This window comes from Falco biarmicus, chromosome 9 (genome assembly GCF_023638135.1).
Source record: "Falco biarmicus isolate bFalBia1 chromosome 9, bFalBia1.pri, whole genome shotgun sequence".
In the NCBI taxonomy this organism is placed as follows: domain Eukaryota; kingdom Metazoa; phylum Chordata; class Aves; order Falconiformes; family Falconidae; genus Falco; species Falco biarmicus.
In genome coordinates, this window is record NC_079296.1 from 12,898,649 (window position 1) to 13,020,544 (window position 121,896).

Below are 121,896 nucleotides of genomic sequence, written 5' to 3' on the forward strand. Positions count from 1 at the left end.
CTCTGATTCTGCTCCCAGCACCGCCAGTGCAACTCCCAGACTAGTGCGAGAGCCGCCACACCAGAGCCGAGCATCCTCCGGGTGCTCCCAGCAGCCCAGGAGCACCAGCGCTGCTCCCTGAGATGCAGGCGGGGGGGGGGGACGGATGGGTGCGGGGGAACGGATGGGTGCGGGGGAGGGATGGGTGCGGGGGGGGGATGGGTGCGGGGGGGACGGAGGGGTGCGGGGGGCTGGGGCTCAGTTCTCCCTCCCAGGGGTCCCTGCTGCGGTACTACACAGAGCCTGCTCCCTGCCCTGCTGGCAGCCCCCAGTCCTCCTGGGCTGGAGGTCGGCAGTCACCACCCAGAGTCCGCTTAATGTGTGAATGCTGAATTTATATGTGAGTCACAAATACATCTTTTTATGCACTCTTAAAAACCAGAAGCATAATTACTAAGGTCAATATATAATGTTTATTTCCTTTATAATAGACATTATAATTTCACTTTAGGGAAAAGAAACTGTATGCATAAAAATAATGACAAATATTAAAGTCACCAAAATAATGGAACCAGATCACTCTACTAATCCTAAATTTAAATGCATTAACGATCCCTGTAACATTAAAGGTCTGATAAGCCAAATTAGGTTTCTTGTAAGCATAATTAATCTTCTTTCTCAATGAAGATATTACAAGGGAGTTAATTTGAATCCCAAAGGCATTTCTAAAATTGAATTATATAGATAAGGCAAATATTTGACCTTTTACTGATAATTACTATAAAAAATCAACATGCAAATGAAGCTTATGAAAACCTCTCCTGAAAATGGTATTATTGGGGGAATATAAACAAAACTCGATAATTTAATGACACAAAAGACAGGTAGCCCCTACCTTCATCTATAATTTGGGAGTATTAAATTACAATAGTGGTGCCTGTGTTTATTAACAAATAATTGAATGGAATAAACCAGAGATGGTTACGTCAAAAGCACATATTATCTGGTTTCATCCGTAGGTCATTAAATTTAAAAGACTGCTAGTGTTGGTTCACCTCCTCTTCTGAAATTATTTTTTAGTGTCATTAAATGATGGTAATATTTATTGATTTAAATTGCTCTCTGATTGGAAGGTGCTGTTTCATGGCACTGAATCAGGATATTTTAAAAGAAATGTCCTGTTCAATTCAATGGGAACAGCATTCGCTCCTTTACCACAAACTGAAGCTGCTAAAAATCTCACACAGCTGGAGGCTCATTTCTGGACGACTTTAGGAAGGACTCAGGCTCTTTCAAGGTACCAAAGGGTCTCAGATGCTGAGCGTGGTACCCACAGGCCGGTGGGATTCGCAGACTGAGACAGGCTCGTGAGGGTCTGCAGGATTAAACTGTGGGTCATCGAACAAGGAACAAGGCCACCCAGGGACAGCCTTTTTTGCCAAGGTTTTGAGTTCAAATGGAGGTTGCTAATGACCAGGACAACACTTCTGTGTGCTTGCACAGCACCTTACGTGGGGGCTGCCTGGTGTTGGTCTATCGGTCATTGTCACTTATAATCACACATGCCTACATGGACTCTGTGGTGACATAGGATAAATCTGGGGCAGTTTCTCTGAAATGTCTGAATTCTTGGTTTTGTCCCCTTTTGGTCAGTTTTAGAGTCTAGCTGCTAATTGCCAAAAGGACATTTTTATGCAAGGACAAGGTTCTCATTGACTGAGTCACCTAAACACTTCAACCTGGCTATCATCACACAGGCACGATGGCTTCATCCCTTCATCCTTGCAACGGTCTGAGCAAAATGACCTTCCCTGTTGAGGCTCCCCAGCCTTCGTGCTTGTTGAGCATCTGCCGTGAGCAAAGCTAGAGTGAGAGAAGCAGGCAGCAGGCTTTGTTTTGTAGGAGCAGAGAAAAAGCACTGAACTGCTCACAGCTGGGTCACTATTGTTGGCCAGGGGTTTTTAACAGCTGGAAAAAGAAAGTACAAGAACAGATGCTTGTCACTAAAGCCTCAGCTGATATAACAACTAGATTGAAAACAAACCTCAGTGTCACCCATAGAAACAGAAAGCTCCCTATTAGCCACCCTTCTGGCAAGTGGAACAGTTAGGAATTAAAGGAAAACTTCTCTTATACTTAACATTGGTCCATTCAGCACAAATTTGAGGCCCAACAAACACTAGAACAGAACTAAAGCTCATATTGTAACCATTCTGCCCCTGTTTTCCTGCTAAATTAGGGATTTCAGTCTCCAGGCCTGTCAATCAAGAACCTCTCACAAGCTGAAAATTCTATTTAAAAATGTATAAAGAGAAAGAAATGCTCTGCTGACCGTGGCTGCACACCGGCGCAAGACAATGCATATCGTTATGAGCGTGGCAGCATTTCCAGCCGACGCCAAGGTGTGCGGTGATGAGACCGCTCTGAAGCGGTAGCAGCCCATTTGGGCTGAATGTGCCACGAGGAAATGAGCTGCTGTTTCTGATGCCAGCAAAAGGAACTTTACAGCTCTAACAGTAAGAGATGTCACATCAAAGAAGAAGCAGTGCTACAGCCATGGCTCCTGGAGCTTATTTCCAGCAGTGCCACTAATTCATCAGCCAATTTTGAGTCACTTAAGTCTTGAGTCCCTCAAACGTGATCTTCTAATCTGGCCCCTCCTTGATTTTTATTGTTGTTGAGTCAAGCACAAGTACCTGGTGAGACATTCCAACAGCTCTCAACATAGGTGCTGCCCTGCTGACATGGTGCTGGGTGGGAATTTCTTGCCTGGAGAACAGCTAGACCAAACAGGTTTCTTTTGTGAAATTTTACCTCCAGATAGATCCTCATGTTTGTGTGGCTCCAAGACCCCTGATCCCTGTGCAGAAGCTCCAGGCATTACTGTAATACCAGCAGTAACATTTCCAAAAAGTTCGGTATGCTTTGAATGCCCACCTTGGAACTTCTTGACCTGTTTGGTGTTAGGACTGAGTTATCAAGAAAGTCAAAGGAGCAAACAGAACTTATGTAGATAGACCTAAGCCCGTTTTAAACCAGCTGCTAGCTCAGATGTCTGCAGCAGTTTAGCAGCACAGCTCAGATCTCAGGTCAAGGTATAAAAGCCACCTCTGACACAGCCAGTGCCAAGCCAAGAGGTCAGGCAGCCACTCCGGGGTGGCTGGCCATCTGTCAGGCACTTCAGAGCCTGTGAGCCAACAGTGCTCCTCAGGCCTTTGGGTTCTTCTGAAATACCTACCCAGGAACACATAATAACCTGCTTTTGTTCAGATCTGGGTTTGACTTAAATAGTGCTGATGGAAGATGCTCTCCACTACCAATTTTACTCTGTTCAAGGTCATCAGAAGCCTGCAGAGAAGCATATCGAGAGACTTTCCTGAGACAACATTAGCCAGTCTATTCTATCTCAAGCCCCTAGCCTTTAGATATAATTGCCTTATTAGATGTCACAAATGCTCATTTGACTTAGATGGTTTCTCTCTCTCTCTCTCAAAGAGAATGTTAATTTAGACACAAAAAATGGCCCATTTGCTGTTGAATTCAGAGCAAATACCCTGCCTCTGACTCTAAACACAGCCTCTTCTGTTGGAGCGTTTGCAGTAAGGGACATTTAAACGGCCTGAAACAAAGTCATTTTCTTTGTCATTATTACACTGGAGTTTTCTATCTCTCTGATTAGATTAGAATTGAATCTGGTTGAAAGAAATTGAATTTGTACATTTCCCTAATCATACAATCTTCAAACACTGAACTTTCTAGTACCAATTAGTCTGTCCTGATCGGAACGAACCTTCAGAGATGTCCCTATTGATGGGAACAAGGAATGAAAAGCTGTTGATGAAAGCGATGATCGATTGATAAACTGCCACCTGCATAAATACTCTCATGCTTTTTCCAGGCGACTGCTTTCATGGTATCTTCAGAGCTTCTCTGAAGCTGGTGGCTACTGAAAAACATGCTGTTCTGCTCCATGTTTGTAGCAAATTCACATCCCTTGTTCTCATGGTCACGATCAGGGTGGGCTTGCGGTGTCGTGATATCCTTGACTTGCACTTGGCTGAATTCTGGCACTTTGGGCAGCAGGAAGCTGGGTTGGCACGCTGGGTCTCGTAAATCCCTTTTGCAAGCAGCTCCTGTCCTTGTGCCCTGCGTGCCTCTAGAAAATTCATCTGGGATTCTCTTGGACACTCATCCCTAAGCACTGCAAAACACACTTGTAATGCTTTATTTTCTGGAGGTAGAACTGTGTTTCCATCTGTCCTTGTCTCCAAACTGAAAAAAAAAAAAAACAACAGCATTTTGTACTGCCATGTATGCCAGCTGCCTGTCTTTTTGCAACAGGAACCATCTCTGACTTCAGACCTGACCCAGCTAAAGATGGCAAAGGGCAACTCAGTGACATATCGGCCAGCAAGAAGCTGTGTGTGCATGTGGGAGCATGTCAGCAGCACACCCGATAAAGAATTACCTTGCAGGATCAGTGGCGTTTCTCAGCTGTAAACTGTGACTCCGCCACGGTGGGCACCACCAAGAGCAGGAGAAGGGACCGGGGAGGGCTGGCAACAGGAGCAGGGAGAAAAAGCACAGGATTGCTACAGATTAGGGAGTTATCAATCGGAAGCTAATGGCAAGTATACAAGGCAAAGGAGATAGTTTCTGAGAGCCAACCCGAGTTAAATGATTGCTGAAGTGACATTAAATTAAGCTGGTTTTGATACAGATGTATTTACCTCTATGTAAGCAGAGAATCACCTCGCTGGGGCTGGGGTTTTTCTTCAAGTGAAGAGTGGAGATGTTAAGACAGTTTTAGTGACTGCTCAAATGGAATGTGTTGTTATATTGAGAAGGGTTGTTTCAAGGAAACATCTATCAAAAGGGAAAACAAGATTTCGGCAAGCAGAAGCACTGTTAGATCAGAACCAGAGAGATGAAGTGCAGGATCATTGTTAGTGGAAGAGTGAAAATAAAATGGAAGAACTCCAACTTTGAAACATTTGGCTTCATTACTCTTCATTTCTCAAACTATCCAGAAGTGCCTCAGGTCATCTTCACACAGGTTTTTTCCCCCAGTTTTGAGCATTATTCCGCAGGGCACTCTCTGTACAAGCTCATGCTTGTACTGCCTTGTAAACGGACGTGCCATGGGAAAGGTGCTCCACTCCTCAACTCCTCGGCAGTAAGGGCTAACCCTGCCTGGCCTGGCTCTTTGGCAGTATACAGTAGTATTTAAAAAAACCCAAAAAAACCAACAAAAAAAACCCCAACCCACAAATAACTCTTCCACAAAAAATGAGCAGCTAGACTCCATCTATAATCAACAGAGAAAGGGAAAGATACTTCAAGGGGGTGACTCACCATGAGATAGGTCTAAGATAAGTGTTCAATGGACTTGTTCTAATCTCCATGGATTATAGAGGAGCATAGATGAGTGGCATAGTGCTAGATGGCAATAATCAGATTAAATTAATCCATTCAAAGTGGCTAATCCTTTCCAGATTGCTTGGGGGATGAACAGAAGTGCACAAACCTCAAGTTTGAGCAAGAAATCAGTGAGACTGTTGAACACTCTTTAGCTTTAGCGAACATGTAGGAGCAGGGGCACTTCCAGGAAAGCAATGCCAGGGGGTCTTTACAGTGCCTCCGAGGGCAGGAACCATCTCTGACCCTCCACGAAGCCTGAGCACAGGCTGGGACAGCTCAGCTCTCACAGGAGACTGCTAGTGCACCAGCACCAAAACATCCAGCAGCAAAGCTCCTCGTTTCCTTTTGAATATCAAGGCTCACCACCACCCAAAGAGTTTGTCCATGGATTCTACACAGAGGATGGGAGTTTGCAGTGTATGCTCTGCCTGATGCAGCAACACAATTTTTTGCAGGCATCAAGAGGGCATTCTGCTCAGCCTTCTGTCTAGTGGCTTCTAGTGCTCCTTCTCCAGCAGGTCCCTCTTGGAGAGGCTGCCCCAGTGCCCTTCGGAGGGAAGGCAAGGATGGCTTGTCCCACATCGTACTGCAGTGACCTGTATAGAATGATCTCTACAAACACTGACCTCCCCTCATGAGACAATTACAGTGACACTGATTTTTAGCATCAAACAGTGGCTTTGCAGAGGCTTCAGCTCAGAAGCTAATGAATGGTTGCTCAAGGAAGTTATTTTTTTGCCAGCTGTTGGCAGTAGTTATTTTGCCTTAAATTGTGCATTCACGTGCCTGGGTCTGGTGGAAAAATGCAATTTCATGAAAAATAAATGGTCCCTTAAAAAAAAAACCCACTCTGTTTTAGATACCAGGAACCCCCTGATCCACTGTTGTCAGCTTTGCAAAGTCTGGTATTCACCAACACATTCAGCATCCTCCTGAATAATGATAATTCATCTGTGTTCACTCCACTAAACTATCATATTTTATGGAAGAAGTTAATTAAATGGTGATTTGCACTTCCGCTGAACATTAAACATTTAATGCAGATGCTCCAGTCATTGCCTGAGCTCTAAAGTGGGAAATGGCTTCAAAACTTCATATTTCCTTAAGAGGTTTAATGATGTTAGATCAGGCTATTTGCATACATACATATACAGGCATATTTTATTCCAGCATTTATTGCAAACAAAGCCAGCTTTCTTCCTACCATGTTCTCAAGAATCTGAGGCGGGACATACAGATTGCAACTGAAAGGTTCTCTCTGGATGATTTGCCCCTGCCACCATTAAATTAATGGGCTCATTAATGAGAGATTTTCTAGGAAGGCATTAGAAAGAAACAGTTATCTACAGCAGGTCGCCTCTCCTATAATTTAGAAGAAATTAATTGGTAATAAATTAAGAATGCTAAAAATTAATTCTTGTACAGCAGGAGTGGGGCTTATACACATTGCCTTCAGCTGAAGTGTCACAGTAAATACTTTGCAAAGTAAACAATTGTTGGGATGGGAGAGGAAGAAGAAATTAATATTAATGTGCACTGGAGGGGATGACACAGAGGTGAAATGTAAGGCAGCCTTTGGATGGTGTGCAGTGACTGCTCCTGCTTTCTGAAATATGAATCTTCGTAGGAGGTAGTAACATAAAACACAAGATATTGCTGAGTGTCTTCCATCCTTCATGCTCTAGGTGGCCCTGATAAATCACACTGCTCTTGTCCAAATGGTCCTGTCTGTGCAGCAGGTCACATTGAGGGTCACGCTTTTGCTTGCTAAGCAAATGGATGGCTGTCAAACCTTGTCTGGATTTGGGTTTGTAGGACTGCAATGATTATTTTTGTGCAGAGGTGGTGTAGAAGTGGGTCCTCACTTTTGCAGAACTTAGCACTTTTTTCCCTACTACCCCTCAAAAGAAGAAAAAAAAAAAATTGAATCCCTTCTGTTTTGGAATGCAATGTGTAGAAGTGGAATAATTTGGTTTGTTTTTTTTTTCCTTTCATAAGTCACATAATCATTTTCTTAAGTCACAGAATTGTTTAGGTCAGAAAAGACTTTTAAGATCATTGAGTCCAACTGCAAACCTAGTACTGCCAAGTCCACCACTAAACCATGTCCCTAAGTACCACATGCTTTCAAGCAAGGGAGATACGGGGAGGGAGTGGAGATGTTTCAGCACATCTTCAAAAGCAAAAGCAAGTTTCATTCCCTCCACCCCCAGAAACCATTTAAAAAAGCAGAAGGCAAACTTTTTCTTTAAGTTTTTCCATTAATAACACTGCATCTTCTAAGTGCTAAATTGCTTGGGTTTTTCCCTCCTCCCAAATTTACACAACCTCAGTTTGAAATAGAAGAAGCTCTGATTTGTCATTCTACCCCAGGATTTTCAGATCTAAACTTCTTTAGCTATTACACAATAATCTCTTTCTCAGAAAAAAAAAAAAAAGGCTTAAGGCAGTTATTGTTGCATATAACAAACGCACTTAGAGCACCAGTTATGCTTTAATGTACATTAATTTTAGATTTGCTGGCCCTTTTCCAGCTAAGCCTGTGCCTAGAATTTTTTTGGACTATGTAAAATTACTCACAGATATGCCATGCATTAAGTTAGTAAATGAATATAGGTTTGAATTCAATTTGTTTTAGCAAACTACTGTTATAAAGAGTCTAGTGTAGCGTGAATTATTATCCAGATTTATGCTTAGCATCTGACAAAATGTTAAGCTACTTTTTCAAGTATCCACTAATTCTAAATAAAGGCAGAACCTTGCCATTCCTCTATGGCAGTTCCCAACGCCAGCTTCACACTCCATCACATTTTTAACTTGATGCTGTTCCTGCCATTGATATCTTCCATTTCCAGGCGCTTCAGCAGAGGCAGGATTTATTCAGAGCCTGATCCATGCTGGCTCGCCTCTTTGGACAGAGGTATGTGATTCTGCAGCATCAAATCAACTGAAAAGTGTGTTGTCCTCCACACCTCCCACGTCCTGCAGGTTTCAGGGCAAAAGGCCCACCCCTGGGTGACTCTGGGCACACAAACACAGCTCGAAAGGCTCAATGCGGCTCAGCAGAAGGAGCTCTGCAGCCGTTTTGCCCGGGGGAGCAGAGCAGCTCCTGCCAGGTGATGGCCCAGGCTGGACCACTGGGAAGCAGAGGGAGAAGCAAAGGAACTGTTGGGTATTCCCAGGCATTTTGGGAAGGAAGAAGGGGGGTATACAACAGTTACCCCCCCTTCAGGGATGTTACTCAGTGTGAGAAGCATTGTGTCTTACCAGATCCATCCCCCTCGGTAGGCAATGACAGGAGAATGTGGGAGGACAGTCCCTTCGCAGCGAGGGGAGATGCTCTTGCCTCCTAGCCTTGGCCTGGTATCAGCCTAAATCCAGGCAGAGTTAGGTGAGCTTTGCTTTGAACGTCCATTCTTTACCCCACCACGTGGTACGTCTGCACTATTTACACATTGTCAGTGAGTGTGAGCTTTAAGCTCCCCAAAACTGAGCTGGGATGTGCCAGGTGCAGGGCTCAGGGATGGGAACACCGTTGCTGTTCCTCATAGGCTTTGGGAAGAGTGACGAGACCGTAACACTTCATCACCCCATGAAGAGCGAGCAGCTGACAGGAGGTGTCCAAAGGACTTCAGGTAACGATGGCTAAGGTCCGTATCCTCTTCCAGAGGTCTGCAGGAGCAAAGCTGGCTCACTCCTACTAGTCACGGCAGCTCAGGCAGCAGAAGACAGTCCTCGTGGTCAGCAGCCTCAGTCCCTGCTTGAGACCTATAAGGAGAAAAACGGTGGATTTACAACAGAGCCATACTCCAGCCCTACGCACAGGACTGTATCTTCAACTGCAAAAGGGAGCCAGGCAACAGCATCGCACAACCGCCCACACCATCACAGCGCTCTCACAGTGGGCCTGAACATCTGATTAAACATGCACCAGGCTGAGCTCCAGCCTCACCCTGGAAAGAAGCCACCAGCATATCACACCAGCATTGCAAGATTTACAAGGAGCAGATGAAGTCGAGTCCTACAATAGTTCATTATAATTAACAAAGCTGGAATTGCACTGGGCTTTGAGCTGTATATCAATGCTAAATATCTCATTACCAGCGTAAAATATTTATGTCTCGCAGTCTTTATCACAAATGCAGGCTCGTAGTTGGTGCGTCCTGGTCCAGAAGATGAATTCCAAGGAGAAAATGAACCGCTTGGATTAAAAGGCTGGCAGCCCTGCAGGGTGAAATTCCTTACTGCACACGATCCTGGCAATGGAAGGAGGAAAGACAGCAATGGATGCACAGCCTGGGGCTGCAGAGTTATAGTCTGTGTAGGCTAATGCTCTCCACTTCTCCCCCTTGCTGTCTCCTCAGGGCCAGATCAGTCCCTGGGCTGTCACAGCTGATGGCAGTTTGTGCTTTACTTCATCAGGGGCTGACAGACACTTCTGGGTCCAGCTTGAGCAGCGGTGACAATTGCTGGTGCAACCATGTCCATGAGTCTGAAGACTTTCTCTGCAGCACAGCCTGCTCTGCCTCCAGCCTGAGTGTCCTGGGGGATTTCCAGGTATTGGGAGTGGGAGATAGGACCGACGGACTTTTTCCCTGAGCAGACTGCTCCCTGGAGGGGTGGGAGCTGCATCGGCTGGGAGCTTTGGTGAGCTCTCCTAGGGTCTCCTCTCCTCTCCCCACTGGAGAGGAGGCACCTCTGCAAGCTCAGCCTTCCTCTGGCCACAGCAGCCCCCGCGTGCCCACCCCAGCTAGGGCAGGGCTCCAGAGCCACTGCAGCCATGTGCCAAGGGTAAGAAAAAGTTAAACTTTCATTACTCATTTTAATCTTTTCACTGGAGAACAAGGGTCAAGTCCTGGAGAAGGGTTGCAACTCGTTTTTGTTGGCTCAGCACTGCTTCACTGAGGACTTGAATAATTTGGAGGTGTGAATACTGTGCTGGGACTTGGAAGAGCTGCTTCCCTGCCTGCCACAGGCTATCTGTGTAGCTAGGCAAGTCTCCCAGGCTCAATTCCCTTCGCCTTCTGCAAGTGGAGGCAAGCGAACATCTGTTTCTTGCCTTTGCCCGGCCTGGGTGCAGGACAGAGCGGCGCTGCCCTGGGCTCTGCGTGTCTGCAGCGGTGGGAGCGGCGAGCCCTGAGCACTGCTGGGCATCTCTGGGCTCCACTCCAGTATGAACAAACAATTTACCCCTCTACTGCCTGTTCCTCCACATTTGTGAATAATTCTTAGATGCTCAACAAAGCTCCGGCATGAAGGTTGAGCCGCCCCAGAGCCGCAGCAGAAATGCAGCACGCTGGCAAGGGTCTCAGTGCAGGGAAGGAGCAGAGGAGCCCCTGTTCCCCCAGCTGCCCATCCACCCCGCAGGCAGGGATGTGCTGGCCTGGTGTCACCCTGGTCCCCTCCAGCCTGCAAGTCCCCCTGCACCTTCCCTGGTTCCCTGGCCTTGCAGGCAACTAATGTGCTGGCTGGGGGAGAGCACACGCTGGGAATCAGCCAGGGAGGGATGAAACAGGTTTGCCAGCATTTTTTAGCCATAGGGACTGCCATTAGTGGGAGTATTGGTGTGATGGATCCCCACCCGGCTGGAGCAGGGTGAGGGGGATGCGCTGCTTTGCTCACAACAGCTTTCACAAGTGAGGTGCTAAACTGTTCAACTCAGCAGCGTTTAGTTTCCAAAAGCTGGCATAGCTGCTGCCAACATACTCCAAAAAATGGGGCAATTTTTAAAATTCCAATTATCAGGTGAACATTTTTTGACAGAGGGAAATTGGGAGCATGGAAGTATGTTTTGTATACATAGGATATTTATTTGTGAGATTAGCACCTCCTAGTAAATAGGTATTAACTAAAACCTGTCTGAATTATGCTTCTAATTACTATTTCATTTGCAGTGGTGTTGTATTTATTACAATAAGCTTCTTGTGTATTTATTGTATTATGTATGGGAGTGAGACTCTGGATGCTGAATCGATGTGCTAAATGCAAGGGCTCATAAGCATTACAGTGAGTATAACTGCAAAACCCTCTATAGGAGTCAAGCCATTTTATTCAAACCTTGGAACCCTTTCCTTGATTAAATGCAAGAAATATTCCAGGTGCCCACCTTTATTCCCATCTTTGTATGTATTGCTCAGTCATCTTGGTTTCTTATTTCTCTCTCTCATTTTTTTAGTCTGTTGCCCAAAATGACAATCCTAACTCCCCCACCCCCCAGTAATCTCTCTCTCTGGGGGGTACATTTACCAGCGGGATCACTGCGTGGTTTTGCTGGCAGTCCTGGAGGTATCGCTTTGCTGAAGTTCTTTGAGGTGGACATTCCCCTCCGTTTGCAGCAGGCTCAGGTTTGCTTTATTAATCGACGTTTCTGGGCTCGGTTGCTGTTTTTTACAGTGATGGCAACCTCCAAAGTGACCTGAGAAACAGCTGTGGATGGAGCTGTAGCTCTAAGGAGCCCATTCCAGGATTCATACTATAATATACAGAGTCTTTATGCAAACTCCACAGAGCCAGGACGGCTATAAATCGTAGTTAGACGATTGTGCATTTAATGTTTCTCATAAATGTATAAAGTTTGTCTCCAGAAAGCTATAATGAAAGCAAGCAGATTGAAGCCAGGAAGTGTCTCGTTAGCATGTGATGGAAATGTTAATCAGGAGTCTTTAAGGAGGATGTAATTAATTCCCCACACACTGGGAGTGAGGTTCTTGGGGCTAATCAGGAAGCAAAGGGCAAATCAGCTGCGGGGGAAAGTGGGGAAAGTTGTTCTGCTGGGGGTGAGAGGCTGCCTGTGGCAAGTCTCCCCCCTGTCGTGGGTGTTGTGGGTGGCCTGGAGCAAGAACCTGCCCAAAACCTGCCCTGGGATCATGGAAACGGGTGAGTCACGTCATTGCTTTCTGCTTCCTCATCACCGGGTCGAAGGTATTCACGTGCTCCCAGTTAGCAATGCTGTGCGACAGACACTGATGAAGCAAGTAAATAATGTGAAAGCTTTTACTCAGTCGGGCTTGCTGAGTACCCAGTACTCCCTATTCTCTCTCCTCCCGAGTCCCTTTCCCTCCTGCTCTTGTGCCCGTACTTTGGTTTGCTTGTGTGCTCTGCCCGTGATTGACTAGAGCCTCTCTGGGTCAGACGAAGTCTCTGATCGTGCTTGCAAAACGCAGGCTAAACCCGTGGTGCTATGGAACTGTCTCAGGGCAGTAACGATGCCTGTGACATTGACTCCTGTTCTTACGGTGCCTTCCCCAAGCTTTGATGGCAGCGAATGCCAGCTTCCCTGTGCTGCAGGCGGCGGGGCGCCTCCCCTGTGTAGTGATGGCCAAGAGCTGTGCATGTGTGTGTGCCCCCACAGCGATACCGGGTCCTTCCCTGGAAAGCAGTTCTGCTGGGCGCACGGGGAGGGGAATGAGGATTTTGTTCCCCCTCGGGAGCGGGTAGAGCTGTGCTGGCTGATCTGGGTGTGATCCTGGAGGAAAGCTGCAAATACACACATGTGCTCTGGAGATCTCGGCTAGAGCTTGTCTTGGTCTGGGCAGCCTCTTCCAAAGTCTGAGCTAAAACCTTGCCGTGTTTTTCACCAGATGGGTTTCATTTGTTTCTATCTCTGCTTCATTCAAAGCAGAGCATCAACTTCTACACTGAGAATGCAGTTGCTGTGTTTTAAACATCCCTCTGTATGGAACCTCTTGCATTTTTCCAGTGCAAAGGGCTTGCTGTCTGAATGGAAATCAAAGTTTGAGCTTATTCCCTTGAACTTAAGGATGTCTGTTAGTTATCACTTCTGGTTTGGATCCAGATTTCACCCTTGATACTGCGCTCCTTGTGCTCTGCCCGAGGCCTCAGCATCCTAACAGAACAACAGTTCCCAGTCCCGGGGGATCTCTATTGACTGTGGCTCTTCCAACATCTGGGACTCTCCCACCCCAACAGGTTTGCAAGTACAGAAAGACTTTATTTTACTGGCTAATATTGCAGAAAAGAATAAAACATGCAAACCAGTGAGCCTGTAAACCAAACCCATTAAGCCTGATTATTGTCAATTTGTGCCTCATACCTGCGGCTTGTAGAAAGTTCTCGCCTGTGGTTAACTAGCAGTTGTTGTTGTTTATGTGTTTATTAGCTTGTACCCAACATATGCTTAATGGCTTTTCTACTCCATGTTTTAGCTGTGGTTTTAATCTCTGTTTTTGTAAAATGTTGTGGCCGCAGCAGTCACAAACTCTCTTCCCTGCAAGCTCTACTGACCTTTTTGTAAGAGGTCCCTTTTGCTACAGGCTCTGAACTCCTGCCCCCCCCCTGTAGCGCTACTTTTGGCTGATGAACTGCTCTAGCGAGGAAAATGGCTACAAGAAGTCCTGGCTCGGGTCTGGCCTTGATCCACCTTGACCAGCTCTATTAGAGGGGGCTGCTAGATCCAGACATGATCTAGGCAACAGGAGAAAATATTTCAGCTACTCCAGAGCCAGCTGAGGGGTTCCTGCTGTCCCCATGGGAGAAGGCAAATCTGGGTTTGTTTTAAACTGCATCTTCTAGCACCTGAAATGATTTGTGTGGTGCTGGTGGATGCAGGACATCCCGTGGGAAGCCGTGCCCTTCAGGGGTGACTGGGGGGGACCTCGGGCACCATTCTCTCAAGGCAGTTGCCCTGTTCAGCCTGTGCCTGGGGCTGCCTGAGCCCCTTGGCTTGGGGCCCAGGTGTTTCCAGAGATCTCTTTTGGAAGATAAATACTTCTGTGCTTATTCTATCTCTACACCCAATTGTATCCAGAAATGAAGCCTTCATTATTTAAGCCTATGAGGAGGCTGGCATTTTTATCACATGCATAACAAGACTGGGAAAAATTGGTATTCTCACACAATGCTGTCTCTGTGGTCAGAGGAGAAAGCTCACAGTGTGGCTTTCCTGGGAGTGTCCTGGTGCAAGGAAGAAGCCCAGGATTCCTTTTGCTAGGACAGAAAAGGACCTGGTGGCACACAAACCAGACCTGGGCGCTCAGCCCCAAGGTTTTGCCAGTAGCTGTCTGATTTCTGACAGCTCTGACGGTGGGAATACCCTCATTCCAGCACATGGGCTGTCTCCCCACTCTGCTCTGAAGTTAGGGATCGGTGGTGCTCCCCCCCCCGCCTGCCTAGCTGAACCTGGGAGGTCTCACGCCTCTCCTGGAGCAAGCCATCCACAGTAACGGCAATAGCTGCTCTCCTCTTAACTAGGAAGCCAGTGCTTCTGCTCCCGTTCCAAACTGAGTCAGTAAGAAATGCAAACTATTACTTCAGTGCCTGCCCTTCTCTTACGGGGCTAGAGGACCGTTACCTTTACTCTAGCTGGTAGAAGAGATGTATTCACTAACTCTTCAGGGAATTAATATTCATGTTATTAAGCTTAACATATTGCTCTCAGTTCCACATCTTTTGGTTTAACAAGCAATTGCAGACCCAAAATGATGAGCTTGGTTGAAAACACTGCACCTCTCTTTGGGGGTCTGGGGACTGAGTTTTACCAATTAAAGTGGAAATATGTTTGAACTGCACAGTGGAAAAATCAACATCCAAATTAGTAGCATGTAAGATTAAAAATACTACAGTAGGAGGGCCTCACTGGAGAGAGTGTACCTGCACCTCCACGGGACTGAGTGGGGGTCCCAGGTTTGTTTCATTTGCATAATGTTTGTCCTTGGGGAAGCTCATGGCTCTGCGGGGACGGAGCATCATTCCTGGGCAGGGCTGCAGCCAGTATAGCTCTGGAGGAGAAACTCTTCTATAGGGTCTGGGCACTGGGGCCGCAGTGGGTCTTGGCAGAGGGTCAGGTGCAGGTGGGCAGATGTAGCAAACCTCCAGCACCTCTTGCCGATATCTGTAGACAATCCTGGTTTTGCATGGTTGATATGCCTTTTCCAAGCAAGAATGTCTTGGGAGAGATGTCCCACAGCTCTGGAACATCCAAAGGTCCAGCTCCTGGCTTTGTTACGGAGTAGCTGAAGGTTCTGCCAGAAGCATTCCCAAAAAAATCCACTTCTGGGCTTTCTTTCCATCCTTCCAATTTAATAGGTACCTTCATGCCTCCTATCTGCTGCTGAAATGTGATGTATGACATGCTGGGAACATTCTTTAAACCAATGAAGTGGCGATTCAAAAAATCTCTCCCACACTTATGTTGGAAGATACCAGGGATCAGGTGCTCCTCTACTGCTGGCTCAGCTCCTCCTCCCTCCCCAGGGACGATGGCCTCTTTGGAAGGCTGTTCTACACAGCAGGACAGAAAAACAGGTCTCTATTGCCTTCCTTCTTTGAGGTTATTTTCTAACGTGTTTATGTATTTCAGCCCTCTGTCTCTGTATGGAGTTCTTTGCAAGAATGCAGTACAAAGTTAAGCTCATCAGGAAAAGCTGCAGCAACATCAGGTTATTTATTAGAGTGGACAGCAATAATCAATAATAGATGATTTGGAAGAAGTTTAAAGGGTTTTAATGAGCAACTTATCAAGAGCCTGTTTCTGTACATATTTGTCAGCATTCTCTACCTTAACCCCAAGCAGTGGCTGGTTTTGGGGTTCCCCTCCCCCCCCCCCCGCCCCCCCCCCCCCCCCATATCTCTGGAAAGTACTCACTGATTTGAATGTGAGATGAACACCTGAAAGACTACTTCTTATTTCAATTTAAAAAACCCAAACCATAAAATCAAACCTCTGAATGAAGCGCCCCGTAAGCCTTTGCAGGAAAGGTGGGTTTGCTTTGCCCCAGCCTATTGCACAGCACTGAATTTCACAGCTGAAGTCCACGTTGCATTTCTGAAATGTTTTCCAATCTGTGAGTAGAGTTGTTACTCTTTCAGTACCCGGTTATCAGTGCTGCTGTGAGCTCTTCTGTCCTGCTTCTTCTAACCTTGAACGACCTTCGCTTCTGAGGCTGAGATGCTCGGTCCCTTCCATCTCACCATCCATATGTATGCAATTGCATAAAGAAAGAAATAATAAGCCTCCACACCATTAAATTCAGGGAACTGATGCATTTCAAATGCAGAAAACAGAAGCAACTGAAAGTCTTGCTAATTTTTACACTAATTTACACCAGAGGGAATTAGAAGTCTCTTAAATCAGATGCTAATTTTGTTTACTTAACTTCCTAGTCAGCACAATGACCTTTCATCCACAAGTAGGAACAAATTAGTGCAGAAGTTCTTTGTGGGAGACAGGAGAACTTGCCTCAACCTGATACTGAATAATACCCAATTAAATGTACTTCTAAACAACTCTGCCTTCCCTCCTGGAAGGAAGTTTCAGATAAAAGAACAAAAATGATACATCTTCTATTTGCCACTTTACAAAATCTCTTCACGTAATGCAAACAACCCTAACCCTAGTGCGTGTGATACAGGATTTGCAATGCTCTCCGTTATTGGCAAGAGGATAAGAAGCTTATTACTATTTATCGGGCAAGGATAGAAGTTCCCCTGTCCCTCTTGTGAGAAGGGAATGGATTTCCATGTTTATTGTCAATCAGGGAAAGCTGGGTGGGAGGCAGATATTTGGGTAACAAAGCTGTAAGCAGATCCAAAAAATATTTTTCTGGTAGGTGGAAGAATGGGAATTCTTCGTATTCGGTAATGGGATAAGAGATGTTGAGTGCGCTCTTTGGTGAGATAAGGAGCTTATGCTGAAGTGGAAATGCTTTTTGGTATTGATTGGTGGTGATCCAGAGGCCACCTGCTGATTAGGAGGCAGCTGAGCAGCTACTTGGGGATTTGTGAAGGGAACAAGGTGGCTCGTGATGTGCAACAGCTCTGGAACGTATGTGGCCGCAGTGGGCAGTGACCTGCAGCTCGGGGCTGGGGCAGGTGTTTCCCCACGGGCTGTGGGTGGGGAACCAGCCAGTGGGTCACGGCTATAGGAAAGCAAACGTGGTGGCAGGTGCCAGCTGTGCCTTTGGTCACTGACACATGGCAGGGTGCTGGCCAGGGGACAGTGCCTTCGGCCTCAGGGCATGCAGGGCTTGAAAGATATTTGCAATGGAGGCATTTCCAGCAGCATCCCTTCTGCCACCTCCTGCTCCGGCCAGACCCCAGGGTCTTTTCTCCAGGGGGAATCGAGCTGTCGGTGCTCAGCCTGGACAACGGCTATGAGGCAGGAGGAAAAGCAGAAATCCAGACCCGTGCCATGCATGCAGAGGGATGTCTGTCCCTTCCTCACTCTGGAGGCAATGTTACGTTTCCTTAGCCATGCTCTCATCATTGGGTTGATGTAAATTTAATATCTTTGGGTTATGATGACAATTTCCAGGCATTTTTCACACAGTAAATGAAAGAGACAATGTGGCGGCAGGCAGAACATCTGATTCGCTGAGCTGTGAAGGCAGCTGCCCGCAACACCACGTTCAAGTGCTCCTTGGGAAGAAATGGAGGGAAGCAGCCGGAGGCAGGAGGAGGAGAGTGCCGTGGCAAACCCCGACATTGCTCAGTGCGTGAGGTGCCGCAGGGGCTGGGTGGGCACTGGAGGAGGTTAAAAGTCAAATGTATCTAAACATTAAATCTGTGGCACAAGTCAAGTCTAAAATAGGCTACTGCAGCTGGAGGCTGGCAGTGTGTGGTAGGTAAAACGGCTTTCTGCAGTCACTGGAGGGGTGACCTCTAAGGCAGCACCTGCGCCAGTGGCATGCGACATCTGGAACATCTGGCACTAGCCCTCCTGCTGCAGCCGCTGCTCCCTGCATCAGTCCTGGTGCTTGCCGGGTGCGGGAGCAGCCATGGGCCAGCAGCGGGCCCTGGGAGGTAGCCTGCCTGCCGTGCTGCCCTCACCGGGCGGCATCCCCAAATGCGGGCAAGGGCACCCTGTGCAGGCTGGGCGGGGTGCAGGGCTGGCAGGACCGCTTGGCTGTGGCTCCTGCTTCTGTGTCAAGGCACAGCTGGAGCAAAGCCCCATCAAAGCGCCTTCACAGGCTCAGAGCAGCAAACTGCTCTTCCCTCCTGTCTTGCACATAGCAGTGAAATAGGAACTGCTGGCAGTGGCTAAAAGCAGTAATTTGGATTAAATATTTATTGATTGATTTTTTTTTTTTTTTTTTTTTTTTCCCCTCCTCAAAGAAACTGAGGATATTGGCTATGCAGTCCCAGGGACACTTAACAAGAGCAGGTATCTAATTCCTCTCAGCTCTTCTATGACTCTCCACCAAGGAGTCGCACCGGCTGTTGCACCCACCTCTGCCAAACCCAGCACCTTCCATGGGTCTTCTCTCCTCCCAGGAGCTGTGAGAGGACCCTGGTCACAGCAGCAGCAGCCTGGGCTTGTGAGGATCCCAGCAGAGACCTTCGGGCCAGGCCAACTCCCCTCTGCTCGGAGTGACCTCACCCAGAAGCATGTCTAGGGTTAAAGCAGCCCAATTCCTGTAGCTGTGGCTCTCGAAAGGCAGGAATGAGAGAAGGCTTGTGAGGAAGCTCATACTGCTTTTTTAACTTGCTAACACTACTGAGGGAAAGGAAAAAAAGCTATCCAGCAGGTGAACCTTCTTTAAACATGTATGCAATGCAGATGAGGCTGTGCCACCTATGCCCAAAACTTCTTTTTAGTGCTTTGTGTCAATCTTCCCCCCTGTCGGTCTGTGCCAATGTGACTGCCCCAGCTAAAGCATCCCAGAGAACTTCAGAGAAAAACCATGAGAGAAGAGAGAGCCTTACTTTACCTTCCTTTTTAATCAGCTGTTTAACCTAGTAACTCTAGTATTCCTCTCTTTCTTTTTTTTTTTTTTTTTTTTTTTTTCAGTTTGAGCAAGGACTGTTAAGGGAGCAATGGCTCTCTGAAAGGAAAAAAAGAAAAATAGACTGCTACCACTATAATCTTTTTTTTTTTAAAGTCAGTTTTCATATGCTTGTTAGCTCTTGGCAGCTTCACAGTCTGTCACTTAAATTAATTTTTTCAGAGGTAACCACTAATTGTGTTTATTTTCTAGACTCTGGGGCACAGTGCTGAGCTGAGTGCTCTGCAGCTGGAAGCAGCTGTATTGTCCACCGAAGTCGGTTTAGGCCGACTGGTGACGTGGGGAAAGGAAACTACAGGCACGAGTGCAGCAGGGAAGCTGGGTTCAGCCCCCCCTGCCCCCAGCTCCTGCAAAAACAAACCTGGGGTTAAACGAACCGTGGCCAGGGGGAGCAAACTGCCCCTTAGGCACAAGCAAAACACAGGGTCTTGTACCAAAAGCATGCTTTGCTGCACATGTCGTGCGGTGGGGCTCCTTGGTGCCGGGTGGTGAAGTCCAGCTGCAGGCGACCTGTCCCGCTCCCTCGGGAAGCATTTCTCCCATTAGGGCCTGAGGCCCATGGTACAGAGGGAGGTTATTTTGCAGCTGGTGCTGGCTAATCCTGTTGATTTCTATCTCCTTTCTCGGGTGCCTGGATGAGAGCGTGACAGCTGCCCATCCACTCACCGCACAGGCCATGGGGATGCTGCCCTGCACCAAGGTCCGCCGCATCCCTCTGCGGGTGGGCCAAGCAGCCGGGGCCGCAGCCGCTGCGTGGCACCCGGGGGGTTCGGGCTGGAGGGTTAAATTCATATTCCTGGATCTGCCTCCCACCACGCTGCAGAGCCAGGGCTTGGGCTGCAGCTGGGAAGGTCAGCAGGATGCTCCTCAGATCCAGAGCTCAGGTTTTTCAGCTAAGGCTTTAGGTTTGGGCTTCTCTCCAGTTGGGTACAGGCAACGGATTCATGCGTTGCTTATCCTCCCCTCAACAAACGCTCCAGCTCAGAGGATAAGCTCCAAGCTGAACTAGTTATCAAAGGGATCCAGGCGCCAGCTAGCAGAGTGTGCTTGCTGGCACGGACCAACGCTGTGCTTCGGCCTCTCCCAAGGATTCGGAGCGGCGGTGGTGGAACCGCTCCGGGGAGACTGGCAGGGGACTGGGCTGGCAGCCATCAACCATCGGCAGGGTAAGCGTGCTCAGCCCGGGCAGGCGTGCAGGGTATTTCCATCACAGCCGTTGCACTGTGGCTGAGTGGGGGTGGCTCTTCTGCAGAGCTGTGAAAAGTGTCCGTCGCTTTCGGTGTGAGCAGAGGAGGAGGGTGGCGATGCCCCCTCCGAGCTCGGTTCCCTGCTCCACAAGGTGAAGTCTTATGGCAAAACTCCCCCAAATCTCCGGATTCTGGTGTCTGCACTGGGGCCTGAGGGGCCGCGGCGGGTCGGGCCAGGCTGTCTGAGCTCGGGGAAGGCTGGAACAAGATCGGGGAAGCAGCTGCCCAGCCAGGGTGTTGCTGTTCATCAGAAATGAGCCACGTTTTGTGTGTTAGTTATTTGCTCCACCCTCAAATCCTCGCAGGGGCCGTGGTTCAGCCTAGCCCCTGCGCTTGCAGCCCCTTCCCACCCCACCAGGAGCTGCAGGCCCAAACCCTGCTCGCCCGGGGGTCCCGGCACTCGTCCCCACCCAGGGTAAATCACTGCCACCCCCTCAGCCAGCTGCTGCCCCCACCTGCACCCGGGCGCCGTCCCTGCCTGCCGGTGGCGGGGGACTTCTCGTCTCCCCTTTCCAGATGAATCTTTCCCTCTGGAGCTTAACTCCAGCAAAGGAATGATTTGCTCTTACAGCCTGTTAATGAATTTCTGAAATAAGAAATTAATTACCGTCTGTCTAAATTAGAGTTGTCCTATCCTTTGAGATCCATCTTTTTGATTCTAATTAATTTTAAAAATTACTTTTAGAGTCTTCAGTAGAGATTCTAATTTATTTTACTCTAATATTATTTCTCTGATAAGCAATTTAATTTTTAGATCGGAATCCGCCTAATCTCAAATTTGTCACACAAACTCTGCTCTCTAAGATACTGTTTACAGCTTCTTGGAGATGACAGATCATGATGCTCAAATCATTCTTTCTTCTTTTTCCTTTTCAAACACCTGAATGTGTGTGTTCAAAGGAGATTAATTGAAACCTTTTACTGTGCTGTGTTAGGAAAGATCCTCAGTATTTTAGAACCAAAAACAAATATTAGTTATAAAGCTTCTCTAATTGCACTTCTTCATGGAGAAAAATGTGTGTCTAATTTGCTTTTTTAAAAGAACATTTGCTTTATGGGTATTTGCTAGAGTTTGACAGTTATTTAACTGGCTGTTTTTATTAACTCGTGTTCTCAGCATCAAGTGCAATGGCAGCTGGGGAAAATCCAAATATCAATTTTATGTTCTTATCAAAGCTGCCATCCCACAGGCTGCAATAAACCGGGAGGCAAACTTCATTCTGACTCCTGAATTTGTCCTGCTTGAGTTTAATATTTCAGATCATTATGTTTGTGGTGGTGACTGGAACGCCTCAGCTGATGCTGCAGCCCCCATGGCCCAAGTGGTTCCTCGCCTGCGTCTTCCAGCCCGACAGGGAAGGCTGTGAGGGGCAAGTGCTCGGCTGCCGGCGTTCCCGTTCTCTGCTGGGCAGCAGTGCTGATGGGGAGCCACGGCAAGGACAGGGGCAGGGGGTGTCCAAGGCCTGGGGGCCAGGGAACGGCAGCTGGTGTAAAAGGCTGGGTCTCCATCGCAATGGGTGATGGACGAGAGGACCAGCCTGAGCAAAGAATTGAGCAGACACTCCAGCCTCTCCCTCAGTATGGGAGGAATTTTGTTTGGGTTTTAATTTTTTTTACTTTTTTCCCGTCAAACATGCATAAAGCTTGGTAGAAGGTTTAAAAATATATCGGCAAGGGACAGAGACATAACCTGAAGTCTTAAAATGTCTACCAAAATTCTTGCAAGCAAAGCCCTAGAGTCCTGGAAGTCTTCCTGGTGACCTCAGGGGATTTTGGGTTCTCCTAGTAAGTCTCATTCGTGGGGACTGCTGCTGCTGGGTACCCTGCCCAGCTGCCTCCCTGCAGCCCCTCCGTGCCCCCCCGGGGGTATGCTGCCAGCCGCTGCTTGGCCCTGGCGTGCGCCAAGGAGCACTGGCCGGGAATTGCCTGGCTGTCATCTGCTCGCCATGTAGGGCATCCGGTGAGAACCTGGCTTCTTAAATTTGTATGCAAGTTAAGAAAGAAACTCCTTAGTCATTTTGGACAATTTTATATTATAGTTTGTTTGGGTTCTTAAGCTCCTTCTATTTGTATTTTTTAATTCCCACCTGTGTGTGGTATGGATCTTGGATTCTAAGAATCCCAGATGCTTAGCAGATGGTTAGCTTGAAAAAATAATCAGAGAGGCAGAAAAATTCTGTGTTCATGAGCTCCTATTTATTTCAATCTGGTGTTTTGCCTCACAACAAGACTAATAAGCAATTACTCTAGCATCTCAAATGCTTATGCAGTGTAAATGCATCTGTCAACCAGATTCAGCATCATCAATAAAGCTGCCAAAGCTGTTCATAATTCAATGATATATGCTTTGAGCATCTTTTTTGAATATAATTTAAAGATTGCAGTCCTATGATTCTGACATTATTTCCTATGTGTTTAAAATACCTCCAGCTGGAAAGATCCATGTATGCATCACATAATCACCTCTGCCTGTGTGGACCACTAGAAACTGTGCCATTTGGCTTGCGTGCCCATCTTACATCCTGGCTGGTCTCTGACAGGGCTCCCACAAGGGCTGCTGGGGCTGCGAGAGTCTTTCTGGGATTTGCAGTATTTCCCTCCTCCTTTCTCTTCTGGTGAGATTCACCCCTCTGCACAGCTTCACTGAAGTGCTATAAGCTTTACATGCTGAGCAGGAAGGGAAATTGTTTACAGGGAAGGTGTACTCTGCAACACCCTGGGGGAATACTTTTTTTGTTTTTAAATATCTTCTACAGCCAGATGTCATTAGGAAACAGGCTGACATGATAAGTCTCCACTGTACTCACATCTTACTTGCTTTTCTGGATTTCAACTCTGTTTGGTAGAGATGTTCCAAATGCGTTTTCATTAATGTATGTGAACAAATCATGGTGCACTTCTGCAAACCGGTACCTTGCCTTAGCTTCAAAAATTACTTAAGACTAGAATCCAGCACAGGGTCCCCCATGATGCTCTTCCAGCTCCTTACACTTCCCTTTTCTCCCCCTCCCTACTGCTGCAACCTCCACCTTCCTGAGTGCCTGTGAACATCGCATATCGCTATACTCCGTCGATGCTTGTGGAAACAGAGTGATGCCACGGAAAGGTGTAGTATTCATGCCTCAGCTGCAGAAAGCGCAGGCCCACATGCTCAGCCGCTTGTTAGATCCCAATGTGTCTGTGTGGGAGAGGTATTTATGAGTGTCCTAGCTGTAGGAAAAGCTTCAATCGGATCTTGCAGTTTGCCCTAAGACACAAATCCATGGGAGATGGTCCTTGGTTAGTGTTGGTGCTACAGGGTGATACTTTCAGCCTAGAGCATCATGTTGAGAAAATAAGGAGTATTTGGTAAGGTAAACGTCAGCTGGGGCCCACAAGTTGCTGGTCTGGTGAGGAGGGACCAAGACCTGCCTGTGGTCCTAGCTTTACCTCCCACCCACTGCTGCAGCAGGAGAACTTGTCATTATCCACTGGACGTGCCAGAGACCTGAGCGACGCTGAGCTCCTGGCGCGCCAAGCACCATGCGGAGCCATGTGAAGATAAGCACTGTCCTCCTCTGCGCGAATGCTTGTACCAACACCGACTAGCAGGTGGAGAAATGCGAGGGGCAGAGGGGGCCCTTTGCTGCTGCAGGCTTTCGGGTGGGCTGGCTGTGTGCACGACCGGTAGCTGTGCACAGCCAAATCATCAGCGATTGTCCCAGTTTGCCACCTGCCTGCCCGTTATTCTCTGATCGCGCTCATCCTCAGCATCCGGAGGGCACAGGCTCTCGTTCCTGGATGGAACTAGGAGGGGGCGTCCATTCAGCTCTGCCAAAAGGCCTCCCTGGGAAGCGCTGCGCTCCACTTGCTGCATGAAGGATTTTGCACACTGCTCGTGCCATGTCTGGAGGAGCTGGAGAGCCACGGCTTAACTCCCCCATCACAGGGGTGCTGCGTGCCCACGGCTGGGCATGATGCCCGGCAGCTCTCGGGAGCTGGTGCCAGGGAAGTTGATAATTGCCACTGAGCAGGGTTTGTCACGCTCATGCCTCGGGGTGGCTCCTGCAGCCCCTCCTGGTGCTGAGCTTTCCAGCCCCCCTAACTGGGGCTGCCTGGGAGCTGCCATCCCGCCAGGTCTGGGCAGACCCTCCTCTGCTTTGCGCTGAGGTCTTTCCTCCGAGGGACAGATCCAAACTTTTTGTCGCTGCATAATGGGATTATTGTCACTTTCTTGTTTACCAGCATCTCTTCAGATGTCAGTGTGTGGTGGTTTTCTGTCAGGGTGCTCTCAACTCCTCTTTTCCAAGTGTGGTGCACATTTTCCAGCTTCAAGCAGAGCAGCTAATCAATTGCAAGAAAGTGATGCTCACTGGAGTTTGGCTCCGTCTTATCTCTGCTACCAAATTCGCATGGACCCTCTTGGCCATAGGCTTTTATTGCAGCTCTGAGGAGGGATTGACTGTTCCTCCCGTCAGAATCATTTTGTATGAGTCAAAGTCCTCTGTTCGCTTTGCACACTGAGTATGCTAATTTACCCTGCCTCTCTTTTCTAGCTACCCACTGGTGTGAGTTTCTCTTTCTTTTGGTTTGCATTGTGCCTTATGCCAAAGTTAATGGAATACAGATTTCTGAGCAAAGAGAGATACTAATGATTTTTTTTTTTTTCCTTAAGTCTTTGTGTGAATAAGAATCTGAGTCTATCAATGCAGAAGGCAATCCTGCACAGTTCAATTTCTCTGCTCTCTCAACTGTGTCAGCTCCTGAAGGGACAAAAAAAATTAAATAATAAAATAGTTAAAGCAACACACTAGGAGCAGTAGTCTAAGGTTAGAACAAGGAAGTGTTTTGAAATTGGCTCTTTGGAAAAGATATGACTCAACTTTGGGCAAGACGACCAGGGAGGATGCAGATGTTGAGGGGCACAGGCTTGGTGCAGGACACCTCATCACTTGCCTCAGCACATGATGCTCAGGGCAGCCCTGGCCGTGCCGTGGGCGTGGTTGGTGCCCGTGTGCCTGTCCTGACCAGAAACCTCACCCGAGCACTGAGCCTGTTTGACTCTAGTCCTTGACCCGCATGTTCAAAAGCTTTGTGGGGAGGTCTGTGTCCCTCCTCGGCCCTCCGTCAACCCAACGCCTGCAGGCAAAGTGGGGGCTGGGGGGGCAGGGCAGGTGTTAATGTCACCACCGCCATAGAGGTGGTCCTGGGAATAACAGGGGCTGCCTGTTGCACAGCTGCATTATCCTCGTTGCCAGCGCTGTCAGGCTTCCCTTTTTTGGACAGTTTTGGAGTGACCACATGCTGATTTTTTTTCACATGTCAACAGAAAAACATCCTGGCTGTGGTTTATGCTAAAGACAACATATTTTATCCTAATGTTAATTCTTTCATTGGCTCTCCGGAACAAGCCAGATTGCTTTGACTGACCTTAGGTTGGGTTTTGGGGTTTTCGTTCCTAGATTCTACAAAAATGTAGTGCTCATCTGATGAAGATGAGGTCCGCTGGGTTGTGTGTGCCTCAGCATTTGGCTTCTTTTCAGGGGTGGTTCTTTTGGTCTATTTCCCTGATGCTTTTTAAATAGTTCCCATCACTGCTGGAGGGGAGCCCTCCTGTTTCTGCATGCACGCGTGTTCGGATCAGTCCTTTGGAGTCTTCAGTAGAAATAGACTCAAAATCCAAGTTTTCCAAGGGCATCCTCTGCCTCGCTGTGTGAAATCAGTGAAGGCGAAGGCTTACCAAAACACTGGCCATAGTCCGCCTAGACTTTTACCTCATGAGGAATTGCAGGATCACTGTGGATTGCATATTTTTACATAGGAGATCACATTGCATAATTTTACTCCATTTCATGCTTTCACAGCTAAAAAATTTTTTAAGACCATGGAATAAGTGAAAAAGTGAAGGTGGCTTCCCCCTCCTGGCAAGCTCTGTTCAGCCAAGCTTTCAGCTGTTAAACCCAGCCTGGGTTTATAGCCAAGAGGTACAAGGAAAAAAGACGACAGAAAAATTTAGAACACTTTATGAAGTATTTTACAGAAGAGTGATGTAACATATATAGGCTGGTTAGTAGTGTGGTGTAAGTGTTTTACTGGCACTTGTGAGCAATGCAACCCCCCCCCCCCATGCTCGTGCTAATAAAACCTTTAATCGGCACCATATTACTGTGGTGCCTTGAGCCAAATCCTGCTGCCACCACTGGTGTGCCAGATCGCCCAGGAGCTGGTGGGGCTCCCTGGGGATGGAGCTGAGCCAAGGGCCTGGGAGGCTGCCACGGCCACATGGCAGCGGGTGCGAGCACAGGGGCTCAGCGGGTCCCCCCGCCCGCAGCTGGTGCAGTATGACGTGCAGGTTCCCCCAGGCTGCAATACGGCCTTCCTCGCTTCCAAGGGGTGGTGGCTCTGCTCTCTGCGTTGGAGCAAAGCGTGTGGCTTCTGTAGAAGTACCAAGCCAAGCAGGCTGCAGGCTCTGGCAGAGGGGCTGTGGCAAGGGCGCAGGCCGTGTCATGGCGAGGTGGCCACTGCCTGCGGCGTAGGGTGGCCCAGCCCACTGCTGAAGGGCAGAGGAGGGGTTAGATGACAAAAGTTCCAGGGTTTGGCTCTGCATGCAGTGGAGGTGGCTGGTGAGACCCCGCTCCTGCCTCGCCGCGGCTGCTGCTGCCGGGTCTCACGGGGCCGTGTCGGCAGGTAGCGCATTGCTGGCAATGCCGGCAGGAGCTGCAACATCGCTCCTGAAAAGTGGAGCCCGGAAGGAAAACCAGCACAATGCAAGAGACCTTGAGGGTCTGTAGGGAGCAGGTCATAGCTTCTCCAGGTGCATAAAATTCCCGTGCTGTTTCCCAGTTTCCCGATGTCAAGTCCCGGTGTAAATTCCACACTGTTGCGGAGGCTGCCAGGCCAACTCGCTTCATATTGATCTTTCCTTCTGCATTATCATCAGATGTAACTAAAAACAATCAGAGAGCGGGTGCATGCAAGCCTGCATTCAAGCAGACATAAACACAAAATCCTTCCTGTTCTGCAGGCTGAATTCAATCACACAAATTGGTTTGGGGGTGGAAGTTAGCCCCATTTCTGCTTAAAGTCACACTTTTCCAACAGAAGAGGTAAAAATGTCAGGTTTCTGGACCATATGCGTCTCTGCCTTTACACCAACAAAAAACAATCAGGCTCCAATCAAGCCTTGTCCCCTGCTATCTTGACAGTTGCTGACGATGATGGATGGAGACAGGTTTAGAAGATCAAACGCGAGACAATCTGTACTGCATTTCAAACCACCTTAGGCTTTTAAGTGCCAATGTGACATCTGGTGGACTCAGTAACACAAACCGTGCTTTAAAACACCTCCGCTGTCCCCATCAACCCTTATTTACCATTGTTATAACTTAATAGCTTTCGCCAAGATATTTTAACTTATTATCCCACATGTGCATTTTCTGTGTTGCTTTGTTAGGGATAGGCCGTTGAATGAAATTATAACTGCATGGTTCTTTTTCTTCCTTAACCACTGGTGGCTTGCTATTTTTTATTATCTTTTCTGCCTGGAGGAGTTTTAGAACAAAGTAACTTTTAAAATCACAGCATTTCTCTAATGCAATGTCTGGAGATAAGTTTATTGTGCTTTTACGGGATGTAAGTAAACACATTTTTTAAATATATTCCTGTCTACAAAAAAAAAAAATATCCTGCCATGGCTCCAGGCAAGCAGAATACTGGTGGAGACTGTCAGAGCACCAGTGTGTACCATAGGCAAGACTGGTATGGGTTGGTGGGATGCTGCAATCTCTTTCTCCATCTTTTTTCATGCCTTGAGGGCAGTAGGACATGGGGAGGGCTGCGGGACAGTGAGTTTGACGTTGAGCTGCGAGGGGATGCTGTGGTACCCGTTTGCCAAGTAGTACCTTGGGATCACAATGTGGATGTCACGGCAAGTGACGCTGAAGGGAAATCACAAGCAAATGGGCTCAAATTATGCTCGGGGGAAGCGGCTAACTCGCCTCTCAAGCAAGATGGGCGCACAATGGAGTTATTTAATTTCATATTACATGACTGCTGGAGAATGCATAATTTGCTCTGACGACTTGAGGCAAAGCAGGTTGGTTTTTCACATCTTTGACATCATTTTTCAAGGCTGCCAACATCACTTGCTGCCTTGAAGGCTACCATGGCTCAGAGCTGAGCTCTGGGATACCTGCCCATGCCCTGGCCGCATCCTGCAGGAGCTGTGGGGTGCTTGCGCCAGGCCAGGCTGCAGCCGGGGCAGGAGGGGGGTGTGGGATGGGCATGGCACCCTCAAGATGGATGCAGAGCCAGGCAAAATGTCAGGGTGTGATTTCTCTGAGTCGCTCCAGCCCTGTGCAGCACAGATATCTTAACGAACCCTTAACGAACTGCTGCTTCGATGCGCTTCCCCCTGCTGCGCCATGAGCGGGTGGAGGAGGCTGCAGGGATGGGGCTGCTCCCACGCTTCCTGGTGTCTGTGATGAACCACCTGGCCTCTTCTAACCCCTAGAAAGTTTATTTCTATATATACAGCATCTTTATATAGCGTAAAGATTTTTTCCTGTCAACAAAGATATGCTGTGGAGGTGTGATGAAGGGCTCAGGCTCACCTAGTTAATTTATACAGCTGGTCTCCACCCCAGAAGTCACGGCTGAAGCTCTCATATCCCCACCTTCCCCTTCACCGGGATGCATGGGGCATACACCAGCTAGCATATACACATATATTTCTTTCTTTTTTAACATCTTTATATCTGCCCAAGCAGCTGCTGGGGTTAATGGTGGGTGGGCACGTCCCCAGCACCAGCACGCAGGGGCAGGGAGAGAGGAAAATATGGCATCTCAGCCTGAGCCCAGCTCGGGGGTGGGATGTCAAGAGAAGGAAACCCAACCCTGTGCCTCCCCACGAAACCTTTCTGCCCCCACACAAAGCCCCGTGGCTCTGGGAACGTGCCATGTTTCTTTTGCTGAGCAGAAGGGGAGACTGTAAAGAGTAAGACATGGCCTATAGGCAGTTAAAATTTTCCACTTTTCTGAGCATTAATATAATGATTACACTGTCTAAATAACGTCCAGGCTCTGACCGCTGTATTACCTATCCTAAGCATGATTTACCGCTGTAATAAATTAGCCCCTAAGCCAAAGAATCAAAAATAATTGGCTTTATATCTTGGTCCCCATTTTATCTGGTTCCTTTTTCCTTTCCACATGTCCTCTTTCTCTCCCTCTTATTCATTCTCTGACATCTTTTTTTTTTCCTTTATTCCTTCTCAGGGGCCACTTTCTGATTCTCTTCCAGTTCTCATGCTCTTCTTGGGATTAACAGACCTGGTTTCTTGTCCTTCGTTTTCTCCTCCAGCCGTTTCCAGCTGCCGTGCCCATGAGTGGCAGAGCAGGAGGCTTCGCCCCCCTCCCGGCGCAGGGTGCCCCAGCGCTGGCCGTAGCCCACTGGGGGGCTGGAGGGGAAGCCCCCTGCCCACCATGGCTGCTGGGCGAAAGAGGTGATGGAGGTGCTGAGGGCTGCGCTGCAGTGGAGGTTGGTGAGGACACCAGTGTTGCAGCTGGGTTTTAATGGACTTTTAAAAAAGCTACACATCTTACTGCACTAAATAATAGTAGATGATCTCCAAGCATGACATACCGTGGCGCAGGGGGCTGGGTGGTTGTGGTGGCCTATGAACTTTCTGCATCTTTCTATCTTTAACCCGAAGGTTTCTCCCACAACGCCCAGCAGCGTTGCCTCCTCAGTCATTTGACCTTCCAGTGTCACCGGCTCCTACCGTACCCTCACTGCACAGCAAACCATCTGCTCCCAGTGTAACTGGCCAAGGAGATGGGCCCCCAGCCCCTGGGCAGGAGAAGGTAAAGGGAGGGGGGGGGGGGGGGGGGGGGGGGGTGCTGGGGAGAGGCAGGTCTGGCAAAGAGACTGAAAGCCGTGGTGAACGTGGCCTTTGGGGTTTTGCCCAGGTCTGGCCCTGTGACACACTCCGAAAGCTGCTGCAGCACGGAACGTGTCAGCAGGGGTGGCGACTGCAGGCTTCATTTATCGCTAGCAGCAAGGAAGCATGGGCTCAAAAATGCCAGTGTACGTGCACATACGTGTGTATCTATACATCTAATACCATCAGTGATATAGAGAGCAAGCCTTCTCCGGGAGGGGGTACATGCCACCCGAGCCCCATTGCTGCGGGTGTGTTTGGGGCTGTGGGGTGAGCCCCCCCGGGCTCGGTCGCACCGAACGTGGCAGCTCTGAGCCAGTGTACTCAATACTGGGGTGTAAGTGTGAACAACTTGACTGCTCTTGCTGCTTAGCTGCTCTGAGCAATCCCAGCTAGAACAGCTTGAAAGAGCGGAGGGGGGTTTTTTGCCTTCCTTTAAATAAATGGGAATTTTCTTTTTTTCTTTCTTTTTTTTTTTTTTCCTGAGCTGCTAATGTTCATTTTGTGTGCAGGCACGCGATGCCATTCCTGTTTCAGAATGCACACAGTGGAGTGCAAAAATAAAGATTGCATCTCATGCATAATGTATGCCCCAGCAACCCGCTTCAACAAATTACCCAAGCAGATTCCTCCAATGGGGCTGGGGGGACAGAGGGAAAAAAAAATATTGTAACAAGTATCTTTCTAAAGAAATGACACAGTAAACACATTAAAAAAAATAGGCACCCAGAGCTTTTTTGCAGGAGGGTCAATGAAAATAAAAAAATAATGATAAAGACAATGTGGTTGCCGAGTGCGGAGCAGCAGGTCTGAAGCCAGGACGGGGCAGGGGTGGCAGCGGGTCCCACAGCCCGCAGGTGGGTGGGGGGAGCCCAGGGCTGCCTGTGCCGGTGTGCGAGGGGCAATCTGGTGGTGTTGGGAACTTGTCAGAGTGGATTCCTGGGCAGATAGGTAGGAAAACGGCATGCGTCTTGGTTCATTTAGCGCTTTCAATTTGCTGGTTTGCAAAGATGTGTTGCAAGTCTGCACTGATGCCCGGAGCCAGGTTTGGTGCTGCTTCTCTGGAGCCAGGAGTGAGCTGTGCAAAATACAGATTTTAATGTGTGGGAGGATGGTGGGTAGGGGGATAGAAAGGTGGGAATGGGCCACTAAAGTGACTTGAAATCTTCCTTGATTCCTTGGTGCCCCCAGCTGGGTAGCAGCGTTGGCTTGCCCCACCTTGGCAGCACGGAGAAGCTGGAGGACACAGCCTGCCCTCCCTGCAAGGGGTGTTTTCTGCAGATGGATGCTACAGCTGCACCATGTAAGCGACCGAGCCCCTTCCCTGTGCACGCACACTTCATCCCGGCTAAATCCGAATGACGTGGTGCTGGGTGGCAGGCGCGGCAGCCCGCTGCCCCTCGCCGGGGCTCCCCCCTGCAGCCTGGTGGGTGACCCTGGTGGTCTGCTGCCGAGCCTGCGGTGGAGAAAAATGCCTTTGTAGGGGCAGCCGGGCTTTGGTCTGCCCTTGCTTCACCCGGAGGGCGAGGGGCTGGGCGCCCACCCAGCGGGGCTGCAGTTGCAGCAGGGGTCAGTGTTTTGGTGCTGAGCTGCCTGCAGCACCCAGCCGAGCATCGGGCACCCTTGAGCGCCGTGTGCCCTGGAAGGCAAAGCCTGTTGAAGGGGCCATGGGGGGGTGGGGGGCCTGGAGGGGTGCAGCACTGCAAAGGGCAGCACCAAAACATCAGCAAGCACCAAACGTGCCGGTAACAGCACCTTGGTGGTAACGCCGGTGGCCTCTGGGTCACTACGACTCAATGCAGGGCAGTTTGGGACTCTTTGGGATTGCGTTGGGTTTTGGTTGGGGTTTTGTTGGTCTGGGGGTGGGGTGGGGTGGGGGGTGACTGGTAAGTCGGTAAGCACGGAGTCCAGTGCTCAGCTTTTTAATGTCATTCGCACCACCGAGCCCAGGCCGGACCAGGCAAGGTGTGCCTGGGTTTATCGCAGGTTCCCAGGCAGGAGCAGGAGCCTGGGGGATCCGCGGCCGCAGGTACCTGCGTGCTCCGCAGCTTCGTCCCACAGCGGCTCCCGAAGCTGCGGCCGGTTCCCGGCCGGCACAACGTGCTTTTGCCATCTAGTGGCTGTCCCGGAAAGGCCCAGAAACGGACCAGGGTAGCCAAGGGAGGGATCACCTCACGTAGCTTGGAAAAGACCTTTAGCATCATCAAGCCCAACCACTCACCCAGCACTGCCAAGCCCACCGCTAACCCCGAGCGCCGCTGCTAAGCGGGTTTTAAACGCCTCCAGGGATGGACCAGGTCGGGAAGGGAAAGCAGGGCGTAGAAATGGGGAGTGTGTACCTGGGCTATTCAAACGGCTTTTTTCCAAGTTGTTACAGACCCGCAATCGAGACCGGCGTGCCGGGTTTTGCGGAGCGCACTGCGGGCACGGGAAGGCTCCTGCTGGAGGGTCTCAGCCTGCCCAGCGTGTCTGCAACATCCAGAGGCCAAACGGCCTCTGCCAGCAGCAGCCCCCACGCCTGGAGGTACGGGTCCCTGTGCACGGCCACCTAGACGTGGTTGCTGGGGCACCAAAGGGCCTCAGTACTGGTTTGCACCGCAGTGGTTCACCCTCCGTCTCGCTCACAGCAAAGCCCTGCGCCTGCTTCCAGGCTGGAAAAGCTCTGGGCACCCACCGCTTCCAGCAGCTCCTGTCTGCAGGTGACCAGGGGTCAGGCTTTGGCTGCTTGTAAATTGGGATTTTTGGTGTCAACAGAATTCCAAAGAGTGTTGTCACTTTCTTTTTATGTTTTTCTTCCCATATTGTCATTTCTGTTGAATTTCGAAGTGATGACAGGATTTGCTTTCCGTCTAGGTTCAGGAGTGTTCAAAATAAACCCAAAATGCAAAGAGGGCGTGTTCCCCTCTGCTCAGCCTTTCGGGGCACAGCTGTGGCGAGTGCTCTGCCCCCTCCACCGGCACCTCTGTCCCCTGCCAGGAGCCCCGGTCCCCTCCCCGTGCCCCGGCATCCCGCAAAACCTCACTGGCTCCCTTGCAAAAAATGGAACTGGCAGCTTTTGTCAAGATTAAAACACCATACGGATCTGCTGCGCTTTTGTTTTTAAACGCTTGAATGCATTAGCATTGATTTATTTTTAATACAACCAACCACCTGTGATTTTTGAATATTATTTCTATTTGTTCTCTTTGGCAGAGGTAATTACAACGCTGTTCTTAAGCTGTGACCGCAGCCTCCCAGCCGTGCCCTTTCCTTTTTATTTTTCTTTCCTTTCCTTTTTATTTATTTTTCTTTCTTCTTTTCCTAGTCTCAACTGGTCTGCAAGCCTGGGAACAGAGCGGAAAGGTTCAAGGTCACAGGTAGAGCCAACAGACCCACAAGCCTCCCTTCATGTACTCAAACGCTCGCTCCTGAACCACTCTCTCAGCAATGTTTCAATTCACCTTGCACATATAATGAAAGTACAGGCAGGAACTCACTAAGCAAATGAGCTCCTCTTTTAATTCCATTTGCTTATGCTGCTTATTTTTCTCCTGCATAATTATTTTTAAAGGAAAATTTAATTTTGTTTAATGGGAACAAAGTTTAACACTCCATAAGCTTTGTCTTCTATAGCCCTCCATCTGGTAAGCTTTTTTTGCGGGGTTTTTTTTAATTATTTTTAAACCAGCCCAATAAATTGTGTGTGTTTGAGGCACGTCTCATTAAGATGAAATACTTTGATCTCGTAGGATCATCTGTTTTTAAAGAGGTAAAAATGATATGCTACATTTTTCCCCCTAGTTAACCCACTGTCAGCAGTGGGTGTGATGTCCCCTTCCCTGCCCAGCGCAGGCGCACGCTCTGCTGTGAACTCGATGCAGCCATCGGAGCCGATCAGAAGGAAAAAGGGGTCAGGAGAAGCGCTCCAGGAGGGCACAGCAGGGGCTAGCAAGAAGTAAGTGGCAAATCATCTCAGGAAAGGAAAGATTTTTATTTATTTATTTATTTAAGTACATATCGGGGGGGAGGCTGCAAGACGACCAGGAGCATGGGTGTACTATATATAGATGTACAGCTGTTTCCTTCAGGTGTTATAACTCAAAAATGTAGGATGATTAATTTTGAAAGTTGAAATGTATAGCAGATTCTGATTACATCTGAGTGTCTATAATTTAGCTACTTAGTAAAATTAACTTGACGTTTTTAGTGAGCTGTGAGGACAATAACGTGTGAAGAGACTGAAGAACAAGTTTGACTGCATGCTCTTCCCTTACCTCCCCCTTTTTCAATTTGCAAAGTTTATTTTTAACTTTTCCAGTTTTTCTGGCATCTTTCCTCTAATCCAGACAAATGAGTTTGCCTCCCCCTGCTGCCAGCTAAAGACACCGTTTTGCTATTGAGTTGTCATTTCCCTTGATGGACCAGGAGTGCAAGTACTCAGCAGCCAGGACTTGAGGCGGAGGCTCAGGCTGGCTCAGGTAAGGACTGCCGGTTGGGATCTCCAAGGCACAGAACGTTTCTCAGAGCACGACACCTCCAGGCAGGCTGTGGAACCTCCCCATTAAATCCATTTTTGTACTTTAGAGAAGGTCCATTGCTGTGAGCTTGCAAAAAGCAGGTCATACCAGGGACTACCGGAACGGCCACCCTGAAAGCACATGGCTTTATGTTGTTTCTCTTTATTACAAGCTCACACGCACAATGGCTTGTGGGAGTATGGTATATGACCAGCCATCCCGCTAACCAGTGCCGATGTGACCTGTGTGGCACCAAGCTATCACACCGGTAACCGCCCAGAACTTAGGTGTGTAGGCCTGCCCAACCGGAGGATGCAACAGCTCTGACCATTTAATATGAATCTGCAATTTAGAAGCAATGGGATTTAAAGCATCTTTGTGGTATTCAGAGTTAGCTGAGTATCATCAAACTGCTGGGAAACTACTCCAAGCAAACCAAAGCTTCAGGGGGAGGAGGGGACCGATTCTGACTTGTCTGAGCCTCTGTGTGCTGTGCATGACCTACCAGACCAGGCAGAACTACCTGGCCAGCTCAGAGCTGTAACCGCAGGCTGTCGCCACAGCCGTGTTCCAGTGAGCACAAACTCATCTTCTGTGGAAGCCTCGTACACACCGGTTATGTTCTGGGGTGCAATAGCCAAGGACCCAATATAACCCCAGTCCTGTGCAGAGATTTCCCAGGCCTGGTGCTAACCTTCTTACATGACAGAGGCAAGTTATCTTGCATAATGGGGACATCACAAACTTGGAAAACATAAAAAAAAATCACACGGTGTGTGAAATTTATTTAGTTCAATCAAGTCATGATTGCACCATAAAGCCTACTTTTGTAACCAAAAAAATCACTTTACCCTACCAAGACCGTAACTTCAACTAAACTCTTTTCCCAGTTCACTTTGCCACTGCAAGCAGTCAGCTCTGCTCTGAAACTGGCTGCTCGGGCAGCTCAAACCGGAGGGAACATTGAAAAGGCAGCAGGCAGGACGAGCAGAGCACAACCAGGCATGTTTAATGCTGCAGTTCTCTGGCCCTGCCAAAATATCACTACTATACATACCGATGTGGGACATAAAAATCCCTAGTAAAAGACTTATTTTCAAAACTGTTTGGCTGTGTCCCTCATGTGGCCTTCCGTCCTCTCTGTACAGGTCTCGAGGAGGCAGGGGTTGACAGGGACGTTCTGTCAGCAGGAGGACACCCTCTGATCACAGCTCCCTGAATGCACGTTCCCAGCACTCCCACCTTGCCAGACCAGCGCTTCTGCCATACCTTACAGACGCTGCCGTAAGGGCTGGATTCCTCGGGCAGAACTCCGGGAAATGAGCATGGTAATGAGGAGGCTTCTTTGTTTAGTATGAGCTCAAAGTCTGGTGGTTTAAACGAACTAACACAAACACATTAGTGATTATTTTTCATTTTAATTGTCTGCTTTTTAAGTAACATTTTCAGACATAACATCATCTCAGTTTTTAGCAGAGCAATAAGAAAGCTCAGCATTAGGCAGCTTCCAGAAGAACCTTCCAGATATGTTTAAAATGCTTTAAAATATTGAACGTTTCTCAGATGGCTACAAAACAATGACAACTGACAACAATATATTTTTTTTAACCTACATTCTTTTAGCGGTAGAGAAACAGGTGGGAAAGTGGATCACGCTTTCAAGACCTGTTTGACTATAACAACAAATAGTTTTATAACATAACAAGTACAAATATAAAATTTCAAATTAGCCAACTTTAAAAAAAACAACTGGCTTTTCTTCAATACCTCCAGTACCTTGCTTCTGTAATAAATATTAAAAACCATCATTACATTACAGAAAATGTTAAATAAGTTATTTACCAAAAGATGTCTTTTTTTGTCTGGTTTTTTTTGGTCAAAGGCTGATGCCATTAAAAGAGCTGAACATTTTTACATCAATAAATAGTAAGGCATAAAGAAGCAAACAACAATCACAGGACCAGTCTTTGTAAGTGGAACCTTCTCCTTCAGAGAATCCTTTTTTTGCTGGTACAGAAAGGTGATTTTTGATTCTCAGCTGGTGGGACCTGGTTAGAAAAGCAATAATTATTACTATTTTACAGTACTTCAAATGCACACAATTTGTCCCTGGGCCACAATGCTGCAAATAGGAGCTTCTGTGTTCAGCAGCTCTTCAAATTAAAGCGGTAAGACTTCTGTAAGCAGAAAGACTGGTTTATGTCATCACTTTCTAACTCAGGTAGGGCTGAGACAACAGTACAGCCGCTGCACAGGGAAGTGTTCAAGAAGACACTGCTGATGAGGATAAGGGAGAAGAGATTCACGGAAAAGGTTAGAGGAAAATTTAAGGAGGGGGCTGAGAAATGTCATTCAGAGGGGAGTGTGTGAGAAGGATGGGATTTAGGAGTCAAGAGGTGCATTACATCCTTCTGGGACTGAAGTCTGAACCTTCTGGGAGAAATCAAATCCAAACAGTGATTACTTGAACACTCAAACTAATTTAATACACTGCATTAGCAAAAGGCTGTTTGCAAAAGCTTTGCCTGTTGGGTCTATATTTTTTTTAAAAAGCACCACCAGTTATTAACACATACACAGGCTTTAAATAAGGGTGACTTCTGTGAACTTTTTCAGTAGACAGGTTATTGGATTGTGATGTGCTGAAAATAAACTCCTGGAAGAAGAAGACAGACATGAATATTAATCTAGGGAAAGCATCAGAGAGGAGAGGGTTTAGCTGTTTACGTGGTCAGTCATAAAACTCTAATTCAAACATCAAACATTGCAGAATGTTTATCATAGTAAAATGCTGTCACCCAGACTTGATTAGGTAGCAAATCTAAAGCAAATAAGACTAATTCTGCAAAGTACTACTGACACAGCAATGCGTATTTCTAATGAGTATATACCAAAGAATTAAAAGCAAGCAAGAGTTTTACTTACTTCCAGGTTTCCTCTAGCCTTCTTCAAGACATCATGAGTTAAAACCACTGGAAACAAACAGGAGATTACAAACAATACTGCACAGTCTTTCTATATTCCCTGTATTCAAGTCTTATGACCAAATATTAAAAAATGTATGAACTCACATCTGTGTGATGGGCAGAGACCAGGCAATCTCACACAGCTCCCCCCACCACTTCAACTTTCTTACTCACCAAAATGCGAAATGGTTACTCCCTGTTCAGAAACTCAGGCTGATGTACAAACCTCCAGCTGCACCACCAGAAGGTTAAGGGGCGATGCTGGACAAGCAGACAGCACAGGGGGCTGGGGGGCACTCAGGACCACAGGGCAGGTCCCAAGCAGTGTCACCACCTGAATGCCACTTCCTACCTGCAGCCCATGTTCCATCTAGCACACCGTCTGCTTTTCAAATCTAAACATCAGGGAAGTGTTTTTAAAGTTTTTCCCACCATACCAAGAATGCTACTGAAAACAAGCACAGCTCATCACTGCATTTAACATCACCGATACAAACAGTGCCCTGCGATACTGATGACCTGGTTCCCTTGACCTAAGTCATCAAAGGAAGACTTTCTGTTAATTTTTAAGGGGAGATGGTGCATGATCTAACTATAATTTGATCTATTAGGCAGCCTACTTGTGCTGGGGGGAGCAGTTAGCAGGAGGGGGAGAAAAACTGCACAGTGGAGAGGTTATGGGGGATGATGGGCTGGGAAGAGGACAGATGGCAAAAGAAGTCAGCCAAATCCTCCAGCAGTTCAAGGACAAAGCAACCGATATACGCGTAGGGGAAATCATGCCAGTGGCTCGCTCTGAAGGGTTCCAAGTTTTCTCTATTCATCCAGCTAGTCTGCCTCTGTGGGGACAGCGCAAGACCTGTGAGGAGGACGGGATGCTTCTAAACAAAACTGATATTTAGAAATGTCAGGTTAAATATGTGATTCTCTAATCTATGTCAGCTCCATATCTGCTGAAAAATACCATTCACAAGTACCAATTTAATATTCCAGTCTCAAAAATACACAATTTAGCCATAATAAAGATTTTTCATTACAATAATAAGAACCCAACAACTCCAAGGGTATAGCTGTCATGAGATAATTATACCCTTGGCAGATTACTGCAATTTGGCACTGCATTGTTACATGTTCAGAGGTTCAGATGAGGTTTATAAGCAGTGAGTTCTCTTGCCAGAGAAAGCACACAGAAGACTCTGAGCCGCAATAATGTTCCAGTCTCTGCCTCCAACTATATTTAGGAATGCTCAACTAAATAACAGAGGGAACCTGCATATCCTCAGTGGAGTGGCCAGCTAACAGGATGTTTGGAGAATGAAGGCAGGCAAGGTCACCTGCTGTGATGCCTTTGCTTTCTTACTAGCAAAAGGAGAAAAGAAGAAATATCAAAAATAACCGTAAACAACCTAACAAAGTCCAGCAGCTTCAGATGATCCACCAGTTTTGTTTTATGCTTGGTCAGGAATTTGTGTACAGACACAATTTAGAAACATTTCTGAAATTGCTCTTTAAGGCAAAGGTAACTTGACATCCATAATCTCCATAATCAATGAAACTTACAGAAAATCGTATCTCGGTTTTTCTGTGCAGCAGAGTGCTCTCTGCTCATAAAGAACTCTGCTAGTAAATTCATTTCACCTGGCAAACTAGATTTTTCTAAATCAAAAATATTAAATTCAGTACATGAAAATAATTTAGAGGCTATGACACTAACATCAAAGCTGCTGCTAGCCAGGCAGCACTTTGCATTAAGGAGATCTCAGAAAATGCAGGCTTCGTTCTATTAGGACCTAGTTTGGATGAGGCTTAATGCCCTGAAAAGGAGCGAGCAAAGTAAGGGGGAGGTGTGCCATTTCTTTCTGAACGTATGGGCGGGTGAAGTGGCTGTGTGCAGGGGTAACGTGTGGCCATAAGGGTAAAATCTCTGTTGATATATACCCTGCCCAGCCCTACTGAAACTACCCAGCACGTCTGCGCTGTCACTGGAACCAGGAACTGACCAAACTAAACCAGTACATCTGCCCCAGGGACAGAATTTGGACAGACAGAACAGAATAGCTTTGATTCTTATATGACAACCCCAAACTGAGCTATTTAACTGTAAAACCTGAACAAAACATAGTTTTGGATTTAAAATAAGTAACTTGTACATCAGTTAATACAAAAATTCTGGAAGAAGTGACCAAAACCCAGCCCACAAATGCTTTAAACAAAAAAAACAATAATCTGCAGGCAGAAGAGACATGTACCTTAGAAAAGCTACAGGCTATGGAGCAAAATAACATTTATTCCTCTACACTGCATTTAAATGACTTGAGTCACTTACAGTATTGTGGCCATTTTCATAACTTTGTATGATGTGTAACATTTTACAGTCTAGATAACTGATAACACAAGTGCCATTCCAGCACAGACTAATGAGTCACTTAGTCCCACCTCCTAAGAGAAGGATAATTATTTTTTTTAAGAAGAAAATTAAATCCTCCTCCTGCAATACACATATTACCATAGCATGAAGGTAGAAAAGAGGTTAGCTCCATTCAAATCTCTTCTGATGAGTGATTAAACTCTAAAGCAGAAGAGATGCATCTCTTCAGACACCTGGCTTAACACAGCTACAAAACAGTCCATATCCCACTTGTCTTCCTGTTTCCAGATATTTTCTAGATACAGCTGCTAAGGGTAAAATATCATTTCACAGCACATCCTAATTTTTCTTTACAAAATGACTCATAGTAAGCTTCTGTTTCCCTTGTTCTGAGCCTTCTGTTCTCTTGCACTTCTCAGTCTGGTGTAGAACACTGACAAATCTCCTTTGCTGCTGCGCTGCCTTTTCCCAGCATTCAGCTATCTAGTGTGACACATGCAACAGACAGACACCTCAGAAACTCTAAAAGCCTAATTCCACATTTATTAAGACTGAGGCAAAATGGCCATTTTGACAAGGACAACGTCAAAAACTTTGGCTGGAATGGTCTACAGCAACAGTAACTTTGCCTCTGTCTGGCACTGCTGTAGGATAGTACAACTTGGGAATGGCATTATCTGAAATGGAATAACTCAAGAAATCAGCAGCAATTAGTGGCAGCTGCATAGACTGACACATTATCTGTGGGTTGTGTAAAATCACAAACTGCTTCTCATGATACTCTGTGCAGTCTTTTGCAGTTGGGCAACTTCTTCCCATTTGAATGAGGTGCCATCAGTTCTGTACAGTCAGAACCTCATGAATTGTTTTGTCACTAAAAACTGACAGGGCACAGGAAAGCACCAGTCAGAGCAATTGCAGAAGAATGGGCACCTATATTAATTTTGTTTCTTCTCCAATTTTAGAGATAGGCACAGACAACAAAAATAAAATAAGAACCTATAATAAAGCATACACTTACACTGGTCAATGATGACTTTCTCCATGTTTTCCTTCAGCTGGTTTGTGGAGTGCAAGCGTTTCACTGTGCTATGTAACTTCTTCTCTTGCTCAGACAGTTTCTTACGTAATCTAAGTATTTCTGCTTTCATTCCTTCATCCTAATTTGAGAGAAGAAAATATTCAAGTATTATATAAGTGGTTTGTACACCGTGAATTACTAAATACTTTTGTACAAGACACCTCAAGCTTCCTTAGAGTATGAACAACTCAAGTGAAACAACATTGAGTGCCTCTCCTTCCATATTCACATCCCTGATGACACACGATTCCATGACATCTGCCAAGAGACAATGCTTAGCTGGCTTTTAGTGCAATTAATTTTTATGCTAGTCTGAGAAAATTCTTAACACCAGTGCTTATTTTTGGTTTTAAACTTCCATTCCCCTCAACTAGAAAATATAAGGCAGGCCAGTGCTGTGGGATCAGCAGGTATCCTTCTGCCAGGTTCAGAACCTCCAGCTTCCTTCTCCAGTATTCCATTAATGGTTCATGCTGCCTTTATAAGAGGGCTAAAAGGCATTGTACAAATGACCAAGACAGTTTTATTGCAAAATTATTTGGCAGTATCATTATTTAAGGTTCAGTTTTCAACACCAATTCCAACCAAGTTACGGTTAGTATCTTGTAAAACAGGACTATGAGTAGTACTGACATAGTCTGATAGTATCACTGATCTGGATCCTCATGCAAACTTAAGCTTGTACATATTTTTTCTCTTGTTGTGCCACTTGTTAAATAATAGTATCTTCTGGAATTCGCCCCTGGCATTTAGCTCTTCAGAAGAACTGATTACTCACAACTCCTGTGGGGCTGCAGAGAAGGCAGTGAATGCTCAGTATCTTTTAGAATCAAGCTTCAAGAGACATCCTTTCAAATACTGCATTTAAGACATCAGAAGCAATCTAATATCCTGAAGATCTCAGAATGTCGGAGAAGAAGAGAAGAAACTCCAGAATCGATTCTGTTAGGCTGTAATTAGGTGCAGTCCTGGGAACTCAGATCCCACACACATTAAGGTCTGATTTTCAGAAGTGACTGATCCAGATCAGGAAGGTTTAGATCAGCGTGACAGTAAAGCATTAGATGCATCACCCACATACTGAAAGCCCTCGGGGGGGGTGGGGTGTGAGATATGTTCAGATACTGCAATCCAGGCCAACATATAGCTGTGTGTATAGATTATACACATAAGGATAAAAATGTAAGTATACACATTTGTCAAGACATCCCAAATATGGAGCTGAAACATCAGTGAATAAATTAGACGACACAGTTCATTCTTACTGCTTCTGTGATTTTACACATTTAAGGATGCTAGAAAATAACATTAAAAAATGTTATGAAAATTTTATGTAAAATGTTTACTTTCCTAAAGTTTGGGAGAGGGTTTTAGCAATATCCTGCTTCCCTTAAGAAACACACACAAAAACCTCAGTGAAAACACTTTAGATTGTTTGAAACAGTTTCATTACTGAGTGGTGTATTATGACAGTATGGATAATTCATTCCTCATTCAGTTTACTTTCATTCATTTGCATAGTGCAATCCTTTTTAGTGAAAATGTTATAAAACTTGTCTTGGCATTTTGTCACACTTTTAAAAAAGCATCCTATTTTACAGCTTAGGCATCAAAAAACGTAAAAGAAAAATGTAGCTCAGATTACATCAAAGTTGCTGAAGTTTCTGTTGTTACCAGTATATACATAATCAAATTGAATTTTGTTCTGTAACAGGGAGTCCAAACCTTTTCTTGTTGAAACCGAGCGTTTGCTACCTGCCTAGGTTTCCTGACTATCATGTAACAGGGTTGCAGATTACATCTTTAATATAAAGTATTTTGTAAATAAACACTTCGGTATACAATACGATCAGGATAGAGAGCCAGCACACGTTCAGCCTCAGCCTTCGGTGATGAGAGCTGACTAAATCCATGTGTCCAGAGACTGGGCATCCTGGGTCCATGATTTTCAAAAGATTTTCCCAAATGACACATTCCTAACTGATGCATCTTCCTCGATACATTACAGCAGTTCAGAAAAGGCCAAAAAAACAAACCCCAAAACCCCAAAATGAAACATAATAGTACCTGAGTGCCATGAGCAGTACCGTGTACAGCTTTCAGTGGAAGGGAAACCCTCCAGAGAAGTTTCAGTAAACGTGCAGCCTCCTCTAAAATCTGCTGTACCGTGTGAACATTTGCAGAAAAGCTATGCAGCGATGCCTGGTCCAGTACCTGTACCATAGGATTAGAGACATGTTATTTTTTACGCTTAAAACATTACGAAAATATAATCTTAATTAATGGCTTAAATCCAGCTGGTATGATTTCATATTTAAGATGACGTACACAGCTATTGTGTGCGCCACAGAAGCTAATTTGTTAGTTTACAAAGACTGCTGAATTATGCATTATGTGAGAATTTCAGAGAGGGAGGGGATTTATCCTAATCAATAACCATGATTAATAATAGATTATATTTACTAGATTTGCTATGCCACATGGTAATAGCTGGCAACTCTCTTCGTTCTCCATTTGCATTTTGTGTCATGTTATTTGAAAGTCAAATGATTACAGACATCAATTGAAGCAATATAGATGTTTCTTCCTTAGCAGACCCTTTAAACTGTTCCATTTAATGCTAAAATAACTATCAGGACACACATAAAATGTTTTCCTCTGCTGACAGATGAGAAAACCAAATTGAAGAAATTGCATAAATGTGAAATAAAGGAGGCAAAGAATGCAAGGGGAGCAAATGAATTACCAAAGCAATGGCGATACAGAAGGGGGAAGGGTAATGAAAGAAAAGCATTCACAGCTCTTGCCCCATGCAGCGCATCATTTGAATACTTATTCAGCATTGTTATCTAACCAGAATCCTCCTGTCACATAAAATATCCCATTTGCTAAGTAGTCTGAAACTTCAGTGATGTAAAGCTTGATAGGAAACTGCAAATTTTGAAACTTACTGCTTTTATCTTTACACCAACAAAACAAGTTAAAAACTTACAGAGAGATTACTTTTTCAGTCATTATCAGTATCTTAACTAGGTCATTTGAAAATATATGATACTTCAGAGAGTCTTAAGTGTCATTCAGACATCATTTTACTGTGTGAGCACACATGTGATACCACAAAAAGAATTTCAGAATTGTTGATGACTGCATCTTCAATAGCTTTACTAATTATAACTAGAAACATAAGTAGCGTGAATTTACTTAGTAGTTAAGAACTTCTGGTTTTTGAAGAGCAGTGAACATGTTTTTTACAACATTTATATTATCATAAAATCATAGAGGTGAAAAGGACCTTCATTAGTCACCTAGTTTACTTTCCCACTCCAAGGCAGGAAAGCAATAAATGTAATTTTTACATTTACATAATCTGTTCTTAAAAGCGCCTCCAGTAACAGCATTTCTAAGCACCCTTGATTCCAGTGTTTCATTATTTTTACCACTAGTATGTTGTTTTAAATGCTTGATCCATGGCTTTCCTGTTGTGATTTAAGTTTTTTTTACTTCCTTACAAGCTGCCATGGACACATATATATGGTTCCTTCCCTTTTGTTGGAGCTGGTAGATAGATTTGTCTTACTCAATCCACCCCAAGTATGCTATCATTAACTGTATCCAGAAATCATCAATATTAAATAAGAAAAAATTACCATAAGGAAACACTAGTTGTTCTCCTGATTCTAGAGGAAAAGGACTGACACTATTCAATACAAGGCAAACATTTTATTGGTTTAATTATTAAGACTATAGCAACAGCACCATGACTTGGTATCACTGTGTCACACATGAAGCAGAAAAGATGAAGCACTATGTCTTAGAAGACAGTATTTGATCATTAATGAGATATTTAAGTTTCTAAACTAGCTACTGATATAGCTAAAGTGTTCAACTACTACCAGGAAGTGGAAAAACATAAAAAAGCTTTCCTAGTATGAAATAACCCTCATTAGCATACATCAATCATTAATGTACAGTTCTAACCTGATGTTACTAAAGGGCTGAATACGACCAAGTGAGAACTTCATCAGCTGTGTATCAGGTTTCTTTCATTTGTCTCATATTTCCTGGGTTTATTCCAAACCTTCATTACAGGAAAATCTCCTTAATTATTTTTATCCTTAGGCTACTGATACATACCCCTGGTTTAAGCCCTTCCTAAAGCATTTGAGAGTTTTATCTGGGTTCTTTTTGTTGTTGTTTTTGTTTACCTTTTCTATCATTTCCAGTATAACAACCACCAACTTCCACAGTAAAAGCAAGTAGTTTCACCTCATTTCAAGTTGCAAGTATAAGTACGATTGCTTATTAAAGGACCAGAATTAACTAATTTATCCGTAGCCTCATTAACCCAGAATCACAAATAGGTGCCTGCATCTAGATGAGACTCGGACTGTCAAGGCTGAGATGTCCTGGCAGAGTTATTCAGTTAATGGTGCCTGCTGCACCATTAACCTAGTTCTGTGCTTTTGCAACCCATACGTTTTGCACCTCTAGGTAAAATTCACCATCCTTTAACAGCTTTCACTATTTACCTTTATTCCAGGCTCCTGCAGTTTCGTACCAGTGACCTCGTGTAAAGAAACCTCCATTTCTGCTAAAACTTGTTGCCCTTCTGCAATCTGTTTCCGTAGGGCATTATAATCTTCAATCAAGCCCAGAACGTGGCGCCCATTTTTGTCTGCCCACATGCGATGTCCAGGCACAAGGCGAGGGGTACATGCTGTACTGGACGATGAAGTGCTACTGCAGTGTGAAGTGCTGTCCAAATCGTCTTTAGAGGCCAAGTGCGTACCTGGGACAGAAAAATAGTTTATTTTTTTTTAATCTTTATATGTAGTACTAATTGACACTAGACTTCTCTTAAGTAGCAAGTCTGGGACACTGATAACATGCACGTTTAAGATACTTTGGGATGTACCTGTTTTCAGCAGCGAAATGCAATGTCCATGCTTCTGCAGCTCACAATTGTTTCTGCTGGCAGCAGGGCATTTGCAAAGATTTTCTGTATATATTAAGACAGGACAAGGAAGAGTATATCATTAGAAGGCAACGGGCATTAAAAAAACTTCCTAGCTCTACTTCTGTTCCTTTTTCTTGCTGATGCTGCACTTGGACTGTGGAAGCAGGGAAACACAGCTAATTTTCTAGTACCACACCATGTATCTTCCAGTATTTACCTACATTTATCTTTTTAGCATCTACCCAGAGTTTCAGGTATCTTCAAAAATAAGTCATAGTCAGGAAGTCTACAATACTTTCAATGAAGACATTTTATTTAACAAACATAGGCTTCCCGTTAACTCCACAGAACGTATGATGCTCTCCACAGCCATACACCACGCTAAAGATCTTATCTATACTCCCCCTCTTCAGACCTTCCAAAGTCCCTACATACCTATGATTAAAGACTAATCACAATACATCTCAAAAGGTAATAAATTCAGCTGTTGACATTCCAAGGAGTTTTTCTGGTCCGTATCATGCCAGGCTATTATAACTCTACTCACCATTTTCTTAGAAGAAAGAACGAGCTTCTCCAGCTCCTACCTACACTACCTGATGCAGGTCAAAAGTAACATCTAGGATTCTATCTAGAAACTAACCAGGAATAAATGCAATTTGGGGATACTGGTGGCACAGCTTCCCCACAAGAGCTGTTCCACACTCACTCGATCATGACTGGCCCTAAGGAGCACACAACTGTCATTTAGTGTTGAAGTATAAAGTGCACAGAGAACAGTACCAACCTGTAAAAGTTATTTGCTACATTCAGCATCTTTCTTACTTGTACAGAGTAGCGCAGAGCTATGCTCATTATGTATTGCATCTGAAGTGTGATTCCGATTGGACATGATGGACCCACAAAAGAAATGCGGTGGTAAAACCCCCTGTTATGTCTCACAGGCTCTCACACTAATCCTCTGGCTGGTGCTGCTTGCTCTGTGTGGTGCGCACAACAGAGGTAGGCATGTTCAGGTGAAGCATATGGACCTGCAAAGCCCCGTTACTACTGGTTCCCAGAACAAAATGCATACCTGCACAGGCAGTAGAAGAGTGGCCTGATACTGGAAGTACAGAAAGCTGTCACTATGCAGAGTACTTTAGCAGTAAGGAAGACGTTCCAGTGTCCTCTGTATCCCATGTACATCTATACTGGGACAATAATCTAACCCCGGGTGTAAACACTATATTCTCCTTGATTTGCTAAAACAGCATCACTTAACGGTGATTGAAATAAAGGTAAAATATTCTTCAAGGGCAAAAAGGGGACAACTAATTTATACAAAGACCATTTAGTGCACTTATTGATCATTCGAGTAAAACGTACTCACGCTTAGCAAATGCTATATAGCTCTGTATTAAAAAGAGAACCTATGGCAATTTAATGTAGGTACCCTTCCACCCCAGGGACCGTCTGCAGATGCTTTTCCTGCATGCGAAGGGAGTGGCAGCTGGAGGCTATATGACAGTGCAGTGTGCATTCCGCCTCCCCATGCACTAATAGCTCTAACAGGAAAGGGATCTGAAAGGCAGCTCCCAAACATACAGCTGATGTTGTATAAGGCTTTAAGAGCATCTGTAAAGAACAAGGCACAGGTTCTGCAGCATAACAAAAGCACGTATGGCACAGTACCATTCAGTCCTGCATGATGCTGAGATTCTTGTTTGAAAAGACAGTTGATATTTACAGCTGGCACTGATCCCACTTCCTCTGTCTTTTCTTTTGCAAGCTGTTCCTCTAATTTTTCATGCAAAGACTTGTTTGTCTCTATGCTTCTTTCAAGCTGCACTCGCAAACTCTGTATTTCAGTCAATAGTTCATGTAAGTCAAGTGGATTATTCTGATCTTTTCGGAATTCGTCTGATGCATCACATCTGGGATCTGAGACAATTTCAAAAGAAACACAACATCTTTAGCAATTAAAATAATATTAGCCATTACCAGAATGCTGAGCAAGTAAATTATAGCCAGTGTTATCCTCAATATTAAGAATTAACTACAAACAGCATTAAGATAATGGTTTGACAAAAAAAACATGTCTTAATTGCTTCTGCCCTCTTAAAGAGTCAAAAATTATTTTTCACTTTGTCCATAAAAGCTAATAAGTCTCATGCCAAAAGCAAAAAAAATACAATAAAAGGAGAATGAATAGGATTTACAAAATTCGAAGTGCATTAATGCACAGTCTGGGGAAAGAAAAAGGCATGGGTAATCTCGGAGTGCGGAGGAGGGATGGAGTAGAACTGGGAGTTAATTTTATACACAGAAAAAAAAGAAAATAGAGATCACCTGGCAACCAGAGGACCAAATCTGAACCTGAAAAAAACAAGAGCTGTGTTCGTCTTCTTATAAAAGAAGGTCAGTACACAAACAATCCCATTTATTCCTTCAAGCTGAAATCAAACTGTTCTCCAGAGCAGGAAGGGGTTCAACTGCACGAGGAGGGTGTTGCTGCTCTCTCATTACATTACCAGTTCTGCAAGGAGACTTACTTCCATCCCTGAGCCCACTTTGGCTTAAACCTTATGCCAACAGGACTCTTCTGCTGCAGCTAGGCATGAAATACAGTGATGGTAGGGCATATTACTTAAAGTAGCAGGAAGAAAAAATAATCAACTTTTACAAGAACTTCCCGTGGGAAATTTGCTGGATCCTGTAATGGGTTTGCAGCAATGAACAGCATTCCACTCTTTTGCCCAACCATACCAACAGCTATGTGGTGGTAAGCTTCCTTAAAAGGGGTAGGAATAATTCTTCTGTCTCATTCCTACTCCTCACCTTTAGCGACAGAAATGCAGAAAGGAAATTATTAAATGTCTCATTCAGAAAGCAGTGCCAGCACTTCTCCCCAGCCCTAGGGAGAAGACACTACCCTCGTACTCAGACAAGAGACAGCACAAGCTACCTAAGTAAGCACCACCTGTGAGGATGCAGCAGCATGTATTTAGATGACAAGTAAATATCTAAGATCCCCACAAAGCTTATCCAGCCTGAGCCACTGAATCTCCAATATTTGTTTTTAGCTTAGCTGAAAAGATAAAGGGAACTTGAGTGTGACTAGTCAGAACATATCACACATCTCAACTTCGCAGTTACACTGCTAAGTAAAAAGCAGCATTTGATCATCAAGTTGTCAACTCTACTTTGCATAGTAGACACAAGTAGAAACAAACAGCAACCTAGCCCTACTGTCCCTTGACGAGATCATATTCAGAGAGAAGGGTTTCAAGGGCTAAGGGTGTAGAAACAATTGTGCACTTATACCTGTCCTCTTCCTTCTTGCTTCTTCCAGCTTTTCATAAACCTTGATCTCAGTTCGGAGTGACTGCAGTAACTTCTCATTCTCAGAGACCTGATGTTCCTTTACATTAATTTCTGTTTGTAGCCTGTTAAGTCCGAATAAAACAGCTAAGTTAAATGTTAAATTACTGTATTTTGTTTCAAAATCTAAAATCCATTCCCCTTTCCTCCATAATTCTTCTCTTGCATTTTGAATCTATCTATGCACCTCATTAATGTTAATGGCTACAGCTAAACACGTGCTTGTCACACTGACAATTTCTTCTCTAAATGAACATCTAAATGTGGACAGAATCAATACCTGTTTAATTCATTACGACTGCTGTAAATTTGACATGTCAGATATCTGATTTCATCTTCCTTTTGGCCAATTTGTTTTTGCAACCTTTCATTTTCTTTCTTGATGCATTCATAATCCTCATGAAGATGCTCAATGATTGCATTCTTTTTAGAAAGAGATTCTCTTAACTTTTCATTTTCCTTTTGTTTATCTGAAACAAGAAGAGACACAAGGTATCGGCAATGCCCATGATCTACTAAAGGTACGCTTTTTAACAAAACCAGCTTTTTCAGAGACTGTCAGAAAATAACAGCTGCTCTTGTGAGTTTTAGGATCACAGTATTTCAATTTTCTAATTAATTTTGCTAGATGCATTTACTGTAATGTGCAACATTTAACTCCCAGGACTCACAAAGGCTCAACAAAAACCTGTGTACAGCCTTATGTGCCAAATGCCCCAACACCTCTTGGAATTTGGTCAGAAGGATAGTATTCAACAACTAGTGGCAGCACGATCCCAAAGCAGGCACACTGACTTTGCCAATCCTCATAAAATAATGGATTTGACTTCTCTTTAAGAAGAAAAGAACTTAGCAGGATTGTTCTAGGGCATGTTGCATCCATGTTCGTCTTTGCCTCACAGAAATCCCCCTGTCCTCTCCTTCCCAGCCCTATTCATCCACCCAATGTATCATATCAGTCCTCCTTTCCTTGGCACAAGCTACTTCCCCAAACTGGTTCTAACAAGAATTGCTGATAGAGGCAACTGAACATTTTGAGAGCTGCAATCACAGAGGCTTATCGGGACCCCAAGTTTTTTGTGACCTGTGTTTAGCATTGGAAAAGAAGGTGGCAATCTTAGCAAAGAAACAGCAGGGAGGAATCGTTTCATCTCCCAACAGTTAGAAAATCACTCCCTCATCTTCAATAGTCTTGTTGAAAGCATATGAAAATGGTCATGTCCACGTGCTCTTAGAAATGTGCATCACCAGCCTTTCACTACTGAAGGGCTAAGCTAAGACTAGAGACAGAAAGCACCTAAGACCAAAACATGCAGGAGGTACCTAGGAGCCTTTTCTTTCTCTAGTGCATCCAGGAATAAAAGGAAAAGAAGCTCACAAACTCCAGAGATACCAACATTATTTTAAAACACAAGGGAGACAATACCCTGTTCATCATGGTTCTGATAAAAAAGAAACGCTGGCATTATCAGATCATATCATCAACCGTGGAAACAAACAAAAGCAGGGATATATTAATTAAAATAGTAGAACCTGAACAAACTGACAAGCACCAAGATGCACCAGAACAGATGAGAGAATACCTGACTCTGGTAGAAGCACCAGTTCTTTTACACAAAGAATCTGAAAAAATGGAGACCTACAACCTAATTGTAGCTTAAGCTGCTTTTAAGAACCTAGTTGGCAAGTTGCTGGTTTTCTTGGGGGGAAAGAAGAGGGAAGACTTTAATCGTCTCTGTTCACAGGTCTGAAAATGAGAGAAGTTTAAAATTAATCTGAGATTACAAATACTTCCAAATGGAATCCCTCAGTTCTGTTCTCTTCTAAAGTGCTTCCAGAAAGGTGACTTGGCCTGTCCAGTCAAGCCTCTGTAGCAGCCTTCGGAACCTAAGTGTAAGTAGTTTGCTTCCCTTTGCAACTCTTCCGTACCGAATGGCTTCATTTTCAGCAATAACGCTATTCTATGGCTTTCTCTCTCTCTCTCTCTTTCTCTTTTAAAGGGCTTCAGAATGGAAGCATGGAGAAAAAGGAGGAAGAGAAATAGTAATAAAAGGCACAGGGGGAAGAGGAAAAAGAATGTGTAAAAAGAAAGATGTGCAAAAAGAAGAATGGAGTAATGAAAGCGAGTATCAAACGGAAAATGCTACAAATAAACAGAAAGAAAGAGCACTACTGCTACTCCTTTATCATAGTTAACCCCAGTTTGAATGCTTATAGTTGAGCACGGAATTTCAGTGGTGGGAAGAATGGTTAAGTCAGTTTAATGAGTGGACTGTTAATATTTTATTGTTTTCCGATCTGGAACAAATTGCAGCACACTTCTGTAAAGCACAGTTTCACATTTTTACCTCTCGATCCTTTTGCTAGCATTGCATTCAGAACTTGATTTTGCTTCCTCAGGAAATGTATTTCAGAAGTCAGGGAATTATGCTGCTCTGAGCCATGGATAAAAATGTTTGCAGAACCTATAAATATATACATAAAAGATGATTTATGAGTCATCTCTAGGTCATTAAAGATTAAACTTTCCAGACAAGAACAATTTAAAAAATAGCAGGAAAAACATGTTCTGAAAGATATTTCTCCCCTATATGTTTTGAAGGTTATCCCTACAGAATAAAAGGCAGTTCAGGTTAATGCCAAGTAATGCAAAGCCCTGAATCACAAGTACCTCTCATTGTTGGGCGACTATTACCAAAATTGCAAAATTACCTATCAGCCAATACCAACAGGAGTATTTTGTGACATTGCTATTCTTTGAAAATAATGCAAACTGTAGGAAGGTTTACCATATATTTCCGTCTTTCCCTGTGCATACTCTGTTGTATTCAGTGACAGCACTGCAGAGGACCACTACATTCTACCAGCTAATCCACGGTGGTCAATGTAGGAAGGAACGTAAACAGTCTATAGCGAACAGATTTGCTGCCACGCCAGCCTAGAGCATAAGGCTGGAGTCACTGTCTTAGGCTCTGATTACAAACTGAGAACCCATTTGGGATCACAGGGATGAAGATTCATCCCTCTTAAATTCAGGTATCTAAAACTTAAGATAACTGAGCCAGTGTTGATCAACCAGGCACCTCCAGAGAGCGACTCATCCGATGTACCCTCTACACACCTCCCTGCAGATGAGATGCCCTATCCTCCGAAGAGACGTACTTCTCTCCTGTGCCTCCATGAGAAGCTCTGGGCAACCGGCACAGATTTAGAGGTCTAACATTTAGAAACTTAAGGGTGATGAATCCTACCGTGAGGATTTTTATTGTGCTAGTTGTATGAATATAGGTGTTAAATCCTGTACCCAGTCAGTCAAATTCCAGCCTAGGTAATCCTCATAATGTACTGTATTTATGCTATTCCTCCCACAGCGATGTGAAATGTTACAGTACGGTCTGAAAAGTGCCACATTCCACTCTCAGGGTGGCTGCCTCTGAAATGCAAGTCAAGTAATTGCTATCGCCCTTTAGAACCTGCTTATAGTCAGTAAAACAATTCAGGACCCACCGGAATTAACATTACTATTAAAAGTATTTTTCAGTTGATTGGTTATCCCAGTATCTCCTATGCTGTACAACTTGAGGTAACTACATGAGTGTCAACTATTTGCTTAATAGAGAAATAACTAGCTGGCAAAAAAATTAGTGGAATGTATGAGGAGGATACCTTTCAGCTCTGGCAGTTCAATTCAACTTGATGTGCTGCACTTCCCCTGAGTAATCTCATTTTATTGTAATCCCAATTGAAGCTTTTACCCACTACCTAACTGGGATGTAGTGTGCCATGATATGCACCTCTTGTCGTTACTGAAAGACTCAAAGGCTCTAGAAGCCTGGCACTAATGGCATTTTACTATCTATATGTTAAAGAGTTGAGGCAGCTATGTGAACTCAAAAGCCTTTTTCCTTTCAGATTTTAACAAAGCTATTCAACTTGAAGTGGCAAGGCTTGATGGTCTCATCTTGATTCTAATTTAATTTATTGCCCATCACCCAGCTTCATCCTATTTGAAAGTTATGCTATCACAGTTCTACTGAAAGGCTTTAGAATATAACTATTAGTTATCTTACATAATAAGGGATAATGGAGAGCCAGTGGTAATAAGGCCACAATCCTGCAATTTGACCCACTACTGAGACTACTACTTCTGTGCAGAGCCCTGCTGACATCAATTACGCTCTCCACACATGCAAAGGTCCATCTAACTAGAGTAAAGTGGAGCATCAGGGCCTACAATTGCGATACACTTGAGTTTCCATTATGTTTTGTGCTGAAAGAGGGAGTGCTAAGGAAGTGTACCTTGAAGGTTTCAAAGGAAACGCTGGCTGAAAGACAGGCACTATTGAAAATCACACCCAAGAGGAGGGAAATATTCATTCCCAGGTAAAGCAAAATAAAGGCATACCAATGCTGAAGATAAGTCTGAGTAGTTAGTTACTTATGGGTTAAAAAAAGCCAACCAAACCCACTTTTAATGTTAACTGCTGTTAATAACATTTGAAACCTAGGAAACTCAAAATTAAACCCGTGATTTTATTTTGAAGCCTAACATTTGAAATGATTGAAGAAATTATTTTAGTTCTACTTGCACTGCAAACCTCAGCTCTCTAGTAACGACATAGTCATTACCAGCACTTGAGTCATTTATAGAATACTAGAAGCCCAAAGGCATTTAAATACTCAGAGAATCTGAATATTAAAAATAGCATGGCAAAAACAGTGGGCATAAGCGTGTCTCTACTTCCATATAATATTTATCAGACAGGAATAATTCTACGCATTAACTTCGGTTGAACAACCAACACAATATCAGATGGATTTAACAGGCTCTCATCAACAATTAAGTATGTTACTACTTGGTTTTGTTTTTTAAAGGAAAACAAACTAAGGATAATAAGTTGAAAGTAAAAAAGTTGTTTCATATTATTACGTCCCAAAGCTAAAATCCGCTTCAGCTTCACTTAAGAACTTCTTTTTATACTGCAAGTCAAAAAAAGCCCATCTATCAGGAAAAAAAGTAGTATTGTTACGAGAAGAGAGAATATGCATATCTGATTAACACGACAGGGAAACAGGAAGCACTGAAAGAACACAGTAACAAAAAGAAGCTGTTCTAACAGGTAGCTGCTTTTTTCCTTTCTTTTCCAAATTTCTCCTCCATGCATTGCTAGATGTGCTAAGACAACAAGAAGACAGATGGAAGGCATAAGACAGTTTATAAAGAAAATATACTTTCACTGCATTAATGGATGCCCTTGCCAGAATCTTTATGAAGCTGTAAAAGAGTTGGAAGTGTTTCAGTGTGGTTATTTCACAAGAACAGCATGCCTTTCCAGCAACGTAAATACTTCATGAATGAAATGGATGCTTTTTATACACCTTTCCATCACTGTAAATTATTCCTGAAAGCAAGCTGCCATTTGCAGGTAGTCTCCATTTAAACAACAGAAATGGATCATGGGGATGATGTAAAACATAATGAATCCAATGTCAATATTAGTGAAACTGAGTAAAAGGAAAGCATGTATGTATTTATTGCCTGCTTCCAGTCTGAGTAATATTGTATATTAATCAACTGTCCTATGGGGGGAAATGTGGGAAGGAGAGCAAGAACAAAGTGTAGGAAAGTATGCCTGGTATGGTGTGCTTGAACAGGCGCTACAAAAGCACCCTCAGTGAAAGCCTGGCTACCTTCTTCTGAAAAGTCTTAAACCTACCACAGAGCTTGGCTTTCAAAGATGCTGAACACTAGAGGCAGAGCACAGTGACTCTGAATTTGCATACCTATTTTTAGTATTTTTCATCCACTGCTTTATATTAGAGTTTAGAATGAAAACCACCTCTATGTTAAAATTTCCATCAGTTTCTGTCAGGTATTTCTCATTAAAAACTTACAATGTCATTTTGTCCAGAACACATTTGTCACACCAATCGACTGAAATGACAAGCTGAACACCATGGCCTAGGCTCTGCCTTACAGATGTTTTGTCCCTGTGTGCAAACAGAAGCTGGCTTTAAAGCAGTCACAAAATTCCAGAGAAGGCGTCTCTAACAGCCCAGTTAGCCGTGGTGCTGTACTGACCACCCTAGGTATACACAGAGTAGGCACAGGAAAGCTAATTCCACAAAATCCCTACTTTGGATCAATAGCAGCAATGTAATTTAGAGCAAAGCACCTCCTATATTCATACTGGGCCTAGGCCCAGTGAAATGAAGTTGATAAAATGGGCTTTGTCTCCTGCAGCTGCCCCTGGCTGGACTTGGCAAAGAATTCAAAGAAGATGACATCCTAAAATCCAAGACCATTACAACAATAATGATATCCCAAAGGCAGAAGGGGGAAGAAAAAAAGAAGAAAAAAAAAAAAAGCAAAAAAAAAAAAAGCAGGCTGTTTGCTGATAATAGAACTAGAAGGGTGTTTCAGTTCTCTGTATGAAATTCAACCATGGCATCATCAAATGTTGTAAAACTACCTGATAGTCCTGTTCTTTTAGCAATATGTGCAACTGTAGGTTTGAGGCCGTGTGATGTACCTGTAGCCCATAAAAGATTTGTGCATCGGTACTGGACACGCTCCAAGCCATGGACTCAGAGCAGAGGCACATTCGATCTGTATTTATGCCACTCTACAGGCAGCATGGAAAAGCCATGGCTGCTGCTGGAGCTCAAGATGCAGCACTACTCAGAGAAAGGCACATCATTTTCCAACTGTAAAGGGGTGGGGGTTATTCAAAAAAGCATACAAAACATTTCCAGCAGCATTTGATCCCTCAGGCTTTAAGCATGAAAGGTGGATTTAATTTTTCATGAAATAGATTCTTACCTTGATCTAGTTCCTTGTCTGTTACTTGTCTCTCAAGCTGCTTCCTCAGTCTCTCATTAGTTTTTATGGAGTATTCTAAATGTTGTCTCAGAATTCTAATTTCTTGCAGATGCTCCATTAATAACTCTAAATAAACCAAGAGACCACTTGTTATTTAAAGAATATGTACTCCTGTCAAATCTAATGCCTGTTAATACTAAAAAATAATACAAAGCTGCTCAAAATGGCAGACATTAAATAGCTGATCCCCCAACAGTCTCTCTTCCATATAATCTGCAAACCGTGCATTTAGTGAAAACTCCAACTCTACATTTTTCCTTAAAACAATGGTCCAGTTTTAATGCTCTTTACATTTCTTCTTCCTACAAACTGTAGTAGATAACAATTTTATCTAGTCAAAACATTCCCCATACTGGGAAATGAATCCAAAGTTCTGCAATGCAGCTCCACACTCAGGCTTGACGCACCAATAGTATACATTTTTCCTTATAACAATATGAAGCTTACCAAAGCACCTCAGACATAAATTTGACTTTGACTTACACAATGCGCACCATAATAAATAAATCTGTTCTATCAAGTTTCATTACCGTACCTTTTCCTTCTTGCTTTGCCATTCTACAATTTTTCTTCCATTGGCTGTAAGTTTCAGCTTTGCTCAGGAACTTATCTGTTCTAACTGTCACTATCTTATTTGTCAGTTTATCCATGTCATACACTCCTGGTTTACTCTGCAATATTTTTCTCCTGAACAGTACGTGCTATCTCAGCTATTAAATTTTCATCACTGCCTATAACAAAGTACCGCAAGCATCACTTGTGCTTAGCGAAACTATCCAGGTCAAACATGACACCACTTATTAATTATGCAGCACTTACAATTCTCAAGAAAACACAACACTGGCTTTTATAAAATTAGAAAATCTCTCTTTTTCAATGTAATAATCTCTTGACAATTGTCTGTTTTCTCCTTATAACTTGTCTATTTAAAGACTGTCTGGAGTACTGTAAAAGATGATAGTCTAAAACAACAAAGACACAAAATATCATAGTTAATTTTGTTTCAAACAGGAGGTAGCTCAAATCGTTGTCATCTCTGTATGGCTTATTACTGAAATTGCAATGATTATGCAAGATACTGGAAAGCTGAAGCAGACAAACATTCTTCATTATTTCTTAATTAGTTCCCTTGTGTCTTATTTATCACATTTTCCCAATATCTAGCGAATCTTCAGTGGGAAAAAAAATTACCTGGGGGAAACTTGTTTGGCAGAAGCGCCAGTGTGCCATGCTGTCCCTCTAGGTCATGCCTGTGCTCAGGTGATCCAGGAGATGACTTTTCTGACAAATCAAAGTCAGACAAGCTATGAAGAGCAGATGGTACAGGTGAGTCATCCTTCAGTTGCTGGTACATTGTGGTGTTCTTCTCATTATCCCTTTTGTGCCAAACAAAACATTTTGAAATATAAAAATTATTGTATCACTTTGGAAGCATGAACAGAGAGCATGGTGTCAAATTTACAGGACACAGGCAAAGCGAGGGAATTTATGCGACAGAACATGACAAACGACTACACATCAGAGGTATATATCACGACTGAAATGCAGACCTCACTGAAGTCAGCAGGAATGATCAATGGACCCCAGCCTAGTGTGGTGTTCCAGTGCCAGGCAGTCACCTCCGCGTTAAGGGGACCTCAGGCTGCCGCGAACAGGCAGCTGAGCATTTCTGTAGTGCAGAAGAATCCCAGGCTGGCATAAAACCAACACATGCAGCATAACAACACCTGCTCTCTTCACCTTCAGCATAAGGGTGTTTTGAGAATGAACTCCAACAGCACTGTACTCCAGTGATGCTGAGCCAGCCCCCAAGGTCACAGAAGCAGAAAGGCAGCTGACTATCCCCCCTAGCAGATGCAATTAGGATAATATCTGAACATTACACAACAGTGTATTATGGCACATGTTTTATTTGTTCATGAAAGGCACAATCCGGGCAGCATCACGCTGCCTCTCAGTATCTCAGCTGTTTGAGGAGAAGCGGGGAAAAAACCCTTCATTTGTTTTCTGTGAATATTTTATTAACAAAATGGGTATTAATGAAACAGGCAACATAAGCAAAGCCCTCCCCAAAAGCAAAATGGTGGAAGTAGTGCTACAAAACATGGAGCATCCTTATCAACTTATCAAACAACCCTACATTTGATAAACATGCAATCGCACTCTTACCTTTGAGCTAATTCATTAAGTATAGTAACTTCCGTACCTATTGATTCTCCTGCAAAGCAGAAATAACCGATTAAAAGCAGACATTGAGAATTATACATTTTCCCCCTCCATCTTAAACTATTTAAATACAGAATGGTAAATCAAAGAGAAATTAGAGAAGTCAACAGATACTCAACACACTGTGTGTTAGTGTCAAATGCTGTACATGAGTAAAACTATTTATAGCCCAGGAACAAAGCAATAGCTTTCTCTGAGTGCAAAAAAAATTACTAGGTACCACAGATGCCGGATTTTACAGCTTTGGTGTTTTAGTTAGCGTACAGATGTAAAATACTGTGTTATATGGCAAAAGGATTAGAGGTACATGCCATTACTTCTTCAATAAAAATTATTTTAAAACAATTCCATCGCACTTGGATTTTGTCCACGCAGAGTCAGGCTAACCAGTTATCCTTAATAAAGGGGCATACACAAGATACTGCCTGCAATATTCTCAGTGGTATAGCGTGTGAGCACAAGCACAATTCAGTGCAAGAGACCTGGACTCAGGCACTAATTTGAATAAGGAAATAAAGAGTTCCGTGGTGTCACCTTGGCTCACCATATTTTAAAATTCTTGTGCAATTAAGCAAAAGTGGCAGGCAAGAGTTGCACAGCTGAAATTTCAGGGGAATGAACTGAAGGTCAGGATGGAAATGCAGAGACAGACGGTTGTTTATGCTTCTTCTTTACAGTCAATTCTTAGTACACTGGATGTTCTTTATAACCCTACAAACATCATTTTATTTTAATGTGTGATTCAGTGCAACACCATTGTGTTAGATATATTGAATTGTCTCTGTTGTCAGTGACTTTTCATAGTATATAGGATACCATCTGTTGGTTTAAAGGCATTTAATGTTTATTCACTACACAGTCTTCTCATTTGTAATGCAAGGAATTTCTGTAGCCACTGAAATCATTGAATACACTCAATCTTTTATTACACTGCTATGACACACTAGCCGTAATACCTTTTTCTCATATACAATTCCTTTATATGAGCAATCGAAACTGCAACATGCTGCCACTATCTTTAATGAAAGGCAGAATACAGATCACTGTATGGCTGGGTCCTGAATGTTTCTGAACAAAGTGATCACTTAGAGCCAATTTCAGGAAGACATGAGGGTCAGGGTCCCTATCTGAGGCCACCTCAAGCGTTTTGCTGAAGACGGCAGTTTTGCAGCTGACATCTGTGGAAGTATTGATAGTTGTTTGGGTCAGAAAGAGCAACACTTGCAACAACAGGAAAAGCTCTTTCTTGCTGAATTTCACTCATCTTAGCATCCCTTTCCCATCACTTTGCTACTAACTTTCTTCAGACTATGGACTGAAGGCCATATGCCTGATATACACTGCCTTCAGGTGACAACTGTCGATTTTGATGCTCATTTTACAAAACACGGTTGCATTTTAGCTACTATGAAAGAGAGTGAGCTCTTCTTAACCAGCTAGACTACGTGGCAGCAAGATACAGGTCTCTCAGGAAAATAATTAGAAAAGATCAGAGTAATACATCTCCTGATACGGTCCCACTTCTAGATGTTTAAGGCTTTGCCTTTCCTACGTAATGACTTGCCAAACAATAGGTAGGGAAACTGGGATAAACCAAGGACAAGAGTATTTTTAGGTCTGTAAGTTCCCATTTTTTCAGACAATATGGCAGTTATTACCTCACTGATAATTAAAGGGCTTTGCTTACCATACACATTACAATGTTTTTCCCTGGGTATACACTCCATTCAGCACTTGGCTTTCTCTACCACCAGGACAACACTTCTCTGGCCAACTTCGAGTTCCCTGCTCAGGAGGCTCTTGTTCTACTATTATGCCCTAAAGAAACCCTCAAACACACACTGATTTGCAATACCACAGCCTCTTAAATTCATGAGCTACTCAAAATTCTGAAAGGAATTATCTGCCTTCTAACCAAACAGATTTTACCTTTCTCCCCCCTGTTTTAATTTTCTATGTGCACCACTTGTGTGGGTTTCTCCATAAAGTCTATGGCTCTTTTTCTTGGTGTATCCAGTGACAGAGGATTTTACACCTGCATACAATTTAACACGTGTTATTTCTACAGGAATATCAATAATGTGCAAATCACCATGGTATTATCTTCCAATAGTCCAATGCAGGATTCCTTGCAGTTCCTTTAAAGGCTCTGGCCATAGAAAATTGATTAGATGGACTATTATATAATTTCTTCTTTTACTCTAAAAGCACAGAGCAGATCTCTGCACTGCATTTACCCGTCCTGCAAGCAACTGCGCTTTAGGGGGACAAGCTTCAGGAACCTGTAACTTTTTATTTTAGTATAAACATATATTGTGTTAAAAACCAACTGTGAACCATGCCCATGAGAGCCCTTCAATGGAGATACCTGGTGCTCAGGCACAACAAAGTCAGCTGGGCTGCTTCCTGAAACCAACTTGTAACTAAGCTATGACCACTATATTTTGAACAGTTAAAATATGCATGTGCTAAGACAAACAACTCAAAACAGAAGGTGTCAATACAGAGGACAACTACAAAAGTAAAATCCAGTCTTGCTGGGGCACTAAAATTTTACCTTCCAAGACAGTCTTCCCTATAAATCATTTAAAAGCAACTAAGAGGAATTAAGGTTTCCTTTTCACTAAAAAGGAAAAAAACCATCAACCAACAACAAAACCTTCAAATTTTGAGAACATTAATATATCTTAGACAATAAGCACAAAATACTGCTACTTACCATACAGGGATTTCCTTTCTAGTTTCTCAAACAATAGTACCGTTTGATTCAGTTGTTCACGGAAGCCTTCAGCAACATAATAATCTACATCACTGGCTTGAAGCAGTTCCTCAAAAGCTTTAATAAGGCTTGTCAGATGGTGGTGGTAAGCGACACAACCACTGCGGATCTCTTTAATTTGTTGGCTTTGAAAGGAGAGTTCTTGGGCTTGTGGATGAACTAATGAATCATATCTGAGAAAATGAAATTATCTTTAAAGTAATTTTCTGACCATAAATAACATTTAAATGTAAATTAAAAGTGAATTAAACTTATATTCCTAAGCTATAATTTTATGTCCCTCAATTTCATTTTAACGTGTTTTTACAGCCACAATGAGAAATATATTTTCTCTAACTGTTGAGTTTTGTATTTATGGACATAATTTGTGGGTTATTATCCTTCACTTAACTGCTTCATTTATAAGATGGGCAAAAACTAAGGTGACAACTTGTTTGTCCTCTTGGAAATAACCCGATGGTATGCAAAGATGCCAAATTAAAGTAAGTAAGAGTAAACACATCAGAATTTTTAAGAATACACATATTTTTCTTGACTGGCTCATATTTTGCTGGGTTTTTTTGTGGGGAGGAGTGGGGCAGGCTGGAGTTTCATTCACTATGGAAGAACAGATAGAGCTATCCCTTCTTCTGAAACTGTATGTATTTCCCACCAGGAGCACAACATTGAACTTTCTGAGCTGATGCTTTCACAGAGTCTGAAAATTCTGCACATCTCTGCATGTTTATTACCAGAGACATGGCCATGACAACCACTGTAGTGTCCAAACTCTTGTACTCCACAAGCCAAGATATAAATTTCAACTCAGATCAATTTAATTTATTCTGCACTTGCAGATACAACATCTCTTTTATACCACCAACTGTCTGCATTACGGACTTCTTTCTACAGGCTCATACATTAGTGGAGAGAAAAAGGGAGAGGATCTGAAAAGATGCAGGGAATCAAACAAAATATGGGGCATAAACAAAATCTATGATGTTGTGAGTTGTTATAGAATTTTTATTGTCATTTGTATAGGAAGAGATGCATAACTCATTTTTGGGTCTGTCACTTGTGACTCATGCAGGTGTCCTAGACAGTGGCCATAAAAACTTTACAGCGATCCATACTGTCTCAACCCTTAACTTACAGTTAGATCTTCCTTTGTAAAATGGATGAGGTATATTTTCAGGGTATGTAAATTTGTATGTACTGTGTAGGACAATTGTATTTTATGATAGTAATACTAAAAGATATACAATAGTCCATGTTGGTGGTTGCTCAGTGTCTCCAAACATTTCTACTCAAGCATTCTGAAGAAAGCCAAAAGGCTGAATACTTTTGTTATACTTCTGCCATTCTGTAGGCCCTCAGGATAATGACAATAGTACAGGAGGAAAAAAAAAAAAGGGGGGGGCGGGTGCTGAAAAGTTTTGGTCTTATGGGACCCCATTCTATGTCTCTGATTTGTAGATATGCTAGCCAAAATGCCGACCTTAATCTTACCATACAAAACCCAAGACGGATACTTTCCAGTCTCCCATAAATGATTTTCCAGCTTATGCTAGAAAATTTCATGCATAAATTTTTATATATATATATATATAAATAAAATATACATAAATATATTAAGTATATTCTATATACTTTTACATCATTCAAAGGAAGGCATTACAGCACTCAACTGAAAATAAATTACAGCTAGAGTGTAAAATTTTTGTTTTACACAGTCTGGTCACACAAACAGAAGGGCTAGTATGAATCTGCCAGCTAATTGCCCACGGAAACATTTCCATTCAAAATACGATGTTTCATTTTCTTACACTTGTCACCTGAAAAAAATCTGAGTCATGTAAAACTGTAATTCTTTGAGGACGGCTGACCTCTGTAATCAAAGAGTAACCTGAGGACATCTCACTTTGCTCAAGAGAGGATGTCTTGGAGCAAAGAGAGTTGTGGACCCAACGCGCAGGGAGACATGCAGGTGCCTGGCACAGAATCATTACAGTGATAGGAGCTTAACAGGAGCAGTTATGTTGTAAGAGAAATACTGTTTAGTACTTCAAGGCATCTTTTAACTAAATGTTTCCGTTGCTTTATGTTAATGTTAGCGAAATTTAGCCTTTACTCTAACAACACACTCCTGTTGTATATGTGTGAATAAAATTATCTTCATATTACTTTCCTGTGTTATTGGTATTGCTGTTTACAAAAAGGAACCTGAAACAGTAACAGCTTTACTCACTTGGATGGTGATGCTTCTCTCAGTTTGTTCTGAAGATCATACACTTCATCAAGATGCATATTTGCAATCTGCTCTTTTTCAAGTTCTGCCTCATTTGCTGATAGTAGTTCCTTAAGGTTTTCAGCTGTCCAGGTATCAGGTGCTTTTGAAGACTCTGAATTCCTATTTTCAGTGTGGATCTCATAATCCATCAGCTGATGGGCACTAGAAAATGTCTTGATTTCTTGCATAGTTGTATCTTGCACTTGTGTAACGTGTCCTTCCACAGGCAAGGCTGTGTCACTCAAAACTAGATTGGAAATACCACTTGATAAAAGCTGGTCAGAGGTCTGTAAACGAAACACTAATATTTTGTACTTCTCAAGCTCAGACTGCATATTCTTAATTTTTTGTTTCAGTTCTTCTATATCATCTATGACTTCACAGTCATCAAGTGCATCTGTATTTGTTACACTCAATTTGAGAGAACGCAGGCACTTGGAACCTGAATATGCAGTGGCTGAGTCAATGTCCTCATGTTCCATGGAAAAAAACTCTCCATCTATCTCTTTTAATGAACGCTGGATATTCATGTTGCTAATGTTATGATGATTTTGCATTTCTGAAAAACAGGAGGTTTGCATGTGAATATTAATATTTCTTTATCTGACATTCTGTTCTTAACAGCACTAGAATGAATTCATTTACTTCTATAATAACAGAATAAAAACGCAGAATAATTACAACTATATAATATTAGTTTTGAACTTTTGACCTCTTTCTATGATTTGCCCGTTAATACAACTTGCACATCAGATATTTCAAAACCCTTATCACCTTTCAAATAAACAATACTCAAAATACACTCACTTCCCAAATGACTGAAAATTACTTTTGCCATATGGAGTCCTGAATCACCACCGACGAAGCCCAGACCTATCCAGCCCCAAAGATAACCTCAAACATAAGGCACTGAGATTTAAAAGTAGACTCTATGACTTTAAATTGTTCTTCCTAAAACTTCTAATTAAACCTTCTTTTTCTCCTCACTTCAAGAATCTATACAAAACCAACTGGAACATAAAGTCAGTGGAATTTTAAAAAGATTACCAACAAAATAGTAAAATTTGAAAAAAGGGGCTTTAATGGCTTCTTTTTAACATGTGTTCTAAACAAAATCCATGAAACTGTTCAGTGTTAAAGGTTTTACTGACACTCATTTGGCATGCACATCACATCCCTTAGTTGACTTTGCAATTCACAAGTAATGCTAATCACCCCAGATTCATCAGACCAATAAAAGCTATATAGTCCTATGTATATTCTATGTTTATAGTTCTGGGTACGTTGAGGGCTGTATGTGTAAGCACCTGGGAAAACAGTTATTTTCTGGTTACCACTAAATTAAATTTTCTCCTTCTATTAGTTCTGCAAAAGATCGCTATGAATTAGAACCTCCCTTCTGGGAGTTAATGATTGATCTTGCACAGGTCTTAATACTTTCAAATTGGTTTCCATGGAGAATTCGAATGCCCAGGTTCAAGCTCTAAATTAGCACAAAATTTTGGGGGGCAGCAGGGGGTGGAGGAGCTGTATATGAAGGCCCAACTCAAGCCCAAGCACAAGAGAATAAAACCAAATATAACCCAAGAGCTGGAGAAAAATGAAGCAGCAACGCTGGGATATCAACATATTTGAAATTAAGGCTACGTGATGTTCTCTGCAGTACACAGCCTGCTGCACACCATTATGTATGTCATTCAAAAGGTGACAGAATCACAGGACAGAAATGCTTCCAAGAAAATGTCCGTCTATGAATTCAAGAAGACACACTGAATAAGGGAAGGCAACACTTAAGTTCATCAGCTTCTGCTCCTCCTCTACCAGTTGGCTGCTGCAGTAACACAGATGTCAAAGAAGGTTGCAGACTGAGATGGAAAAAAAACAGATACTAGATGAACTCTTAAACTCTGCAATCCTGATTTCATGCAAATGTTCCAGATAACAAAAAGAGGAAATAAAACCAGATGTTAGGGAAGAAATATTTCTGATTAGAATACTGGTTATGGTTTTAATGAGACACTGCCCTTTAATGAAAGGACAACTAGCCAGCTCTCTGTGCATATATATGTGTCCGCGCACACAAAGGGCACACACAGAGCACGATCCTGCTAACCAACTCACTGGCTTCAACGAAGCTACTTATCCAAATAAAATTAATGATGTGACAAAGGATTACAAAATTGGTCACATCCTCTGTACTCTATACACAACATGCTAACCAGGTTATTCAAGCCCTCCTGAAGAAGACTAATGGATGATACAGAAACACGTAATACACAGTGTTAAGCCTATTTACATTTTCATTAAACGATTCCATTAGGTTTCAACCTAGTTGAATGCCTTCAGATAATTCAGATAAGCAAAATTCTATCATTCAGTTGCTTCATTCCAATAGTTCAGAACTAGATGCAGAAGCAGTAAGTAACAAACATTTAATTCAGAGAAGAGTTCAGAAGTGAGGACATTAGCAACAGAGATCAGAGTTAGGCATACAACTCATTATTTTTACTGGAAAGCGGACTCATAAATCCCTGTGGCCCTTCTGAAAGCATAACCCTTATAAAAGACCAGCTTGAATTCTTAGAGCAATTAATCCATACGAGCTAAGAAAATTAGATTTAAAACCCACAAAAAATGGCAAGGGAGACAATTACCTGCAGTAATTTACAATTTTGCACATTTCAGAAGGAACTAGAGTTTTAAAATTTCTTCTTTTTTTTTTTATACTACACCATATAAATGCTATACCTTGATAGTTTTGCTGATCTCTGTCCATCGCATATTCATTCTTGCCCCCTGTATCCAGATCAACACCTTGCAATTCCACCTGGACCTCCCTATTATCCAATTTGAGCAATGAGTCAACTGAATAGTGGGGGAAGGTAAAACAGATTATCAGTAAGTGGCTGAAAAAAAATTAAGTGGGGATAGTTAAGCCAAAAATAAACAAAAAAACCCCCAAAAAAACCCACACCCACAAACCCAAATCTGGCCCTCTTAGAATTTGAAACGGGAAAATTATCTAAGGAAGAACTACTATTGAAAATGTAATACAAACACTACTGGTCATATGAGAGAGCATTTGCACGTGTCTTTAAAATTATAAGGCTAAGTACTAAGAACGTGAATTGCAAAAGCTTCCTACCAGCAAATGAAGACAGACATTTGCAAGTTCCCTTTGTAACATAACAGTTAATCGATTTTTAGTGCATTTTTAAATGTTTTACATTAAGCTTAGAGAAAAGGCTAAAAAGTTTTGCCAATATGAGCATTGATCATAAACTAATCTCCTGCAATCTCCCACTGCATCAAGTCCCAGAATTACTAAGCGTGCAAAATAATTGTTACCCAGGGTAAAGAAATCAGCGCAGAAAGGCAATCACAGGACTGCAGTCCTAACAGGCTCTGATTAATTTCAGGATCCAGTTCAAAAGTACTGCCCTTCTCAGAATTCTTCATGGATTTTTGCACCTACCGAATTAATTGCTGTGGTCCCATCACCTTAAAGTATTTCCAGTAAAGTTGTGCCATATCTATCCCCTACCACAATAACGTTACCATTAACAACAAAGTCTCTGCAACCTCTGTGCTTGACAGTGGCTCACTTGCTACTTGATTGAATCTTATTTCTTATATTTACACTTCATCTCTCCCTCACCTATCCTCTACATCTCTATTCAATTTTTAATCTATACTGCTAAGCGCATTTTTATTTCTCTTACCACTCCAAAACTTTATATAATACCCATTGTTCTCTGCCTTACAATTTGTCATACTTTCCCGATCCAGATACTTTGTCAACAAGTGACTTTAAATTAACCCAGCCACACTGGAAACAGACACAGATGACTTGACAGATCAGTGGAATATTGGAAAAACTTATTTATGCAGCATAAACAAATACAGTAGTTTTATACTCTCCTGTCTCCATTACAGACAGTTTCATTAGACTTGGCATCCTATAAAGGAAATTTTTCATTCACCTAAACATTGACATATATATGTGTATGTGTGGGCACCCTGTGAAACTCTCATTTATTATAATCTTTACGTGATGTATACACAGCACTTTCTATTCTATATGAAGCTGTTTAAAATTCTAGCAACAAAGATAAAAGAAAAAAAAGGTGGTTTTCAAGGTCTATACATATTTGACTACCCACAAAAATCTTAAGATTAAGCAGCATTGTACATATGTAAAAATGATCTGGTTTTACTTTTTACTACAAGAAAAGAAGCTGGTATTTTAAGCAGAATTACAAGTCATTATGTCTGCTCTTTATTTACCTCTCACTGATGTGCTTTCCTGTGCAGGCTCTTCCTGAAGGTTTGCAGTTACAGACTGGTTCAATAATAACTCTCCATTTGTCTGTGGCTGAGATTGATTGTTTTGTTCTTCACGTGCTTTCAGACCCTCACAAGGCGCCCTGGTACAACACTGTAGTTTTGAATCTGACTTCTGCACAGAGGAGTTCAAAGGCACGTTTCCTAATGGTTTGGCTGATCTTAAGAGAACGGGCAGACGGGACTTCTTGGGCAGGTAAGCAGAATCAGTCTGAAAAAGGCGTGGAACAAAATGGGAAGGCAGTAGCTCACATGTAACAGTCAAGTAACGGAAACATAAACAAACATTCCAGGAAATTTTCTTGTCAGAGCAGTCAGCTGTCATGTTAGTTTTGAAAATAAGATCGCAACACCCTTGCAACATGAAAAACAAACATTCAGAGAGAAAAAACCCTATCCCACTGGTTCGATTTCCTGTAAGTACCTGCTACTTACGCATCCACAGCCACACAGCGAATGACTTCCAGTTCATGAAGCAAGACATCAAATACACCATTGACTAGCAAAGGCTTTTAATCAGTAGGCATATGAGTTAACTTTGAATTTGTTTATGCCCTAGGAAAATACTTTCTCAACCAAACTGACCTCTCTCTAACTGCTACTTCCCACTCTCCTTGTCTATATCATAAATGTCTGACAGCCCAGTAACTGTTTCCCTTAAACCTTAAATCCTTTTTTTGTTGTTGTTAATTGAGGATACTCCTAATTTTTCACAAATTCCTGAACATATTTTCCTTTCTTCTTTTTGTCTCCACCCAACAGGCCCTACTACATACCAGCCCACTTTCCTGCCACTGAGAAAATCAACATAGGTTTGCATCTGCCACAGAGGAAATCTATTCTGCCAGAGAAATTCTTTATGAACAAAAATAGCTTCTTCACACATTGCTTCTGCAGGATTCCCATTTCCTACTGTAACAGACATTCCATCACTGGAGATTGGGGGAAAAGTTAAATTTCTTAAGTCATTACATTTTAGCCTCTCACCTTTTGAAGTCTCTGCATAAAATGAACGTGTCCTTGCTTAAACCACAGAGCATAAAATAGTGCTATCTCCAAAAAGATAAAAACATGCTATATGTTGATGAGAGTTATGGAATTGTGTGTAATAATAATAAAAATCAATAATGGAATTTTCAGATAGATTTAGTATAGTTTTTTGCTGTTCATTTGCTTCACCAATGGCGTAAATCCCGTAATTTCTTTTACCACCCAATGTATTCTGAAATACCTTTCCACATTCATTTCTTAGCAATTATAGTCTTTACACAATTTAAAATAATAAAAAGCAAGTTCCATTTTCCTAATGACATACTCAATTCTTTTTGTACATACATGACTACAATATCATTTGGAGACTGAAAAATAAATCCGGGCAGGATGAACTTCCTGCTAGTTTTACTAAACTGCACTAATAACGTCAAGCAATTTCCAGCTGTCTCAGGGTTGTTGTACAGACATATACGTCACCCAGATTACCCAAAGTCCAGTTCAGCTGGCTACATGAAATTATTTACAAAAGCCATTCAGAAGCAAAAGAGACACTGCATTAGTCCAAACAAAGCTTTTAAAGCAACTGACTCAGGGATTGCATTGAGGTTGCGACTGATTAAACTGGAGAGGAATCTGGAAAATGATGAATCAAAACAGTATTTCAAAACTCAGTGAAAACAGGAACTTGAGAAAAAAGAGAATTGCAGAAAGAACTCTAGCTGTTCCCTGTGGGGGGTAGAGAAGCCTTTACTCGCTGCCTTCACAGACCGTCCTTCATTCCCGAGAAGACAGACCAGCAGCTCAAAGACATCGTTAGTGTTCTTAAGCAAGGCATCAAAAGCAAATCTTCACTAAGAGACCAGCTAGGTCCCCAAACCCCTTCTCCCTCTGCTACCCACCCTTACTCTAAGACTGACTTCCACCTGCCCTCATCTCTTCGCCTGTGTGTCTCTGGAGCACTACCCTGAACAGCGCCGACACGAACCGATGGCAAAGCTCATCCACTCCTTCTTGTCCAGACTAGCCAAGGCATCCCAAAGATGCAGGGACAGCTATCGCTGCAGCCAACCTGCCAACCATGAATGACCAAAGACCAAATAGACTACGAACATTAAAAACGGCCCAAGAGCATTTCTATTATTACCCTCTTTCCTCCCCAAACATTTTTTTTTTTAAAGGTAGAAAATTTACTTGCAGGAATGAAACCTTAAAAGACCAAGAATGCACCTGAAGATACTGAGATAGGTTTTGATTACGTGTAAATCATTTGGTGAAACAAGACATAACTTTTGTGAGTTAGGTTTTGATGTTTCAGGAGTATCATAATCTACTGCTTAAAACTGGCATGAATTTTCTAGGGTGTCTGCCACGGACCAACTGTGCATGCCAGAATCTTTTCCTTAAAATCTCGAACTATACTGAGACACTTACGCCTGTACAGAACAAAGTCCTATCAACATCTCTTGGTTTACAAGCCCCTTCAGAACAATGAACCCAACAAGAACAGGCCAGAATAAAAATGAACTGTTCCCAGTTGCTAGCTCACAGAAATCTCTTGATCACTGAAGTCATGGATACCATTCTTTGCAGAAGGTGCTACAACATTCTCTATTAGCAGTCCACAAAATCAAAAGCAATTCTCTCTTTTGTCTGCTCTGCTAAGATCTTCAAAGAGTTTTCAACTTTACTTCTATAACAGCTACTGAAACAATACACGTGAACTCTTTAGTAGACACTTTTCCCACCTCTTTGTTTGGGATCACAGACTGCCTGCATACAAAAGGCTTGAAAACTTACCTGGCACAAGCAAGTTACATCTGTACTCACAGAGCAGACCGCACCTAGGCTCCAAACAAATATGAAGAACTGCCCCCACAGTTTTATAGAGTACTACTGGTCACACTTGTCCAAAAGCAAGACACAATGATAAGATGTTAATACAACACTAAAATTAAGAGTTGAGTTTGTTGAAATCTACCATTAACTCTTCACCAGCATGCTCTCAGACATTATGTAAGCCTTCAATTTTCTAGACTGCATTTGCCATTCAAACTTAATAAGCTATCAGTTCAGAATGCTCCGGGTCCGCACATTATGAACATCTATGCAGAGATGCAAGGTAGTACAGAACCAAGCCATTATGCTATGAACTCTCTCTTTTTCCAAAAGCTATATTTACTAGTATCTGGTCCCAGTGAGGATTGAAATTCAATTAATTAACGTTCTAAAGCACACTGAAGTATGTGATGAAAAGCTCTGAACATTAAGAACAATTATCTAAAATAATTTGGCTTACATCTCTTTTTCTAATTTTAAAAATTACACAAAAGCAAGATTTAGTATTAGAAATGAAACATATTTTTCCCTTTTATACATCTATTCCCTAAGTATCAAAAAGAGAATCTTAAATAAACTTACTTCATTTGTTCTCCTTGTAAAGAGAAGTCTTTCTTGCTTTTCACCCTTCTTACACATGTTTTCTTGCTGATGTTCTCTTTCTGCATTTAATCTTGAATATTCTGGGTTTTCTTCTGAGGCTCCTGTTTTGCCTTCATGTTTGACTCTCATGACATTACTCTCTAAAGTCATTGTTTGTGTAGCTGCATCTTTCAATTCCACTTTCAACAACTCAATATCCTTATTAATCTGTGGCATTGCATCTGGATAAGGCTTCTCTTTCCCATCAAAAGTTGATTTCAATTCTACTTGCTGCTTTAAGAATTTATTGACCTGCTTGAAGTGCTTGAGTTCAGCTCTTAGTTGAATAATCATTTGCCTAAGATCTTTTTCATCCTTTTTCTCTATATCTTCACTTGAACATTCTTCGTCAGTTGTGTTCAGATGATCTAACAGTTCATTTACAATTTTCATTTGTTCTTGTCTGCTGTACTCGGGAAAGAGAAGGCATGAATTTTGATTTTTATTTAAGCAAACAAGAACACCTTCTAAGAAACTCTTTTGCAGTATCTTGACATATTTGAAATTCCCAGGGGATTCCGTTTTACTTGCTAATGAATCACTCACTAACAAACAGAATTTCTGAAGCCTTTTCACAACATGAGTTATATGGGAAGTTACCTCATCAGTGCTTTTCTCCCGTTTATGACCATATACGCTCTACCACCCCTCTCCCCATTCATGAACAGGTACTTAGCATCTGGTACATAAATCGATTGCTTACCTACCACAGCAGTATAAGAAATATGAATCGATATTCAAAAGAGTTTACACTCCAATTTAACTACCTTAAGAAGAAAATTCTGCCAAAAATACAGGAGACGCTAGATGTCGAGCTTTTCTGAAAATCTATCCCTTAATCTATTTCTAATATAACAGGAAAGATGGAACCTAAGAAAGCAGCCAAAAGCCTGCAAAAACAGCTCAATACAGACCATCAAACTGCCCCACAGATACCTCATGGTCCATGGACAATAGTTTGGAAAGCAATGTTTTAAGAGAAACTGAAGCCAAATAAGAGACATTTAAAGCCTAAGCAAGCCCTCAAATTCTACAGACGATTTCATGTGTCCAATAGAGAGCTGTTTGTGCCACTAAACATAAAAACCAGCATTTAAAACAACTGCATTTGTATGGCTAGCGTTTGAAATGGTAGAAGCTAACTAGGCTTTTTATATCTTTCTCTGGCATCTGATGTCATCAGTGAGAATTCAGTTGTGCAACGTACAGGCTCATCACCAGTCAATCTGGTCATTTGTATGTGAACATAGAAAAGATGACACACTAGAGTGGTAAAGAATCAGTCATCAGCAGACTTCTGTGTAAAGTTAACAAATAAAACAATGTTACCTATTAGTCTTCTAATGGAGTAGCATCTCCTCATTTACCATTAACTAGTGCTTTGACAACTAAGACCATTTAAGCCTGTTGCAGAGTTTTAAACAGTAATAATGTAAAAATAAAGAATTGCTTGAGTAAAGTCAAGTGCAGGACACGCCTGAAGACCAAACCCAGGATCTGACATGTGGAACCCCACAGGATATTCTGCGCCCACCACGGCCGAGCAGAATGGATATGGAAGGTCAATCCCATTACTCTCCGGAAAGCACTGCGGCTGGCTGGCAGAACAGCTCAGGCGGGCGCTGCAAAATGTCACGCAGTAACGTGCATAGTCATTAGAGCATGGAGAGAACTAGGAAAGGAAAATGAGAAGGATCCCCACCAAAGCTCTAATTCAGTTTTCAACCAGGAGATTAAGTGGTGTAAGCATGAAATTGGAGGAAAGCAAAACTAGTCAGGGGGTAGTTTTTCTATACAGCCTATTGCTTGGTATTGTCCAGTTGCTATGGACATGAGCATTTCAGATGGGAACTGATCAAACCATAATGTAACACACACACACACACATATATTTTCTCCTGCATAGCAAGTGACCTCAGTACTTAAAACATGGTTCATCTCAGCATAGTCCTAGGAGTGGTTACAGTGGAATAACCAGCTAGCTGCAGGACATGGGCCCAGATTCCCAGAGCGGCTGACAGAGAGCAAACCTCTGCCCGAGCAGTTCAGATGAAACGACAAAGGCTGCAAAGCACACAGCAATGTCCATTCAAAATTAACCCTGTAAAACAGTCATTGTACCTCCAATTCCTCCATCCTCATTTCCGTAAACTTACAATTTTTAAAGCAGTACAGTGCCATCCCCTTCACCACACTGCCTTTCACCGGCCTGTGCTCTCAGATAAAAGTACCACCTGTTACCATCTGATCCCTTTAACACTGCTAGATTCCATCCTGAAAACAATCAGTCCCTATAGTAAAGCTTCGTATATCAGTAACTTTGGAGAGTTTTTTTTCTTGTAATGGGTTTTTCGTAAGGATTTCTACTGATAGTATGTTTCCTAATTACTTAATTGCATGATAGACTAAAATGGCTCTGAAGGCGCCTTGCCAATCTCTCAGGTAAATTAGACAGTGCCATTATCTAAATTCACTTTAGCAAAATTACTTTATTCTCTTCTCAAATAGAAATACTGTCAAAAGCAGCGCACATCCCTCATACTTACGTAGATTCCAGTACAGATGTTCTATTTTCTCTTAAAAGAGATGTGAGCAAGTTCTCTTCTGTTTCATGTTCACTCATTCCTATTCTGCCAAAGAGTTTGCCAGTTGTATCGTGTTCAAACTGAGAGTTATTTGGACTCCTGTAATGTCTGTCTTTGCAGAAACTCTCTGAATGGCCTGCTGGAGTTACCTGTTAAAAAATTGCACACATTTTCTTATTACACAGGTATGCAATGTTCTATTAAATTCAGGGCTGTAATCTTTTTGTAATCAGGTTTTGTAATTCCTGATGCTCTTTATCTACATTAAGAAGCATCCACAGACATTTCACTTGCTATTTATTAATAGAAAAACTAATTAACATCTATTTCATATGATTAATTCATAGTGATCAGTTGTTTAGTAAGTAGTAAGTAGATTTCCCTGAAGGTCTTTATCTATGAAGAGGTATGAAACTTCTGGAACGTTGCCTGCAGATTGCAGGTAACTTTTTATTAGTTCACCTTTGAATCATCTGTCTTTACAGTACAAAATTCTGTCCTGGGATCCCCAGACGCAAGCCCTGATGGCCAGGACAGGATGCAACCTGAAGTATTTACAAACTGCCAACTTTTTGTATGCAACACTATAGAAGTGTCCTAGGAAATTTCCATAGGGGACCTCTCCAGTAATTCAACCCCCATTTATATCAATGGAAGTCTTCCGTATCAATTACGTGAGAGTTCAGACTAGGCCCATTTGGACACAATTTCCATCAGCAGACATCAGCAGCGAGGGGTTCAGATGTTTAAAAGTCAGGAGTACCTTTACAATACATCACTTACCTGTTTATCCACCTCACAAGGAAAATCCAAGGAAACTTGAAGGCATACCTAGTAAACAGAGAAACACAGAAATTACAAATTTTGAAGAACAGAACATCATTATTCTTCAACATTACTAACCAAAATGCCCCTTTTTGTGTCATATTTGAGGAAGTTATAATTTTTAAACCAGAAAGGTTCAACTTTAATTGCACTCTATGATCCTCTAGGTCCCTTGCAATGTGAATTATGTTATGATTCCATGATGCTTTATATTACATTGCTTTTGAATGATAGAGGAAAAGGACAGCAGATTCCTGTACATATGAAAACACAGGTAACAAGCTACCAACACATCAAGTATTTCAACCCTGAATATACAGCATTTTTTCCTCAATCATAGCAGTGAGTTGATCTGAGACAATTTGTACTATAGGCCTGGCTGCAATCAAAGCTGAAGATTGGGGGGGGGGGGGGGGGGGGTGTGTGTGTAAAGAAACATAGTTCCAAGGGACTTTATGTCATCTCTATTAAGGCAGATTATGAGTCCTTGAACAAGAGAAAACAAGGACCAGAACGAAAGCTATCTTCACTGCAAAACCCTAGCAGCAGAAAAATACAGGAATAAGCTTTCAGAAACTCTTCAGGATAACTATTAGTTGAAAGCAAAATCAGATACCAAGAAAAGTATATTTTGTTTGTAAAAGACTTTGTGTTCTAAGAAAATATAAACTTTTAAAGGCATGCAGAGAAGAAAGTATTGTAACATAATGCACCCAGAGCAGAGTCCTACCTGACTGACCCTCTCAGAAAATTGACTGTTCTGCATCTTCCTGTCATTGTCACCATCTTCCATCTGCATCACAGGCTCCTCTGTTATTTCAAGACACTACACAAAGTATGGAATGACATGAAAATGTAGCACAAAAAAAATACTGTGATATGAAACATGCATAAATAAGTCAGTGACATGTCTTAAAAGAAAAATAAAAAAAGCCTGTAATACAAAGTAACAAACACAGAATTAGATTTCTTAAACAAGATCAAAGAAAATTAATCTAAAACCCAGGAATTACTCATATTAAATACAGTGAAACTGTATCTTACACATTCCTTCATTTTTATTTAACCCTTTCTCCTCAGAATTTACAAAAAATGTAAAAATCACAACCTTTTCCGGCAAAGGACCTCTGTATCTTCAGTCATGTTCTCATTGTGCCTATTTTATTTTCCAATTTCCAGAATTTATTTTCATTTGCTACACAATTTAGGCTCTTCTCCAGCATCCAAGAAATAGATGCTTTCAAAACAAAGCACATGTAGCTTGCTGTACACTAAAAAGATTTACTGTAACACTGAAGGTTACAATCTGCTGTGTCTTGCCTAGATTTGCCCATTTGTAGCAAACGGTGCCAAATCATCTTTTTCTCCCAATTTTCCACAGAACCTAATCCACCTCCCATCACTAATACTTCCTGAGCAAGGAGGAGGAGGAGGAAGTCCTGTCACCAGCATTACTGACAGTAAGACCAGAATCCCTTTGGTTTGCTGGATGTTACATCCCAGCAACAGACCCGTGGGCAAGGGACGAGGTGTGCACGTTGCTCCTCTCTCAGCAGCAGCAACGACCACAACTGCGCGAGCTTCATTTATACATGGTTCACAGGGAACGTCTTCTCTTTGCTTACAACTCACCTCCTTTACTCAGCTTGCTCTGGAGGCGAGGACAGAATTTAGCCTTGCCTATGTCAGTTTAATGTTGATCATCATAAAACTGCTTATTTACAAAGAATTATTATATTCAGTAGCCACGTTCTGGTACAGCCTGTCAGACAACCCGAGTACAAGGCTGGTCCTACGTCCCATTTTGGGATCCACCACGAGTGACCTGCAGTTACCATGCTCCACCACTCCCCTGAGAGAAGACCAGACTGGACATTTCTATCATCTTGGTCCATAGTCACATTTCCCAATCTAATAGAAAAAGACAGTTATTTAAGACCTTTGCTGCTAACATCTCATTAAATAGTGGAAATGTGCAAAAGCATCAGTAAATATCAACGATGCTACAGCTAAACTGTAGGTAGGATACAGCACTGACACAGAGGATCCAAACCTGCATGGGATAAAAATTTTAGCCTTAAAGCCCCTGTGGCAATAATACAGCACGGTGTGTATAACAGTTATATTTTGGTGTGACTTGGCCTAAAGAAAAATTACCTTAAGACAAGAAAAGATGAATCTTGAGCATAGTTACAGAAAATTGGGATTATAGGTACAGAGACTCAGATGATGGACTGGAATGAAAGAAACTGGTGTCTAGGGGTCATGGATGTGATATTTATAGCTTCGATGGATATACAGCACAGTGCTGAAACTTACGGCATGAAAAGAGAAACCTGCTTCCCCAGTATCACATGCTGGAAAGTCTTGGCTCACAGCATGTCAGCCCAGCCGCAGACAAACAGGATTCTGCAAGGAGCATTATTTTTGCTTCCTAAGAACACTGGGACTTGAATGCATGTGTGGGTTTTGATTTTTTTAAATTAAGTATGCATAGAAGATGGGTGCATGTGTGCGTGTGTGTGTGTATATATATGTGAAATAAATGAGAAAAACCTTTTTATCTTCCAAACCCTAGCAGTATAAGCAGCTCTAATGGTTTTAAATATGAATTTTAAAGGCAGAAACTGGATGGTGCAGCATATTAATGTATTTGCCTTTTACTATTAGAAATCTATATTGAAAACTAACTTCCAAGTCACGTTTGAATTATTTTTGTATTTCTCACTCAGACTTGGTTTTCTAGGACAACACAACGTAAAGACAATCTGAAAACCGAAGGAAGACACAGACAAAATTGTGGTATATAGCGTGGGCATGCATTTTAAAATGATCTTTCCATTGTAATCATGGGATGCCAAAAGTCCGATAACACTAACTATTACAAAAATAAAAAAACTGTTAAGCTTTAATCTTCCATGTGTAGATTCAGGACAAACCCTGAATTTGTCTATTCAAAATACACTTGCACACATAATTTATCCACTCAATGCAACTACCTGTTATGACTCAACATTTTTAGTATATGCTTTTCCCAGGCCAATATTTTTTTTGGTAAGTGATGATTCTTAGAAGTCTAGATTCTTAGAAACTACGACATAAGACCAACAGGATATAGCACACTATTACAACAAATGACTGCAGTTTGAGCCTGGTCCTATGGTCCTGTATCTGAGAGGCTGAAAAGAAACTTTCTGTGCTCCAAGGAATACAAACTAATGTTCAACAAAATATTAAAAAGAAAATAAGTGTCTTAAGGCCAGAAAAAAAAGTCTACCAAGAATAACCTGCCTGTTTAAAGTATTTCCTTGGAGACTGAAAACCTTGAGAATGTTTTTCCTAAATGAACCACTGATATGCTTGGTTTGCAAAGATCCCTGGAGCCCTGAAGGCTGAAATCACTGAGACTGCTTCTCTCAGAGAAAGCAGATGTTCAGAGGACAGGACAAAAACAACCTTTTTCTCTCCTCTGCCTCCCTCCCAACACAAACATGAAGCCAAGAAATAGAGTACTAGGGCCTGTCAGACCACTGGGAGATGCCCTGCAGAGGCACCAGCATGCAGACTCATCGGATCTGTGCTCCGGCTTTGTGAAGGAAAAGAAGGATGGATATGTTTTAAGAACCTGAGAAGGCTACATCTTCCTGTGTCTGTCCAAATTCTTCTTATAGCACATATGTCAGTGTCATCTCAGCACTACCTGCCAACAAATTCTAGCCCAAAATACACACAAGAAATAGAACTTTGCATTTTTTTACAATGGTTATTAGTATGCAAAACACATTGATGTCACAAACCATAACCTGAAATCCCGGTTGCCATTTATTGTCAAGATTGATAAAATGGTACCTTTTAAACTAAAAAGTTTCAGTTTTGCATCCTTTCACTTTTGAGCTCCATAGTATTATCATTCTAGCACAGGTTAATATATCATATTTTACATTCCTATATCCTTTACCAGAATGTTGAGGTCTATTTATATTTTACAAGCTTCACTCTCTGTCATTCTACATCTATTTTCACAAAGACGGCTTAAGTATTCCTGTATGCACTTTTCATGCCAAGACAAATGCAGAATCACACAGTATCTTGTCACGATGATCTTAGCACAGGACATTAATTCCTTTGGTACAACTACAGCATCAGTGGGGGTGCAGCACCCTCTGCAGGGTGACTAAAATATTAATCTATAGAAACTGCACACACTCGGAAACAGATTGCCCACACGCTTTTCATGCAAACCTATTACAGTAACATGTATATTCATTATTTTAATAAAAGCTATGGCACCCTTAAAGGTCAATCTATAATTTAAAACATATTTCAATTAAAGATACCATGAGTATGCCCTAAAACTGAATAAGCAAGAATATTTCATGACCTTTGATTACTTCTCCCTGTGCATGTGCAGCACATATGGTAAAAGACATGACCCTTTTTCCAGGGTCTTGAGGAATAAACTGTCCTGCAGAAAACTCAGTCCCGGACCTCAAATTAGACAATCCACACATAACTGTTTCGAACTATTCCTAATTTTCTGTTCTCTTGAGTTTAATTCAGAAATACAAGACACAAAATACTAGCGGCATCATTATCCCTTGTACATTTTTTCCTTCCTATTCAGTATGTTGTGCACAACAACAATGTAACTGAAAGCAAAAACCACAACAGAATATAAAGAAAAGTACTACAGCAACATTTCATGTAATACTTTATAACAAGCTAGAAGGTTCACTATAATCTACCAGAGCCTCCTGAACGTCCTTCATCATCCACACATAGTAAGATACGTGGGGACACAGCACCCAAAATCCTTCTCAGTGGAAGTATTTTGCCAAGAACTCTTCTTCCCACAGCTAAAAACAGCCTTAGCTTTGGGCAAAACAATAAACACCCAGCAACAACTACTTCCTCGCACCTCTCACAATCTACCACAATGCTGGCCACTTCTTCATATACCTCTATATTCTGCATGAAGGCACAGCCATGCATTTAAGTGACCTGAAGTGCTATTCTCTCTTTTTTGGCTACAGTGAACCCTGGCTGTTTTGCAGATGCAGAGATACAAACTAAGCTCCTACAGAATTAGAAACAGTGTGACAATGACTCTTGAACAGGAGACAAGCACACTTCCTATAATAACTGTTATATAAGATATTGCATTCTTTGTAAAATTAACTATTTCCTCCCTTTTCAATTGACAAAACAAATAGATCACAGACCCAATTAATATTTTAACGTGTATGTTGTTTCCTTAAAATCAACTTGACACATCACTGAACACTTGCATTGAGCTGATTCTGTGTTGTGCTAACATCTTAAAGTTGTTTACATCATTAATTTAAAAAGTTATTAGAAGGAATTAGCAACCTAAGCCCCGAGGGTTTTACACTCATTCTGCACTAATGTAAATGGCTCCACAAGGTATATTAGATGTAAGAGTCAGATTCACTACTTTAATACAGAAAACCTACCTCACTGTGGTTTAATATTTTTAGTGCTTCCTTCCCTTGAGAATCTGTCGTACAAAGTCCAAGCTGTTTTTTCTTAAGTTCTTGATTGATTGACTGCAGATCCTTAACCATCAAGAGAAGGTCAGTAACCTAAAAAAACAAAGGAAGAAGTAAAACTGGTAACATCCATACTAGTATGAAAACAAATGATGCTATATAAATCTCCAGCTAAATCTAAACAGCAGAGTTGGAAAACCTGGTTTTCTGCATCTGTTCATGAGGCAATCAAAAACATGATTATATATTTGTGAGTTAGTGTTCAAGAACTCTTAAACTGCAAGACTGTAGTTTCCAGCCATGCTATTAAGTTGAGCTATCAAGTTTCACAACTCAGTAGCAACAAAAAACCTGAGGGCACCTCACACCAACAGGCTGATTTAAGAAACATTTTAGTTCAAGGGAAACCAGCATTGCAGGGAAATAGCAGCATTCAGAAACAACCTCTTCTCCTATCTCAAACACTCTTTATAAGCCACTATCTTTCTGAGTAGTCTCACAAATACAAAATCTGAATGGACAATCACGTTCAAAACTCTTGAACAGACATTACTATCACAGACCCACGTAGTGTATCAAGAAGGTAATGTTTGCAGAAAGTGAAGGCATAAAACCCCTTTTTCAAGTGAGAAATGATTTATAAACGTCTTTTGCTAACGAGTGTCCCTGAACCTACTGAAGGGAATACGTTCCAAGATAAAAGTGGTACAACCCCAGAATGGGACTGGAACACAATCTGGGGCTTTTTTTATTGACACCCGTTCAGTGTAAGGCAAACTTTTTTTCCTTCAGACTACCCACCTCCAGATTGTGAACACCTGCCTACAATTCAGCTGGCCATGAGAAATATAAAAATCCACTTATGTTCAGTCCCAAATGACCATTTTCAAAATAATTCCTTATTAAAAACTGGTGCATGGATCACAGGTCACTGCGCAGGATAAGGAGTCAGAAGAACAAGTATCCAGTGCTGATTTACTGTATGACAATGGTCTGCACATTTAATCTCTGTGAATTTCAGTTCTCCTTACGAAGAACGGAGACAACATTAACTTACCTCAAGGCTATTTCAAAACATGCTATATTTACCAGAAGATTTGCAAGTCCTGAGATGGAGTGTGCTATACAGGCACATAAATTATAGACACCACTGCCATCATCATGATTAATACAGGTGCCGGAAATACATGTCATAGGATACTTAATGCAAAAACTTTTCTTTGGAGTTGGGTATACTTCACGATGACTTAAATATGGCATTGAGTCTGAAACCTGAATCCAGGTGTCTATCATAAAACCTTTGCAGCAAGCTATCTATGTTTCAGCTGATTCTGAAGCTCAATGAAGTGTAACAAAGACTAAATAGTTCATAAAAGGTGGATCTCAAACCACAGAGGCGAGAACTTCAAATCCTTTCAGAACTACTCAACTACACCTAAATAAACCTTTTTGTGAGAAATACAGAAACCATAAACAAAGCAGAATTAAGCCATTAGAAACAGTAAATAATAAAAAAGATCAATACCTTTTTCTTAAGTTCTTCAAGAGACAGATGGTCTACCTGCAGGCTTAAATGATCTTGCTCTCCTAAACAGATACTCATATAAGATGTTTGATCTCCACAGAAAGATAGTGTTTCATCTGTCAAAATAACCAAGGACAGGAATTATTTCAGAAACTATTTGCAGGAAAACACAGCATAAAATGCAAAGACAGGACTTTTTGAGTAAGAACCTATTAGTAAGTCTGTGGGAGGCCAGTTAAAATGTTTCACCCCCAAAAATAAGCTTTCTGTTTATTTGAACACATTCTGTCCTCGTATTTCTTTGTGCTTCTGACATGCTGTATTCTCTGTGGCTGTATTTTCTGTGATTATCAGCACGAGTTGTGAATGCAATTCTGAATTGTAATTTGCATATTTAGCATTACAATTAGATATAATTTTTAGGAAGGATAAGTAAGGCAGGAATAGTTATTATGTTTTAACTAAATTTTTATGAACATGAGCTCAAGATCTCAAAGCGAAAAGCCAGGTTAGACAAAGTTATTGAATTTATCTTGCTTTGGGGTCAAAAGATTGCATTAATTGAATTGAAGATAGCTACTTATTCATTTCCTCTATAACTGCAGGGATGATTTGTTATGTTTCAACAAACACCTGTTCATTTACAATATAGGTGATAGTTAATTCTATAAATACTTCTCATGATATATGCTTTCTCCCTATCTAAAGTAGGAGAAAGAGTCATTCAAATCCTACTCCCAGCTCTGACACTGATCTCGTGGCTGCTGCAAGGAGCCAAAGTTTCACAAATAATCACTAATTCTCAGAACCTTCATCCCTAGCAGCCTCACCCTCAACACAACTGCTCTTGACAACCCAGGAATATCCACAAGACCCATTGGTCTACCCCGGCTGTTCACCATCTCTGTGCTTTTGAGGTTGGAAACTCTGAAATGGCAGAAGCTTACCTTTTGTCACTTATCATAGCTGTCAAGGGAGTGGTGCTAACATTGAAAATCTAGGTTGAAAGGGGTAAGTGAAAAGGCTTTATCATTATTTATATATCCCCTATGGAATAAACCAGAGAGATCTGTATATATGCAATAAACTATATTTAACAATGTCCACTTACGTTATTCTTTTCTATATCTAAGTACATACTAGAAACAGCTCCAAAGAAGTACAATAAAAAAGCTAGAGGATAAGTTATATTTAAAAGCTCTTCTATTTCTGAATTACAAAATAACAAAACCTCTGGCTATTTCTTTCTTTCCCTGCAAATATTTCTTCTGTTAGGAAGAGTCTAGCCATTTCCTGAGACACAAGCTCTTTACCAAAGTATTGTGAAATAATTACACTCCATTGTCAAAAAGTGATCCCATGGCCACAGATTTATTCAAAGCCAGGAATCTCTGACTTCTGCAGAAAACAGTAAATTCTATGGGTACAAAATTGTAGGCAGCTTGAAATGATCACTGCAGTAGAATTGCCACTGAATTACTAACATTTGCTGCATGGAAAAAGAAAAGCTGTCCCTCTGTATATGCCCTCCTGATTGCTCACAGACATTCTGTTACCAATCCCCTGAATAATTTTCAGTGCAGAAAGCTGAAAAGAAGTCTTTTCACACCTTTTTCTACTCTCAAAAGTTTCTTCTCCACCACAGCAAACTGACTGTAATAAAACCAGTTTTCTTTTGTGCAAGATCAAGAAAAGGGATGGGCTACACACGCATACAGACCTTGTCGTTTTTTAATGTCCTTAATCTGATCTTCTAAGACCTTCTGTAGATTCCGATTACCTAAAATGCCTTCCTCTAGTTGTTTTCGCAACATGAAAATGTTGTTTAGCTCCATTTGCAAGCTATTAATACTAAAAAAAAGAAGAAAAAACAACCTTCAAGATTCAAATCAAAACATTATATTGCGTACCTCAGCATCTTTTAGACATCCGGGCTTCCACCAAGAGCCCATTTCACGTTAGCCATCACCATTTTTCATCACACAGTTACATCATTTTGATGCATAAGCACAAACAAATCCCTACAGAGAAAGACAAGACTAACCGTTTACATATACGGCCTTTACTTGCTGTTTCGAGCTGTGCTGCTTGTAAATCAGCTTAAACATGACAGATACATTCTACCAGCCAACTTCTCTGTAATGTTTTTTAAGGAAAATCAGAATTACTAACTTCTGAAAAGTATGCCAGAAAAATATCATTATCACATAATACTGATGGCTCTGCGTACTCCATTGTACAGTGACCATGGAAACTTTGTTCCCTTGCTACAGAACTATACTACATAATCTAATGCTCCACTTAAAAAAAAAAAATTAAATTGTGTTTCATTGAAAGTATGATTCAGACACAATTAACTGTTTTATTTCTCCATTTATCCGACAGTCTGTAAAAAGACCTTTTAAGGTCTAAATTGTCTCGATTATCTCAATGGGGTGTGTAAATGCCAAAACTTACAAATTTTAATTTGTCAGGGTGAATTAATTCTTTAAGCAGCTTTCTTCCGAGGTGGCACTGAAGCTTTTACTTTAGCATCAATCCCTGCCCCTCAAGGCCTCACGGTGTCAGCACCTCCAGCTGTCCCTTGCTAGATCTTCCCCACACCCTTCAACATCAACAGGACAGTTCTGATCAATCCGTAAAAAGTACACTAAGAACTGAAATTGTAATAAAATTAAATAAATTGGATTTAATAGCAAATAACAAGGTGTTACTGAACTGATTGCTTTATTTATTTCCGTATTCACGTCACTCAGAACCTCAGTGTTCTGAGATAAATTACACTGCTGTAGAATTCCCAAATCGATTGCACTAAATGCCAGAAAATTCAGAAATCTTTAAAAAAAATTTAAGTCCCTCTTACAGGAGACTATACAGCTACATACAGTACATTATACTTGCATGAGAATAACAGCATATTGTAGAAACATATTAATTAAAAGGCAGCGTGTCTGAAAAGACTCCCAGTCTGTCAGCTGACAAGCGTACTGTTGTCAAGTGTTTCCTGCACAAGAAACTACTGCTTCAACCAATTCTCCCTTGTTCAAGAGTATCTTTGAAGAGAGAGCTCTCTTAAATGCTCAGTAAAAAAATTAAGAATAAAAACAAACCAACACATTAGTAGAAGCTAAGTGAGCACATTTTTTCCTTCTCATGAGTTAAAGGTTTTATAAGAAAAAGCATTGATTCTCTGCTTGGAGAGACAAGAAATGTCTTGGTCCTGACATCCGGTAGCTTATTCTGAAAAATAAACATCCAGGTTGCTTAAAATATATAATGCCTAAAAGAAGATGTCAGCAAGGAAACAGATGTTTGCCTAAAATCCATGTCACTGCTGATGGCAATTACACAAATGAGGAAGCTGAATTTATCCACAGGGCTTGTTTCTCTGCTCCCCAGAACTTTGGGGGTTCAAACCTTCCTTGATGAGATTTACAGCACATCTCAGCCCACAAAATTATGAGGAGGGGAACTAAGACCACCTGCCTCCAACATCCAACTCTACTGTTAATTCACCGTGCATCCTCTTCAAATCACTGCGTAACATTCACTGCTGTCTGCATCCTGTAACTCCCTATCAAGAAAACAGAACTAACCATCCTGATCCTGCAGAAATTAATTGCAAAACTCCTATTACCCTACTGATTATAACTACAGTTACAATTTTCCTCATTTGAAAGATATTTTAAGAAAAACCAGTATCAGAGCTATGTTACTTTGTAGTCATTATTATGCAGAGCATTGACAATCACCTTACCCACAGAACGTGTTTCAATGTCAGGTCATACCCTCCATATGAAATATTTAAAAAAACTGGCTTCTTCATTTGGTGATAGTTCAACAGCAAAGTCACAAAAGACGTTGGCCTTTTCCCAGAGATAATCCCCATAATCTGACTTCTACCACTATTTCTAAACACCTCCTGAGCTGTGGCCAAGCACAAGATGGCATTACTACTAATGTGCTTAATTCAAATACCTGGGCTCACCTACCCTAGTGCTATTCACTTTACAGTTGCCAAACTATAGTGGTGTCTATAAACCAACTGCAAAATACAAACACACATTCCCACAAAGTTGGCAGTATAAGCCATTGCCTTCAGGCAGGAAGAGTCAGGAGCTAGCTCCCAAATGCTGTCAATACCTAATTAAGACATTTGTAATTATAACAGGAATTTTTTTATAAAACATTTAAATTTATTTTACCTACAGGCTAAGACTTTTCTTTAGTTTATCATAACATCTCCTTCTCAACTGCCAAGCAATAACAAGATACAAAGCAAGCCACTGATTTCTTTCTAAACTGTTGTGTTCTTTGATTTTAAAAGGTTAAAAAACATTTGCTCCTGCCATGCTCCTGAATGCTTTACACTGAAAACATACTATGCAAACATCAATTACTCTGTTTTGTTTAACCTTCCCCAAAATCTTATTGGCTTATGTAATCACCAGAATTCTCAGTGTCACTTTTAAGATAGCCATTATCTGTGGTTTTAGGACTAAACCACGGCAAATCATCCAACGCCCAAAAAGTTCACTATGGTTTGATTTTTCGTCTACATTCCAGCACAGGACACCTAACTCCTGAAAATCTAGCTGCTTACTTTGGTACCTAAAGGGAAGTCTGGCTCATCTGAGATTCCAATCCAAACAAAAATATTTTGAGAAACATTTAAGTAATTTAGATAATATAACCTCACTTATAAAAATATTTCTCCTTTAAGGAGACTACTACACCCAGTTCATGCCTTATGAACAACTGGCTGGTATAAAATAATCATCACTCAAGTTAAGCCGCACCATTTTTCACAACTTCTGATTCCTGCCCTTTGAGTTTAGATTATCTGCCAAAAGAGAAAAAATACTTACCTATCTGATTCTTTGAACGTCTTCACCAGCGTTGAATAAATACTTTGTTCTTTTTTTAAAGCAAGGATCAGCTTTTCATATTCAGCTTCTTTATTTTCCTAAATTAAAACAAGAACATAATAAGATTACAATGTAGTTTTTAAGTTTGCATGTCTACAGTTACATGTATAACTGTGTCCTGAAGACGATGTGAAAGAAACAGAAATCTAAATTTGCTGAACGGGACTGCCCACCTCCAAAGCCCGACATGGATCAGGAAACTATTCACCATACTTAGACCCAGCTATTATTAAAGGAGGCAAACATCGCTTCACTGTTTACCTGCTGTCAGTCACATACCTAACCCGTGGTTCCTCATTTTTATCACAGTCTGAAAAGCTTTCCCCCCAACCCAAGTATCCTCACTTCCAAAGTTTACAACTCAATAAGCCAGGAAAAACCTGGCAGGCAGCTGTGGCAGAGGACGGAGGGAGGGAAGGGAAAGTGGGCAAAACCCAAGCTCCAAGCGCACAGTTTAGAACATTGTCCTAATAGTCCTCTCTGTCTTCTGGACAAAACTACCTTTCTTTGGAGAAGGGGTTTCTGTAAATTCTGTTCCATTCTGAACAAAAAGGACCATATCAAGCCCACAAATAAAGGACGGCCATGGCAGATGCACACTCGTCCAGTCAGCTTTCTGCACAATCAGCTGGGTCACTACAAGCTGCTGCTTTACTCATGCAAAGAAAATCGTTTGCTTGCAGTCTTGCTCACAGAGAGTATACTATTATTATCAGCATAAATCCAGGCTCTTATGCTACATTCTCAGTAAGGATCCACTAATTTCTCAAGACTTTTTTCACTCCAGAACAACCATACAGCCGCTTTTTCAGCAGGAGGCAAAAAATGCAGCTATTTAAAGGACTACTTGCTTGCCCTTATTACATAAAAATATCTAAGATATCAGCCATCTCTAGAAGAGAAAACAACTGGGATATCTATAGCAAATTTAGAAGTATTAATGTCAGGCACATATATTCTGCCTCTGTTTGAGAACAATAGTAAGCCTTGTTGCTTCTCTCAATTTTGTTTTTCGACTGAAAACTGAAAGGAAGAACAAAAATGCCACAGCTAAGGGGGAATGTCAGCTAAGGGAACTCTCATGAGATACTAAATCATTAGTGAACAGATCATTAACAAGGAAGAAATGTACACCCAGGAGTTTTAAGCAGCTGTTATTACTCCAATTGCAATTCCTAAGGAAGGGATAGCAACAAAAATTCAGCTACAGTAGAATCTCGTTAATTCCCACTAATGATAAAAAGACTCTGTTAATTTGAAAAATTCAGTATTCTGCAAAGTAAACAGTACAAAAGCAAGGACAAGTGTTGTTTACTTTTAATTATTTACACTCATACTTCACAGTATGCTAGCAAATATGTTAAATAATATTTTGCAAGTGTAATCAAGTTTTGATGAAATTACTCCCGTTAAGGTAATCTGCATGTTAGATCCTACTGCAGACAGAGTAGCTTCTACCACCTATCGTACAGATTTTTGAAGCAGTGACCTTGCCTTTGTACACGTGCATCATGTTGAGCTACCATCATTCCTAAAGGCACCTGTATTCCAACAAATGTTTCCAGGTTCTAGTGCAATTTATACATTAAATACTACTCTGTATGTGAAATGCAAAATACTGGGCTGCTTATCAAGTTTATTATCTAGATGAGCAGAGGAGAAACACACAGCAGTGGCTTCTGCTGACCGAGTATTGAGAAACACAAAGGCATCAGAGTCCATTAATAAAAAAATCTCACAAAAAAGCCCCAAGTAAGAAAGTCCATCTTACAGTCTGAATTAAGGAGTCTTATCAATGTGTTGGAATCTCAGCCTTTCAAGAAGAGTCACTAAACATAAAATACACAGATTGCAATTTAACTCGGAAAAAGTTTGATCACAATGACACTGATCAATGACGTAGAAAGCAACAGGAAGAAATAAATCTTTTGACTTAATTTAGTTGGTTAACAGTCTGCTAAAAGTTCTAGTGAACTCTTCCATATGTCTGATAAAGCCTTGCAATTATTACTGAAGACACTACAAAACTATACCCTAATTAAAAGCTCTTTTTGAAGCACTGGCAAAGTAACGTCACTCTGAAGAGTTTACAGTACACAAATTAGATAACAGTTGTCAACAATTGTTCAAGGTCTATGACTGCTGTATTAACAAAGCAATATTATACACAGAACCATGCTCTGGTTTCCTATGCTTCTTTTAGAATTCACATGTTAATTTAGTTCTACATTTGCATGAAAATCTCAGTAAGCTCATGAAATCCTCCCAGCTCTCTTTTTTTCCAGCATAACAGGAGACATGAGCTGTTTCTTAATTCCAAATGTCACAGACTATACACAAATTATTAAATTACAAATTCAACTAGCTGGGTAGAGGTTAGCAAAATCATGGAGGAGTGTTCTTGATTTTTCACAATCTTCCATGAATAATAAGGGCAAGAAGATACAGCATGAACTTTTTTTTTTTTTTTCAATATTACTGTCATTTCTAAATAAAGCGTAGGAGTGAATTATTCCAATCAACTCCCCAACGGTACACAAAACATAAGGCAGCTCTGTAACTTAAATAGACCGTAATGCTGTGGGAGTTAATGAAACATTAAACCTCTTGACACATGGTGTGAGGGAAAATGTGTTAGAGGAGATAGCTGCAAGACATCCAGGACCATATTGCAGTGAAAGATTTATATTCCCATGAAAGGAGGCAATCTAATACATTAAAGTCTATATTTAAGTCTGAAATACTATTGCTAAGCAGCAGTGGTGGAAAACATAACTTATTTTCATTAAAGGTTTCTCAGATTGTAAGCCATGAAAGTAAAAGGTTTATACCTCCACAATAAATAACTTATTGGCAACATCACAAGAATATCCAGTTGCCTCACTGAATACTCTCTTGCTTACAACCATCAGGATCATTTCAAAATCTCTGAAGGTTGGAGGATGAATGACTGAGAGAAGGCCATAACCTGCACTTCATCACTGGTTCATCCATCCATCCACCAGTTCCAGAATTAGGTAATTTCTTCTAAGACCGCAGTAAACTTTATGTATGGCCTACTGTAAATGAAACAATCACTAATAAGATTAAAATTGTTACAGGCCATTGAGTCATGTATCTAAAGACAAAAATTACTACAGGAAAAGACTTTGTTGGTGACTTTTAGAAGATGTCATCTCTACCGCAGAAAATGTCACGAAGCTGTTGGCTCCAAGGAACTTATGGCCTCCCTTGGCAATATGTGAGGCAAGACTACTGGACTATACACAGATCGCCAAATATCACTCCATCAGGTTGACTCCTTTACGATGAAATTTCTGCTAATATAGAAATGGTGAGACACACCAGCCACATCCATTCCCATCGCTAGGCCATGCTCAGTGTCACAGGTAAAGCATCGTGTTTAAAGTGTGTGAAGACATAGATATTGCCAAAAAGATTGTTGTTTTCAGCTATAAGCTAATCTCATCAAATCAGAAATTGAACTATCACCCTGTTTATGTGTCCACAACATCAACTTCAAGAGACTGAAAGCAACAACTACAATGCACTGATCACTATTTAATAGACAGGACATTTGTATTAAAAAAAAAAGTCAACTACATCCCGACAACTCAGCAACAATGTGCACACTGCATCCATTTCAGCAGCTAAGACATATCTGCAGCACTGCAACAATTACTCTAATTCCCATTCTCACAACACCCACCAACTGCAGTGCTCTGCCTACAGGAACTTCCATGCATCGACTATAATTTCTCAGCTGCAGCAAATTACATCACAACTGTATGCACACAGTATTCTTCAGTTCCCTGATTGCATAGTATTAACTCCCTAAATACAGGAGTAATTATAACCAGAGTCAAATAATGTGTGGATCATACAGGAATTAGGAAGTGACTTGTGTCTGCAGAAACACCAGATCTCCTTGCAGTGTATCAGCTAACCATTTCCTACTTCACCTCAAGTGGTATATAACCTCCCCCACCCAAAACCTGACACCACAGAGAGGCTACATAACAGCAAACCAAAGAATTTTTTTTTACATTGAGAGAAATTACTTCAGAATTAAAACTCCTGTCACTGTGTCCCCTTAGTGCAGCAGACACTGTGTGCAAGATTACACATCCAACACAACAGAACCCAGAAGCACAGCTCAAGGACTAAGCAATAGCCACTTTTCTCAATTTTGCTGTTTTTCTCAGTAATAAAACGAATCACAAAGGTCTAAAAATCTGTGTTAGAAATATACTTACCTAACAAATGCTCCCACAAAAAAAGCTTTGTCAGTACAGGAGTATGCGCAGTAAGCACAAAACCAACTAAAGTTTCCAAAAAATTACATTGACTCTGTTGCATTTCTAAATTCCTTGGCTGTAAAACGTATTTCATTCTAAAACTTCATAGATACCAGAGTAAGCAGTTGCATGACTACCCTGATTATCAGTGCCCTCACACTCTCTCTCTCTCTCTCTAGCCCATGACAGTGGCTCAAGAATCCAAACTCTAATTAGAAACTGTCATTTATCTTCCCTGGCCTGGCCAAGGCACCCAGCAGAGCTCTGGATGTTGGTTGCTTTAAAATTTATCGTTACATTAAAATAAAGTAAAGAGGTATGATGAAAGAGAGAAAGTTCTAAAGTTCTGCATCTCTCAGTTCAGTTTCTTCAACTTTAAAGATCAGCGAGGCTAGAAGAGTTTGGTTTCTGTTCTCTCTGGTGGGGAGGATCCAGCTGTGCGTTTGTTGAGAGTTGGTGCAGCACTGTAAAGTCATCAAAGAGTCCACGGCAGCCAATGAGAGCAGAGCTCTGGATAATCTCTGTTCAAAAACTTATGATTAATATGCCGAACTAGGCTCTTTCAGGAGCTATCTTACTCAGAGGTTGAGCTGAGAGGACAATGGGTTGTGATTAGGTATTGTTCACAATCACTAAGTGAACCAGCACTAGAGAATAGACTGTGATTAGAAGGTGGGTACTGGGTCATTACCATGCACGGCTTCGCCTGTCACTGTCCTCTCTCCTGGTTATACACCGGCATCAGAAGCGGGGCGTACAGCGACGAGTTAGTGTTTGATTTTCATTAGTTCTGTATCATTTTCCATCACTCTTGGGTCCCTTTGTGACAGAAGTTACATGTGTGCACTGCAGTTTGTTTTACAGAGGTAGAATTTCTACTCAACCTTTCACAGACTTTATTTTCTCTGCATGTATATTCATATGTACTTTGACATACTCGGCACTGGTACCCTGGGCAGTGATGCAGCTCCTTTACTTTGAGCTTGTCATATAACCTGTGACTCAACACATCCTTGCATCGACCTTGTTTAATAACAGTGCCCCTAACATATTAAGCATGTCCTCGCCAGTGTTTTCAGAATGTGACGCAAGACATAGCACTTATTTTTCCTTTGCCGTTGGCTCACTTTACTTTAAATTTCCTTGAGAAAACCTCACTAATGACTGATACATTATTAAAGAAACGAAATAGCTTTCTCCATCACTAGTATGTACTAATCTAACCCTTTTTACTTTGCCTGATGCTTTTGCAAACCTTAACAGACTAGGCTAAAAACAGCGCAAAAAAAAGACAAGAAATATTATCTTCAAAAGCAGCTTACTTGTTTAATAATCTGTACACAATAATAAAAAATGCACTGATAGTCAGCAAGTGATGCAAAAATTTCTTAACAATACCTGACTTTTTTTTGCTAGAATGGAAGTGGGTGGTAAAGGGGGAAGGAACTAAGACTTATCTTAAGACTTTGAATTTTGACTTCTGATTGCAGGTACTAACAAGTCTTTTCAATTTGTAGCATCAGGTAAGATAATGCGCACGTAGTGTCGTCCACCCTTTTTAATACATATGTACATACACACGCACATACAGTACCACTTCCTTTCTTCCTTGCTTTAAAGTAGTTTTCCTCTTGCCCTAGACATATCTTCACTCCTACCTATATTTTTTATCCTCACACTCTAGTTATCTCCTGTGGTCACTAGATCTATGCGATCTTTCCCCTTACCTATCAGAAGCACACAAACCCTCCTCTGCACCTCTCTTCAGAAGCACAGATACCCTCCACTCAGGGAAACGCATCTGCCCTAATTACCACAGAACTCTTACCTCTTTACAGCAGGCAAAACATTTTACACACTTTCTGAGAGTAAAGAGTTTAGCGACACCATATAAAAGTATCAGAGCACAATACTATAAACTCTTACGATGCCAGATCTATACCACTGCAATCATACAAATCATAGGACAGTATTATTAATAAATAGACTGTTATCTTTTAATGATACAGAACATTTTGACATGGTACTATTATGAAGGAAAAACAAGCCCTTGCTATGTGGGTGAATTATGACATGTATGAGTCCACACACTTTGAGCCAAAGCCAAAATTCTCTTCACTCTGAAGGGAGGTATTTATCTGCAAATGATCAGAGTTATGAAAAACTCACCTCTAACTCCCTGACTATCTCGATGATTGACTGTTGAGACTGTGCAGCACATCTTTCCTTTACTAAGCCCTCATTTTTCAGTTCAAGTTCTTCATTGGCTCTTAGAAGGTTCTTGTACTTATTCAGGAGCTCCTGCAATTCTGCATCCTTTTCTTTAACTGTTCCATCAAGTTTCTAACAAAAGAAAATAATGAAACAGTTTTTAAAAAATTACTCTGGTTTTATATTGCAAAACAGACAAATAAAATGCAGGAGAATATCCAAGGATGATCCGGCACATGCTCTTTACATACCTCACAAAAGAAGAGCTCACTTTAACATAACAGAAGCAAAAAAAAGACGGAACAGAAGCTTTCCCAGCTATCCAGTCTTTTAACTATTAAAAAATAAGCCAAGGCATGCACCTTGGTCTCCAGGTATAGAGCAACCTCACCTAACAGTCTTTGGTTGAATACCATCAGTACTTTTCAGGGTTATACCTCCAGGTGTAAAAAAACTGAGCAGGGGTCTGTTAACATTCAGGCAGCTCCCTTCTCATATAAGTCATTTTGAATGGGGTCCAAAAAAAGAAGATAAAATATTTCAGTACCTATACCTATTCCTCAGCTTCTGGTTTCTGTACAATAAACTGAAAATCATAAGCACTTCAGAGCTTTTAAAGTATCTTACCACAACAGTGAAAATTCTACAGAAGTATTAGTAAACCTGTCGTCTCCCTCTGTCCACACACTTCATAAAACCCTAACAAGAAATCTTGAATGTCTCACACACTATAATTATATGTCTGTTCTGCAAACACAGTATTATAAAAAGTGAAGGATTATCATCAAAATCAACAGTCGTTCTAAACACAAATGAGATTTTGTAATAATACCTCATACAAAATCGAATTATAATTTTCCATTTTTCACTTCACCTGAAGTCTACTCACCTGAACCTGCAGATCCTTTTGATTGACATTGTCTGTTAGTCGTTTGATAACTAGTTCTTGGCTCTGAAACTTCTGATTGCTTTCACTCAAAAGAATATTATAATGATGTTCAACTGCTTTTTCTTTCTCGGTCATTTCACCATGTAATTTCTCTAGTTGATTTCTAAGGTCCTGGAAAAAAGACCAAACCTGAATATTTAGCAAGTCAACTTTAATAAAACTTTCAGACTAACAACCCACATTATTAGCTTAACTCTCCCTCGCTTTAAATTACTCGTATCACTGAATAGTCTGGAGAATGTATTTAAGCCAGTATCTTTCTCTTGGCATCAATGAACACAAAGAAAGAAAACTTTTAGATGAGGTGTCAGCATTGCCTTCTAAAAATCTAGGTTGTTACTGTTTAAATGCTTTTCATAGAGAACGACTGGACTCCAAGACAGTTGGAATATCATGCATGTAGACGCTGTCGCTGTCAGAATGAGCACTCACTTCTGAGTCAATTTACTCCCTTGCTAGAAATAGGAGAAAATTGGTTACGGGTGATTCAGTTTGTTATTTGCTCTTTTTCTCATCACACCATGAAAATTCTTGCACTAACGTTGTCTTATTAGTTACTTTTGCATCAAACAAAAGGTCAGAAATGTTAAAACATTTTCTTTTGACAAAAGCACAAACTTCAAATGGCCAATCAGGTCAGTCTCATGATTAGAAGTCATGAACAGAACTTGATCTTGATTCTGGCTCTGTTCGTTACTTCCTACAGCTCTAACATTAGTTGCATCACCTCCACATCTTAGTTCTCCATCAGAGAAACATATACTTCTTGTCCATTTTGCTTCTAAAACACAGGAACAATCTCTTTCAATAGCCTCATGCAGTAGCAAGTCCAAGGACTCCAAGATTTCTTATGACCAACATGGACTACTGCAACGTAAACCAGTATCTCCTAGTCTGCAGGTCACACACTTAATGCACACAACAATTACAGATTTTTCCTCTGCATTCCTACAGATCTTGTTCCACTTCATTAAATCCACCATTGGAAAATGTAGCTATCTATGGGGTTTCAAAGTCTGACCACCTGATATAGCCTTGGGTTCCCAGCAATAGCATCAAACGATTCCTATTCCTTACATCTTGCTACGAACTGGGACCATCACTAAATTGATGGAAATAGGTATGAAATTATTAACATGTAATTAATAGTCAGTTCCCAGTTACAGACTGGAAAAAAAGCAAGAACACAGGGCAGTAGAAAAATCCATGACGTGGCTTCTCTGTCCTTCCACCTTCTTTCCCACCACCACTTTTGTGTCACTTCAAACCTTTCTGCTGATTTGTCAGAAGTTTCAATACCACCAACCGAAGGAGGCATAGTCTGCATATACACTAGCCTCATTTTATAAGCTTTTACTCTGCAAGAAGATCCAGAGCATTTACTGCATGGATTGTGTGGAAAAAGAGAAGTAAAAAAGTGTAACAAAGGAACTGCCGTCTAAAATTAAACAATTAAAACTTACAGAAGACTTTATACTATCTAAACTTCTCCTCAGACCTAAAGAACCGGGTAACACAGCCTACATCTTAAAACAAATGTTTTCCATTTATTCCCAAAAAGGGCCATTTGTGAAGTATCATAAGCCCTTTAAATAGTTTTACACATATGGTAGTCACCTATAAACTTTACATTTACCTCCACTGGGATTTAAAATTCAATAGTTGTTTCTTATTCTAAGTACAAAGAAATAGTACTAGTGACACTTTAATTGCAATCTCTTTACAAACTGTTTTATGTCCTTTCCTTGACTTAATTACCTTGCTTCATGCAGGTTCACATCAAATCCTTAACATCATTTTACTGCTTCAGTGTTTTACTTCTGTTTATTTTGCACATTAAATACAAATTGTCATTTACAATGCCTTTTGGTTTACTTGCTTAATTTTAGCTTCATTACCAGGATTCTGCTAAGAAATCCCTAATAGCTCCCCAAAACCCTCAAACGTTACTCAGTTTCAAAGAATGATTAAGTTTAGACCTTCAGTTCTGCAAACTAATAACACACATTTTTTTCAGGACCAAAAGAACTACTTGCTTGACTAAGAACACTGAAGAACTGCAGAATCAGGTCCAAGTTTTGCCTATATACACAAGTTCTCAAATATGTTTATATTTATAGTTAATAATTAGGAAGAAATAGAAACTGCAGTGTAGCACAGCTCTTTCAGAAGGAGTGTAAGGTCTGATAACTGCAAAGTCTTTTGGCTTCGAGTTATGGAGCTCTTCAAGTGGGTCACTTTAAGCCCATTCATATACAACATGCAAAGTGGAAGCAAAGGATCACCTGCAGTGTTACGATTTTCACTGCATTGCAAAGTTCACTCCCCAGCTCTCTATTCTTATATTGGTTTTATATCATCACATCACTGAGAGGCTTTAAGTGAATACGTGACCTGCCAGATAGCTAGCAGTTTAGATAACTAAACCTCAAAAGAACATTTGTGACCTGTCCTATAACTTCAAGTGACCAATACTCTGTGGCTTCTCTTTATGAAAACCATAAACGGCTTTAAGAAGATTACAGGCACGCACAGATAGAAAAGATGCTGCCGCAATAACAGTGCTACACCCCCTGTTATCTAATCTCAGTTGTCTTGACTTGTCAGGTACAGAAACCATGCCTCAGCCTTTAAAGCAGCAAAAAATATGTTACAGCTGGGTTTATGGAAAGGGGTGGACTGACAAGGCATACAATTGTGAAAAAAGAAAAAAACCTGCAAGAGACTTGCAATTTGCAGATACCCTGCCTCTACTATTTCTGCCTGCAGGGTTCCCTAAATCCTTCCCAAAACAAGCTAGAGTTGAGACTGAAAATTATCTTCTTTGCATGAGCTAGAATTCTGTAAAACACAAAACTATCCATCACTATAGCAGCTTGCTTGAACTCATTGACCACTCAAATTGTCTGGGAGAAAATCTATTGGTTTCTATACATCGAGTTGCAAGGATAATATAGTACCCTACAGCTCTCAGAGCATAAACTTTGCAATTCCCTCTGCCAACCTTTTTTGCCAAGAGACTTTCCTATGATTAATGACAGCTGAACTAAGAAAAATGAATGTGAAACACTACAATATAGAAGACCAGAGCAGATGCCTCCCCCTCCCTGTCAGACAGGAAACAGGTAGGTGAATAATTAAGTTGTGAAGCTCCAAAACCTCCCTCTTAGGCTAAACTACAGGTAGAAAAACTAAATAATAAATTATGTGTAATGAGTTACTCTGCATTTCCCCAACCAACTGATCAAATATGAATACCTAGTAAATAGACTCTAATTGTCTGCATTAGGTCTGGAGAGAGAATGGATACTTGAAGTGTTTAATCATGTAAATTTGAACAAACTCTTCGATCAAGCAGCACTGAATCTGTTAATAGACACAGTACCATGGTGGACACAAGCAATGTTAAGGAAGAGTTGATGTTTATTCCTTGTCAGTTGTATGTAAGAATATACGCTTCCAGATTCTTGTTTCAAAGAGCTTAAAATGATGCTGAACTACTGCTTAACAGCAGCTTCTGGAAAGTACAGAACTGAAAGAGTTCTTGCTTTTAAAGCTGACTTAGTAAAACGCCAGGGCACCTGCCCACCCTAGAGGCAGGGACATTGTTCAAGAACATCTACACATATTGCCCCAGAAGACTCCTAATACTAGGAACAGTCTGCAACGTGGACAATCAGCTCACATGTAGCAGTCTTAATTAGTTTAACCTTCTTCCATGCCAGGACAGCAATGCCCAGATCACATCCAGATAAACTGGGTTTACAACAGGGCAGAAGTACTTTTCCTGGATCTCGAAGGTTTTTTAGAAAACTGATATATGCAAGAATTTGGATTATCCCAATTAGTTTATGAAAAGCATTTGAAAATTTCCCCGTAACCAAGTTAAGAGCTAAGACAGCAGTACATTACTGATGTTTAGGGCATTTTCTACAGTTTACACATATTCTTGCTGGTTTTATTCTAACAAAATAGACCCACTGATAAATAGGTATCTTGGAGCATAAATAGAAAAGAATTTTTAAGGTTGTCTCATAAAAAGTTTGTAACAGATCACTGAAGTGATTTTCTATTTGTCAAAGAGCAAAATATCACAGCATATTTTTTACTCCCACATATCTACTACTTAATGGGCAACATTTCACAGGCGATGTTGCTATATCCAAATGTACTAGCAACTCTGAAATTGAAGCAGCTGTTCTGCAAGGAGTAGGAAATAGGTTAGGGATATAATTTTTATAAGACTGCTCATCTTTTGGCAGGAATGCTTTTCCCCAAGGACCTAGTCATTTACATGAAAAACTTGGACATAATGGAGTCAAATAGGCTTCTGTAATACAAGTAACTTTGAATACCCTGGCAACTCCCTACTCAGTCCTATTTTTCTTGTCTTTCCTACACAGAATTATATTCTAGCTCCCCTGAAAGATGAAAAAACTTCTGAATAGAGAAGACAGTTCACTATGAAACACTTTAAATCAATAAAATACGTTCTTTGTGGCTGTTTTACTGACAGGAGCAATCTGTGTTTTCTCTCCTTAACCTCAACACCCTGAAGAAATTTCAAAGCACACCAAAGATAGAGACTTTGTGATGGCAGTCTAACCACAGTTGACAATCAACTAAAAATGCAAGTTAAATTGAGGGCAGAAGGGGAGAACTTATTTGTTTGTAGGTAAAGACAGCCCTCTCCTGGTTTTCAGCAATATTGCAGGAGCAGCATTGCCCATGTACACCTGCTTTATTAAGATCCTTATTTAATAATTGAACTAAAACATCCACTGAATAAAGACAAGCTCATTTAGTCTTTTATGTAATTTAATATAGCAGGAGGCTAATCTCTAATGAAAAAGGACCAGACTCTGCATGCAGGCAAGACTCTTGTTATGCAAATACTGCCCTAATGCAATGGTAAGACGACTTCAGAAAAATCCGTATGCCAAGACATACATACGTTGAGAATTATGTTTTATGGCAAACACTCAGCAGAAGGTGCATCTTTTTTTCAAAGGAAAAAAGAAAAAGAAGAAACCTAATCATTCACTTTGTTGCATGAGCTGTGTATGCTGGGAGCAGAAGTGCTTATCAAAACACCTACAGCAAGGTAAAAAACCCTAAACAGAGTATGAAGCAAGCAAAATGAATGAACAGATACAGCATATCATTTTTATGTTAAATTGTGATCAACTAATGCTGTGCTTTGGTAATTTTACAAGCAGAAAGTATTAAATTTACAGCCTTTACAGTGACCCTGCTATGACAGCTAAAAGCAAGCTGAAGTTTGGCTTAACGTTGCAACAACTGTCTACTTACTCCTGTTCCGCATTAGAACTTAGAAAAAAGTATAATTAATGCAATTTAAGATACTGTATAGACCTGTAACAAGACAAATACAGCAGAAATATAAAACGTACATTGTTGTGCATGTTTAGGTTCTCTCATCAGAAAAACTGAAACCAACAGTAACCATTACTTATAAAGGTTAATGATTCTTTCTAGGACCTAAGTAAGTATCAAAATTATATTTCTTCTCAAATATTTTTCTGTGCAGACCACGTGCCAGAATTTTCCTCAATTGTCTTGTCCACATCATTTTGAACACTGGCTTTAGGCAAATGTATTTACCTTTCCAAAAGTTATTTTAATTAAAAAACTAAATTTGTTAGAGAAGGACATGCTAGAAGTGCTAAACTATTGTTAAACTTAATGAAATAAAGAAGCGATAATAACATTAATGGTTTTGTCACTTCTGCTCTTCTGTAGTTGTGCTTCATCCAGCTCCTTCTCCATTTTCTCTCTTTCTAAATTCAAATCATTTAGCTCTTGATCGGTCCTTTTAATCCTCCTTTGTAGTTTACGATTCTCAGCATCCTTTGTAAGGTTTTCTGAACGCAGCTCTGCTAAGAGGGTCTCTTTTTCCATCAAGAGAGCTTGATAATCCGCAGCACCCTGAAACAAAGCAGCGTTCAAGTTCTATAAGCGTATTTTGTAGGGACTGGAAGTCTTTATTGCTGTTGCATCCAAACCCAGTCCCCCGCACTTCTTTCCAGTACTTCAAAATGTGCAAAATTACAGTGAAGTCACAAGTTACTTGCAACAGGGAGAACATTAGCTGAGAATTTTCAGTGTAATGTAACACAACTTTCAATGACATCCAGTGCAGGGTAACAGTCTTAGATGCCCAAGAATTAGACAAAAAGTTAGACTGCAAAGGAGTCCATAGTGCAAATGAGATCATAGTAGTATTATTATTGGTTCCCAAAGCTCTTACTATATTCTACTTTTGGGTCAGTCTGAATCCAGAGTAGGTCAAGTAGTTACCAAGTCACAGGCATATTTTTTATATGAAATACCAAGTCTGATTTGTGTTCTTCCCCATCACATACTGTTACAACTGGCCTTCAAGTTCACAACAGATGAAAGGAGTAGTGGGCTATGCAGCATGATCTACTCACACAGAACTGCCTTCAACTCAAGTTTGTAGCTAAGTAGCAGAGTAATGAGGAGAAGGGCTTGCTCTGTCACCCACCATGCAATATGGATTCTGTGGACAGGAGGGATTAGTTGCACACTTTTTAAACCTTGACCTTTTCAAAAATAATCAAGCTTTTATTAAAATGAAAGGGTTACAATTAGAGTAATATTTAAAAGCAGGACTTTCACAGTATGAAAAAGCAAACATAAGCCACAGATTCACACACAGGCCAAAATGACCTAAAGAAGAAATAGGATATACTTTTCTCAATAGAGCACACTTAAAATTTAGGCTTAAGTGAAATAAATGGCTTTTGAAGAAATGGAGGTGCTCTGTGAGAACTAAACATTACTACTCTATTAGACTCCATAACCAAAAACCAGTAGAGTTTGTTACAGAAGTTTCAGCTGCATGTACGTCGGAGGCAAGTGTATCAACCTCTTCCATTCCTGCTGAGCTAAGAGACCAAGTGGATGAACAAGCATCATAATGGAAGATTCATCACTGCCTCTGATCAGTATTAGTTTTACCAGACTTAGTTTTAGATGAGTTTGAAATAGTGACAAGACATCATCTATTTTAGTATCAAATTCTTACTTTCTCCCATTTTACATTTTAAGACCTTTATAATGCATGTTACCATCATAAAGTCCTCTCTCCTCCACACACGAAGGCATGACTAAATCACATTTTCACAATCAACATTCCACTATTTTATAAATAGTGGTTTCACTTTCATTTATTACACAAATAAATCCAAACAAATGTCTCATATCCAGCTCAACTCTGCTAACATCAAGCCTGTGCTGCTACCATACTTTTGGAAGAAAAACCAAAACATTCTTAGGTCAAAGAAAGGTAGATATCATCGTAGCTCCACAACTATTTGTGTCTTTATTTTTAACTCACTTTACTTTTACACATTTCTCCCTTAATAATCCTCCATTGTTATAGAAGAAAAACCTCAAGAAACAAGAAAAAAAATGTCAGATTACTTAAAGCTATCATTTAAATAATTTCATTTAGGAATTTTGTTGAAGTAAGAAAAATTAAACATTTTCAACAATATTTTCAACTGCTTTCCATTCCTCTACTTAGAAAGACATAAAGCACTACCACTATGTGGAATTATGGGGAAGGGGGAGCACAGATAGGGGAAGCCACACTAATTGCTCACTTCTTACCTTGAATTTTTGGATGTGTGCTTTGTGAGTTGCCTCTCTTGCCTTAGCCAATGAAGCTCTTAGATCTTCAATTTCAGAACCAAGCTCCTCATTCTTTAAGTAAAGTAAAATGAATACTATGTAGAAAGAGTTATTTCCAAGGGATGGTGATTCAATAATAACTACCCCATCTCATCATCCAACTACACAAAACAAGTACTTTAAAGAAAACACCAAATATATCATAATAGAATTTCTATCAAGAAATTCTTATTCTCATACAACACTCACTAGACTGCCTGTCACTCAAGTTAAATATTTCACATTCTTCCACAAAATCTGGGTTTGAGCTGACATTGACCTCTTCTATTTTTGGTGTCTTACAACAGCTCCACTTACTCAACAACATACAACACTTCTCATACCTTTTAAAGTGGTGCTCAGAACTGACAAAAAAAAAAAACCATCAGTGTGCAACTGAAAACATTTTCCCCTCAAAGTTCTTAAGGGAGAAAGTATCAGTTAAAGTACCTTGTTCCTCTCTCCTCCAGTTCAAAACCCCCAACTCTAGATAAACAGAACTGCTTACAGATATGACAGCAGTGATGAAGGACCCACCAGAAGCCTCCTAATGGTTACAGTGACATCAGTCAACCCCTGCCACATACACAACACACACATTCCCCTCCCAATAACAGTTAACAAACAAGCAAGATCATAATCATCATACCTCTTTTTCCTTTGCTTTTAATGCAACAGTTAGCCCTTGAATAGTTTTATCCCTTTTCAAACCATTCTTCTTTTCAGCAGCAAGCTCATTTTCTCGCTCTTGTAGCTCTTCTTGAAGTGACTAAATTAGATTATGCGAAAGTTGCATTAACTTCCCACTAAGAGATACTGTAACTGCACATTCATAAGCACAATCTCTCAGAGTTCTTGCGTCTTATTACTTAGATTACTAACATAAAATATAGACCCAAAATGCAAGTCATCATCTTAAAGATGTGTCTGGAATATAGTATAAGAAGCATAATCTCATGGGCTAGCCATGAGCACCAGCTTCAATATAGGATGAGTGTGCCTTTACGAGCCTTACTGAAAATTGCTTCAAAAACAAAGCGAGGCTTCCTGTTATCTAACATAAGAGAGTATTTACCAGAGGACTTGCCTTGCTACTTTTGGAGTCAAGGCCTCTCTGTATCTACGAATGCGTAACAGAAGGGTTCCCTACATGTACTGTAAGCAGTCAAGGAAACGGAAACAAAACTAGAACTCACCTGAATATTTTTTTCAAAGGAATTTCTCTCATTATTAAGCTCCATTCTAATAGCCTATAAAAACAAAACAGCTGTTACGTTCAAGTAAATTCATTCTAAACACAAATGTAACTCATTAAACATTAAAGTGAAGCAAAATAAGCTTAAAAACCTTGCAGGAGACGGGGAAAGAAACAACTTAGCATATGCCTTTTGGCAGGAATATATTGAATCAGTTACTTCCTGGAACTCTGCAAATCTATCCAGGCACAGTATGAGCCTGTCCAAATTAAGAAGGGGAAGGAAAAAAAAAAAAAAAAAAAAAAAGAAAAATGAACAAACAAAAAAGCTATCCCATACAACACGTTTTTCCATGAGACAGGACAACTGTACTTGCTGAGTTAATAAAAATGCATTTTTATACGACATTTATCTATGTCAGAAAGATGCTTTAATTAGCACTTTGTCTTGGGGAGGTTACAGATTTTTTTTTTTAATCAGTAATCATATATAGAAACAGACTTGTGCAAAGTTATTCATCAGATATTTTTTTCTCCAATACTGCATCTTGCAACGATCCTACAGTCTGTCCTGTCCACCTCCTATGAAATGAATAAAGATGACCCTGTTTTAACCTTAACACACAAGTACTATTGTGAAACCAGGGTGATTTTTCCTGACACATACAGATTCAATTGCAAGACCATGCAGAACTGAAAACTTTTAATTCCACTCAGTCCAATCACAGAAGGTTCTCTTGTCTATTCTTGACAAAAACAAAAGAAATGTGTAGGTACTTGAACAATATTCAGTTCCAAAACAAAAAGGGAAGAAAATTTCTCAGAAGTATGCCAGCTTCTATAATTACTCTCTTAGTTCTGCCAGCTTTAATTTAGGGGGGAAGACAAGCCTTAAGACCTGTTTCTATATTTCAACTTTCAGGTATCCGTCTTCCTATTTAAGAACCAAGTGACATAAAAGACTCACCCTTAGCACCTTTTGTAAAGCCAAAGGGTATACTTGCACTTTACTTCATGCGGTATTTTTTTATGTCTACCTTCCTTACTCTAGCTTTTTCTCCAGACTTTAACAGTAAAAATACTTCCCAAAAACAAACTCTCAAGTCTCATTCTTAACTTCTACAGAAGTTATGTCAACTATCGAGGGATCTGTTAACACCTAGCATTTCTTATAGAGATTATGCAATTGCTGTACTGAAGTATATGTATATATGTAATACAGGCATAAAGTCAAGGAGAAACACAACCTCTCATTGAATGAATGGTAAGCATGGATAATAAGGATGAATATTGACCACCAAGCCACAATAAAACCAATGAATGTTAAGAAATGGAGGAGAGAGGGAGAGAAGGAATAAATGTGGAGAAAAATATTTTTAAAACATTGGCTTGTCACTCACATAACTGTCATGCACAAAACCTTTACAATCCTACGCCACATGAGATTTATACATACAACTGTTCAGTCAGTTTCCTCACCTCTATCTCACTATCTTTTTCATGCCTCAAAGCAATGGTAAGTTCTCTGATTTTTTCTGCTGATAAGTTCCCATCATAAGATCCACTCTGAGACTTTTCCTCTTCAAGGTGTTGGATTATAGCTTCTTTACTTTTCAATGACAGATTCAGTTGCTCTATAAGTCTAAAATTATAAGATTTTTAATATTAATCTTGCATCATCTACCACCAGTTCTCCAGTCATTGTAGTAAATGTTGCAGACAACTTTCCTAGGTGAAGACTCCAGGCAATAACTGTAAAATTTAGGGGAACACTTTCACAACCACTTCTCCCTCCAGAGAAACCAGAAAAGGTGTTGTATCTTTAAAGCAAACAACAAACAGCATTGAGCTATCTGCAAAGTGCTCATTCTTATTTTCCTCCAGTACCATTTCAAATGTCAGCACTTAAACCTCAATATTTTGTCCTTCACAGCACACACAAAAAGCTTATCAATCTATTCCACTTCTTAGCACGTATAACACTATAGCGTGCCATCACTAAGTGTCCCTCAAGTACCTAGTTTCATTTATATTTGTACCTCAGCTGGTTCCCATTTCACACAAGCAAAAAGTTGGGTCAGCACTTGGTCAATACACATCTTGACACTTTCAGTATTCCAACTGATAAAAAAAAAAAACAGCGCTTGAGTTTTCTGACATACGTAAGTGTTATATATGAAGAATTTCTGGCATAAGATGCCAGCTGTGATTCTCTTAGTATTTTGTAGCCTAGATGGCAAAAGTATTTTTTAATACACTATAAATTCCAGATGTGCTACTCCCAGACAAGTTTAAAACATTGCACATTATTTGACTTCTTAAAGTAAATCAAATATTACTTTCTTCTTCCATTAGCACTATGTTTTTCTGGTCCTGTGAACACTTACACTGATCTACCAGCATGTAATTATAGAAGATCCTGCTAACACTGGATCCCAAGAGGAAGGGCAAAGAAGCAGGGAGGGGGGAAGACATTCTTCATCACACTCCACACAGCTTTCCCTTCAGTGGTCCAATCCTGACAATTTGTTTCAGCACTTTAGGAACTCTTTTCACACAAGCTATAGAGGTGACGGCTAAAGTACCTCTGAAAGAAACTGGTTTTATAACTCCTTCCCAGCTCAAGTCACTCAGGAGAGCAACTGTGTTCTAACTAACAGATGACTAACAGAAAGAGGAAGGCAGGAAAGAGAAACGGGAAAGGGGAAAGGAGAGAGAGAACACGAGAGCCAGGTTATAATTACTACCATGGCACATAAAGTGCTGTAGCAAAACTTATTAACACAGTTTCCTAATTTTATGCCACTGTAGATTTCAGATTTGCAGTTTTCAATCTGTATGCTTTTACAAAAACTGTCTGGAAAACACTGTAAACCTTGCTTTGGTCCTACCATAACACAAAACCCATGAGATGAAAGCCTCCAGCCAACAGAACTTTCTGTTACCAGGCTGGCAATTATGCAGTTACAGTGTAGCTGCCTGCAGGGTTCAGTCACAGATGGACAGGAAAGGATAATCCGAAGCATAAGGAATCATAACAATCTTTTGATCTCCTCTCCAGACTCACATCCCCAAACTAACTATGCTTTACTAGAAGGCTTGCCAGGCGTGTATTTTACCCTACATATCAGGGAAAAAAAAAGCGCGCCCCAAAGTATTAAGATTTGAGTTTATACATTTTCCCCACCTAGTTACTGAACAACCCACACACCTTTCCCATTACCTGCCAAAAAAAGCAAAGCCAGTGCTTTGCAAAGCACAATCAAAACCATGAAGTCAAAACACAGTTTCTCTTCCCATTAGATTTACCAACCTCAAGAGATACGTCACTGGGACTGAAGAGCACGTAGATGCCATGAAAGCAGTAAGTGAACACAGATGGCAGAGACCAGCTCTATTCAGCAATGGTTCGAGACAGCAGCAAGCAGGGGGTAAAACAGCAAAGTTACAGATGCTGTAAAGTAGGATGTGCTCATGTCACATGCATACTTTTCAGACAACTTTTAAAGATGATTTTGCTATCATGGAGCACATAAATTGGTTGCTGTGTTGCTATTCATTTAAGAGCTGAATAGGTAAGACGGCCAGTAATGCTCTCATGTACCTGAGGGTAGGATCAAACTGTTAAGACCTCTATCCATTCCAGCTCTTCACACTTCAACAATAAAGAATTCCAGTAGTTCGAAACATCACTGCCAAGAGTTCTGACCTGTCTTTCTCAGCTTCTGTAATCATATCCACATCCTTTCTAGGGCCATTCATAATTGAAGAAAGTTTCTGCTCAGCAGCTATTCTCAGAGCTTTCTCCTTCTCTGTCATTGCAGTGGCTTTTTCCACTTCATCTTGGACAGCTTTAAGATTCTGCAATTAAAACACACAATCCTGATGCCTATAAGAACAAAATACTCACAACATTTTTCATGTATTGAAGTTTCTTCTAACAAACATATGTTGGTATGCTTAATTTAGCAACTTTTACCAAGTAGTTCAAGCGCTTTGCAGATGCTTCCAAACTCTGTGTCCGCATTTTCAAGATTAATCCATTTTCTGTGGTGCATAAAGGAGGACAGTTTCAAAGAAATAAAACAAATACCCTAAGCAACAGCAGAACTGGAAATGAAAGTGCCCCCATGCTATGGCTTTAGCCTTAGCTATGATAATTTGGCTTTGTCCCACTGTCTTAAATTGACTAGGTTAAAAGGCTTTTTTATTCAGAGATGAAATTAATATTCACAGGCTTGTTGTAACTGGAACTCTTCCCAACATAATTTATAATATTTTGCAAGAATTGATGAAGTATGAACCAGATATTTTTCCCTTGAACAGCAACAGAAACAGAGACAACGCCCAGCAATTACAGGCAACTTCCTCTATGAGACTCAACTCATGAAGATGGGGAACACCAAGATAAAAAAGCTACATCTGTCATACACTATATCAGATTTGTTTCAGATCTTTATTTTTATGTTGTAAGCCTCCCTGCTGTGCTCACTGAATTTTTATTTCTACAAAATAAAAGCATGCTTGCAGTATAACAATTAATTCCCCTCTCTCCTCCCAGTCTATACTAAAAAACACATCTCTTTGGGGGAGGGTGAGGAAAAGGTCCTTCTCCACTCAACTCCTGACCTGAAGAGCAGTTCTGCCAGCATTCATCTTTCATTCAAAAACTGTGAAGGAAATTAATCGTTGTTAACATTACCTGGATCTATACAATTATAACAGTGCTATGTAAACGAGTGACTACTACTACTCTGCAGTGTTTACATTCATCAGAATAATAAAATTAGCAGAGGCCAACACTGTCTTCAGGCTACAGAAAATGCTGTATCACCAGTAGATTAGAATATTTACCCTTCTGCCTGTGAGATCTGGGAAACACCAGTCTGACTGGCTGTTTTGGTACAGAGCAAGTGATTTCAGAACTTCCCTACCAATCCAATAGCACGAAGAACACTTTGAGAAATTCAGTTCCACTAAACTGAAAAAAGGTCATGGAGATTACCCCCCTCCTCCCCCCTGAAGGAGCTCACTGCTTTGTGAATACTGCTAAATCATCCTGATAGAAAATACCATGGGGAGATTGCTACCAATACTTTCCATGACCAATTCACTCTTTAGGGATGGGAAAGCAAATATTGGAATATACACACCTGTGCTGTTTCTATTTACTTACAGGAAGAGCACCAGATGTTTATCCCCCTCACACACACAGCTACAAAATCCCACACCTCCAGGTAAGTGTATGCAGTCAATGATGCTAAACAATCATCAGCTTATGTATCTCTAGAATCTGACACAAGCATTTCCAGCACAGACCATTCAATATCAAATTTGTTCTTTACAAGAAACTGAATTTCTTGCTTCTGAGGAAGCATGTTATTCATACAAAGAAATTTATGTTTTTGCCTTTACACTACAAAATGAGGAGAACGTGAAACAATTCCCCTGTAAAGGTATCAGCAATGGCTCAACAATAAATACAGGAATAAACTGTCTCAACCACAAACAGCAAGGCATTAAAAAAAAAAAGATTGTTAAGAATAACCCTGTGGAACAGAAGAACGTTACATAAAAAGGTGATATAGTGACAGCAGAAGCCAACAATACTTGGCAGATAAAGGTCAGTCTAACCACAGAGCATAAGGCATGCAGGCAGAAGGGAGGGAAGTGCCCACTGGTTCACCTGCCCAGAAGGAGGTGACCTCTCTCAGCCTGTAATGAACACACTCGAGTGGAGACACAGAAAGCCACAGAATCTCAGATTTATACCACAATACTGAGGTCCCATATAAAGATGGAAATGACAGAAGCACTCACAGAGTGGTTTCAGCTACTTATGAAGCTGAGACCTTATCAGTAAAAGCATTCAAAATCCAGCCCCTCTTCCTCTAAACAAACACTGCAGTTCCGAAAATGTAGCCTCCTCACACTGGAATTCAGGAATCAAAGGTTTGTTCTGAATGTACCTAAACAGCACCAACAGGTACAAATTTCCTGAAGAACTGCTACCCTCATATTTGACACTTCAAAAGCAGCTAAAAACACCTTCCTTTCCATTGGTTTTTGGGGGGTTGTGTTTTGGGATTTTTTTCTGGTTTTGTACTGGCTACTTTTCAGGAAAGGTTAAACAAGTTTGAAAATTGTTTTCTACAATTTTCACATGTAAGCATCAGGTAGATACAGGTAGACCACAGTATCAAATCTCAGACAACAGTACAAAGACAGTACTGATTTCTAACTATTCCTTCAGTTTCAGCCACTCACCTCTTCCAGAAAGTTAATTCTGCTAGTCAGGATTTCTTCCATTTCTTGCATCTTCTTTTGTGCCTCTTCTTTTACCCTCTGTATTTCAGCATCACCACCCTGGGCCAGGCTTTCAACTGCCTTACTGAAAGACCATAATACAGACAGAAATCCCATTGCATATCAAAGTGCAAAAACTAAAAGTGCTAGTAGCTGACAGATTAAGTACAAACAAGTGTCTTCCACATTATCTGTACCTGCTTGTCACTTTAAGGTTAAATAAGAACATCTACACACTATATAGCAATTGCAGTGGTATAGTCTGAGAGTTCCACAAAGCCTTGTCACAGCGGATAAGCAAGCACATCATACGTATGATGAAAAAGTGTAATATAGCCTTCATATTTTTAAAGCTTCCAAATATAGTATCAAGCCTTTGGTAGAGTTGTATTTTCTAAAGAAAGCAACAGTGGAGAACAAAATGAAGATACGCAACTGCTGAGATCTCTCCCATTGCCTTTTCAGTAATTGTCAATACCTTGTAAGAAAAGAACAGCTAGCATTTCCTTACTAAACAAAGGATGACCATTGTTTATGATTTCCCCCCAGATTTTGCTTTGTATTATGAACTTGCACAAGGGTCCATTCAAAGTCCAGCAATACTCTATGATGGCTACCTGGAGAGACCAAACAAAAATTAATCTGGTTCTCAGAATCTACCTGAACCTAGGCCTCTGAATTACTGAGAGAAGGCTAACTGGTAACAATTCAGTGCCATGTGTGTATGCCACACAAAATGCCATTGAAACTGAGGCCATGTAGCAGTCAGTAACTGTCATTCATTGCCAGCCTGGGTTAGTTCTGAACCAGACACCTAAAAGGAAGCAGTTTAACAGGCTACTGCCAGCCCTACAGTCATTCCATTCCCTCCGCAAAGCATACTCCATCTTGCCCATACCATAAAACAATGTAGCACTATGTAATTTCAAAATAAGTAACAGTGATTTAGAAAAGAGGTTCTAACAGGAAAGCAGAAATTTAAAGTATATTCATTTTTATATCATGAAAAACACAAGATTCAGTCTAGGTTAGTTCTGAACTGCTTCTTCAGCCCTACCAAGAAATGTTTTGTGCCACATCATCTCAATCCAGTGCTGTAAAAAAAAAAGTCCACCTCTTCACCTCTTGAGACAATTAAGCTCTTAACTAAACTTCTACAATAGGAATGCTAAACCATTCCCAATTACAGTAATTTATTTACCTGAAAAATACAGAAGATTGAAGGATAACATCAAAGTTACACTGGACAGTGCAAGTACATTAACATCATTGTGCATACATACCATTTCTGTAACGAATGAAGCAATTTCTAGATAATGCCCTTAAAATACTACTTTGGGATCGTGACATTCCTAAAACATTAGGAAAAAAAAAATAGAAGCAAAATCTTTGAAATCCTAAGTAACAGACATTAAGAAATATGTTGGTACTTACGAGGCTTTGATGAGTAGTTTCTCTCTCTCCTGCAGATCATGCTTCAGACTTTCTATCTCAACTTTCAGCTCAATGTTCTAGGACAAAAGAATGTAAGTGTCTGGAGAGAATGCAAAGGTCACCCAACCCAAAAGTTATTAGCAATGTGTAGATACTTTTATTTGGACCACCTAATATAAAGTATCATTGGGCTAAGAATAGCATAGAGACATTTTAACTCAACAGACATATTATGCAAGGTTCAAGACTTTCAAAAATCTGAAAAACATTTAGGACCATTGTATCCAAGCAATACACATCCCCTACACACACGTGCACACACACTTTACTGTAACAGGGAGTACTGCACATAAACTTGGGAGTTTCTAGGGCTTCCATGCATGGTTTTTCTTTGAGCTATGACATACTTTTCTTTTTATTTTAAAAAACTGATTCCATCAACTATTGATGCTTTTAATAATCTTAAAATCATTTTGTTATAGCCTGAGAAAACTACTCATGACATAAGCACACATCGCACAAAAGACACTTGGCCTGCAAGCTGACAGATACCATTTAAATACATTAGCATTTACAAGACCAACACCTGTGCAGGAGACCAGGACAGAAGACCAATTAGAAATATTCAGCTGAAACCATGACATAGCTAAACATTAATTCATGTACTGCACTACTGCAACAAGCATCAAGGGAGACTTAAGTTTCCATATTATTACAGAAAAGAGACCTGATGGAAGCATCTGTTTTAAATAACATGCTACTGTGTAACCAAAATGACTCCTTTTCCCTTCTAGAATGCAGGCACCACCAAAGGGTCTAAGAAATTGTTATCACCGGCCGCAACCATGACCTAATAAAGATCATAAAGATGCAAGACATGCCACTCAACTGAAATCCTTCTTTCAACTTAGAAAGGTACCGGTTTCTTCTACAAACCAACAAAGGAACCTAACAGGTTTCCTGAATCCTATACAAATACACACTCTTTCAATTTACAGCAGTAGAAGTGGAAGCTATACACAACCCTAATACAACTTCACCTACATGCTTCACAGGAAGCAACTCCGAGCTGGAGAGCCCCAACAACCTTCAAGCAGCTGTACTGACATCTGCTAAACCCAGGAAAGAATAGAGGGGCAAACTGAGCTGCCAGGTAGTAAAAAGCAGAATAACTACACACCAAATCCAGGAGAAGCATACTGCTTCTTTTATTCCCCATGCAGTATATGACTTCAGTAGCACAACTATCAAATTTTCACAACCACTTACTACTGGAAACACATAACATTTCTTAGTCTGTCCCTTCATTACACACACACACATTTGAAACAAATTTTTCCACAACTTATAATGGTCATTTTGATTTAGTTATTTTGGCCTAATCCTTTTCTGTAATAAAAGAGTTAACAAAATTTCCAACAAGAGAGGACGACTGAAAAGTTAGGTAAAACAATCTCCCCACAAAACAAACTCTTAAAAAAGATATCTAGTTCTATTAGATTATTCTAAATGCATACGATTTTGTATATTTCTTCCGTGGGACCATCAAACTTCTGCTGCATTCGCTCCTCCAGAAAGTATATACGAAGCTTCAGGTTGAAGTTCTCTTTTTTCAGGTCAGTGATTTGCTGTGAATTAAGAAAGAAAATGAGCAAGTTATGTCATGTGTTTCAAACCAAGTAAAATAAAGACTAAGAACTGGTATGATTTGGGTTTGCTCGCCACAGTGCAAGATTAGAATTCAACCCACTGGACAGAGTTGAACGCATACATATGTGTGGGTGATATACACACACACATATATACATATTCGAATTGTGGAAGTGTTGATAAAAGTGTATGACACCCAAGTCAAAATGAAACACCCATCACTCCAAGAGAGTGTCACCCAGTGAGCAGAAAATACTCCAAGTGCTCCAACAGATTTCTACCTTCTACAGCTTCAGCACATATCACAGAACATATTTTTCTCCCACCAACCCACCCCATCTGTATTTTTTTCCACCATCTCCATTCCTCACCTGAACAAGAAGAAATCCCACCCCAGCTTACCCCTTCTGAATGTTTTGGGGTTTGCCTTTCTGTTTTGTTTTGGGTTTAAGATATATAGACACATTGGTACCCACAAACTTTGTGTGTTTGGGTAAGATGTTATAGTTTAGCTTGTGTTTATTTTTAGCCCTGCAAAACTCTGAGACACTAGCACTTAGGCAAATAACAATTATAACATTTTTTTAAAAAATATATATAATACATGCTGTTGTGCAGACAGTGCTCTTTAGAATATTCCTTAAGTCCTAAAACATTGTCTGACTTTACACAAAAAGAAACCAAAAGAGTTTTTTCAATCTAAAAATATTAAGTAGTTCTTTCTTCTACAGAACAGAACTTGAACAAAGCATGAGATGTCATGTTGAAACAGAAGTATTTCCTTTGCAAAAGCTTGGGATAGTAGCCTTATTCACGGGAAGAAAAGCCACAAGCACACAAGGCATGTGAGCCCAATCAAACACCAATAAAACCTTTATCCCATCCCATATTTCATAGTGTAATTCTTTGGGAAAAAAAATTGCTTATGATTTTTAACCTTCCTAGTAGAAGCAGTAACATAGTTGATGGTTTCATTAAAGAAAAGAGACTCTAAATTTTTTTAAGAGGCTAAGCATAAAACATTCATTCAAATAAGACTGTCCCGTGCCAGAGGCTTTCAGCAAAAGGAAGTCTAATATGTTATAGAGCTACTAATAAAATATTTATGTACACTTTTCCAGAACAGTATAGTACCATTTGTAAAAATTATTAGCGATACAATTCTTCAAATATTTGGCTTGTGAAACCCAAGATTATTTTCTGCAACTGCACTCAGAACCTGCATCTGCAAACAATTCTTCAGTTTAATAATCTTTCCCCAGCAAGGTGCCTCATCATTATTCACACAAGTAAATATCACCCAAGCAACTGAAAATACGCTTGACTACATAAACTTTGTGGCCCATTCACACATCCTGAAGAAGCCTGTCTTTAGAAGCAGTAACAACACATATATTTAACTTTATCTTTGTTTCCCTACAGTTCCAATTGGATGATCACAAACAGTAGTGGATATAAACTTGAACTATGCAAGTTGTAGCTGCTTAAAGCATGACACCCTCAAGACTCTCATGAGGTGTCTCGAGGAACTGGAACATCTCTTTTGCAGCATTCAAATAGATGTAAACTCAAAAACAATGCAACTTTGAACTTCAAGTCACAGATCCCAATGCAGAACATTGCTCAAAACTGAAATCCTTATTCAGAGTAATCAAACAAATTAAAAATTTCTTAAACAAAGCAGGGCTACAGAACTGTGCTAGATCTTGCATGTCTTGCTGGCAAGTTTAGCACTAATCTTCAACTAGTGAGAGCAGACCTTGTAGTGTTTGGTTTGGTTTGTAGGGTCTTTTCTTGTCAGGTTTGGTTGGGTTTTTTGGGGTGGAGGGGGTGGGGGGCTGGGGTGTTTAAGCTGTCAGTAGATCATTCCTAACAGTCTCTATTCATTCAGAAAAAGTTCAAGCGCCAAAGACACTCTGAAATTGTATCAGCTGAACTTCTGGTTTAATCTTCAAACATACGTTTCCGAGTCAAAAGGAAAAACAATTTGTGAAGAACACGGCATACCTTAATTCTACTCTTATGTATTTCAGTGGCAATAGAATTAAACCAAAGAGCTTAAGGGTACTTCTTTCAAAAGGCAAACAAAAATTATGCAATCATAAACCAAGAAGTGAAACAAATGTTGTCTCTGACATTCAGTTTCTCACAGGAAAGTTAATTCACGCAGACTACAATTAAAAAGTTATAGCTTAATAAAAAGCAATGTATAAAATGTGAACAAGTTCACACTGCAAAAGGATTTTAATGGCAATGCTCTAGACCTACACATTTAAAGACTCTGTCTTAATTCCTTATGCATTTTGATTTCTGTATTTAAAAAAGGAATGAAGGAAGAGAAATAGCAGACAATTGTTGAAAAAACGACAATGCAATACACTCTACACAGAATATTCCACACCACAGAGAGCAGAGTGGCAAATAACACCTGCCTAGCTCTGTTCAGCTCCTTTCCAAGTCTGCATAGAGCCACTTTTATGCAAAATGGCATCTGTCAGCAGAGGCTGCAGTTTCACAACGCAACACAGTTTTTGCCAGCAGAGGCCATTTTACAAGACAGCAAAGCTCTAACTAAGTGTGTTTGGGGAGACAAGAAAAAACCCACACATGTTATTAGTTAGTTCCCTAACTTGATACCAATCAGCCTTTCTATTCATGAACATCTAATAAACCATAATGTGGCCCTTAATTAGAGATGCCTTTCACTTTGCCCATGTAATCACATTTTCTATCACAAGGTGGTTCCCCACCATATTGCAAGAAAGTGGGACAGACTATAAACACCACCAAAAAAATAATACACCTCTAATATTAATCTAGCTCAGCATCTTCTCCAGGTCTAAACATCAAAGGACCTTATCTTCATGGATCCACCCTTTAGCCCATTACATCCGCCTGGTTCTCTCTGAGGTGCAAGACAAGGAGCCCACTCTTTTAATCACTTCCTTCTCATAGCCTGTATAAATAATATAGCTTCAAAATCAGCAAATTCAAGCATATAGATACAAATAAAAAAATTACACACACAAACCATCACCAGGCAGGAGATAGCAGGAACTTTACCTGTTAATTCCGATTTGGTTTAAGGTGGGATAACACCAGCCTTACCATGTCAGTCCAAAAGCACACCTTAACGACAGCTACTACTGGATGCTCGGTATATAGTAAAAGGACAGAAAGTAAATGTCCACAAAAGCCTACAAGAAGTTTTACAACTCAGTTTAACTTAAGAAGTCTGTACATACCAGGAAGCCAGAAACCTGTGGAGAGACCCTTTCTCCTTTACATTACACAGAACAACCAACAAAAAAACAACAAATACTGCAACTTTTTCCCCTTTTCAAACAAACACTGCAGATAATAAACCACTTGCAGAAAGTATATTCCAGACTGAGATCTTTGGCACCTATCACAGTAAAAGATTTCAAGCACATACTAATGCCAAGACAGCCAATACACAAAAACAAAAGAGAAAGTGAAATAGATTGTTAAAAAAAAAAATCCTTCAAAGGCTTTCCAAAACAAGCTTTAAATTCTGAGCAAAGAGCACAGCTTTCTCCTCAGAGGGATATAAGGCCACAAGAAACTCAAAAGAGTTTAGATGAAACACTCATTTCAAACACAGCAATGCTACAAACAGTAGCAGCAGCTACAGAAGCACATTAAAAACTGCAGACACTTGAACTGAAAATAGCAAGCCACCGCCTTTATCAGTAGCAGTCATCTCAGATTTTTTGATTGTGTGAAGAAACTGTAGAAGAGAAAGCAATCACAAGGACTTGAGTTAAATGACTTAAAACTTTTTACAGGGGAGTTGTCCTGCAACACAGCTATACCCCAATGAAATCATCATTCAGCAATTATAAACAATTGGCTTATTCAATTTAAATAAACAATAATTTAAATAAATTAAAAATCTAATGTTTTCCTTTACATTCTATTAAATGCATTGTCACAATGCTACTAGACCTTTTCAACAAAAGTATTCCAAGCACGCTCAGACATAATTATGAAGTTAAAAGGTATTATACGGCAGGCAATGAAATAAAAGGCCAAATCCTGTACTAGCCTAAATGAAAATAAACTTGATGCTTCACTAAAATAAATCAACTGCAGACTTGCAAATCATGTTCCCATGTTTATGGTGTTTGCGTGAACTTTTGAGCAGAGGGTGCCCATTTTTGTTTCACAACTTAAGAGCAGCAGTTGGCTAGTCTCAAAAAATTTTTGCCTCTTGTTTTTAAAGCAATACTGAAGAAACGGAGGTCCAAAGCACAGCCAGCTGGTCACATCTCCAACAGATCTGTTGTTGATTGACACAAACTAAGAACCTGACCCAGAGAGTCAACACTTTAGCCAGCATGTCAGAAATATCTTGGCCATAAATCCGTTGCCAAGTCTTATATTAAAAGTCTGCTTACATTTTCATAGTCCTTCATGGTCCGAGCTCTAGTTGGTGAGACTGTATCTTCTGCCACATCTGGTAACACTAGACATTCAGGAAGACAGAACAAGTTCAGACAGCTGAATCTCTAAGCTAGGCTTCAATTTGAAAACAGCAAAGGCCTACACCATCTAAACACAATAAAAGTACAACACCTTTTGGGAAGTGAAGGAAGCAATTTTTTTGCCCCTTGTTTATGTTATACGTTACTGCTACCATGTTGTTAGTATCTAGATTTCTTCCTGGTCACCCTAAGTTGTCTATCGCATAAAGCTCTCAAATTCCAACATCACCCATTTAAATCAAGACGTACACTGAAATTAAGCTACGTGAGGTGCACTTTCAAGAACAAGTCCTCACAGCAACTATACAGAAGACTCCCATATCAGAATCAAGTCCTTTTAAAACTACTAGAAAGCAGTTCAAATCTTTCAGTATCTAACTGGTCACAGGACAGCCCTCCACCTTAGACTCAGTGAAACCACAGAGGAAACTGCCAGTATCTGTATTGCTAAACTGTAGTCCCTCCTGAATCTATATGTACCTAAACTTCTGTTTGCACACACGTTCTGTATCAGCCAATTTAACAGCACCACATAACTTGTTTCCACTCAAATCCGCGAGTAAACTTTTAATTAGAATAATGACATTGTATAAAACATTCAGCACTTGCATCATCTTTAATATAAAGAGTTACCTGAGGACTCACACTAACTAGAAGAAAATATTTTATTTAAAGTACTTCCAAAATTGTGAGGCAACTATGAGGAGTCTTGAAAATAGCCCAAAGAATACCAGCCAGTGGTTTTCAAATCTTGACATTCTAATTAATCTCACAGGACAGTTCTCCTGGAGCACATGCAGAATACAGTAACATTACTTTGCCACATTTACAAGTTTCTTAGATTTGCTTCTTTTCATGAGCAAATAGCTCTTCCTGGTAAACCATCCAATTTGCCATAGTTTCAGTTACCTACCTCACCTATACAATGAGGTCGGCCAAGTTACGTTGCTGGATACATGCATGCATAAAAAGACATCAAAAGCATACACCTCAAATTTACATAACAGAACACGCAACAGTTAACACCACAGACAGAAAGTTTCAAAATAGTACTACTCAGCCATTTTGCTTTAAAATAAGCGTTTCAAGCAAGTCTCCCGAGAGAAGTGGGGGTGTTTAGCCTGAGGAAAAGGAGGCTCAGGGGAGCCCTTACCGCTCTCTACACCTGCATGACAGGAGGTTGCAGCAAGGTGGGGGTCGGTCTCTTCTCCCAGTAAGCAACAGGATGAGACGAAATGACCTCAAGTTGTGCCAGGGGAGGTTTAGATCGGATACTGGGAAAAGTCTTCACTGACAAGGTGGTCAGGCACTGGCACAGGCTGCCCAGGGAGGCGGTGGGGGCCACCATCCCCTGGACTATCTGAAAGGTGTGTAGGTGTGGCACTGGGGGACACTGTTTAGTGGTGGGCTTGACAGTTAACAGTTAGACTCGATGACCTTAAATGTCTTTTCCAGCCTAAGGGGTTCTATGATTTCATGGCCAACGTACAGAAAAACGTACTGAATGTTGGCTCCTGCTCAGCAGGGCGCAGGCAGGAGGCCACCCCGCAGCCTGACCGGGAAACCGCTGGGCCCAGAGGGGGTCCCTGGGCGGCAGCAGCTGGGCTGGAAAACCTGATGCTCCAAGCAGGCAACTTCCCTGCGGCTCAGCAGGCCCCGGAGGCGCAGCGCGGCCCGGCGGGATATTCCAGGCACGTTAAATACACGCTCCACAGGACGGCTGAGCACCTTACGTATGGCTCGGCGCCACACCGGCCGCAGGCAACGCGGCCACAGCAACTGCGGCGGCGGCGGCTGGCGTTTCATAGCCTTAAAGAGACAGTCGCTTACAAAAAGTTGCATCCCTTAAAGACATCTCCTGGCTTTTTGCCTCAGGCGTGAGGCGTTTCCCCTTAGGTTTTGGGGGCCGCACGAAGCCCCGTGCCCCCGGCAGAGCCGCGGGGGGCTCCCGCCCGCGATCCAGCCTTACCGTCGCCTCCGGCCAGGCCGGGCTGGGGGTCCCCGCGGGAGATGTCCGGCAGCTGGGAGACTCTGACGCTGAGGAAGAAGGAGGAGAAGGACACCGCTGAGCAGCCGAAAGCCGAGGGGGTGCCACTGCCGCCTAGCACCCGCCCGGGGCCGACAGGCCCAGCCCCGCCACATGCACCCGCGGGGGCGGCAAGCCCGACGCCTGCCGTGAGGCCAGCCCCCGCCCGCCTACCTGCCCTCGAACACCACCGGCAGCGTCAGGTCCTCCCCCGGCAACGAGTCCATGGCGCGGCCGGTCCCGCCGGCAGCCAGAGCCGCAGCGCCTTTGTGCGCGGCTTTGGCGGCTTCGCTGGAATTCAAACGGGCGCAATCGCTTCCGCCATCTTTGCGTCGACGGAGGTGAAGCCGCTGAAGCCACCGCGGAAGAGCGTACGGGGCGGGCGCAATGGAAATGGAAGGGAAGCCGCCATATTTATTGCGGGCGGTGGCTGAATCGGGTGGGCAGGCACCATATTGGCTGAGGGCAGAGCGGGGCGGGGTATGGTGGAGACTGCCAACAGGGCAAGGGGGAGAAGGCCGTCGGGCGCCATCTTGAGTGAGGGAAGCAACAGTGACGTCCACTAGCCGCCATCTTTTTTCAAAGGAAAATAGGCGGCGAGACGCCGCGATCTTTAGTGAGGGAAGTCGTGCTCGCCCTTGGCGTGTGGGGCGATGTGCCTGGAGGGCCTGGGCGGGAACAGTGCTGCAGGCGCGGCCGGGCGGTGACGAGTGGCCCCCCGGTGCCTCCGGGCCCAGCTCCAAGAAAGACGCGTGTGGAAGCGGCTTCTTCAGGGGTGTGCCGGGCCCCTCGCAGTGCCCCAGCCGCTAATTGTTTCCATGTCCTCCATGGCGCCAAACCGCCATCAGACGTGGGGAGAGAAATAACTACGCTTCAGTTTCAAATTCTAGTCACTGTTCGTTGTAACTGGCAGAGGTGGTGACCTGGGAAGCCAGCTGTCACCAGCTGCCCTGCACTGAGGCAGGCTGATTCTGAAACAATTGGGGTTTTTTTGTAAAGCTGAGCATTGCAGCTCTCCCGCTTTTTCAGGAAGAAAATGCAATTATGTTGAAGGATTCAGGGCTGGAAATGCTAAGCTGAATTAAATACTGCCATCATTCCCTTTCCCCCCCCCCCCCAGCACCACGGCCCCTGGGGCAGCCGTGGAGGGAGCAGGGAGCTCCAAACCTTGCCTTGCTCCTCACTCTCTTTGCTCCCTTTTTTAATTCCTTATTGGAAACCTGTGTGTGGGATTGGAATACTTCCCCGCACTATTTACAGCCCCAGCTGGGGCACAGTGTGAGCACTTAACTGTCAGCATTACCTGTCCCACGAGGAGGCCCCATGCCGAGGCGCTGGCCTGGCTCTTGCCCACGGGAGTAGCCACGTGCTTTGGCGTTAGGTTTGGATCCTCCTCAGCACCTAGTGTGTCAGGTGCCCCTTGCTGTCATCTGGGCTGTCTCAAGGAGCTTCTCACCTACCCAGGAAATAGGCCATGGATAAGGGCTGACCAGGGGCCATGGGCAGCTGTGGGTTTATTCATCCAAATCATCATGGTGCCCTGTTGGCTCCATTTTCTCCATGTACCTGCACCAGCTCTATTTGCTGTTCAACACAGATCAAAGTTCATCACAGAAAAAATGGCAGTGGCCATTGCAACCCTTGGATGTGTATAGTCATGGTGGGCTTCCCAGCCCTAATGTGTCTTTCAATTTAATGTGTACAAGTCCATGATGGTGCATCTGTTAGTGCTCCAAACTGCCAGGAAATGCCAGGCACTACTTAGCACAACAAAGCTCTTAATCTCTTATCCTATCCAACTGGACATGCCTCATGCTTTGCATTTGAGGTCTGATGACCCTGAGAGATGTTTGGTCCCTTCGACTCCCCCATGGCCCTTGAGAGACATTTGTCACCTTATATGACTGGGTCCCCTTTTGCAGTGGCCTCACCTTCTGCCAAGCTGAAGTTAAGTTTGTAAAATCGGGTTTGCCATATGGCACTAGGATCTGCTCAGCCAGTCCGAAATGTGGCTTCACTTGTTTACAGAGGAGATCTTCATTAAATGAATGAGACCGCTTACTGAAAGGACGATACCAATTTGCTCGTGTTTAAGGTCACAGGAAGGTGTTACATATTTGATGCATGCCATTAAATCAGCATCCATCAGCCACAAGTACAGCGCAAACCGTGCACTGCTTGCATGCTATGTGCTGGCACAGCACCTCTGCCTGCAGAGTCACGGTTCATGTCCCAGCATACTATCTTGCAAAAGGAAATCAGCTGGGCCCTCCTTGTTAAGTTTTATCACTTCATGAAATGGTTGTCTGATGGAAAAAAGCATATAGATACATATACATGTATATACACATAGACATGATGGAAAGTTCCCCTGGGTTACTGCACTGCCCAACATGTCAGTCACCAAGAAGCTGCGAGGGGCAGAAGGGGCTGAGAAATGTGTTGTTCAGAAGCAGCTAACAACTTGTCTTCTGATAATCTGCTTAATGTTGTTTAACCTTGTCTTAATTAGCAGTACATTTGGGGAGATTATGCTAAATCCTCAAACCAGGAAGCTGTATTGGAACTACACTTTCCTACCTTACAAGGCAGCCTGAGATCCATACCACCTCAGAAACAAAGCACTAAAGGGGGTCTAGGAAAGCAATGCCTCTGGTGAGTGTAATGGTAGGGATGAGCTGACCACAAATGCCCATGGAGCAGGGTGAAAGCCTG

At 41.6% G+C, this 121,896-nt stretch overlaps 1 protein-coding gene and 1 long non-coding RNA gene across 7 annotated transcripts; one reads left to right on the forward strand and one right to left on the reverse strand.

Annotated features, from left to right (window-relative positions):
* The first annotated feature begins 31,457 nt into the window (after positions 1 to 31,457).
* On the forward strand, positions 31,458 to 35,323 carry LOC130154620 (uncharacterized). The gene is made up of 3 exons (XR_008823796.1): positions 31,458 to 31,612; positions 34,090 to 34,243; positions 34,635 to 35,323. It is a non-coding gene; the product is annotated as an uncharacterized LOC130154620 (long non-coding RNA).
* Positions 35,324 to 36,207: 884 nt separating this feature from the next.
* On the reverse strand, positions 36,208 to 119,543 carry CDK5RAP2 (CDK5 regulatory subunit associated protein 2). Of its 6 annotated transcripts, XM_056350805.1 has the most exons (39): positions 119,356 to 119,542; positions 119,125 to 119,192; positions 117,069 to 117,136; positions 112,515 to 112,625; positions 110,998 to 111,074; positions 109,525 to 109,648; positions 106,967 to 107,118; positions 104,737 to 104,899; positions 103,259 to 103,312; positions 102,712 to 102,831; positions 102,003 to 102,095; positions 100,074 to 100,292; positions 94,284 to 94,454; positions 93,353 to 93,526; positions 86,826 to 86,923; positions 83,678 to 83,808; positions 81,958 to 82,073; positions 80,397 to 80,525; positions 75,653 to 75,748; positions 74,881 to 74,928; positions 74,059 to 74,246; positions 71,453 to 71,918; positions 67,985 to 68,252; positions 66,446 to 66,562; positions 63,656 to 64,256; positions 61,369 to 61,601; positions 58,593 to 58,641; positions 57,615 to 57,799; positions 56,364 to 56,489; positions 51,889 to 52,005; positions 49,821 to 50,010; positions 49,484 to 49,605; positions 47,852 to 48,100; positions 46,136 to 46,219; positions 45,750 to 46,009; positions 43,288 to 43,434; positions 41,161 to 41,299; positions 37,731 to 37,777; positions 36,208 to 36,853 (listed from the first exon to the last, which is right to left on the reverse strand). In XM_056350805.1, exons 1-39 carry the CDS (start codon positions 119,406 to 119,408, stop codon positions 36,794 to 36,796), a joined length of 5,913 nt encoding a protein of 1,970 aa, XP_056206780.1. In that variant the 5' UTR covers positions 119,409 to 119,542; the 3' UTR covers positions 36,208 to 36,793. The 6 variants fall into 6 exon arrangements, with proteins under 6 accessions (XP_056206780.1, XP_056206785.1, XP_056206779.1 ...); XM_056350810.1 differs by lacking the exons at positions 119,125 to 119,192; positions 119,356 to 119,542 and adding an exon at positions 118,657 to 118,675; XM_056350804.1 differs by lacking the exons at positions 36,208 to 36,853; positions 37,731 to 37,777 and adding an exon at positions 37,784 to 38,630 and having other exon boundaries at positions 119,356 to 119,543.
* Between the last annotated feature and the right edge of the window lie 2,353 nt (positions 119,544 to 121,896).

Coding starts and splice junctions, on each gene's coding strand:
- CDK5RAP2 (XM_056350804.1), bottom strand. CDS start 119,408: ATGGACTCGTTGCCGGGGGAGGACCTGACGCTGCCGGTGGTGTTCGAG. Junction 119,193..119,355: donor CCGGTGGTGTTCGAGGGCAG/GTAGGCGGGCGG, acceptor CTTCTTCCTCAG/CGTCAGAGTCTCCCAGCTGC. Junction 83,809..86,825: donor ACGTTCAAAGAATCAGATAG/GTAAGTATTTTT, acceptor TCTTTTTTTTAG/TATTAATAGCTTGCAAATGG.